General features: G+C 42.9%; 3 protein-coding genes and 1 long non-coding RNA gene across 4 annotated transcripts in view; all 4 read left to right on the top strand.

The window, feature by feature from the left end:
- The window catches only part of LOC308315175 (NACHT, LRR and PYD domains-containing protein 12-like), a 42961-nt gene extending 33245 nt beyond the window's left edge, over positions 1 to 9716 (top strand). The window contains exons 9-16 of the mRNA XM_080763015.1: positions 184 to 341; positions 1411 to 1575; positions 2336 to 2500; positions 3293 to 3469; positions 5083 to 5259; positions 6619 to 6739; positions 7472 to 7521; positions 7962 to 9716. Of these exons, the coding sequence (XP_080619141.1) occupies positions 184 to 341; positions 1411 to 1575; positions 2336 to 2500; positions 3293 to 3469; positions 5083 to 5259; positions 6619 to 6739; positions 7472 to 7501 (993 nt within the window). The 3' untranslated portion in view covers positions 7502 to 7521; positions 7962 to 9716. The remainder of the gene's footprint in view (positions 1 to 183; positions 342 to 1410; positions 1576 to 2335; positions 2501 to 3292; positions 3470 to 5082; positions 5260 to 6618; positions 6740 to 7471; positions 7522 to 7961) is intronic.
- Positions 9717 to 52758: 43042 nt separating this feature from the next.
- Positions 52759 to 75008, top strand: LOC308315174 (uncharacterized protein; the record flags this gene model as incomplete). Its single annotated transcript, XM_080763014.1, has 5 exons — positions 52759 to 52817; positions 56743 to 56894; positions 57668 to 57772; positions 60249 to 60362; positions 74978 to 75008. Exons 2-5 carry the CDS (start codon positions 56761 to 56763, stop codon positions 75006 to 75008), a joined length of 384 nt encoding a protein of 127 aa, XP_080619140.1. The 5' UTR covers positions 52759 to 52817; positions 56743 to 56760.
- Positions 75009 to 81325: 6317 nt separating this feature from the next.
- LOC308315173 (protein NLRC3-like) lies at positions 81326 to 92469 on the top strand (the record flags this gene model as incomplete). The annotated part of the gene is made up of 6 exons (XM_080763013.1): positions 81326 to 81388; positions 81676 to 83512; positions 84916 to 85049; positions 85420 to 85441; positions 89855 to 89983; positions 92286 to 92469. Exons 2-6 carry the CDS (start codon positions 81738 to 81740, stop codon positions 92467 to 92469), a joined length of 2244 nt encoding a protein of 747 aa, XP_080619139.1. The 5' UTR covers positions 81326 to 81388; positions 81676 to 81737.
- Positions 92470 to 141852: 49383 nt separating this feature from the next.
- The window catches only part of LOC308316267, a 13845-nt gene continuing 11518 nt past the window's right edge, over positions 141853 to 144179 (top strand). Inside the window, exons 1-2 of the long non-coding RNA XR_013964142.1 lie at positions 141853 to 141986; positions 142744 to 142857. This is a non-coding gene — a long non-coding RNA (uncharacterized lncRNA). The remainder of the gene's footprint in view (positions 141987 to 142743; positions 142858 to 144179) is intronic.

Raw genomic sequence — 144179 nt, 5'->3', positions numbered from 1 at the left:
GACTTTTAAAACATTTTTAAAACCAATTCGGTAAATTGGTGAATATTACGGTAGACTCAAACACAACATGTATCTGTGCAGCCGAGTCAAACTAAATGAAATACCTACAATTCTTGCTTGTCAGGGTATTCGGTATAATTTGTTTTGATAATCTCTTATTTAATCTTCATTCACAGACTTGCTGGTTGTAAACTCAGAAAGACAGACGTTGAAGTTGTGTCTTCAGCTCTCAGCTCTAATCCTTCCCATTTGAGAGAATTGGACCTCAGTGAAAACGACCTGCAGGACTCAGGACTCAGTGCTTCACTGAAGAGCCCACACTGTAGACTGGAAGTTCTAAAGTAAGATACATTTACCACATTAATTTTAATCACTTCTGTTTATCATGCACTGTATTATGGGAATATAATATGAATGCTGTGGTGAGAATGTATTAATAATAAGCTTGATATTGAACGTGTAATATCCCTTTAAGGCAAATGTATAGGCTACTTCGACATACAACGTGGTTGCGCACCGAAAATAGCTGATCTACAAGCTCACTGTCTCCAAATGTCTTAATGCTCAGGGTGGGATCTATGTTGGTTCTCTGCTCTACATGTAAAGTGTCTTGAGACAACTTATTGTGAGTCGACACTTTAATAAAATTGAACTGAATTGAATCACAGCGCGTCGAGGACACAACACTTGTGAGCTTGCAGATCGGCTATTTCCGACGTTCAACCCCTTGTAGCTACGCCACAGTTATCGAGCTTTACCGTGGTACGCATTAATACATAATCAATAGTCTGCATTTACCTACTGTACTAATCAATTATCATTCTATTAGTCTAGGTCTGTGGTTCCCAAACGGAGGGTCTGGACCCCCAAGGGGGTCCCCAGAGGATTAGCTTAATGTGCAGCATTGTTTTCTCACTGAAAAGTAGACAAACCAACAGTATAAGTGTACAGTATACAGAGTATCTGTACATTTCTAAAGCCCAAACCACACCAAAGGGTTGGGTCGGGACAAAGTGGTTTTTTTAAGATAAACCACACCAATGAAACTCATTGAGTTGCATTGGTGTGGTTGATGTAAAAACAAAAAGAAAGAAAAGGTTTTGTCCAGACCCGACCCTTTGGTGTGGTTTAGGCTTTAATGTACAATTAAATTACTTTTAAAACATTTTTAAAACCAAATTGTCAAATATTATGCAAGAAAGTCGCAAACATTATGAAAATAGCTGATCTACAAGCTCACTGTGAGGCATTGTGAGCTTGTAGTTTGGCTATTTTCATAATATGTATCAGTGAAACTGAAAGTAATGCCTATAATTCCAAGTACTTGTCAGGTAGGGGTCTCCCAAATTCAGATATGATTATTTAGGTGTAATTTATTTTGATAATCTCTTATTTAATCTGCATTCACAGACTTGCTGGCTGTGAACTCAGAAAGACAGACGTTGAAGTTGTGTCTTCAGCTCTCAGCTCTAATCCTTCCCATTTGAGAGAATTGGACCTCAGTGAAAACGACCTGCAGGACTCAGGACTCTGTGCTTCACTGAAGAGCCCACACTGTAGACTGGAAGTTCTAAAGTAAGATACATTTACCACATTTATTTTGATTACTTCTATTTTATTATGTACTCTATAATATGATTGCTGTGGTGAGGATATTAATAATCTTGATATCATGCAGGTAACCCAAGCTTATGGGCCTGAGTAGATGTTAAAATTACCCAAATATGTTTGAAAGTGTATTAATCCTTTAAGGCAAATGTATAAGCTTCTGAGCTACTTCGTCATACAACTGGATTACACACCATAAACAGCTGATGTACAAACTCACAACGCGTCGAGGACGCAATGCTTGTGAGCTTGTATGATTGTCTATTTTATACGTGCGACCCGTTGTAGCTACGCCACAGTTATCAAGCTTTACCGAAGTACGCAACAGATCAACACATAATCAATATCCTGCATCTACCTACTGTACCAATCAAATATCATTATATTAGTCTAGGCCTGTGGTTCCCAAACTGAGGGTCTGGACCCCCAAGGGGGTCCCCAGATGATTAGCTTAACTAGTGTGGTTTCTCACTCAACAGTAAACACACCAACAGTTTAAGTGTATACAGAATAGTATCTGCACATTTCTAAAGGTACAATTTAATGACTTTTAAAACATTTTTAAAACCAATTTGGTAAATTGGCGAATATTACGGTATCTGTGCAGCCGAGTCAAACTAAATGAAATGCCTACAATTCTTGCTTGTCAGGGTATTGGGTCCTCAGTTCAAATATTTTTTTAGGTATAATTTGTTTTGATAATCTCTTATTTAATCTGCATTCACAGACTTGCTGGCTGTAAACTCAGAAAGACAGACGTTGAAGATGTGTCTTCAGCTCTCAGCTCTAATCCTTCCCATTTGAGAGAATTGGACCTCAGTGAAAACGACCTGCAGGACTCAGGACTCTGTGCTTCACTGAAGAGCCCACACTGTAGACTGGAAGTTCTAAAGTAAGATACATTTACCACATGTATCACTTCTGTTTATTATGCACTGTATTATGTGAATATAATGATTGCTTTGGTGAGAATATTAATAATCTTGATATCATGCAGGTAACCCAATCTTATGGGCCTGAGTAGATGTTAAAATTACCCAAATATGTTTGAAAGTGTATTAATCCTTTAAGGCAAATGTATAAGCTTCTGAGCTACTTCGTCATACAACTGGATTACACACCATAAAGAGTAGATGTACAAACTCACAACGCGTCGAGGACGCAACGCTTGTGAGCTCGTATGATTGTTTATTTTATACGTGCGACCCGTTGTAGCTACGCTACAGTTATCAAGCTTTACCGAGGTACGCAACAGATCAACACATAATCAATATCCTGCATCTACCTACTGTACCAATCAAATATCATTATATTAGTCTAGGCCTGTGGTTCCCAAACTGAGGGTCTGGACCCCCAAGGGGGTCCCCAGATGATTATCGTAATGTGCAACTAGTGTGGTTTCTCACTCAACAGTGAACACACCAACATACAGTTAAAGTGTATACAGACTAGTATCTGCATATTTCTAAAGGTACAATGTAATGACTTTTAAAACATTTTTAAAACCAATTTGGTAAATTGGCGAATATTACGGAAGACGCAAACACAACATGTATCTGTGCAGCCGAGTCAAACTAAATGAAATGCCTTCAATTCTTGCTTGTCAGGTTATTGGGTCCTCAGTTCAAATAATTGTTTAGGTATCATCTGTTTTTATATTATCTTATTTAATCTGCATTTACAGACTTGCTGGCTGTAAACTCAGAAAGACAGACGTTGAAGATGTGTCTTCAGCTCTCAGCTCTAATCCTTCCCATTTGAGAGAATTGGACCTCAGTGAAAACGACCTGCAGGACTCAGGACTAGTGGAGCTGCTCTGTGCTTCACTGAAGAGCCCACACTGTAGACTGGAAGTTCTAAAGTAAGATACATTTACCACATTAATTTTAATCACTTCTGTTTATTATGCACTGTATTATGTGAATATAATATGCATGCTGTGGTGAGAATGTATTAATAAGCTTGATATTGAACGTGTAATATCCCTTTAAGGCAAATGTATAGGCTACTTCGACATACAGTAGCCTACAACGTGGTTGCGCACCGAAAATAGCTGATCTACAAGCTCACTGTCTCCAAATGTCTTAATGCTCAGGGTGGGATCTATGTTGGTTCTCTGCTCTACATGTAAAGTGTCTTGAGACAACTTGTTGTGAGTCGACACTTTAATAAAATTGAACTGAATTGAATCACAGCGCGTCGAGGACACAACACTTGTGAGCTTGCAGATCGGCTATTTTCGACGTTCAACCCCTTGTAGCTACACCACAGTTATCGAGCTTTACCGTGGTACGCATTAATACATAATCAATAGTCTGCATCTACCTACTGTACTAATCAATTATCATTCTATTAGTCTAGGTCTGTGGTTCCCAAACTGAGGGTCTGGACCCCCAAGGGGGTCCCCAGAGGATTAGCTTAATGTGCAGCATTGTTTTCTCACTGAACAGTAGACAAACCACAGTATAAGTGTACAGTATACAGAGTATCTGTACATTTTTAAAGCCCAAACCACACCAAAGGGTTGGGTCGGGACCATAGACTGTAAAAATATGGACAAGCGTTCTCCGGGTCTAACATGAACGTAAAATGAAGCCTGTCAGTCCTTGTATTGTAAGTCGCCATCTTTCTAGATCTGTTTTGGCCCAGCTGGCCATTGGCTGGCCCAGACAACGAGGCGGGACTTCCCCCCTTCTTCTTCGTTGGTTTTTATTTTGACTCGAGTGGGTGGGGAATCCCGATCATAGACTGTAACGGTAGCCACGCCCCTCAGAACATACGCGACTTTATGGTAATTTTTTTTATAAATGGGACCATCATTTTCCAAAAAGAATATTATGACATTAGAAATGAGACTTTAAACTAGTGACTGGAAGCAGAAAGTATTCATGGCCATGTTTATTAAGGTAATACAGTCTAGGTGAAGTTGGGCCCAAATACATGGACTTCATTTGGGGTATGGGTTTTTCTGGGTCCAATGACAGCGCCACAACAGGCCAATTATATGAACTTTCAGGAAATCCCGATTTCCTCAGTGGCTTCACAAAATATCTGTCTGACTGCCCCCCTGGTCGGGACAAAGTGTTTTTTAAGATAAAACACACCAATGAAACTCATTGAGTTGCATTGGTGTGGTTGATGTAAAAACCAAAAGAAAGAAAAGGTTTTGTCCCGACCCTTTGGTGTGGTTTAGGATTTAAGGTACAATTAAATTACCTTTAAAACATTTATAAACCAAATTGTCAAATATTACAGAAGAAAGTCACAAACATTGTGAAAATAAAATAGCTGATCTACAAGCTCACTGTGAGGCATTGTGAGCTTGTAGTTTGGCTATTTTCATAATATGTATCGGTGAAACTGAAAGGAATGCCTATAATTCCAAGTACTTGTCAGGTAGGGGTCTCCCAAGTTCAGATATGATTATTTAGGTTTCATTTGTTTTGATTTCTCTTATTTAATCTGCATTCACAGACTTGCTGGCTGTAAACTCAGTAAGACAGACGTTGAAGTTGTGTCTTCAGCTCTCAGCTCTAATCCTTCCCATTTGAGAGAATTGGACCTCAGTGAAAACGACCTGCAGGACTCAGGACTAGTGGAGCTGCTCTGTGCTTCACTGAAGAGCCCACACTGTAGACTGGAAGTTCTAAAGTAAGATATATTTACCATATTTTGATCACCTCTGTTTTATTATGTACTGTATAACTGTATTATGTGAATATAATATGAATGCTGTGGTGAGAATGTATTAATAAGCTTGATATCATGTTAACCCAAGCCTATGTCCCTGAGTAGATGTTAAAGTAGGCTACCCAAAACATGTTTAACCCGTTTTAGGCGGGAACCCATTTTGGTGTTGGCATTACGTTATGCTATCGGCTACTTCATCATATAACAGAGTTTCTCACAACGCGTAGAGGAGTTGTAGATCGGCTATTTTTGACTTGCGACCCGTTGTAGCTACGCCACAGTTATCGACCTTCTAAATTATATTATAATAATACTAATATTACGGAGGAAAGAGCCAAACATCGTGAAAATAGTCGACCTGCAAGCTCACTGTGAGGTGTTGTGAGCTTGTAGTTTGGTAATATTTTCACATTAAAGGTGTAGTGAAACACTTTTAGAGCATATCCGTGGTCATCATATTGGCATACCTAACAATGGATGCATGCCGAAAGTCTCATTTGTGTGTGTTTTTATATCAAAAGTCCATAAAAAATAAAAATGTAATTACTTCCTTAAAACTAAAACGTGCTGCGTGATGACTGATGACGTGTAGAGATACACATCAATGAAAGCCAATTAAAATGAAGCTCACCCGTTTGAGTCCCATTCCTGCGCGTCCGTCCAAACACAGCTGCTACTGATTACAGAAATCCTCAGTTTTTAATCTCATTCAAGATGACATCCAGACTCGTTTTAAACTTAATCATCACGCTAACATAATGTATATGGTCATGTGTACAGGTTAGAGATAACCCCCTAGCTTTGCTGCAGGTCTCTCTGTCACTTGTAAACAAACCACTGTGCATGTGCGTGCACGTGGTCGTGCATGAGACGGACCTACGTCCCCATAGCCTGGAGGGATGCAACGCTCTGATTGGTTCAGAAACTAAGATCCTGCCATCTGAGGCTGAAACTTCAAAATAAAATGCACAAAAGGCTATTTCACTACACCTTTAATTTAATGCCTACAAGGATGGGGGGTCCCAGTTCAATATATAAGTCTTTGGGGGGTCCCAGTTCAATATATAAGTCTTTTGGGGGTCCCAGTTTCAATATTATATAAGTCTTTTGGGGCGTCCCAGTTCAAATATGATTATGTTGGGGGTTCAGGGTTTGTTTTAATGGAACTAAAACCTCCAGGTGTGAAGGCACCCCAAGTGGGACAAGAGTCCTTTAAGCAGGTTTTAAATCCAGGAATAATGCATATTATAAATGTGTCATTCATTCATTCATTCATTCATTCATTCATTCATTCATGTATGTTTCCATCTGGTGTTTCAGACTGGCTCACTGCTTCTTGTCAGAGAGATGCTGTGAAGCTCTGGCCTCAGCTGTAAACTCTAATCCCTCCCTAAGAGAGTTGGACCTGAGCCTCAACGTGGTGAATCCTGGAGAACTGCAAGTGAGTAGACTTGGGCTGTGTCCATGTTGGACAGTGCAGTGTTTCCCTTTACAGTGTATTCACTCTGACACAACGTCATGCATGCAGAGAGAACAATGCAGTGCCTCAAAGAAACTCTAAAAATGTGTACTCTAAACAACAAAAATAATCTAAATTAAGAACAAGACATATCCAAGATATGTGCATAGTAAAGTTGCATCAAGAAGGTATAAAAGGAGAATGGAGTGCTATAGGGGTTAATGTGGAGTCTGAGGAGGTGATGAGATCCAAACTGGGCAGCAGTGAGTATGTCTGGATGAGCTTCAGGGCCAAGATAATGATAGGAGAAACACTGTAGTGTCAGCTAGTGGAGACGTTGTGTTAGACAGTCAGACATTGATGCATTGTTGTTCTACTTCCTACAGAGTGAAACACTGTAGTGTCAACTAGTGGAGACGTTGTGTTAGACAGTCAGACATTGATGCACTGTTGTTCTACTTCCTACAGATTGAAACACTGTAGTGTCAGCTAGTGGAGACGTTGTGTTAGACAGTCAGACATTGATGCATTGTTGTTCTACTTCCTACAGAGTGAAACACTGTAGTGTCAGCTAGTGGAGACGTTGTGTTAGACAGTTAGACATTGATGCATTGTTGTTCTACTTCTTACAGAGTGAAACACTGTAGTGTCAACTAGTGGAGACGTTGTGTTAGACAGTCAGACATTGATGCATTGTTGTTCTACTTCCTACAGAGTGAAACATGGAGGACAAGATGGGTTTAATTCTACACTCATTTCAAAACGTGAGTATCTGTATGTCTGTGTCAACATCACACGTTAACTTTTTATACACTGTTGTATACTTGGTTGATGTTGTCCTGAAAACTCTTGTGCTCTCTACTCTGTGCTCTTGGCCTGGTCCTTAACACCATCAAGATGAGGTCATGTGGTTTGACAGAAACAATGGGCCTCATTCACTAACCTGGTCGTAAATAACATGTATTTCGTCTATATTTGGCATGAGTTCAATTCTGACGTGCGATGCATGAATGGTGATGCAGAGCCGTGATGTGTGCGGATCACAGGTGTGTCTCGTTTTTGTTTGTGTGCGACCATACATGTGTGTGTGTGTGTGTGTGTGTGTGTGCGCAAGGGCCCGACCGTGCATGTGCATTTGTGTGTGTGTGTGTGTGTCAGTCAGTGAATGATGTATTTAATGTCTCCTTTGTTGTTTTCTCATCAGATTTCCAGCGTCTCACACTGGACACAAACACAGCACACAGAAACCTCTCTCTGTCTGAGGGCAACAGGAAGGTCACATGGAGGTCAGGGGGTCAGGGTCCTCCTGATCACCCCGACAGGTTTGATTACTGGAAGCAGGTCCTGAGTACACAGAGTGTGACTGGACGCTGTTCCTGGGAGGTAGAGTGCAGTGGAAAGGTTGATATAGGAGTCGCTGACGGAACAATCAGCAGGAAAGGACTTGGTGGTGACTGTAGGCTTGGATGGAATGACAAGTCCTGGAGTCTGTCCTGTGATGGTGTTAATGGTTACAGGTACTCTGTCAGCCTGGGGGTCACATGGGGGTCTGTGGTCAGATCCATATTAATGTCAAACTCTATGGTATAAATGAGTCATCACCACAGAGCTTTAGATCTTAGATTAGACTAGATGTCTGCATGTGTTGGTAGACGGGAGAGTCTTTGACCTTTGACCTGGTAGATGGGGAGAGTCTTTGACCTTTGACCTGGTAGATGAGGATAGTCTTTGACCTTTGACCTGGTAGATGGGGATAGTCTTTGACCTGGTAGACAGGGAGAGTTTTTGACCTTTTGAAGCATCCTTTGAGTAACTGCAGCAGAGCTCAGTGTGGAGGCTGCAGCAGAGCTCAATGTGGAGGCTGCAGCAGAGCTCAGTGTGGAGGCTGCAGCAGAGCTCAGTGTGGAGGCTGCAGCAGAGCTCAGTGTGGAAGCTGCAGCAGAGCTCAGTGTGGAGGCTGCAGCAGAGCAGGTTGTTTCTGGACTTCATCTTCGCTGCCGTTCCCTTTTAGGTGGTCCTTAAAGGACAGGATTCTGTTGAGGGTCACACCGAGGTGGGTTGGATTAGAGGCAGCTTTATCTTGAGTCCACTCAGATGGATGTTCAGTTCTCTGGCAGCTTTAGCATTGTGGAGATGGAATACACTGGAAGCTGGGCTTTTTGCAGAACTGGTCCAGGTTGTAAAGGTCTTCAGTGAGCACCTGTTCCAGTGGGTCAAGTTCTGGTGGTTTGGAATGCCAAACAGATGTCGTCTGCACAGATGAATAGGTCATTTTGCGTAGAGGTTGAATAGGGTTGTACCCTGCAGGACTCCATTTTTCTGTGTTCTCTGTGTGCCTGTGTTCTGTCCGAGGTGAACTCTGAACCTCCGGTTGGTCAGCAGATTTGTGAGTTTCACTGTGAGGTGTTTGTGCCAGACGGTATCAAAGGCAGCTGTGAGGTGGAGGAACACAGTCCCTGTCTTCAGTCATCTACCATGCAGACATCTACACCCCCCACTGCTCCACTTCCATCTAGACCAACCCTCCACCAGCTGACTTCACCGTCCAATCAGCTTGGACAAAGGAATGGGAGTCCAAGGAGGTCCCAAACAAACACTGGAAGCTGGGCTTCTTGCTCGTTTTCCTCTAACTGATTTATGAACGGCAGTAATGCCCGATGTCCTCAGCCACTTTCATTAGTGTTCAATCTTTGTATAATATTTGTATATTTGTATATTTGATATTTCTATATTTTGGGCAAATGTATTGACATTGTTAATAGATACTGATATCTTGTATCTATCCAGTCTGTAATCACACCTTGGGTGTGACTGTGAGGTGATGATTAGTGATGGTGTGCACCTGCACAACGTCACCACTCCTTCAAAAGAGACTTGACTCCCACAACTCCTCACACTGAAGAAAGGCTGTTAGCCCAAACGTTTGAATGAAATAGAGAAATAAACCAGCTTGAATTTGTTTCTTGGTGTGTGCGTCCTCTCTACTTTTTATGATGTCGATTTAAGCCGGTAACGCACCATAAGTCAAAGTGCGGTGTTCACAAGAAAAACAAATGCTTGCAATGATTTCAATGTGTTTGTAAATGTGTCTAGTAACAAACTAACGTGTAAAACAAATTCTTGCAATGATTTCAGAATCATGAGAAATGGTTGACTAGACTTAACGTCTGCTCTCCTACTGCTGTGAACATGTTGTTGACTAGACTTCAAGTCAATCACTCTGGATTCACACATCTACTAAATGTGTTGTTAATTAACTCAAATCAATCCGTGTATTCATTGAATCATTATTAGATCATAATTTCCTCACTCGTTCCATTATTGTGTTTCATTGAATATTCATTTGATATCATTCTCATTCTTCACATGTTATTGTATTATCATGTGTAGAAGTAAATAATTGTTTAATAAATTGATTGTTGATAGGGATGCACGATTAATCGGTAGCATAAATCGGAATCGGCCACATCGGCCATGAAAATGCCATATTGGTATCGGAACAGTCTCAAAATAATACAGATTATTTAATGGGTTTTAAATGAAAAATGTAAAAAACCATCAATGAGTTCAATATAAATCTAAAGTGTCTAGTACCAATAGTCTAGAACAAAAGCCACATCAAATATGATGTAAAATCTTAAGTAAAAATAAACTTTACATCGGAACACACGTTATTATTTCAATGTATAAACAAACAATGTCATTTACAGCTAAACATTTCTCTCAAGAATGTTTCTGAATACATTTGAAGCGAGAAACAGACACTGAACGCACTGACCGGATATTGATTATATTTCTCCAACACTTCCCGTTGATTTCTGAGGCGCGTTGCACTGGACTCACCTGGCATGAACTAATAGTCGGGGATCCAGTCACCGAAAATTTGAGAGGACCTGTGATGTCATGCTATACTTTTTTTTGGTGTTTTTTCTATTAATTTGGTCATTAAGGTCCATAGAATAAGAGGGCTGCTCTGCCGGAAACATCGCGAAAAAAAGTTATGGCCATTTTAGTATAATGAAGCCTTTATTTTTTTGCCCATTTTCGCCTATTGTAAAAAACTAGGTTTCTTTTCTTAAAGTGCTCAGTAGGTTGTGTAGGCTGTCAATAAATGATTCCCAGATACACAGAACACATATGTGAACAACACCAAGTCCAGAAATACACTCACAAAGCCTTTCCAAATGATTTATAGCCATTTTTGGTACCAAAAATTCATCCGTTTTTTGCATTTTTCAATAGTAATCAACTTTGCCATGGGTTATGACATCAGCCAATGTGTCATTCTTTTCATCAATTTTTATAGTCATTCCACAATTCTTTTAATTAAAATCAACCCTAAATTAAAGGAACTGTGGTGACTTTATTACCCTTATGCTCAAAATTCCCAGAGCCTTTTTTTTTCTTGAAAACACCTGTACCCCCACAAAATAAAAGTGTAACAACAAATTCAAAACAACACAAGTATTTTTTTTATTATAAAATAAACAGATGTGCACAGCTGATTCTTTGTTAGTTGAAATATCACACCTAGTGTGAAGTGAGCTGTGCTATTTATGATAGCAGGAGCACAGCTCAAAAAAGGAAATTAAACATTGTCTGAATAAAATAAAGATTATGTCTAATATCACGAAAATGAAAATGATTAGGAAAATGAAAACAACTAACTAATCAACTCACTCACTGTCACTGTCTTCGAGTGTGAGTTCAACTCGTGAACATCTTTTGGGGTCCCCAGTGCAGAGACAGGCAATGACATACTTGACACCGGCTCTTGCACAGGAGCATCCTCTGGCACACTTGCTTTTCTTGCAGTGGCAATATTTGGTGCGCTTGTATTGTGCAGGTTTTGCATCCTTCAGCATCATTGTTGCCACCAGTTTACCATTGACAAGCTCTCTGCCAAAGTTGATTGCCACAGGGTAGGTTGGCTGAGACATGTGTGCCCTCTTACATACAACCAACTGATGCAGGGCTCTGAGAAGGTGTAATTTGAAGGCATCTTCAGTAGGTGGAAGGCAACGCAGGTCTCCTTTGATGTTGCCAAAAAGATGGGCTCGCAGTGCATCCAAGTTACCACTGAAGTCACTCCTCTCATACAGTGAAGCCATGTATCGTCTAGCCGCTGTCACGACATCTTGTGTAACATCCAGACTTTCCCCAGAGTCACCGTATTGGCACAGAGGCAGAAGGTCTTTCAGGTGATCAACGGCAGCTTTGTAGGCACGTCTTTTTCCTCTTCTGTAAAGATAGCCCACTGTGTCACATCCAGTCAGTATGTAGGTGCTGAGGAGTATGGATGAAAGATCGGAAGCTTCAACATCATACTTCACTGCCAGGGCATCCACAATTGCATGAGCAGGTAGGTAGATATCCATCTTCTTTACCCATAGCTCTTGTAGGCCATCCATGTGTGTGATGTAATATATGCACATCATGATCACATCTCTGTCAGTAGCCACAACTACAGCCCGTTCGTGGTGCAGATGTTCTACTGAGTATGCAATGTGGGCAAACATCCTGGTATCTGCCTCCTCATGCTTCTCACAGGACAGTTCTCGAAGCTCAACCTGACAATCTGCTGATAACAGAACAGTGCGACTAGGATCACGGAAAAGTCCACCCAGAATAAGTGTGCATCCAGCAGGAAGTGATTTGTGCTGAGCAGCCCATGCTTCTCCCATATAGTTCAACAGGTTTGCTTTATTCAGTGGATTTTGAACAAAGCCTTTCCATTCAGTTAAGGCAAGACTATCATGTGGCTTGTACTCCTTCATCTTGCTGGAGACATCATATCGATCACCAACAAAGTGGATGCAGTCACAGTTGTCTGGGATACCACTAAGGAGCTGCTTCAGGTATTTTTCTTGCAGTTCATGGAAGGTGCTGCAACCAAGATGTTGTTGACGCTGGATGAATGCCATGGCATCAACCACCATTACAACAGGCTTGTCGAATGGTGGCAATCTGTCCACTTCACACCATGAACTGCCAAGGGATGTCTTGATTGCAGCCAAGTAGTCAGCCTTATTCCCTTTTCGCATGGCATAACCTTGGTCAAGGGATGGATCTGGCTCCGTGATCCTAGTCGCACTGTTCTGTTATCAGCAGATTGCCAGGTTGAGCTTCCAGAACTTCCAGAACTGTGAGAAGCATGAGGAGGCAGATACTAGGATGTTTGCCCACATTGCATATGTGATACTCTCACAAAGTGTGAAATAGCTTTTATTTTCTTTGGTTCTTTGGTCTTTCTTTATTTTCATTTTGGTTAAAAGTATTGTCTAGTACGTTTATTATTTTTATTTATTCAAATGGTCACAAGCCAAAAGATATCAGTGCTACTGATACAGGGCCGGCTGCAGGATGAAATGACTAAGGGTGCAGATGAAAATTCTTAGGGTGCACAGGAAATAGTGTTATTTTATTTCAACATACAACTATAGCGTTGTTAAATCAAACGGGGTGATAACTGTACAAGTGCCTCCAGAAGGCGCTGTGGACTGTAGGGGTTTGGAGAAGTGTAGGACGGTTGTTACAGAATAAGAATGGCTTGTCTGTGACCGCAGCCCTGCACTGCACATTTAGTAAAACTTGTATCAGCCTGTTGCCATGAAAAATGATTTAACAATGCATAGCTGAATGCTGAAATATTTACTGCTGTTAAATAGGCAGCATTTATTTAATTTAAGTGTGGTATAGCTACAATCTGCAAACTCTTTATACAGTATTCAATCAATCAATCAAAAACCTGAGTTTCCGTCTGTTTCTACTGCAGCCGCAGCAGCATTTATTGAATTAAGTGTAGCCTACATGCATGCTACTGCATGCAATCTGTTATAAAGTATTCAATCAATCAATAAAAATAAATTGTCTGAACTGCAGCCACAGCCAGGTCGGACACATTTTCTAAAGCATAAAGCACTGTGCAAGAATAGGCAGAACAGGCAGTTGCCTAGGTGCCATGACCAACCATGCATTCTTTTTTTAACTCATATATACATATTTTTATATCATTAATTGAAAAAGCTCCTTCAAAATTTTAAGTTTTGACAAATCTAAGTTTGGGGCATCACAACACACCCTCTGACTGAACTGACATCCCCCATGTCAGTTCATGTGTTCGGTGCCCCCCACCCCGGGGGACACCAAAAATCCTGCCTAGGGCACCAAATTGGCCCCCCACCCCGGGGGACACCAAAAATCCTGCCTAGGGCACCAAATTGTTAGGGCCGGCACTGTAATAAACAGATCGCCTGAACTGCAGCCCAGCCAGTGAGCCAGGACCCAGGACAACATTTTCTAAACCAACATAAGTTCAAGATTATACATCTGTCGGGGGGGGGGGGGGGGGGGGGGGGGGGAGAGAGAGAGAGAGAGAGAGACAGAGAGAGAGAGATCGAGGCGCAAACATCTCGCTCGTTCAAAAAGACAGCCATTCCTTCACCAAGTTCACCATTCTGTTGCTACTGCTACAATGATACAAAAAATAGAATAGTGAAAAAGAATTAAGCCTATAGCATAGCCTAAAATAGCCTGTTTCAGACAGACATGACAAATAAAACCAGCAGAACAAAATATGCCAGCTAAATTCCAACTGAACCAGTCGTAGATTGCAGCCTACCAATAATTAGGAAATGTCCGACATGGAAAGCAAAAGGCAGCACCAGCCTCCCAAACCAGCTAATGCTAAATTAGCTGTTTTATTGAAAAATATTCGAGTTGGGTAGGATTGTAGCTCCTGGCTTCTCTGTCCCCAAATCAACCGGCGGTGGGTGTGTGGTGTGATGGCAAGCTTAGTTTAGGCTTACCGAGGTGGAGTTCTTCCACAGCCAGGAGAGGGCAGATCTTCGGTCTTTGAATCACTTTGTTTTAATTTGTTTCGCACGCTTTTACTTTCCACAACAAAACACAACAGGAGTCAGGACGAGGTGAAAGGGTGAAAATTAAAATCACTAAACTGTCCATGGTCACGGTGCCACTGCTGAATAACAGGCTAGGCTACTGCCTGCGCAGGCAGGTAATTGTAAATTGGGGAATTAGACTGGAGCTGCGCTGCAACGACAACGAGCAATTGATAGGCTGGATGTGGCTATATAATATTACTGGGTAAAACGGAGTGTTTTGATACTGTTATTGTTATCTCTATGACAATTATAATATTCTGAATATAATTTTGTTATTTTTGATATTGTCATAACTTTACATAGAACATAAACTGAGGGTGCACATTTTGCAACTGAGGGTGCTTTGCACCCCCAGGCACCCCCGTGACGCCGGCCGTGTACTGATATATCACTATATCACTAGTTCACTAGAATGAGGAACGCGGAACCTTTCTGTCATGGTAGATGTTTCCTGACGCTTCTTCTTAAAGGGGGAGTGTCAAAGCCCGAGATTAACATTGCTGATAAGGTACATCACGTGGTCTGAATGAAAACAGTTTCAAACGACACGTGACTATATCTCAGGCTCTGACGTGACCTAGCATCTAGCCGAGCTGAGTGGCTAGCGCAGTAAAGGCTAGTGGTTTTGAGGTAACCTTTTGCGTCATACTAGATGAAAATATCATTAAAAAATTATTTTATTGCTTTTATTTATTCCTTACAATGACATTGAGTTGACGTTTACGTTTTAGGGTAAACTGTTACATAATCGCAATTTCGCGTGACTAGTCCGTCTGAGCCCCCTCTCAGGCTCTCACCGCCGGGGCAGTGGGGGCACACGGCACAGCGCCTCGACTTCTGTTCGTGCAGGCTGCACAAGCACACACGGGGGACGCCTCTCTCTCTCTCTCTCTCTCTCTCTCTCTCACACACACACACACACACACACGCAGACACACACACACAACATTGTTTGAACATGTGAAATGTTTGTTTATGCATAATGAATTCATGAGAATCGCGGGCCGCGGTAAGCCTTGAACTCTGGCCGTACACAAGGCACTTCAGAACGGGGAGATTGCGAGAGGAGGTGGGGGTGTTTTTTTTTTTTTTTTTTCTCTCCCTCCGTATCTCTCTCTCTCTCTCTCTCTCTCTCTTTAGGGTCTCAGAGGGAGACAACTCACCGAGTCCGAAAACTGTATTAAATTAATAGTTTGTACTTTGTAGAACTGTAACAAGCACAAAAACTATTCAATACAGTATTAAAATGTCTGCTTTGTTCTGCAGCAAGGGGCGATATAATGCTGTGATTCATTCCACTTTACTGACCGTTTCATTGCCTATATTATGTCAGATTGTCCGTCATGAGTTACTACTCGTCGCCATAATATAAATATGAAATGGGAATATTTAGGTCAAATTGCTGATTGATTTTGAACATGCATTAACAATAGCCCCGAGAAGATAAGAACACAAGACAACATGCATTTATTTATTCCAATTACTGCTGCTCTGTCCAATTTATTCATTATAGTCGAGCCGATCGCTCTCTGCCCTGTCCTTGGAATTGACGTAGGCAAGACTGTCTACAGAATTCACGAGTGAAAAACATTGTATGGGTAATCCGTAATTGGGTATTATGAGTCACTGTAAGTAACCGTGTCGGCCCCAATTCATGATGATTACGGATCCCCATGTCCCATTCATGCAGGTATATGTCCCATATGTGCCCTCTCCCTCCGCTCATTCTGAGCAGAGGGAGAGGGCGCATTATGGGGCTAGCAGGCTAGTCTGCCCTACCAGAACAGCGGTTGTTTTTTAATGGTATAGTCACCCGCGGTCACAGTCTTAAAAATAAAAATATTTTCTCTAAAACTGCTTGGTAGGGCTATAGCTGGGAAAGCCTCCACTTCATTCAGTAGAGCATTAGACGTAACGAGCTGTCACTCATTCATTCATGCAGCCCCAACACAAGGAAGGAAGGAACCTTCACTGCCTGCCCTGCAGCAGGCCAGCTATAGTCTCTCTCTCTCTCTCTCTCTCTCTCTCTCTCTCTCTCTCTCTCTCTCTCTCTCTCTCTCACACACACACACCGCGTCTCGCCGTCTTGCAGTTGCAATGGATGACGGATAGAGCCGATGCTCTTCTTGGTAAATAATAAACACAACTCTTCGCGTTCACAACAGCTATACACACAGGCTAAAACATACCGATAGAATCAACTTGGTGTGTGTGTGTGTGTGTGTGAGAGAGAGAGAGAGAGAGAGAGAGAGAGAGAGAGAGAGAGAGACCGCCCCTATATCGGTGTGTGTGTGTGTGTGTGTGTGAGAGAGAGAGAGAGAGAGAGAGAGAGAGAGAGAGAGAGAGAAAGAGAGTGTGTGTGTGTGTGTGTGTGTGTGTGTGTGTGTGTGTGTGAGAGAGAGAGAGAGAGAGAGAGGTGGAGAGGCCGGCGCAGTTTTGCTAGAGTAGTCACAGCCTGGCAGTGGTAACGTTACGTGAAGCTCCAGGGCTCCGTGAGCCCTGTTCAGCACTTAGCCGGCTGAGGGCGTGTCAGCGGGGGGAGACAGATAGACAAGATAGGTACGATGGAGCCCGTCGCGCGGAATTGCGATTATGCAACAGTTTTCCCTAAAACTTGGACGTCAACTCGGTGTCATTCTGGCGAGTTTTTTGTAGCAAAAAAGTAATTTTTCCACCAAACTTTTACCCAGCTATGAGGCTGAAGGTGGCCTCAAAACCACTAGCATGAGTTGATAGCCACCAGGAACGCTAACTCGCAGAGCCCAGAGCCGCTCTGACATTTAGACCAGATACAAGATCAATTTTATTGGTCAAATTGAGCTGGCCCGTAAGTACGTCACAATCTAGATGCTAGCGTTAATAGCCTTAATAGCTTCCCGAGGGGCGTGTCATCCCCGCTTTAAGGAGAAGGTACGCCCCCTTTCCCCTCAGAGGAAAACTAGGAACGAAAGAGAAAAGTTCTGTGTCTTCATTTCGGTGACCATTTGTTCTGTTTTTCAGGTTAGTACAACGTGAAAACAATATTAACTTATCCCTTGAGGATCGAGTGCTTATGTGGAGATACTGTGAGACGTTTGAGGAAAAATGAGTGCTTTAGAGTGTGTTTAAATACGGTGAAAATGCCGCGGTTTTTCAGAGTTGTTGTAGCATGCTGTTGCGTAATGGCGTCGCCCGGTTACATAACCACTGTTGCATAATGGCGTCCGCCTCACGTACTGAACATGGAACGAAGTTTGATATTTACCCCCGACATTATTAATGCTCATTGCTGGTTACCTGATTACTTGACAGATATATTATTGTGTGAAAGGATTTATGAACAGCTACATTTCGGTTTTACATTAAAGTGCAGAGAAGCTATTTACATTTATACTACTTTTATATTTCTACTTTATCTACATTTTCGGAGTATTTGGATGCTAAGAGGGTTTATTATTGATTACTGGTTTATTGCAAAAGTGCATTTATAGAGGTGTTTTGAGTGTATTTAATATGCTCATCTTTCTTATTCATTCCCCTATGTGATGATGTCGGTATGTCTTGAAGAGACAACAGTTTATTACTAAGAGTATAGCTGAAAGCTAAAGTAACTGAATGTATGTGTATAGTCATACTGCACTATGGTTGTGTTTTGTAGCAGTATTATGGCACAACTATGGAACTATTTGCACTGTAATTGACAGTATTATTGCACTAAAGAATGGTAGCTAAATCGAACCAGTATCAGTACTGAAGGAATGCACTTGGATGTATTTATGTGACAATTTTGAGGTTCATTGAGAATGATGAAGCCAAAGAATTATTTTGAATGTGAAGAGTTTTATTGTAAATGCTGAAATGGAAATATACTATGTACTTTTATGGGACAACACAAATACATTACATACTCACCTGTTTAACACATTTAATGGACATTATGCATTCATTCACCTACACATAGACATACCATACCTACCTCTCTCTCACACACACCCACACACACACACACGCACTGTTGCCTGGAACACACGCACACAACCTGAAAAGAACATATTTCTATACTCACCTTGGACCTGACAGAGGACTTTGACAAACAGACATTATTGCAGTATTGGGAAATGATTGATTTATTGTTTTGTATTGTGAATTATATTTGATTCATTGATTAGTGAATAAATGTGAGAGGAAAACTAGGAACGAAAGAGAAAAGTTCTGTGTCTTCATTTCGGTGACCATTTGTTCTGTTTTTCAGACTCATTCCAATTTCCACTCAACCAATATTGTAGAATGTGGTACCCAACCAGCTTGGGACCCGTTACAAATTGTGGGGGCTCGTCCGGGATCAGCGCCACCTACTGGTTGGAATGCTGATTCAGTGATACCAGAACCAAGAGACCAAGGTGACCAGACGTGACTGCAGGCCAGGAGTCAGCCAGTGGGTGTCCATAGGCGGAGATAAGAGAAGAGATCTCGCCAGGGAGCCGCACTACTGAAGTGGAAAGGCAACGCACGTCAGGCACCAAGGAGCAACGCTGTTGGTCTACCATACCAGCATTCACCCCAACGAGACATCACCTGACCATCGGAACCACACACCATGTCCCAGTCACGGAGAGAGGTGGTGTGGGGCATCAAAAGGGAGTTGTTTAAGCTCTCGAGTGCCAACATCTATGAGATTGCAAAAGACATTGCATCTGACAGCAAGACCGGCGACAAGCTGAGCCCAGTCGATGAGGAAGGATGCATGGACTACATCATCGCCTACATGCAGTCTGATCACCTCCTAGGACTTGAGGATGAAGGTTTGAGTTCACTGATGATGCTGAATGACGTGATATGCCATATGCTTGAAGCAGAGTCACCAGTTGACGTCACGCTACACGTGGTACCCAGTACCCCTTCCCTTTCAGACCACACATCACTGCCACCCAACCCCCAGACCAACATGGCTATGCCATCCAACCCCCCTGACAATACAGCCCCACCAGACCACACATCACCGCCACCTAACCCCCAGATCAACAGCACCATAATGCAACCCCATTCCCATTCCAACCCCCCCGACAATGCAACGATCCAGCCAGCAGATGAACTGAGAAGAATCTATGAAGAATTGGGTAAGAAACTGAAACAATTTGAAGCTGCCTCCCCCGCCTCGACACACAACCACCAAGATGGAACAGTGTCATTCCCCCCTCCACAGAGCACACCGCAGAGAATGGTTCCCCTAAAAGACCTCCCCTACCTCCAGCGAAGAGAGTTCAAGGTACATGGAGGCCAAGTTGGAGACTCAGTAAACAAATGGATGAAGGAGTCAAAGATGGCTTTGCAGATGCCGAAGAGTCAAAGATGGCTTTGCAGATGCCGAAGTGGTCCGGGGAGTGCTGAGAATCATAAAACCAGGTACGTTCAAGGACATGCTGTCGAACAAGGATGAGTTGGCTGTCCCTGAACTCAAGATCTTCCTCAGATCTCATCTTGGGGAAAAGGCAACTACAGAGATGTTTCAGGAGTTGATGTGTGCCCGGCAAGCAGACCAAGAGTCACCGCAGCAGTTCCTGTATCGCATGATTGGACTGAAACAGAAACTCCTTTTCCAGTCAAAACAGGCTAACACGGACATCTCTTATGATCCAAGAACCATTCAAGAGGTATTTCTCAACACAATCTATCAGGGCCTGGGAGTAAAACATGCCGACCTTCGACAGAGATTGAGACCGCTCGTCTCAAACAACCAAGTCACTGATGAGGAAATCCTCGGCCAAATGACTAAAATGATCAGCGACGAGAATGAACATCAGCGCAGACTCGGCCAGCTTCCCCGCCAGAAGAACACACAGGCTCACAGTGCCAAGGTTGAGACAGGAGGTGGACAGACCGATGACAAGCCAAGACACACCACTGCAGACGACAAGAACCTCCAGACCATCCAACAGCTCAGTGCGCAAGTGGAGACCCTGACGCAAATGGTGGCCTCTCTAATGGATGCTCAGGTAAACAACACCCAGATGGCTCACCCACTACCCCAAACCCAGACACACCACCCCTTCCAGTCATCCCCCAATCACAACCCACAATCCTCCTTCCAGGCGAGGGGAAGAACGGCTTGTTGTCAAAAATGTACAGAACAGAACCGGCAGGACTGCAACCACTGCTTCAAGTGTGGAGAGTCAGGACACCGGGCAGTGGGATGCTTGAAGCGAACCAGGTTCCAGGGAAACGAGACCCGGTCTCTGCCGAGGGACGGTCAGAGGCCGGCGCACAGCTCCAGTCCCAATCAGTAAACCCCATCTCCAACAAGTCATCAAAGCGACCCAAGGGCCCCAGACCCCAGCCACACACCCTTACCTGCCAGAGTACCACTGAATGCCAAGCACCCCTGATTGGAAAGAAGAGCCAGCTGAAATGCTCGATCAATGGGAACCCAGCAACAGTCCTCTTTGACACTGGCTCGCAGGTGAGTATCATTGACAGGACGTGGGCTGGCGCTCATATCCCCAATTACCCAGTGAGATCTCTGCAGGAGCTACTAGAAACGGACCTGAAAGTCTACGCAGCAAACGGCCAAGCCATCCCCTATGATGGGTGGGTGGAACTCACTGTCAACCTCGCAGGAAACGACGACCCAAATCTCATTGTCCAAGCCCCCTTTCTAGTCAGCAAGTGTCCCCTACCCCAGCCTTTGTTAGGAGCCAATGTACTTGAACATGTCATCAAGAGACAAGAGTCATCTGGTGCTGCTCTCATCGCACTAGTCAGCCTCCTACGCAGAGCATTCGGGATGGAGGAAGAGGAAGTGATGGCCATGGTCAATTTCATCCACGCTCCCCAGAAGACATTCTGTGACCCAGCCACAGTAAGAGTGGGCAGAGACAATGTTGTTATTCCAGCAGGAAGTGCAGTACATGTGTGGTGCCGGATCCCCCCTAACTTCGACACCTCTGATCCCTGTGTCCTGTATGAGCCTGCAGAAGAGAACCCTGTTTTAGGACAGCTGAGTGTGGGAGAAGGCCTCCTGGAAATCAACCACACACGACGGCCTTATGTTAGAGTGCCTATCTCTAACCACTCAAAACATGATGTCACCCTGCCAAAGAGAACCCCCCTAGGTGTCATCCAACATGTGACCAAAGTCATTGAGACCGATGCAGCAGAGTCACAGATGGAAGTGACAGCAGAGGTCAACGTCGCCTCCCCCAGTGTAACCCCCATCGAACCCTGGCTGCCACCTGTCGACGTTAGTCACCTGAGCCCTGAACAACAACTGGCAGTGGAGAGAGTGCTGCGTGAGGAGTCTGGAGCCTTTGCACGGGACAGCGGTGACATTGGTTGCATTCCCTCCCTACAGATGGAGATCAGACTCAAGGATGACATTCCAGTGCAGAAGGCCTACGCATCGATCCCAAAACCACTCTACAAAGAAGTGAAGGAATATGTTCAGGACCTGATAGTGAGAGGATGGATCGTGAAGTCTCAGTCCCCCTATGCAGCCCCTGTCATATGTGTGAGAAAGAAGGATGGTTCACTGCGCCTGTGTATCGACTACCGGCTTCTAAACAACAAGACAGTGCCAGACCGTCACCCCCTCCCCCGGATCCAGGATCTCACTGACTCACTGGGAGGCTATGGCTGGTTTTCGATACTCGATCAGGGCAAGGCCTATCACCAAGGCTTTATGGCCGAAGGATCAAGGTACATGACGGCATTCACGACCCCCTGGGGACTCTACGAGTGGGTCAGAATACCGTTTGGCTTATCCAACGCCCCAGCAGCATTTCAGAGGAGCATGGAGGAGATGCTCGACACACTACGGGATGAATGCTGCATTCCCTACCTAGATGACGTCTTGTGTTTTAGTAAATCCTTTGAGGAACATGTGCAAGTACTACGGAAAGTCCTCCAAGCCCTCCAGCGCCACGGCGTGAAGCTGAAGCCAGAGAAGTGCGAGCTGTTTCGCAAAGAAGTCCGCTATGTTGGCCGGTTGGTGTCTGCAGAAGGGGTTAGAGTGGATCCCAAGGACCTGGAGGCAGTGAGAGTACTGAAACACAGAGCGCCAAAGACAGTCGGAGATGTAAGACAAGTACTCGGCTTCCTGAGCTACTACAGAAGCTACGTGCAAAACTTCTCACGGATAGCCCAGCCCCTGTATGACCTGCTCAAGCTACAGCCTGACACCCCCAGACACCCCCAGTTTAAACCCTCACGAGCCAAGACTAAATCCCCCCAACAGTCCTCTCGCACCCCAATCGAGTGGAATGAGAAACACCAGCAGATTCTAGAACGCTTGATCGACATGCTGATGGAACCCCCAGTGCTGGAGTACCCTGACTTCAATCAACCATTCACACTCCACACAGATGCGTCTCAAAAAGGTCTGGGAGCAGTCCTTTACCAGCACCAGGATGGAAAACTGAGGGTGATTGCCTACGGGTCACGCACATTGACACCAGCAGAACAGAACTACCACCTGCACAGCGGCAAGCTTGAGTTCCTGGCGTTAAAGTGGGCGGTATGTGACAAATTCAGAGACTATTTATTCTATGCCCCTCACTTCACCATCTTCACGGACAATAACCCGCTCACATATGTTCTGAGTACTGCCAAGCTCAACGCAGTAGGCCATCGGTGGGTGGGACAGCTCGCCGATTTCAGTTTCGACATCAGATACCGGCCAGGCAAAAGTAACATCGACGCAGACACCCTTTCTCGTTGTCCCCTGGACATCGGCACCCTCATGACAGAGTGCTCTGAAGAACTAACAGACGAGGCTGTGTGTACTGTATGGGAAGGAACCAGAAGAGCCCAAGAAGGAGACATTGCCTGGGTCGCAGCTCTCAACATCGCATCCCAAACCCCACCCCACAAGGAGCCACTGCAGGCGATTAGCCATGATGAACTGGTAAGAGAACAGAGAGCAGACCCAGCCATTGGAAAAGTGATGGAATTAAAGGAGAACAACACACCACCTGCAGAGTGCAACAAAGGGAACTGTGACACTGACACCATGAGGCTCTTGAGAGAATGGAGCAAGCTGCAAATAGAGGATGGATTGCTGTACAGGAAAACCATAGGCCGGAGACAACTGGTTTTGCCTACCACCTACAGGCCACTAGCTCTCACCTACCTGCATAACAACATGGGCCATGTCGGTGTGGAGAAAGTCCTGACTCTAGCAAGAGAGCGCTTCTACTGGCCTTTCATGAAGAGAGAGATTGAGGAATACATCACCAGAAAGTGCCCTTGTCTGAAACAGAAGAAGCCAGCTGTACATGAAAGAGCGCCGATGGGCAGTATTACATCAAATTCTCCCCTCGAACTAGTGTGTATCGACTTCCTTCACCTGGAACCCTCCCGTGGTGGCTGTGAGTACATTCTTGTAGTAATCGATCACTTTACCAGGTTTGCACAAGCCTACCCCACCCGTAACAAAGCTGGCAAGACTGCGGCCGACAAGCTGTTCAATGACTTCATCCCCAGATTCGGATATCCGTCTCGGCTCCACCATGACCAGGGCCGTGAGTTCGAGAACGAATTGTTCAAGTCACTGAGACAGTTAGCCGGCGTTGGCCACTCAAGAACCTCCCCCTATCACCCCCAAGGTAACCCTGTTGAGAGACTAAACCGCACTCTGTTACAGATGCTCAGGACCCTGGGAGAGAAAGAGAAACAGAACTGGAAGGATCACCTACCCCAAGTAGTCCACGCATATAATTGCACAAAGCACGAATCCACAGGCTTCTCACCTTACTACTTGCTATATGGTCATCATCCACGTCTCCCTGTCGACCTTCTCTTTGGTCTCCTAACAGATGAAGAAGATGGAACCCACAGAGGATACGCTGAAAAGTGGGCAGGAAAAATGACTGAGGCCTATCGCATCGCCAATGCAAACAGCCAACAGGCCAGCTCTAAAGGAAAGAAGTACTATGACAAGAGGAGCAGAGGTGTGACTCTTCAGCCTGGAGACAGAGTCCTCGTGCGTAACCTCAGTGAGAGAGGTGGTCCTGGTAAGCTAAGACCCTACTGGGAGCATACCATCTACATCGTGAAAGAGCAGGTTGGAGATAATCCTGTCTACAAAGTAACCCCTGAGACAGGAAGCCGCCCCGCTCGCACTCTGCATAGGAACCTGCTGTTACAAGTGAATGACCTGCCGATAGAGCCACCAGTCGCCAGTCCAGTCACTAAAGCACGTGAGTCAACAAAGAGAACTAAGAGACATTCAGATGCCCCAGAACAAGCACAGCAGAGTCCAGACACAAGTGACTCTGAGGAAGAGGATGGAGTTTATCGTTACTGGCTGCGGGTACCTGTGGAGAATCCCAGAACCGACCGTAACGTACCAGAGCAACATGTACTCCAGGAGCCACAGAGAAACCAGGAACAGAATGGAATCCACCGGGAGGAGAGAGTTCTCGCTGAACCTGAACAGGAGAGAGAAAGTGTCACAGAAGAGGAACAGGAAGTACACAGTGACACTGAACAGGACATGGATCAGCCTCAGCTCGACGACCGAGAGATAGCTGAAGTAGTCAACATGGAGGAAGACATTCCAGAGCCTCGGCCTGAACATCAACCCCCTCCAAGACACTCCACCAGGGTGAGACGGCCCGGCTACATGTTCACATACCCCTCCCTTGGCCAACCAGCCTACCAGCCCCGTCCCACCGTGAATGCAGTTGAAATCCAGCCGATGCAGTGGCCCCAGCTGTGTTATCCCTATCCCCTTCCCTTTCAGCCCCAAATGGCCCCGTCTTTCACTCACTACCCATTCCCACCCACTACATATCCAATTCATTGTTTCTGAACTGAACTGATACACACCACAGACTGTACGCATACTTTGCACGCACGCAAGCATACTCATACACAGCCCGAAAGTGCCATGGACTACATACAGTAGAGACATTCGGTACCTGCCTTGGGAATACTTTTCTTATTTTTCTTATGCACTGTTCGGAGTGAAGTTGTTTACATGAAGTTCGTATTTTGAGGTTTTCTATTATCAAGGTCAAGTGTCAGGAGCCACTTCTGTTTGTCGGGGAGTGTGTGATACTCTCACAAAGTGTGAAATAGCTTTTATTTTCTTTGGTTCTTTGGTCTTTCTTTATTTTCATTTTGGTTAAAAGTATTGTCTAGTACGTTTATTATTTTTATTTATTCAAATGGTCACAAGCCAAAAGATATCAGTGCTACTGATATATCACTATATCACTAGTTCACTAGAATGAGGAACGTGGAACCTTTCTGTCATGGTAGATGTTTCCTGACGCTTCTTCTTAAGGAGAAGGTACGCCCCCTTTCCCCTCAGAGGAAAACTAGGAACGAAAGAGAAAAGTTCTGTGTCTTCATTTCGGTGACCATTTGTTCTGTTTTTCAGGTTAGTACAACGTGAAAACAATATTAACTTATCCCTTGAGGATCGAGTGCTTATGTGGAGATACTGTGAGACGTTTGAGGAAAAATGAGTGCTTTAGAGTGTGTTTAAATACGGTGAAAATGCCGCGGTTTTTCAGAGTTGTTGTAGCATGCTGTTGCGTAATGGCGTCGCCCGGTTACATAACCACTGTTGCATAATGGCGTCCGCCTCACGTACTGAACATGGAACGAAGTTTGATATTTACCCCCGACATTATTAATGCTCATTGCTGGTTACCTGATTACTTGACAGATATATTATTGTGTGAAAGGATTTATGAACAGCTACATTTCGGTTTTACATTAAAGTGCAGAGAAGCTATTTACATTTATACTACTTTTATATTTCTACTTTATCTACATTTTCGGAGTATTTGGATGCTAAGAGGGTTTATTATTGATTACTGGTTTATTGCAAAAGTGCATTTATAGAGGTGTTTTGAGTGTATTTAATATGCTCATCTTTCTTATTCATTCCCCTATGTGATGATGTCGGTATGTCTTGAAGAGACAACAGTTTATTACTAAGAGTATAGCTGAAAGCTAAAGTAACTGAATGTATGTGTATAGTCATACTGCACTATGGTTGTGTTTTGTAGCAGCATTATGGCACAACTATGGAACTATTTGCACTGTAATTGACAGTATTATTGCACTAAAGAATGGTAGCTAAATCGAACCAGTATCAGTACTGAAGGAATGCACTTGGATGTATTTATGTGACAATTTTGAGGTTCATTGAGAATGATGAAGCCAAAGAATTATTTTGAATGTGAAGAGTTTTATTGTAAATGCTGAAATGGAAATATACTATGTACTTTTATGGGACAACACAAATACATTACATACTCACCTGTTTAACACATTTAATGGACATTATGCATTCATTCACCTACACATAGACATACCATACCTACCTCTCTCTCACACACACCCACACACACACACACGCACTGTTGCCTGGAACACACGCACACAACCTGAAAAGAACATATTTCTATACTCACCTTGGACCTGACAGAGGACTTTGACAAACAGACATTATTGCAGTATTGGGAAATGATTGATTTATTGTTTTGTATTGTGAATTATATTTGATTCATTGATTAGTGAATAAATGTGAGAGGAAAACTAGGAACGAAAGAGAAAAGTTCTGTGTCTTCATTTCGGTGACCATTTGTTCTGTTTTTCAGACTCATTCCAATTTCCACTCAACCAATATTGTAGAATGTGGTACCCAACCAGCTTGGGACCCGTTACACATACTCAGTAGAACATCTGCACCACGAACGGGCTGTAGTTGTGGCTACTGACACAGATGTGATCATGATGTGCATATTACATCACACACATGGATGGCCTACAGGAGCTATGGGTAAAGAAGATGGATATCTACCTACCTGCTCATGCAATTGTGGATGCCCTGGCAGTGAAGTATGATGTTGAAGCTTCCGATCTTTCATCCATACTCCTCAGCACCTACATACTGACTGGATGTGACACAGTGAGCTATCTTTACAGAAGAGGAAAAAGACGTGCCTACAAAGCTGCCGTAGATCACCTGAAAGACCTTCTGCCTCTGTGCCAAAATGGTGACTCTGGGGAAAGTCTGGATGTTACACAAGATGTCGGGACAGCGGCTAGATGATACATGGCTTCACTGTATGAGAGGAGTGACTTCAGTGGTAACTTGGATACACTGCGAGCCCATCTTTTTGGCAACATCAAAGGAGACATGCGTTGCCTTCCACCTACTGAAGATGCCTTCAAATTACACCTTCTCAGAGCCCTGCATCAGTTGGTTGTATGTAAGAGGGCACACATGTCTCAGCCAACCTACCCTGTGGCAACCAACTTTGGCAGAGAGCTTGTCAATGGTAAGCTGGTGGCAACAATGATGCTGAAGGATGCAAAACCTGCACAATACAAGCGAACCAAATATTGCCACTGCAAGAAAAGCAAGTGTGCCAGAGGATGCTCCTGTGCAAGAGCCGGTGTCAAGTATGTCATTGCCTGTCTCTGCACTGGGGACCCCAAAAGATGTTCACGAGTTGAACTCACACTCGAAGACAGTGACAGTGAGTGAGTTGATTAGTTAGTCGTTTTCATTTTCGTGATAATTTTCATTTTCGTGATATTAGACATTATTTTATTCAGACAATGTTTAATTTCCTTTTTTGAGCTGTGCTTCTGGAAGGAGTATAGCTCCAAGCGTCATGGGACGTTTAGCATGTATGTACGGATTGTACGCCAATCAAGATCAAGGATAGCAATTTCATCACTATGATCACAACAGAGACAATATATATTAGTATTCATAAATAGCACAGCTCACTTCACACTATGTGTGATATTTCAACTAACATAAAGAATCAGCTGTGCACATCTGTTTATTTTATAATAAAAAAATACTTGTGTTGTTTTGAATTTGTTGTGTTACACTTTTATTTTGTGGGGGTACAGGTGTTTTCAAGAAAAAAAAAGGCTCTGGGAATTTTGAGCATAAGGGTAATAAAGTCACCACAGTTCCTTTAATTTAGGGTTGATTTTAATTAAAAAAATTGTGGAATGACTATAAAAATTGATGAAAAGAATGACACATTGGCTGATGTCATAACCCATGGCAAAGTTGATTACTATTGAAGTAAAGATGAAAGTATTGGGAAAAATGCAAAAAACGGATGAATTTTTGGTACCAAAAATGGCTATAAATCATTTGGAAAGGCTTTGTGAGTGTATTTCTGGACTTGGTGTTGTTCACATATGTGTTCTGTGTATCTGGGAATCATTTATTGACAGCCTACACAACCTACTGAGCACTTTAAGAAAAGAAACCTAGTTTTTTACAATAGGCGAAAATGGGCAAAAAAATAAAGGCTTCATTATACTAAAATGGCCATAACTTTTTTTCGCGATGTTTCCGGCAGAGCAGCCCTCTTATTCTATGGACCTTAATGACCAAATTAATAGAAAAAACACCAAAAAAAAGTATAGCATGACATCACAGGTTCAACCCATTTTCAAGAGCTTTTGGGCCTGTGGATCCCCGACTATAATGGAATTATTTAATTCCTGTAAGCAATGAAATCCACCTTTGTTTTGTTTTTACTCATGGGTCAGTTCCCATTAATTGTCCCAACATCTAACATCAGTTATTATGGTGGAGGCCTAATGGACTACTTTCAATACCGTAAGCAATGAAATCCACCTTTGTTTCATTTGTACTTTTGGGTCAATTTGGTAATTTATTGTATACGTAAATAGCCATATATTGGGTCGCCAACTGAATAAGGAATAAGGAACCGTCCCTTGTTTGGAAACAACAATGTTTGTTATTTGTAAACTAAAGACATGTCCGTTATTGAACTGATATAGGAGACACACTTTGTTCCTTATTCGTAAACTAAAAGACATGTCCAGTATTGAACTGATAGGAGACACACTTTGTTCCTTATTCGTAAACTAAAAGACATGTCCATTATTGAACTGATAGGAGACACACTTTGTTCCTTATTCGTAAACTAAAAGACATGTCCATTATTGAACCAATTGATGGAATCAATCAATGACACATCCTTCAAAATCAGTTCAAACAGCTCATATATAAACATAGAATACAGGTTGTTAAAATACATTCATGTACAATAAACATATAGTAGAATACAGGTTGTTAAAATACATTCATATACATACTATATTACAGCTTGTTATTTAAACTCTTAAACCCTCTAGACTTACTAAACTGGACCTGAGTTGTCTCTGTACTAGTTGTCTGAACTTGGACCGTTTATTTTCTGTCTACACCAAATGTAGCCAAACATAGTCATCCTACAGCTTGTAGATCTGCTATTTTTGGCTGAAGGTTCCCCACAGAATAGAGGGTATGCGTATGACATCATCATCATACCCAGAAGTTATGCGGGAACGCCAACTGAGTGGCTTGTAGATCTGCTATTTCCATCTCCTTCTTTCTTATCAAACGTTCACTTGTGTTCATTTTAGCCTAAGCTTCTTAAACTTCTTACATTTATGTATTGTAATGCATGAAATTATGTTTTTGGAATGTGGAACTTGGAATACATGTAGGCTAATTATTTTCTTGTCTTAAAAAAAATAAAAAAAACCTTAATATAATATAATATATATAATATAACTGTAACTCTGATACACAATACACATGGGACCAAATGGACCCTTACACAAAACTGTAACTGAACTATGACCTTCAGGAATTAAACCATTACAAATAATCGATAGAATTCTATTGGTCCTTAAAGTCCTCAAAGTTATTTCAACAGCTTCACTGAGCTTCATCTGAATCCATGTGGAACTGTTTGAAGAGCGGATGACATTTTTAACTCTATGTTTAGAACATTTAAATACACACAATTCATTAATTGCCAATCACACCGATAACAGTAATCACTGCCTTAAATAAAATAAAAGCCATCTAATTAATCACCAGCAAAACACAGACTGTGCACACAGAATACAAGCAGAGGTGTAAAAAAATATTTGGCATGAGGTCAGAGGTAAAAAAAAAAGAACTTCACATGTCCAGACTAAAGTGGACGCTGGACAAAAGTCCCTGCTATATGTATCGACTAGTACTGTGTGACATATGCACATGTCCGGGGAGACCTCGTCTACAACACCACACCCTCCGCTACCCAGCGACGGCTCCAGAACATTGTGACTGGGGGTGCTATGGAGGGGCTGGCTATTTAGAGGTGGGGGCTAATGAATCTTGGTTTACATAGAAGTCAGTCAATTTGGCTTGTTTAGAGGGGCTAAGCCTCCATCAGAGGGGCTCTCTACTAAAAAAAATGCCCACTGTTTTCCGTCCATCAATACGAAGTAACTACGGTAGGCCTAGATAAGAAAGTGTATAAATGGAACCAAATGGGTCCTTTTCTAGCATGCGCATATACCCTCTAATGGAAGGACATTCTAAATTGCTAATCCAATGTGTGTTTTGGTTACTTATTTCATTTAGTTTTTACTTTTTTAATGTTTATTTGAAAGTGAAATATCCCTTTTTTCCCTTTGTGACTCATGGTTTCGTTTCACACAGCAGCTCTCACCCGCTGTGTGATAGCTGTGACCTGGCTGTGATAATACATGCAGAGACATCTATACATCCTTTTGACAGCTAATAGACCTGTACCTGTACTGCAGATGGTGTGGTTGAAGCAGAGCCATCTAATAGAAGAGTTACGGTATTGTCTAAGGCTACACACACACACACACACACACACACACACACACACACACACACACACACACACACACACACACACACACACACACACACACACACACAGTCATCTATCTGTTGTACATGTATTACACCACTAGATGGTGCAAGTATACTTCTGTATGATTAGATTTTGACCCACTCAGGCATCCAGTAAAACAACACATGAAACTCATTCATTGTTTTATATTACTATACCTTACGGTTTTTAACCTAATTGTTTTCACAAGAAGCCCCTCTAGGGAATTATTATTATTATTATTATTTTTATTATGTATCAAATAAAACATTAAAGGTAGGGTAAGTGCTATTTCTTTTTTGTGCAAGTTTAGGCTTCACTTACACCTTTCGATCTAGCATACAACATTGATGCATGCTAGATGTATGAAAGGGTTTGTTTACATCTTGCCCCACTGCCCCAGTGCATTTCCAATGGAAGTCACATGGTTTGACACAACATATATGTTGTACGGCTTTCGACCGTGTGAGCCAGGCCTCACACCTTCACAACAGATTGATGTATAGCTGATGCATGAGACTTATTGACTGATGCAAGCTCCCAATGCATTTCCAATGGAAGTCACATGGTTTGACACAACATTTTTGTTGTATAAATGGTAAATGGTGCATTTATATAGCACTTTACATAGATTGTGCATTACATTCACCCATTCACACACGCATTCATACACCGATTGCGGCGGAAGCCATGCAAGGTACCAACCAGCACATCGGGAGCAATTTGGGGTTCAGTGTCTTGCCCAAGGACACTTCGACATGTAGACAGGAGGAGCTGGGATTCGAACCGCCGACCCATGGATCATTGGACGACCTGCTCTATACCTCCTGAGCCACAGTCGCCCTGTGTATGAGGGGGAGGTGGGCAGTCGAAACACAGCCGAAAGCCGTACAACAGGAATGTGTCAAACCATGTGACTTCCATTGGAAATGCATTGGGAAGCTTGTGTCAGGCCTTAGAGTGTTCAGTAACAGCTAGTCTCCATGTCTCTTCAGTCTCTTTAACATGACAGTCTGTCTCTTCTTCTCCAGGACCGTTCAGAAATGGCTCCAACAATCTGGAGGGATAAAAAATAATAACAAAATAAGTTGTTTACTTAAAAGAACCCCCCCACCACCACCCCTACCTTGGGGCCCTAATTGTTCGACCTCCCGTTAGTTCGACCGGATTAAGGTTGGTGAGGGATGCGTTGCTCCCGTGCTTGCGGTTATGTTTAGGTTAGAGTTAGAGATAGGGTTGGTAATGGTCGATCTAACGGGAGGTCGAACCAATGACATGTACCGGGGCAGTAGGCTACTTGGAGGAAATTACACTTCAAAACATGACACACACGCACGCACACATGCCCACACACACACCAGAGGTAGTCGGCTAGTGTTTATAGGTTTCAGTTTTCAGGTATATATAGGATATAAATAGCCTAGCTTTTGTTTTAACTTTAGGAGCTGACTAGTTTTAGTTACCATTGAGCTAATAGAGCCTGTTCGCTCATTTTCACGATATTTATCTGTGAAAATGAGTCACTATAAATGCAATCTCTCAAGGACAGATTCCCAGCTGCGCAACTGAATCTGTCATTCAGACCATGTGTACATTGGGGATTAGTGGAATGAAAACAAACTGTAAGCGCCCCACCGGAAGAGGAAGGCTGAGGGCGGACCAAGTGGGTCAACGTCCTGTTATCCACGTTCTATTGGGCGGCTCCACCAGAGGCAACAAACAGCAGAGGGCGCTGTTTTCTTCCTTTGAGCTATAGGGGTCCTTGGCCTGAAAAGGCTGAAGACACCTGATGCAAACAGATGAAACTAGAAAAAGTGCCCCTCGGGGCACAGTTCTGGTTGTGGCCTCCTGGTGGCGCTATAATAGGCCAATGTGAAAATTGCCTGGCAATTGGATGATTTGAGGCATTTGGTTCCAAAAAAGTATTTTGCAAATCCACCTGTTGGTGGCGCTATAACAGGCCAATGTGGAAAGGGTGGGATATATTCCTCAGCCTAGTAGAAACGTTTGTGAAAGATTTCACGTAAATTGCACACTGTGTTCATGATTTGAGGCTTTTTGTTCAAAACGGGCAAATCCTGCAAACTTTGAAAGCCAATGTTAGCCAATTAGGATGGAATATACAATATCGGACGGATCAGTCTGGTACACATGACCAATAGAGATAGTGTGTAACGATTCGCGGGATTTTTGGACAGAATCCCGGAGGAGTAATATAAAACATTTTCTTTCTCCAAAAGTCGGCCTCCTGGTGGCGCTATAACAGGCCGTTCTGGAAAATGTGGGGCAGAGGTTCATCGTTGGCATCCGCAGAGTGTGTGCGCAAAATTTGGCATCGACCGGGTTAACGGTGCCGGGGATTAGCTGTATACAGACGGACACAGTGACACACACACACACACACACACACGGAACGGAGTGCAAAACATACTTTCTCCCCAGGCCTTCGGCCTGGTGGAGACAAAGATAAATGTGTTACCGCCAGGGCGGCGACGGATGAGATGGCCTTGGTGAGCGGTAGAGCTACGCAACCCACGACCCACCACATGACAGGAACCCCCTCGTCTTCATCGCCCTTCATCAGTGGCTCGTCTTGTCTGGAGGCTGCGGGGTGCACTGTGGTGACGTTGGCCATGACGCCTGTCACCTCCGTGACCACTGTTGTCACGGGGGCCGGGGTCACACACACTGCAACGCATTCACAAGGCAGAAAAAACTACTAAGTGCACATTTGAAGGAATTTCCAAATTAAATGGTGTAAAGTAACTGAGTGTATTTCCTTAAGTACTTGGAGGTATTTGTACTTGAGTATTTCCAATATCAAATACTTTTACTAGTACTTCACTACATCTCAGAGGCAAATATTGTAGGCCTACTTTTACTCAACTACATTTATTTGAAAATGTTACTATTTTGTATAGATTTTGGATTCACACATTAACCCTTCAGCTATATACTGTAGGCTATTTAGACCATTTGAAAATAGCCAATCTACAAGCTCACAATGCGTCACGATGTGGCGCATTGTGAGCTTGTAGATTGGCTATCAGATGATCAGCTGAGCCGAGTTCCAAGAAACATTGTTTTTTGTTGCTGTTCTTTTGATAGATCTTTTGTCAGCATATGTTTGTTCACTGACCTGCAGGGACAAGATTGTTGACTAGCTGGAAGATAGAGTTGGGTTAGAATGAAAGTCAACCACATTAGCATTACTACCAGTAAGACGCGCAAACGCGGGAAGCGAACGCAGCTCGTACATATTTAAGTTAAGTTATTTTTAAGTTAAGTTTTTAACTCAGCCATAACCATATAAGGAGTCCCCAAAGCAGCTCCATATATGGGTACAAGTTGGACCACGCCATCACACTCATGTCACCATGACTCAGCCATAACCATATAAGGAGTCCCCAAAGCAGCTCCATATATGGGCACAAAAGCGTGACACACGGACACACAGACAGACAGACATGATCTGCTAGGTCTCATAGTAAGTGCTCACTGCGTTCGCAATCACTGCGTTCGCAATTAGGTGAACATTCTGCAGACATAGCAGAAGGGCGGCTGTGGCTCAGGAGGTAGAGCAGGTCGGAGGTTCGAATCCCGCCTCCTCCTGTCCACATGTAGTGTCCTTGTCAAGACAGTAAGACACTGAACCCTACATTACCTCCAATGAGTTGGTCGGTGTGAGCTTGCCACCATTGGTGTGTGAATGTGCGAAGTGAGGACGCTTCGCCTCCCAATGGATGAACCATTGTAAAGCCCTTTGAGCACTTGGAAAAGTGCTATGAAAATGCAATTAAATATTATTATTATGATTTTTTTTCCCTCACTTTTTCTTTCAAAGTGGTTTGGGGTCAATTTAATGTATTTATGGAAATGATTTGATTATATTTTGTATTTGTGAAATACTTTTGAGAAATGCTGTAATTGTTTTTAATTCGTGAAAAGTTGGGATTTATTTTCATGTTTTTAAATAGTAGGCTATAGGCCTAGAGTGAACGGGGGAAAAAAAGGGACCCATAAAAATGGGTCCACGACCCAAACATGGGGCGTCCCGAGTCTCCCTGTTTGGGAAACGCTGCCACCCCCGCAGTGGGACCTTTTGGGCTATATCCTTTTTATTAGACCCAGTGTATTTTTGTCTTATAAAGTATTCAATCAATCAATCAATCAATCAAAAATGGTAGTAAAATGCCATACTGTGTCTAGGTATTACCTAGAACAGTCAGGTTGGTGTAGCTCTCGTGGTTCTGTCGTCCTATCTGTACAACTTTGCACTTATAGAAGCCCGAGTCCTCCCGGGTCGCAGCAGGCAGGACCAGTACACCGTCGTCTCTGATGTCCATCACCCGCGAAGAGTTCGGAAACGTCTGGAGGTCATCGCCCGCTTTCTTTATTCCACTGGGACATTTTGACAAGTCCTCCTTATCGCACTGCCGTGGAGAATAAGAACAGAACAAAGGCATTCATATAGCCTTGGTCGGGGTCACGGGGGCAACCCGTGCCCTATATACAAATTACAAACACACATCAAACTGCTTTCTGTATTTTATTCAGTGAAACTACTGACCAGAAAGACTTGTAACCAACGCCTCCACCTACTATACGCAAGCTCAACTCCTTTAGAGTGAGCAAGCATAATAGGGAAATGTGACAGGTGTCAGGAGGATGTCTTTTTTTTCCTTTCCTTTTGTTTCTTGTATATAATTGTCCTTATTTACCTTTGACAAATGTATTACATTTTTCACGACTGTCGGATGATGGAAATATGTTGTGTGTGCTAATTTAGTTCTTTATCTCCAAAAGAAAATAAACTTGGCTTAGTCTTTATAAGCAGATCGAGAACAACTTTCTGTGGGTTCACAATAATTATTGCAAAACAACATACCGTATATGGCTTTTGTGTTGCTCATGGAGTAGTAATGCATAAATGGTGTAAAAGTTTAATGCAACTCTTTTGGCCACCGGTCACAGAAACAGCTAACCTTAACATCATTAAAGAATCCTTCATTCCTGATGCCATTAGGCACTAAATGATACCATATGTGGGCATAGAGAGGGTGCAGCTACCACGGAGAGGTGGAGATATCCACAACCTCCTCCTAAGAAGGGAGGCATATTGGACCTACACCCTCCGCACACTACAACCCCATGGACTAAATGAGGACTATGAGTTATCTGCCTTCCTGTAAATAGTGAGCAAGGACTTAACAATCAGATTCCCCTGTGTGAACTGAACTGCATGTTGACTCTTTATTCTATTCCATTCTTTTTGATATTTATACTTATGATGGTCTTGTGAAGTATACTTCTCGGCATTTGTCTTTTATCTGGGTTCGTCCACTTTAAAGGCGCAGTGAAATGAAAAATAAGTTTTTCACACTTTTAGACCATATCCGTGGTCATCATATGGGCATACCTAACAATGGATGCCAAAACAATGGGAAAATTCTCATTTCTGTGTGCTTTTATATCAAAGGTCCATAAAAACGATTGTATTATTTATTTATTAAAACGAAAACGTGCTGCGTGATGACGTGTAGAGATACACATCGATAAAAGCCAATAAAAATGAAGCTCACATGTTTAATTCCCCATGTCTGCGCATCCATGCAACACAGCTGCTTCTGATTACAGATTACTCCGTTTTTATTTCCATTCAAGATAACATTCAGACAGTGTATTACTCGGTTTCAACTTAATCATCACGCTAAAATATGTTTCTGAAAACATTATAGGGTAGAAATAAGCCACATAACAGTAAACTGGTTGTGCTGGGCGACCGTCTGATTTATAAACAAACAACACCACGCTGTTGCGCATAGCATTAGCCACCGTCCCTAGCTACCGTCCCATCGCCTGAAGGGATGCGACACTCTGATTGGTTCAGAAACTTCAGACCGGTGTTTCATGTGGAAACACCATGTTCATGTTGTTCACCATTTCCGTTTCACTGCGCCTTTAAATTCAATTAATCTTGATGGCTTTACTGGCCAATGTCCAGAGAACCATTGATTGATCTTGAATGTTAGCCTTCATGTGTCTCTTACCTGTTCCCTTTGATATTGTTCTGACTGATTAACACTATTTTGGAGCAGATTGCCCAAACTGTAAAATACTTTTGGTACCAAAAGCTTTTTAAATCTTAAATCTTAAAAACAAACAAAAAAATGCTAAATCTAATATATAAAAAATATTTAATACTAAAACAGTCTGTAACAAGCAAAAAAAACAGCAACTTTTATTGAAACTGTTCTTTTGAAACTGTGTTGCCTTATTGTAAACTTGCTTGCTGTGGTGTATATGTTCATATATATTGTTATATTTATTGTCATGTCACTTATTGGCGTTAGTGAATCACCTGCCCATGCAGTCGTCATCAGTCACGTGATGTGACGACTGGGTTTAAAAGGGAGTTGTCACATACGTAATACGTATACTGCCGATTATCACCTGATGAAGGCCGTTCACGGCCGAAACGTTGTGTCTTATGTACTGTAGGTGTATTGAATAAAAAGCAAACACCTTGGAGCTAGGCTTGGGCGATATTGATTTTTTGATATCGGTATTGATAACGTGAATAATATCGCGATTATCGGTATTATCGATTATCAGCCTTTTTAATTTGTCTGGAACCCGAAATTCTGCCAAACAGCAGTATTTCCAGATGTTTTTTACGAACCAACTTGCTAGGACTAGGACCGGCGCCATGTTTTGTTTGCTTTCCTGTGCCGAGGCGGTCCGACAATGCTGCTGTCGCCTCGTTGCCGTAATTCAGCGTCAGTGCCAGTCAATGCATGGACACCAAGTTATTAGGCAAATTATAGTTGTTTAAAATTAAATACTTGTAAATTCATCACAGACACACACATACAGTAATGTAGATGTTTATTTAAAAGAAAATCCATATTTATACGACGGTAAAATTACGATATTTATACGATATACGGTATTATCGGTATTCGATATTATTTATATACTCCACGATATTACCGATATTGATTTCAAATATCGCGATAAACGGTAATATCGATATATTGCCCAAGCCTACTTGGAGCAAACCTGTGTGCGGACTCTCCTCTCTTCACTAAATGATACCATGTCTCGTTAGATTTGTTTTTAATGTACTTGTCACTGTTGTCCTGCATTACATTTGCCATGAAGATAATTGTGTGTAACTAAGTGTTGTTGACATATTTCCACATTGTGGACAATAAATTAAACTTATTATCTATCTAACTAACATGCAATGACTAATGTTTTAAACGTTGATATTGAAATTCCCTTGATTAGGAAGGGGCCAAGTGCTGTGCATGAGAGGGGTCTTTCCTACACGTGTCAGAGTATCGTGTTGATTTAAATTGTCATTGAGTTTGCACCCAAAGCTATTGTTTAATTGTAACGCATCGTTGAAGAATGTTTAGGCTTTTATGCAAGGGCTTATTTATGAAAGTATTTATAAGGAAGAATGGTTGCTAATTGATTCTGTGGTTGGCATTTGGTAACATCAGCGAGGGAGAGCTACAGGGCCTCGTGGTCCAGAGGTCAAATTTTCTACTCAAATATCTGCTTCTGCATGGGGGTCCCTGGCACCAAATACCTTTGAGATGGGGTCCACAGCCAAATAAATATCATTTTGAGGGTGGCCCAGGGCAACACAGCTCTATGCCCAGTGGGGGGGGGGGGGGGATTCTGAGTCACCACAGAGTCACAACAAGCTGTGCAACATTTACAATATGATGAAAACTATGGTTCATGATTTGGGGGTTTTCCAGGATATGTGTCACTTCGTGAATGCTAAAATAATGGCGATTATCTCAAACAATGGTGAATGTGATTAGACAATATGTGACAGGTCTATATGTAGCCTATACTATATGTTGGCTGGGTGGTTCATTTAGGGAACAAACTTAATTGGCTTCTTATCTATATATGAAACATTGTATTGTCAATGTGCTGAACATGCATAAAGCACGGATATACAGTATATGGTCCTTTAATGAAAAAGATAATAAAACAGTGGGAGAATACCGTATTTATTTTCTAAACGAACACATTTCTAACCTTATACCAGGTGACAGAGCGATAGCTGGTGTATGGGTTTCCTTCACACTGCAGAGCGACATCCTGTTTGCACTCCGCTTGGATCGGTGAAACACTTGCTGTGACTGAACACACCAGCAACTGAAAACAAACACATCAAAAGGACTTGAGCTTTAATCAGATTTTACGGGGGCCAGTTACATTGTTGCTGTCTGGCAAAAACCTCATAAGGCTTGTTTGCTATTTTTGAATTTGAGTCCTGAAGCGTAACAGTTTTGGACATTTGAGGTTTCCACCCGACAGACGATCATAAGAAAAAAAATACGATAAATACGATTATATTATGATTACTTCATCCACTTGCTTCATGTTCCGGGTCAAAATGAACAAATACAACGTTATTTAAATGCTTTCCAGTCAGTGCCTATCTATGAAGTCTATAGTTCTATACTCACCTCAAGGAGCATTAAGAGCAGAAACATCTTCTTCACAATCTCTGTTGCTTTTACTGCTTTCCCTTTCACTGTTTCACTGTTCACATAACCAGAGCACATACTTCCTGTCAAAACCGTCTATAGAGGTTAGTATTCCAGGCCACAACGCCTACTTCCGCTCTGAGGTCTTTTCTCAGCGTGTCGCAGTGATTCTCATTGTACTTTAAAGGAGCATTCAGTGATTCTCGTTGTACTTTAAAGGAGCATTCAGTGATTCTCATTGTACTTTAAAGGAGCATTCAGTGATTCTCATTGTACTTTAAAGGAGCATTCAGTGATTCTCATTGTACTTTAAAGGAGCATTCAGTGATTCTCATTGTACTTTAAAGGAGCATTCAGTGATTCTCATTGTACTTTAAAGGAGCATTCAGTGATTCTCATTGTACTTTAAAGGAGCATTCAGTGATTCTCATTGTACTTTAAAGGAGCATTCAGTGATTCTCATTGTACTTTAAAGGAGCATTCAGTGATTTGGGTGATTTGGAAAACCCCCCCGGTCCGCCCCGGTAACAAGATGTGCACATGCACACACTACAGTGGGAGGGGACACGCGACAGGCCAACAGCACACACATTAGTCTTCAGGAACCCTGCATTTTGTCTCCCTGTTCTTCTATAGTGTCGCAGTCCCGCCCCCTTTCATGATAACGTTGAGACCCAGAAGTGAATTCCCCGTTCATTTTCCCCATAGGCTTTTCAAAAGGTATTTATTTAAAGACGTTTACGCCGCGGCTAATAAGACTTGTGTGCCTATCTATCAGTCATAGTTTTAGTCGACAAAATCAACACTGAGTTCGTCAGCATGGCTGACATCAAAAAGGTTCAACTGTTTTGTCTCATCCTGTTATTTTCTTGTGAGGGAACCAGGTCTCTTTGTTGACAGGAGGTCCAGACATACTGTAGGTCATTGTAGGTTATTCATAGCGGATCCTACTGTAGATTATTAATAGGTGTTTGGCTTTCCAGCCAGCTAATTATTATGAAGTAATCTATATATATATATATATATATATATATATATATATATATAGATCATGAAATGTAGAAATTATAAAAAGTACAGCTTCGTCACTTCAACACTGAGGGAGCCCAGGATCGAACCCAGGATCGATTAGACCAATGCTTCATAGAGATCTTCTCCTATAGAACAAAATAGATATGTATTTTATGCCGAGTCCTCCAATTCTCCACCAGACATAGCTGATAGTTCCCACCTGATGTTGTGTGCTATAGTTCAGACATGTCTACACTGTACTGAATAACCGCTAGCTTCCATAGTGTCTTGAGACTAGGGGCTGTATTTTGCGTGTCTTAAGTACCAGGTCTTATTACCTAACTTGAGTAAACTAAAGACCTGGAGGCGTGATCAATGCTCTTTGGCCACTCAGAATAGCCACTTTGTGGTACTTGTTTCATACCATATGTTGGAATAATTCTGACCATATAATTTTAATTTAAGGGGCGTGGTAAAGTTTAGATAGATTTTCAGCCATTTTGGGCCACGGTGCGCTGCATTTCTTTATACCTTTTATTAGGTTGTGACATTTCTTTATGTAAGCTTTTGGATAAACTTACTATGTGTAGGCTATACTGTATGTTTCATTGTGCTGGGTGCCAATCATTTAAGTTGAAACATTTTCTTTAACAAATTCTCTACAAATTTGCTACAATACATGCATCTAAATTCACATTATGAATACTCACTCATTACTCACGGCAACCCATCTTTTACATTTCGGCCAATAACTCTTGAACCTGGGTATAGGCTCTGTTTGCGTTCAATTGGGTTTGAATCGTGCTCTGTTAGAACACTGCGTTCAATTGGATTTGAACCGTGCTCTGTTTGCGTTCAATTGGGTTTGAATCGTGCTCTGTTAGAACACTGCGTTCAATTGGATTTGAACCGTGCTCTGTTATAACACTGCGTTCAATTGGATTTGAATCGTGCTCTGTTTGCGTTCAATTGGATTTGAACCGTGCTCTGTTATAACACTGCGTTCAATTGGATTTGAACCGTGCTCTGTTATAACACTGCGTTCAATTGGATTTGAACCGTGCTCTGTTAGAACACTGCGTTCAATTGGATTTGAACCGTGCTCTGTTATAACACTGCGTTCAATTGGATTTGAACCGTGCTCTGTTATAACACTGCGTTCAATTGGATTTGAACCGTGCTCTGTTAGAACACTGCGTTCAATTGGATTTGAACCGTGCTCTGTTATAACACTGCGTTCAATTGGATTTGAACCGTGCTCTGTTATAACACTGCGTTCAATTGGATTTGAACCGTGCTCTGTTAGAACACTGCGTTCAATTGGATTTGAACCGTGCTCTGTTATAACACTGCGTTCAATTGGATTTGAACCGTGCTCTGTTATAACACTGCGTTCATTTGGATTTTGCCATGGTGTCTTATCTACTCGAGTGACCGGTGGCATCTAAGCCCATGACCCACCTACTGCGGTTCCAACAAGAAGATGGGGTTAAGCAAAAGTCAATGGGATTGGTAATTTAACCCATTTTGGTGTTGTGCTTTAGCTATTGAAAAATAGCAGATCTACAAGCTCATCTTGTACAGTAGGTCTGCTATTTTTTTGAAAAACCCGAAGAACGACTGACATAGCTTTTTCAGAAAACTGTCAGGAGATGCAGAAGACATTTATAGAATCTGATCTCGGGTCAAAATGGGTTAAGATGCGAAGGCCCCTTTCCTCCCCGAAAATTGCACACACTTGTCTATGCCCCCTTCTGTGACACACGAGGGACTGCCTCTCACACGAGTGGACCGCATTAAATAACTCCCAAAGCCTCTGCTAAACCGATACCGCATTAGCTTTCCAATCCCAGTGCCTCGGGTTCGAATCCTTCTCATCGCAGTGTTTATTTAAAGGTTAGTTTTTAGGCATATGAGGCTTTTTTTGTTTATGCCACTCGGCCCACTTGGTGAGAAAAGACTATAGCAGTAGAAAAAAACCCACTTAAAATGGGGGAGGCACGCGTTGCGATGGCCGCTAGAGCCGACTCAGCGCGTCCGATGTATGTGCTTTATTGTACAGTCTAATGGCCCTTGGGATGAAGTCTATCTGTGCTACATGTCTGAGATAATGATAATAATGATAATAACTTATTTATTTATATAGCACATTTCAAGACATAGTCACAAAGTGCTTTACATAACAGGGTAAAAAAAACAGCACATGCTACAACAAGATATCATTGAATGACGGCAAGGAAAAGCATGAAAGCACACACACACACACACACACACACACACACACGCACACACACACACACACACACACACACACACACACAAAATAGAATGAGGTATGCAAAAGGTAATTAAGAAAAAGCCTTAACGTAAAGGTGGGGTTTTTTTTAGAAGGGATTTAAAACGTGACACAGTTAAATTAAATTAATAGGTAGGGGCGTTCCATATAGTTTGGGAGCCCGGATTGCAAATGCCCTGACACCCTTTTGTGATCAGATGTGGCTGTGGGGGTCTCAAGGAGGGCTCTGTCTGAGGACCTGAGTGAACGTGTGGGCTTATAGGGAGCCAGCATGTCGGACCATCCAGAGATAAAAACCTGTTACTGAATTTGCTCGTTCTGAGAGTAAAAGTGAGTGAGACCCACAGCCACAACAATAGACGGCGACCATGATCTGGTACCAACCAATTTTAGAACAAATCTATTTTAAACACCATCTATTAAGTTCCCAAACATTGGGTCGGGACACATGTGTGGGTCATCTTTATCGGTCTCTTATTTTTTGTTTCCTACTTTCTTTTGGGGGGGTTTAATTATTATTTCAACACATTTTCTAAAAACATTCCCAAAAATAGCTTGAAATAAAAATCAAATTCAATGGTTTGTTCAATAACTAATGTTCTCTATATCCCCGCCTGCATTTACCCTCGCTCAAACGCATGGAAGCCTTTTCAGCTAGAACGATAGATTACAAACATAACTCCGGTTCTTTTAATAGTATATACTGTATGAGGGAGGTGTCTCGCTAGAAGTGCTTTGCTATGTAGAATCGATTGCCTGCCTTAACTACTGTAGAACGGTCCGCCGATCTCCGACAGGGCGGGCTGTCTAACCCAGGGGAGCAGACTTTGGAAGTCAGTCACAGCCACTTGGAATGGGAAGAAAACTTAACTTTTCGAAAGAATATAAAATAATCTTCTTAACCCATTTAGACCTGCGTTTTACCTTTGCATGCTGGGAGCTACCTCCTCTGTGTCTCATGCGCCTCTCATATGCTGTAGTAACATTTTATTTATTTATTATTATTTATGAATTTGAACTTGGTTTTCAGAAAACATTAGGTTAGGTTTTAGATGCCGTTGTTAGAATTGGCCTCAGGTCTAAATGTGTTCTAGAAGAATCTGTGAATGTGAATGTGAATCTGATGCCAATGACGGTTGATGAAACCCAAAGTTTAGATTACTAATAACGTTAAAACATTTTATTATTGTTTAACATGTTAGTGTTTTTCTTCACGAATCAAGAGTCGATATCCCAATAATTAAAATGAAATAAAAATCTAATAATTACTCGAATCGTGAGTTTTAACCCATTTTGGGCGGGAACCCATTTTGGTGTTAGCATTACGTTATGCTTTAGCTATTTAAAAATAGCAGATCTACAAGCTCATAGCGTGCCACCGAGTGGCGCGCTAGGAGCTTGTAGGTCTGCTATTTTTGAAAAATCGAAGAGCGACTGACATAGAAGACATTTTTAGAATCTGATCTCAGGTCAGAATGGAAAACTGTCAGGACGTAGAAGACATTTTTAGAATCTGATCTCAGGTCAGAATTACTGGACTACAAACGGTATGGTACATCTTACAGATTTTCAGCTTTTAACCCATTTTGGTGTTCGCATCGTGTCGTGCTTTAGCTATTGAAAAATGTAGGTCTGCTATTTTTGAAAAATCTCAGGTCAGAATGGGTTAATAATGACACTGTCGGGATGTAATAAGACATTTTTAGAATCTGATCTCAGGTCAGAATGGGTTTAATAATGACACTGTCGGGACGTACAGTAATAAGACATTTTTAGAATCTGATCTCAGGTCAGAATGGGTTTAATAATGACACTGTCAGGACGTAATAAGACATTTTTAGAATCTGATCTCAGGTCAGAATGTGTTAACAATTCACACTGTCGGGACGTAATAAGACATTTTTAGAATCTGATCTCGGGTCAGAATGGGTTAAAATGTGTGTTCTCCTCCAGGTGGTTCCATCAGGGGATAAATCCGCACACAGGCGCTGAGGACTGGCTCTACACTGGAGGCTACTTTGAGAGAAACTACGGCCCGCAGACCCACAGTCCCGACATCTATTGATCTCCACCCGTCGCCTTAACCTGACTCTGCCAGATGGGGGCGGTATTGGGTAACCATGTTCCCAAGCTGTGAAACAAAATGTGTAGCAAGCTTATTTGGATCTGGCAGCGTCAGGTTACCCGTCGCCTATACCCCCAGCCCACATTTGTCACCTCATTTCTACACAGTCTGTGAAAAAAAAACAAAGTTTATGATATATATATATATATATAGTATATTAGAAATGGTTTGTTTGCAATTTTACGGTGCATCGATAGACTATAGTTTTTTACAGAGTTGAAACAATAATCTCTTTCGTTTTTAGAGTTGACTTTTTTTTAATTCAGACGCCACACATAAAGGGACTTATTCTTGGTCTCTCAAGTTAGATAACCGATTCCACGATATTCTAATGCTTTCGTGTAGACCAGGAGGGGTCCTTGGACATTTTTTCAGGAAAAGGACCCCTTAGCTGAGAGAGAGGGAGAGAGGGAGAGAGGGGGGGAGAGAGGGAGAGAGGGAGAGAGAGAGAGAGAGAGAGAGAGAGAGAGAGAGGGAGAGGGAGAGAGAGGGAGAGAGAGAGGGGGAGATGAAGCAGGGAACCCACACTATGTATTGGATTCATCTTAACCCATTTTGTGCGGGAACCCCTTTTGGTGTTAGCATTGTGTTGTGCTTTAGCTTTTGAAAAATAGCAGATCTACAAGCTCATAGCGCGCCACCGAGTGGCGCGTTACGAGCTTGTAGGTCTGCTATTTTTGAAAAATCGAAGGTCAGAATGGGTTAAAATCCTGAATTATTTGTGAACTTGACCTTTGGCTCTGTACTTGGTCCGCGTATTTTTCCCTGTACACCAAAATGGCCAATCCACAAGCTCCCAGCATGTCTGCGGTGCATTGTGAGCTTCATGTGGATTGGCTATGTTCGGCTAATGTCCCTCCCCAGAATACCAGGGATGCGAGGGTTCACATGAAGATTTGGCGATGAATAACTGGGAAAATCCACTTTAAAACGTGGTGTCATGATGGAAGCATTAGAAAAATGTGTGAGACAGCAGTCTATCTGGAGAGACTGTGGTTTCCATGCACCATTTGAGCCACATTAGAAACATCTGGGTTCGAGAGTACCGGTTAGCACATTAGGGCTGGGGCGATATGACTTTCATATTATGATTATTTCAAACCTTTGCCTCAATTAGTGAATAATGAACAATTGTGGTCCTCCACCAGGCGGAAAGCGTGGCCGAGACTAAGTCTTTTGCCGGTCCGCTCACCCGTCTGTGTACAGCTAATTTCCCGGCAGCGTTGGCCTGACCGGCGTGGAAATGTGAAAAACACACTCCCTGCGTGCCAGAGCAGAGCCTCTTTCTCACATGTTTGACCTCCGCCTGTTAATTCACCACCAGGGCAGGAGGCCCATTTTTTGCATTTATTTATTTATTTTTATATTACTCCTAGAGATTTTGTCCAAACTGTATCTCTATAGTCATGACTCATGTGTTCAAGATGATCACGTCCGATTTTTCATATTCTATCCTGATTGGCTTGTGGATTGGAGCGCTCCGTTTGGAACAGAATTGCCTCAAATCATGAACGCAGTGTGAGAATGCGGTGAAACTGCACGCACATTGCCACTATAGGCCCAGGAAGAAATGCTATCCTTTTGACATTGTCCTTTAAAGCGCCACCTGAGAGGGCCTTTTTTTTTCGGTTTATCGCCCAGCCCCTGTGCACATGACTGTATATCAAGCTATACAGGGTTATCTGTTACTTTTCTATAATCTTTTTTTTTTTTAATACTAGATATTTATTTTATTCAGTACTAAACCATCCCTCAAAGTGGGATGAGAGGGGTTTATTTTTCTGTGACTAGATAACTAGGTATCAAAAGCTGCTCTTATGACATTGTTTACTCACTTAGTAAACAGAGGAATACTGTCTAAATTATTGTGATTATTAACTGTAATATACTACCACCCACCATGGAAAGCTCTTGGAATGTACAGTAGAAGTTGAGGCATTACATTTAGTTTGACTTGGTTCCACAGATGCATATTGTGAAAATAGCCGATCTGCGAGGCGTTGTGAGCTTGTCAATTGGCTATTTTCACAATTGTTGCTGCTTTATATATAAAAGGGTCATCACCCCCCCAAAACAAAAAGAAACTTGGCCGAGAAACACTGCGATATATACAACCAAATGCCATGGAACATTTAAGGTTTTTCTGCACAAACACATTACTGTAACTATCCATTTGAAATGAACATAAGTTACTGTAACTATCCATTTAAAATGAACATACGTTACTGTAACTATCCATTTGAAATGAACACGTTACTGTAACTATCCATTTAAAATGGACATAAGTTACTGTAACTATCCATTTAAAATGAACATAAGTTACTGTAACTATCCATTTAAAATGAACATAAGTTAATGTAACTATCTATTTAAAATGAACACGTTACTGAAGCTATCCATTTAAAATGAACATAAGTTACTGTAACTATCCATATGAAATGAACATAAGTTACTAACTATCCATTTGGAATGAACTAACTATCCATTTGAAATGAACTAACTATCCATTTGAAATGAACACATGTATTACTGTAACTATCCATGAACATAATTACTGTCCAACAAGGTGACAGCGACGTTATTTGTTTGATCTACATTTGTTTTACGTTTGATCTACATTAAATATATTCACTGATAATTGCAGACCTACAAGCTCGCAAAACACGCTGTGAGCTTGTAGATCTGCTGTTTCTGGTTTAAGTGATACAACTATTGTAGTGGATTAAAAAGTACAATGTTTGCCTCTGAGATCTAGTGGAGTAAAAAGGGAAATAATCAAGTAAAGTACTTAAAACGGAACCATGTTTTTTTGGATGAATAAAATGTATTTTTGTCCAACTGTATAGTGGAGTATTTTAATACAATATAATAACATACAATTGGGTCGCATTTTGTCTACCTGCTCTTCTATTGAGACATTTAGATTGCGTCGAAGGTCATGTCTCACCTATAGACACAGGATCTGACACTATTCAAGATGTATCCCCTGAGCAAGCAGGCAGGCTCTGTTAGCTCAACCAACACTTGTGCAGTAGAAAAGGAAGTCTCGTAGTGCAGCTTTAGGACGCGTTCGGAAATACCGCACCGGAGCACGCTGGCCTATTAGTTTGCATTGCACAGTGCGCTATTTCCGAACGTGCCTTTAGATATAGCTGCGGCTTTAAGTACAGTACTTGAGTGAAATGTAGGCTTACTAATGTTACAGGACACTTCAACCCATGCAAACAACCATGCCTTCCCTCTTGAAATGTGAAAATATGTATATATATATTTTTTTGCCAGTATCAGAGATGGATTTAAATTGAAATGGGTTTTTAACCGGAATCACATCGTTCCGTTTCGAGGATTTGGAATTGTGACATAATATACGTGTTGTCATTTTAAAAATGTCAGCAAGGGCTTGACAATATTTAATTTCAGCCGATTACGCTGTTGAAGAGCAGAACTCTCCTCACACAAAACACATTATGAAGTTATATAAGACATTGATTGTTACATTAAAAAGTGACGTCATGTTTATGTCGCATTCAAATTATTTAACCCCTTAATAGACAGGGCAACAGATCATTTTAAACTCTTGAGAAATCGCACCCATGTGATGATTTTGCATTTGCATAAAAGCCATAATAGGTTTGTGCATATTTTGGGAATCTGTTACAATTAAGTGCCTAAATCTGACCTGCCTTCAACATTCTGCCGCTGTTGATCAGGCTGTGGAAACGAATGTCTCTGTGAAATGAAGTCCTACATCTTTCCTCTGCATGGTGGCTTTCAAAGTGTATAGCTGCAGAACGTGGCTTCTTTGGGCCTGCAGGCCCGAAGGCTTCCACACAAACCATTGAATGTGTGCGTTTGGTCTAGAATAGATGTCGGCACAACGTCAAGAGTCCTGTTCAGTTAACTTCTAACCTGCCGCTGCCAGATCCAAGAAGCTTGCTACACACATTTGTTTCTGGGGAACATGGTTACTCAATACCGCCCCCATCTGGCAGAGTCAGGTTAGTTCAGTTCACTACCGCATGAAAACAAAGGCCCTCATTGTCCGCTTCTACAGAGAACAGACACTTCACATTCTAGTAACGTACATTTGCTCAACCAGTCGATGGTTCTCAAACTTTTTCAATTCAAGGACCCCCAAATTAATATGAATTTGGCCACGTATGTAAAAAAAAAAAAAAAGAAACCAAAAATAGCAGATGTAAAAGCTCACAGCACAATGTGAGCAGATCTGCCAGGATTTTTCAATAGCCAGTGCCACTATATAATCATAATAATAATGGATTAGTGAATGAGGGTTCCCCAATTAGCGGCCCGCGGGCGCCCCCTTGTGGCCCCTGGAAGAAGGGGGGGGGGGGGGGGGGGGGATTATATCCCAGATATAAATGGCATTAAATGAGGGTCAGTAGCCTCTGCATGTCGCGGGTGCCCCCAGCCTGGTACCCTAGTCAAAATATGGCCCTTGAGGAAAATTAATTGGGGAACCCTGAGATAGGTGAACACGGACATTGCTGTTCCTTGGAGTGGTTGCACCACTCAAAAAACAATACAGTGAGTGAACATATAAATATATGAGACGGGTAAAGTGCTAGGCTGAGGCAACAAAACAAATAACATGATTAGAATACTTGGTTATCTATTCTACAGTACATGATTAGAGAAAATAAGAGATATATATAAATATAGATAATATAATATGGTCATTATGTAATCTGGTCCCAGCAAACCAGGCACAAATTTGCTGTTTTATTTGCATACGCATCAAGTGGCGGGTTGGCTGGCACGGTGCACACAGACCGGGCGAAATTATTACTTGCACGCTCTGCTTGCGCGAGTAATAACCATAATATCCATAATAACAAATATTAATAATAAAAATGTTAGTTTTCAGGATTCCAATTCAAAAATAGCAGCAATATCCACAAGCTGAAAACGTGTTGCACTGTGCCGCATTTTCAGCTTGTCAGCCTAAATCCTCTCACCTGTGCAATTTCCAGCCTCTGCCTCAGCCAATTGATTGCCACATGGGAACCCCACACTTGCCAATTAATTTCCTCATATAAAGTATTTATTTAAAGACGTTTACGCTGCGGACAAAGCCAACTCGAGTCGTGACACATCATGACAATAAACACAATGTTTTGGGCCAAACAAAGAATTTGAAAAAAACAAAAAATAACGGCAGGTTACAACACTTTTTTTGTTGTTTATATTCTTTGTAATTATTTGTTTGGTCCAAAAGGGACAGGCAGATAGTTAAAACGGGTGCTATGACAACGGGTATTATTAGGTTCCCAAGTAGGCCGGTGGCCGACGGGCACCTACAGGTCTAGTCCATAGAGTATTAAAAGGATAGAGACTAAACTGGCGCGAAGCTCCGCCCCCTCCGCTATTCATGTCAGTGGAAGTTGCTCAGTGGCGTTTTGAAGCACCCGGAAGGCTGCCGGAAGTAGGCTACCGTCTATTTGCTGATTCAGCATTTGACTTCCGCATTTGGACACCAAATTTTGGTGTCCAAATGCGGAAGTGCACCCAGAGTGCACCTGGGCTTTAACATTGAGCGCTCGGTTGCACGGGGTTTCCTCGTCAAGACTCCACGGGTCCGCCTGCAGTCCTTCCTCTTACCACTAGGGACCAGCGCTTCAACATTGGAGTGCCTAGCTGGCCCCTTGGTCTAGTCCTGTCCTGTCCATCATCCATCTCCTACTTCCTGTCCTGTGCATCCATCTCCTACTTCCTGTCCTGTGCATCCATCTCCTACTTCCTGTCCTGTGCATCCATCTCCTACTTCCTGTCCTGTGCATCCATCTCCTACTTCCTGTCCATCATCCATCTTCTACTTCCTGTCCTGTCCATCCATCTTCTACTTCCTGTCCTGTGCATCCATCTCCTACTTCCTGTCCTGTGCATCCATCTCCTACTTCCTGTCCTGTGCATCCATCTTCTACTTCCTGTCCTGTCCATCCATCTCCTCCTTCCTGTCCTGTGCATCTGTGACGGGAGCCGGTTATATCAATAAGGTATTTAGAAACACAGTAGTATCATTTAAAGTGCACTAATTAAAAGTGCGTGTGCGCTGTACTGTGTGACTGTTAAAAGTGTAGCCGACCTACACCACCCTTGGTTTAAAACAGAGTAAAAGGGAACTCTTAAAAACAATAAAAAGGACACCCAGGTTCGATGTTAAAACCAGTTAAAAAGAGCATATAAGTTAAAAGAAAACTCTGGAAAGACCGACCAATATCAACTGAATGTTTATTTATCTAATACAAAAGGGCACTCTATATGGCCGACTAAAAGACAATATCAAAAGCTAAAACCGAAAATCCGAAAAATAACTATAACTGAACCCTAACCAAAATAATAACAAAAACACAAAACTCAATCACTTCTTTAAAACGGGATCAAACTGTGCAACAACGCATTCAACAGGGAGTCCGTAGCAGCAGTAGGGGTTTTCTTTCAATAAAGTGTTCTTTGTGCAGGAGAGTGGAGGATAGCCTGGTACTTGCTTCTTACGTCACGACAGTCAGTCACTGTGAACACACAAGTACATCTGGGCCAGTACTTCTATTCTGTCAATATGACTTCAAAAGTGGTATGATGAACTGGATAAACGTGGCAAGGTACTGCGTGGATAGGTAGCCTACTTACACACAACCCAGGGTATTAGCCTGGGTCCTGTTGTACGAGGCGTGCAGTACTCGCTCAAGCCAGCCCTCTCTGCGGCTGGTATGGTTCCGTCTCTCCCCCGATCTCTCTCCAAACGGCCACGGTCAAGTTCCCTCTCGACAATCAGCGTGTAACCGGTTTGTATCGTTCTCTGTAAGACTGTACTTCAGCTTGCCTCCGTTCCTCCTCTCGTTTCACTAAGTTCTGCTGCCACACGACCCTTTCTTCTCGCTCTGTGTCGTCTGGTTGCTTCTCTCCTCTCTCTCTCGACCGCCCCCACAAGCCGGGCCGGGCCGGGTACACAGCAGCCAGGGGTCGTGGTCGTGGCACTTACGGAGTCGGTTGAAGGCCTGGCTCTCTCGGCGGTTACAGCCCATCTCGAGTCAACCGCTCCTGGCTACCACTGGCCCCCAGCTGGAGTGTCCCGACCCTCCTTCTGGCCCCAGCCCATGGGAGCTCTATGGTCTGCTCCACTCCACACTACAACCTCTCTCTTTCACAAACACTCTTCTGTCTTATAGGGCTCCTGGTGGAACACACCCAACCCAGGTGTAAGTCCTTGATGCTGCAGGTCCTTGATTGGCATCAGCCAGAGTTCTATGTCAGTCAGTGGAAAAACACATATATAAATCATGCAACTCACACAAGAGAGAGGCTGACATTTGAGAGTTCGGTAGCTCCGCCCCTGCACACACACATGTGTTGTGAATACACTGGCAAAACCAGTTTGGTGAACTTTGGTGACACTCCCTACTTTGTGTGTTCATTTTAAAACAGTCGACCATTTTGACACAACAACACAGAACTGAACACCACGCACTCCCTTTTGCCACATTGGATTCAAGCCTAAAGATTAATATCGGGTAGGTGTTTTTAATCACTTTACTGGAACTAATGTCTCTAATCTGCTGTAGGGGGCATTCCAACAGGTAGCTAAATATGTATTTTTTCCACAAACCCCACGATCTACATCTACTGAATGTGAAGAGGGGATATAGTCCAGTAATAATGTCACTTGACCTCTAACTAATTGCAAAAAAAACAAACTCAACTGATATTTGTATTTGTATAAATGTGTCCTGAATGAGAGGAAAAAAGTTGCCTGTAATTGCATGGGGGGAAATTATAGTTTTAATTCAAAATGGCTGCCAACTACACTATTATTACATAATGCTATTACATATCTTGAAAGCCGAACACTGTATGAAGTCGACATTTGACAGGTGTGTTGCTGAGGACCCATGGAAATGCAGTATCAAATTTGAACTTGTTTGGATGAGCGGTTCTTAACTGCAATTACAGTAAGTGGCCCATTCAAAACAAGCATATGTCCAACGGACACCAGTTTTCAGATTGAATGTAACAACAAAGGTTTACTGTCTGAGGCAAAGATCAGGTATGTGACAAAGGTATAAATATACTACTGTTAATTTTTGTCATGATATTGATCCACTTTAGGATTGGTTAAATTATGCCCACACACACACACATTATGACACTACAAAATGTAATTTTCATCCTCGTCATCATTGTGCATCTGAATTGAGTTAGTGCAGCTGGACCCTCTGCACTGTCTGCAGTGTCCACATGCCGGAGTGCACTCGATATTGTTCTTTTTGCATGTGCATCTCAGGGTGCTGCAGTCAGACTGGCAGTTGCACTTGATGACCCGCAGAAGCTTTTCTGGAGCAGGTGGTAGGGTTGTCTGAATTGGCACAAACCCTTCATCACATTTCTGCCATCCCCACTCTGTAGGATTTGGTCCTTCTGTAGATCCCTGTGCATGTTCACTGTGTGCAAGCTTATGCTGCATGAGGTCAATTAGATCATTTATGGTGATCTGCTCATCATCATTTTCTTCAATATACTTAACAACCTCATAGAATGCTGCTATCCTCTCATCAACTTGAGGCCGGCCAGCCTTCACCCTCTTGGACTCTTGTGTGTTTATGTCATGCGCTAATGCGGTATCTGTTTATTAGTGCGAACATTCACATTGCAAGTCTGGTGGTAGACTGCATCTGCTGCGTGTAGGTCATGCACATGCAGAATCCGTGCCTTCACAGTCTCTGACCAATCATCACCTCGTTCGTGACAGATTTTCAAAAGTGTATCCTTGGTTTCAATTGTCTTGACTTCGAGAACACCATATTTCTTTTTCTTGTTTACAAGCTGAACTGGTGTACCACAAAAGAGACAATGAGTTTTGTAAGAGAACCCTGTTGAACTCGATCTTAGTGTATGACTTTCACTGCTTGTACTTGATTCTGACTCTTGTTGCCTCCTTAGGGTTAGGCAACCCTGCAGCAACAGAACACATTACAGATACCAAGTTACAGCAATGACACTACTGCATGGGGTCTAGTCTACTTTGTTATAGCAAATGCTCCACAACAACACAGTGAAACAGTGAACAGTGAAACATTCCTTTAAATCTCATCATGTACTTAATTATCTGTTTTGAATCTCAGGTATGTTTCCATTGCAATTGTCTCATCAACCTAGAGTACACACCTTAATGAACTGACACCAACTATTTAAGCTACGTTGACAAACAAAACTAGTTTAGCCTGTAGAACTTCCTGTCTCCTCATGTCCCCAAGTAACACTGTCCTCTGAAAGGCCATCTGCAATAACCTAATATGAAGTATAATGCACACCCATTCACCTTTGCAGCTAAGGGTCCCTTTCTCGGACTGCAACTGTACTTACTGTATAAGACCCATTTATTGAAATCCCAAACATGGAATATACTTGGACCATGCATTATGCCACATATAATGCCTGTCTCAGGACGGCCACCTGCCAGTATACAGTCATTACAGTGGATAACTTCCCAGTCTTGCTGGGTAAGTTAGTTGGGTAACTATATATCTAACTACTTTAACCCTGACATCCTTGATTTTGGGCATGTCATTATAGGCTAAGAAGAAAGGACAATTGCTGATCTACAAGGTCACAACATGACGTAATGTGTTGTAGCTTTTCCCCAAAAATAAGTTTTGATAAGTGACTTATTTTAAAATGTGTAGCGCAGTGGAATAGAGTAGACAATATATGACACGTCAAGAGTCTATTAGTAGGCTACTGTAGGCTATACATTTGTGTTCTGGTAATATCATTGATCACTTGTTTTGCATGTCCGTGGCAAAAATAAAACATTAATGCAAATGTCGATCACATGCACAAGCTGGCATAGTAATGCCCCCGGGTGCATGCAGATAGCTGCTGTACTATCATGGTTATTGGTGATGAAGGCAATACTAATAATGTTACTCTGGATATATCAAATCCTGTGTTGAGGATCACACAAGAATAGCATGCACTTTATGAACAAAATAACACCCAAACCAGACAATTAATTAAAAGGTTTCATAATTACAGTCTGCTTGAGGTGTAATGCAGCTTTAAACAAAATGGCAGACAGTGGCACTGGTACATATCTGAACTCATCTTCTCCTCCTACAGTGCGTGTCAACCACATTAATCCCCATAGCCGACACTGGCATGGCCCTTCTCAGCTTCAACAATGTTTTTCATACATTGTGTGTGTGTGTGTCTGTGTGTGTGTGTGTGTGTGTGTGTGTGTGTGTGTGTGTGTGTGTGTGTGTGTGTGTGCACTCTATAGTAGGGAGGATTATATACAAAGTGATATCACCTTTATGACCATATTGTTTTTACATTTTTTTTAAGTTTTTGGACAAAGGTCAAAGCACATCAAGGTGCTTTGCTGTCCTAGTGCCCTGTATCTGTGTACACACACACACACACACACACACACACACACACACACACACACACACACACACACACACACACACACACACACACACACACACACACACACACACACACACACACACACACACACACACACACAGCCACACACAGCGGTGGTGTTATGTTACAACCGGTTTCCATGTGAAATGTTGTCACATGACAGCTTTTGTGCATCACCTCACAACTATGGTGATGCATGCCTCAGTGACAGACAGCGCCTGCGTGTGCGTGCGTGCGTGAGTGAGTGAGTACTTTCCCCAGAAGGCAAGACTCAACTCATGTCAAATCAATTCAAATGAGATTTACTGGCATGAGAAAACATACGTTTGTGTCTGTCTCTGATTGGCTTACGCTGAAATCTAGAACCAAATTCCAATACCCTAAATCTCAGCCACTCCATCACTCCAGCGTGGCATTATGGTGTTATGGTGAAATATGTGACCTGCTGAAATATGTGACCATCTTGTGGACTTCACATAATGGAAGTCTTTAAATACGTTGCCAGAATACCGCTAGATTGAACTCTGCTAATAAACAAACCGCAACGATTTACATTCAGACACTGACATTATGTGATTGTCTACACTCTACAGTGTATTTCCTGTGGAAATATGTGACAATCGTGTAGACTCTACACGATTGTCACATATTTCCACAGGAAATACACTGTAGACAACCAATTCCACCGTAACACCACCATGCTGGCTTGAGCCAGTGTGAGTCAGGGAGTGGCCGAGATTTTGCAAACAGCAAACATTTCCTCTCTTTTTTTTTAAGATTATTTTTTGGCTTTTGTGCCTTTGCTGATAGTTACAGTGAAGACAGACAGGAAAGAGGGAGAGAGAGAAGGGGAGAGACATGCAGCAAAGGTCGTCATGAACGGGACTCGAACAAGCGACGAGCTGACGTGACAATAAGAGCCTATTATGTGGCATTATGTGGCATGCGCCTGGACTAGGCCAGCATTGACTGTTTCCTCATGGTGTATTGTGACTGTAATCTTGACAGGTTTCCTGAAGACCAAAGATGAGTCGGTGTGAGGAGAGAGAGGAGGAAGGAGCTGACAAACATCACATCCACAGAGCAGGGCCTCCATCTGTGTCTATGAAGAGTCATGAACCTCCTGACTTCAGTAATGAACCTGGACCTCCAGATACAACGTATGTGAATCCTCCTATACAATTCAAGGTTCAATGCTGTACTTTATTCTTCCATCTTGTGTACACTACAGGTATATAAGAGTAAAACTTGGCTTCCTTCAGACAATGCAGCAGCATTATATACACAACACTATAATACAACTATGTGATCTCATGCTAATAAGTTACATGAATGACAAAAACAAGACGTAACATCTAATAATGTTGTATCAATCCTGTTCAAAGTTAATCTACAGATTGTAAGTTACTGTGTGTGCAGTTTGTGAATGAAGTGGTACAAATCAGTGTGGCGTTCAGTAGACAGGCTGGCTGCTTGTGTGCATGTATAGTATGTGAACAGTAATATGTACAGTATGCAAAAAGCCATGTTTAAACTATCACCCGTTATTGTATTGTATATTTAGTAAGTATTGTACAGTGACAACTAAAGTCTCTGTAATGTTTATGTTGTACTATTAGTATAAAACTAAAATAAAGGGATTTAAGATTAATCTATATGGCTCTGCCTCCTACTGACTGCCTAGTCCTAATCTGGTGTACTTGTGCCCCCTCTTGGCCAGGCCCTGTAACTACAGTATTTTACATGCCTAGTAAAACCACAACATAACAATTTATATAATGTTTTTTGCAATTTTAGTTTTCTTTTCGCTGCAATGTTGTGAGAGGAAACTAAAAGATGTTACCCTTGTATAAATAAAATGAAATGTAACAATAACACAAATTAAAAAAAAGAATTGACAATGTCATTCACACAAACAATGTTATGATTCCAGAAGTCTGTACCGCAGAGCAGAGTCTCCAACACCCAGCTACAAGAGTGACATGTCTACAGGACTTCCTCATGACTTCAGTAATGAACCTGGACCTCCACACACACAGTATGTGAATCCTCCTGTACAATATACACACTATGGTCCTCTCCTCATTCACAAAGGAGAAATACGCCACAGCGTAACTGATGCGTAAACAGATGCGTAATGATATCGTATTTATCCGTCCGATCAAGCTGCGATTTGCTCCCGTGATATTCAGGGAACCTGCGTGGTTTAATCACTTCATTTGTGCGGATCGCTGAGTGTATCCTTTCGGCATTTTTCCCAAGCGATTCGCCTGGTGTCGCTTGGTTAGTTGCAACATCCACGCCCATTCTACACCATATAAGGCAACAGGAAATCTAGAAATACGTCATCATAGCCTGCACAGAGGATTCCCAAACTTTAAATTATATACAACAGCCGCGATGAGCTTGTAGAGCAGTTAATTTTGACAGGAGGGTCTCTGCACGGACAGATCTTCAAGCAAACAGCGTGAGTTGTATATAATTATAAACGAAACTTGCCAACTTGGCACGCATTGCTTCACCCCTTGTTAAATGTCAGAACGTTAATAGTTAACTGATACTTTCACATAATGAGAAAGAAGTTAATTTGTACTGTTCAGCACACAACCAAATGCTATATTACAACTCGGCAATGATAAAAGCCCTTACTGATGAATGCACTGCAGGGTTATAAAAAAAAGAACAATTGCACACTCGCCTGCAGAAGTAAAATAGATATCCGATTTTTATCAGACTACTAGCCGATAGCGCCCTGCTCCTTCAGTTTTCGTTGTTCGTTGTTATAATATTTTTTATTATTGGGATTTGATCATTGATGCAAATTCTAAACATATGGATGCAGCTGCAGAAGTTGTGTTGCTTAAAGGAATGCATAGTTGCGTTCTCCTCAACTGCTGCGCAGCAACAACAAAAATATAAAAATGAGAAAAATATACTGAATATACCAGTCTGCAATTTAAACTAATAGGCGAGTGCACTCCAGGGCATATGCAAAGGGAAAGAATGACTTCTGTCGGTGACAATAATCAATGCTACAGTTTGAATTCTGTACACATGCACACATAGAGCAAAAAATATGATAAATATGAAATATGAAAACTTGTTGAAGTACAACACATGAGTCAAGTAGCTGCTTTTGTATCAAACCCTTTCCTCTTTACTGAGCCTACTGTCATTGAACTGCTGTCCGATAAAATGCAGGATGTGTTTGCATTAACTTCAGATATTTAAATGGAGATTATTGGATTAGTAAGTGACTGTCACCTGCAGGTCAGAGCTAAAGAGAAGGAATTTTGGTCTCTTGTGAGCAGAGAAGTATCCCCTGATTGTGTCGTGTGCACTGAAGCTGCATGCCTATACTTTGGTTCCACGTACTTACGTGAAATGGCCTTTTCACAAATGAAAATAATAAAATCCAAGTTTAGAACTCGTATGACTGACTCACATCTTAATGACACCCTCAGACTGGCAATCACTAAATATGAACCAGATTTCAAAACGCTTGCAGATTAAGTGCAGTCACAGCAGTCACATTAAAGGTGGGCTGACCCTGAGAGTATGTCACCATATCTGTGCAAATATATATGGTCATGTTATGCCTATGTCATTTGAACATCTGCCAATGTGAATATTCATTGAAATGAGAAACAAAATATTTCTAATACTAATTATTTCTAATTTGTCTTAATATTATTTGACATTGATAATATAACTTACTATAAGTATTTATTCTAATTTAAGCTTTAGTCTTTGTGTGGATGTGTGCACATGCATTGAGCCTGTCAGAAATAGCAAAAAAACAAGTGTTTTTTCTAACACGTTTTAGTGGTAGATCTTGGCTTACAATTGGGAATAAAATGGGCTCTTGGGCTTGAAAAGGTTGGTTACCACTGCACTAGAGTGACGTCTAGAGGAAATCCTCCTGACTTCAGTAACGAACCTGGACCTCCTGATTTACAGTATGTCAACCCTCCTATAAATATATACAACACTATAACACTGTAACACTATACAATATACACTATAACACTATACAATATACACTAACATATTTTATAGTGCCGGTGAGAAGGCGGGCAGCTGTGTTCTGCACTAGCTGTAAACGCCTGAGTGATGCCTGGTCGATGCCAATATACAAAGAGTTGCAATAATTAGGCTTGGGCAATATATCGATATTACCGTTTATCGCGATATTTGAAATCAATATCGGTAATATCGTGGAGTATATAAATAATATTGAATACCGATAATACCCAATATCGTAATTTTACCGTCATGTAAATATGTATTTTCTTTTAAATAAACATCTACATTACTGTATGTGTGTGTGTGTTTAGAGAGGCACTTGTCTTTATCTCCTTGGGCAAATAATTCCATTGCACCGTTTGTACTACATGGAATACAAGCTACTGTTATGCTAATTACTGTCTGTTATTTACATAGTATTATTTCTAGTAGTAATATTCACTGTCTCTGTTGTTTATGTATTGTTATATCTCTTTGTATGATTCCAGAAGTGTCTACCACAGAGCAGAGTCTCCAACTCCCAGCCTTCTGTCTGTGAAGAGTGACATGTCTAAAGGAAATCCTCCTTTCTTCAGTAACGAACCTGGACCTCCTGATTCACAGTATGTCAACCCTCCTATAAATATATACAACACTATAACACTGTAACACTATACAATATACACTACAACATATTTTATACTGACGGTGAGATGGCGGGCAGCTGTGTTCTGCCCATACCCGATATTGCCCATACCCGAGGCGGGGTTGGCAAAAGGGCCTTTCTGTGTGGAGTTTTTATGTTCTCCCCGTGTCCCCTAGGGTATAGTACCCTCACATGTTCTCCCCGTGTACCCTAGGGTTGGTACCCTCACATGTTCACCCCGTGTCCCCTAGGGTATAGTACCCTCACATGTTCTCCCCGTTTCCCCTATAGTACCCTCACATGTTCTCCCGGTGTCCCCTAGGGTATGTACCCTCACATGTTCTCCCCGTGTCCCTAGGGTAGGTAACCTCACGTGTTTTCCCTGTGTCCCCTAGGGTATAGTACCCTCACATGTTCTCCCAGTGTCCCCTAGGGTATAGTACCCTCACATGTTCTCCCGGTGTCCCCTAGGGTATGTACCCTTACATGTTCTCCCCGTGTCCCCTAGGGTTAGTACCCTCACATGTTCTCCCAGTGTCCCCTAGGGTATAGTACCCTCACATGTTCTCCCGGTGTTCCCTAGCGTAGGTACCCTCACATGTTCTCCCCGTGTCCCTAGGGTAGGTACCCTCACGTGTTCTCCCTGTGTCCCCTAGGGTAGGTACCCTCACATGTTCTCCCCTTGTCCCTTAGGGTAGGTACCCTCACATGTTCTCCCCGTGTCCCCTAGGGTAGGTAACCTTACATGTTCTCCCCGTGTCCCCTAGGGTGGTTACCCTCACATGTTCTCCCCGTGTCCCCTAGGGTAGGTACCCTCACAAAAACATGCAGTAATCCTGGTCGGAATGTGTTAAGGAGATAACTGTTACAATTGCTCAATTCAACAGACCCATTCAGGATTCTAAAAACGTCTTCTCAATCCTGACCTAAGTTTTAAGTGTTTAGCGAGGCACTTGTCTTTATCTCCTTGGGAAAATCATTCCATTGCACCGTTTGTACTACATGGAATACAAGCTACTGTTATGCTAATTACTGTCTGTTATTTACATAGTATTATTTCTAGTAGTAATATTCACTGTCTCTGTTGTTTATGTATTGTTATATCTCTTTGTATGATTCCAGAAGTGTCTACCACAGAGCAGAGTCTCCAACTCCCAGCCTTCTGTCTGTGAAGAGTGACATGTCTAAAGGAAATCCTCCTTTCTTCAGTAACGAACCTGGACCTCCTGATTCACAGTATGTCAACCCTCCTATAAATATATACAACACTATAACACTGTAACACTATACAATATACACTACAACATATTTTATACTGACGGTGAGATGGCGGGCAGCTGTGTTCTGCCCATACCCGATATTGCCCATACCCGAGGCGGGGTTGGCAAAAGGGCCTTTCTGTGTGGAGTTTTTATGTTCTCCCCGTGTCCCCTAGGGTATAGTACCCTCACATGTTCTCCCCGTGTACCCTAGGGTTGGTACCCTCACATGTTCACCCCGTGTCCCCTAGGGTATAGTACCCTCACATGTTCTCCCCGTTTCCCCTATAGTACCCTCACATGTTCTCCCGGTGTCCCCTAGGGTATGTACCCTCACATGTTCTCCCCGTGTCCCTAGGGTAGGTAACCTCACGTGTTTTCCCTGTGTCCCCTAGGGTATAGTACCCTCACATGTTCTCCCAGTGTCCCCTAGGGTATAGTACCCTCACATGTTCTCCCGGTGTCCCCTAGGGTATGTACCCTTACATGTTCTCCCCGTGTCCCCTAGGGTTAGTACCCTCACATGTTCTCCCAGTGTCCCCTAGGGTATAGTACCCTCACATGTTCTCCCGGTGTTCCCTAGCGTAGGTACCCTCACATGTTCTCCCCGTGTCCCTAGGGTAGGTACCCTCACGTGTTCTCCCTGTGTCCCCTAGGGTAGGTACCCTCACATGTTCTCCCCTTGTCCCTTAGGGTAGGTACCCTCACATGTTCTCCCCGTGTCCCCTAGGGTAGGTAACCTTACATGTTCTCCCCGTGTCCCCTAGGGTGGTTACCCTCACATGTTCTCCCCGTGTCCCCTAGGGTAGGTACCCTCACAAAAACATGCAGTAATCCTGGTCGGAATGTGTTAAGGAGATAACTGTTACAATTGCTCAATTCAACAGACCCATTCAGGATTCTAAAAACGTCTTCTCAATCCTGACCTAAGTTTTAAGTGTTTAGCGAGGCACTTGTCTTTATCTCCTTGGGAAAATCATTCCATTGCACCGTTTGTACTACATGGAATACAAGCTACTGTTATGCTAATTACTGTCTGTTATTTACTTAGTATTATTTCTAGTAGTAATATTCACTGTCTCTGTTGTTTATGTATTGTTATTTCTGTTTGTATGATTCCAGAAGTGTCCACCACAGAGCAGAGTCTCCAACTCCCAGCCTTCTGTCTGTGAAGAGTGACATGTCTAAAGGAAATCCTCCTTTCTTCAGTAACGAACCTGGACCTCCTGATTCACAGTATGTCAACCCTCCTATAAATATATATAACACTGTAACACTATACAATATACACTACAACATATTTTATACTGACGGTGAGAAGGCGGGCAGCTGTGTTCTGCACTAGCTGTAAACGCCTGAGTGATGCCTGGTCGATGAGAAAATACAAAGAGTTGCAATAATCTATTCTTGATGAAATCAAAGCATGGATAACCATCTCCAGCTGTTTTTAGGAGGAGGTTTTAACGACGGAGCTGATTTGTTTATTAAGTTTAAAATCTTTATCAAAAATAAAACCAAGAGAGGGGACAGTGGCACAGTCGGTAGTGTTGTCGCCTCACAGCTAGAAGATCCTGGGTTCGATTCCCGCTGTGAGCGCTGGGGGTGTGTTCTCTCCTCTGCGTCATCAGTGCCCATACCCGAGGCGGGGTTGGCGAAAGGGCCTTTCTGTGTGGAGTTTGTATGTTCTCCCCGTGTCCCCTAGGGTATAGTACCCTCACATGTTCTCCCCGTGTACCCTAGGGTTGGTACCCTCACATGTTCACCCCGTGTCCCCTAGGGTATAGTACCCTCACATGTTCTCCCCGTTTCCCCTATAGTACCCTCACATGTTCTCCCCGTGTCCCCTAGGGTTGGTACCCTCACATGTTCTCCCAGTGTCCCCTAGGGTATAGTACCCTCACATGTTCTCCCGGTGTCCCCTAGGGTATGTACCCTCACATGTTCTCCCCGTGTCCCTAGGGTAGGTAACCTCGCGTGTTCTCCCTGTGTCCCCTAGGGTATAGTACCCTCACATGTTCTCCCAGTGTCCCCTAGGGTAGGTACCCTCACATGTTCTCCCCGTGTCCCTAGGGTAGGTAACCTCACGTGTTCTCCCTGTGTCCCCTAGGGTAGGTACCCTTACATGTTCTCCCAGTGTCCCCTAGGGTATAGTACCCTCACATGTTCTCCCGGTGTCCCCTAGGGTAGATACCCTCACATGTTCTCCCCGTGTCCCTAGGGTAGGTACCCTCACGTGTTCTCCCTGTGTCCCCTAGGGTAGGTACCCTCACATGTTCTCCCCTTGTCCCTTAGGGTAGGTACCCTCACATGTTCTCCCCGTGTCCCCTAGGGTAGGTAACCTTACATGTTCTCCCCGTGTCCCCTAGGGTGGGTACCCTCACATGTTCTCCCCGTGTCCCCTAGGGTAGGTACCCTCACAAAAACATGCAGTAATCCTGGTCGGAATGTGTTAAGGAGATAACTGTTACAATTGCTCAATTCAACAGACCCATTCAGGATTCTAAAAACGTCTTCTCAATCCTGACCTAAGTTTTAATTGTTTAGAGAGGCACTTGTCTTTATCTCCTTGGGAAAATCATTCCATTGCACCGTTTGTACTACATGGAATACAAGCTACTGTTATGCTAATTACTGTCTGTTATTTACTTAGTATTATTTCTAGTAGTAATATTCACTGTCTCTGTTGTTTATGTATTGTTATTTCTGTTTGTATGATTCCAGAAGTGTCCACCACAGAGCAGAGTCTCCAACTCCCAGCCTTCTGTCTGTGAAGAGTGACATGTCTAAAGGAAATCCTCCTTTCTTCAGTAACGAACCTGGACCTCCTGATTCACAGTATGTCAACCCTCCTATAAATATATACAACACTATAACACTGTAACACTATACAATATACACTACAACATATTTTATACTGACGGTGAGATGGCGGGCAGCTGTGTTCTGCACTAGCTGTAAACGCCTGAGTGATGCCTGGTCGATGAGAAAATACAAAGAGTTGCAATAATCTATTCTTGATGAAATCAAAGCATGGATAACCATCTCCAGCTGTTTTTAGGAGGAGGTAGGATTTGACCGTGGCGATGATTGGAAGAAGAGAGTTTTAACGATGGAGCTGATTTGTTTATTACGTTTAAAATCTTTATCAAAAATAAAACCAAGAGGGGGGACAGTGGCACAGTCGGTAGTGTTGTCGCCTCACAGCTAGAAGATCCTGGGTTCGATTCCCGCTGTGAGCGCTGGGGGTGTGTTCTCTCCTCTGCGTCATCAGTGCCCATACCCGAGGCGGGGTTGGCGAAAGGGCCTTTCTGTGTGGAGTTTGTATGTTCTCCCCTTTTCCCCTAGGGTATAGTACCCTCACATGTTCTCCCCGTTTCCCCTATAGTACCCTCACATGTTCTCCCCGTGTCCCCTAGGGTTGGTACCCTCACATGTTCTCCCAGTGTCCCCTAGGGTATAGTACCCTTACATGTTCTCCCGGTGTCCCCTAGGGTAGGTACCCTCACATGTTCTCCCCGTGTCCCTAGGGTAGGTACCCTCACGTGTTCTCCCTGTGTCCCCTAGGGTAGGTACCCTTACATGTTCTCCCCGTGTCCCCTAGGGTTGGTACCCTCACATGTTCTCCCAGTGTCCCCTAGGGTAGGTACCCTCACATGTTCTCCCCGTGTCCCTAGGGTAGGTACCCTCACGTGTTCTCCCTGTGTCCCCTAGGGTAGGTACCCTCACATGTTCTCCCCTTGTCCGTTCGGGTAGGTACCCTCACATGTTCTCCCCGTGTCCCCTAGGGTAGGTACCCTCACATGTTCTCCCCGTGTCCCCCAGGGTAGGTACCCTCACAAAAACATGCAGTAATCCTGGTCGGAATGTGTTAAGGAGATAACTGTTACAATTGCTCAATTCAACAGACCCATTCAGGATTCTAAAAACGCCTTCTCAACCCTGACCTAAGTTTTAATTGTTTAGAGAGGCACTTGTCTTTATCTCCTTGGGCAAATCATTCCATTGCACCGTTTGTACTACATGGAATACAAGCTACTGTTATGCTAATTACTGTCTGTTATTTACTTAGTATTATTTCTAGTAGTAATATTCACTGTCTCTGTTGTTTATGTATTGTTATTTCTGTTTGTATGATTCCAGAAGTGTCCACCACAGAGCAGAGTCTCCAACTCCCAGCCTTCTGTCTTTGAAGAGTGACATGTCTAAAGGAAATCCTCCTTTCTTCAGTAACGAACCTGGACCTCCTGATTCACAGTATGTCAACCCTCCTATAAATATATACAACACTATAACACTGTAACACTATACAATATACACTATAACACTATACAATATACACTACAACATATTTTATACTGACGGTGAGATGGCGGGCAGCTGTGTTCTGCACTAGCTGTAAACGCCTGAGTGATGCCTGGTCGATGAGAAAATACAAAGTGTTGCAATAATCTATTCTTTATTAAATCAAAGCATGGATAACCATCTCCAGCTGTTTTTAGGGGGAGGTAGGATTTGACCGTGGCGATGATTGGAAGAAGAGAGTTTTAACGACGGAGCTGATTTGTTTATTAAGTTTAAAATCTTTATAAAAAATAAAAGGCACAGTCGGTAGTGTTGTCACCTCACAGCTAGAAGATCCTGGGTTCGATTCCCGCTGTGGGCGCTGGGGGTGTGTTCTCTCCTCTGCGTCATCAATGCCCATACCCGAGGCGGGGTTGGCGAAAGGGCCTTTCTGTGTGAAGTTTGTATGTTCTCCCCGTGTCCCCTGGGGTATAGTACCCTCAAATGTTCTCCCCGTGTACCCTAGGGTTGGTACCCTCACATGTTCACCCCGTGTCCCCTAGGGTATAGTACCCTCACATGTTCTCCCCGTTTCCCCTATAGTAACCTCACATGTTCTCCCAGTGTCCCCTAGGGTATAGTACCCCCACATGTTCTCCCGGTGTCCCCTAGGGTAGGTACCCTCACATGTTCTCCCCGTGTCCCTAGGGTAGGTACCCTCACGTGTTCTCCCTGTGTCCCCTAGGGTAGGTACCCTTACATGTTCTCCCCGTGTCCCCTAGGGTTGGTACCCTCACATGTTCTCCCAGTGTCCCCTAGGGTATAGTACCCTCAAATGTTCTCCCGGTGTCCCCTAGGGTAGGTACCCTCACATGTTCTCCCCGTGTCCCTAGGGTAGGTACCCTCACGTGTTCTCCCTGTGTCCCCTAGGGTAGGTACCCTCACAAAAACATGCAGTAATCCTGGTCGGAATGTGTTAAGGAGATAACTGTTACAATTGCTCAATTCAACAGACCCATTCAGGATTCTAAAAACGTCTTCTCAATCCTGACCTAAGTTTTAATTGTTTAGAGAGGCACTTGTCTTTATCTCCTTGGGAAAATCATTCCATTGCACCGTTTGTACTACATTGTGCTCGCTTTGCCAAAAAAAATGGCAACTAAAAAACACGGGGAAGCAGCTTTTTGCTTCTACGGGCCGTCGGCATGGAACCATCTCCCACTGTACCTTCGTCAGGCAGCCTCTGTAGACATTTTTAAAGCTCAGCTCAAGACCCACTTCTACAACATTGCTTTTAATTGATCTTTTATTCTTTTTATTATTATTATTATTATTATTATTATTATTAATTTTTTTTTATTCATGTCCTCACTGCATTACTGCTTGTTTTTAATGTTGTTGCCATGCTTTTCTTTTATCCTCCATTTCTCTGTAAAGCACTTTGAGCTGCATTTCATGTCATGAAAGGTGCTATACAAATAAAGTTTTATTATTATTATTATTATTACATGGAATACAAGCTACTGTTATGCTAATTACTGTCTGTTATTTACTTAGTATTATTTCTAGTAGTAATATTCACTGTCTCTGTTGTTTATGTATTGTTATTTCTGTTTGTATGATTCCAGAAGTGTCCACCACAGAGCAGAGTCTCCAACTCCCAGCCTTCTGTCTGTGAAGAGTGACATGTCTAAAGGAAATCCTCCTTTCTTCAGTAACGAACCTGGACCTCCTGATTCACAGTATGTCAACCCTCCTATAAATATATACAACACTATAACACTGTAACACTATACAATATACACTACAACATATTTTATACTGACGGTGAGATGGCGGGCAGCTGTGTTCTGCACTAGCTGTAAACGCCTGAGTGATGCCTTGTCGATGAGAAAATACAAAGAGTTGCAATAATCTATTCTTGATGAAATCAAAGCATGGATAACCATCTCCAGCTGTTTTTAGGAGGAGGTAGGATTTGACCGTGGCGATGATTGGAAGAAGAGAGTTTTAACGATGGAGCTGATTTGTTTATTACGTTTAAAATCTTTATCAAAAATAAAACCAAGAGGGGGGACAGTGGCACAGTCGGTAGTGTTGTCGCCTCACAGCTAGAAGATCCTGGGTTCGATTCCCGCTGTGAGCGCTGGGGGTGTGTTCTCTCCTCTGCGTCATCAGTGCCCATACCCGAGGCGGGGTTGGCGAAAGGGCCTTTCTGTGTGGAGTTTGTATGTTCTCCCCTTTTCCCCTAGGGTATAGTACCCTCACATGTTCTCCCCGTTTCCCCTATAGTACCCTCACATGTTCTCCCCGTGTCCCCTAGGGTTGGTACCCTCACATGTTCTCCCAGTGTCCCCTAGGGTATAGTACCCTTACATGTTCTCCCGGTGTCCCCTAGGGTAGGTACCCTCACATGTTCTCCCCGTGTCCCTAGGGTAGGTACCCTCACGTGTTCTCCCTGTGTCCCCTAGGGTAGGTACCCTTACATGTTCTCCCCGTGTCCCCTAGGGTTGGTACCCTCACATGTTCTCCCAGTGTCCCCTAGGGTAGGTACCCTCACATGTTCTCCCCGTGTCCCTAGGGTAGGTACCCTCACGTGTTCTCCCTGTGTCCCCTAGGGTAGGTACCCTCACATGTTCTCCCCTTGTCCGTTAGGGTAGGTACCCTCACATGTTCTCCCCGTGTCCCCTAGGGTAGGTACCCTCACATGTTCTCCCCGTGTCCCCCAGGGTAGGTACCCTCACAAAAACATGCAGTAATCCTGGTCGGAATGTGTTAAGGAGATAACTGTTACAATTGCTCAATTCAACAGACCCATTCAGGATTCTAAAAACGCCTTCTCAACCCTGACCTAAGTTTTAATTGTTTAGAGAGGCACTTGTCTTTATCTCCTTGGGCAAATCATTCCATTGCACCGTTTGTACTACATGGAATACAAGCTACTGTTATGCTAATTACTGTCTGTTATTTACTTAGTATTATTTCTAGTAGTAATATTCACTGTCTCTGTTGTTTATGTATTGTTATTTCTGTTTGTATGATTCCAGAAGTGTCCACCACAGAGCAGAGTCTCCAACTCCCAGCCTTCTGTCTTTGAAGAGTGACATGTCTAAAGGAAATCCTCCTTTCTTCAGTAACGAACCTGGACCTCCTGATTCACAGTATGTCAACCCTCCTATAAATATATACAACACTATAACACTGTAACACTATACAATATATACAGAAAGGGCCTTTCTGTGTGGAGTTTGTATGTTCTCCCATTTTCCCCTAGGGTATAGTACCCTCACATGTTCTCCCCGTTTCCCCTATAGTACCCTCACATGTTCTCCCCGTGTCCCCTAGGGTTGGTACCCTCACATGTTCTCCCAGTGTCCCCTAGGGTTGGTACCCTCACATGTTCTCCCAGTGTCCCCTAGGCCGGGTATAGTACCCTTACATGTTCTCCCAGTGTCCCCTAGGGTAGGTACCCTCACATGTTCTCCCCGTGTCCCTAGGGTAGGTACCCTCACGTGTTCTCCCTGTGTCCCCTAGGGTAGGTACCCTTACATGTTCTCCCCGTGTCCCCTAGGGTTGGTACCCTCGCATGTTCTCCCAGTGTCCCCTAGGGTATAGTACCCTCACATGTTCTCCCGGTGTCCCCTAGGGTAGGTACCCTCACATGTTCTCCCCGTGTCCCTTGGGTAGGTACCCTCACGTGTTCTCCCTGTGTCCCCTAGGGTAGGTACCCTCACATGTTCTCCCCTTGTCCTTTAGGGTAGGTAGTGGTACCCTCACATGTTCTCCCCTTGTCCCTTAGGGTAGGTACCCTCACATGTTCTCCCCGTGTCCCCTAGGGTAGGTAACCTTACATGTTCTCCCCGTGTCCCCTAGGGTAGGTACCCTTACATGTTCTCCCCGTGTCCCCCAGGGTAGGTACCCTCACAAAAACATGCAGTAATCCTGGTCGGAATGTGTTAAGGAGATAACTGTTACAATTGCTCAATTCAACAGACCCATTCAGGATTCTAAAAATGCCTTCTCAACCCTGACCTAAGTTTTAATTGTTTAGAGAGGCACTTGTCTTTATCTCCTTGGGCAAATCATTCCATTGCACCGTTTGTACTACATGGAATACAAGCTACTGTTATGCTAATTACTGTCTGTTATTTACTTAGTATTATTTCTAGTAGTAATATTCACTGTCTCTGTTGTTTATGTATTGTTATTTCTGTTTGTATGATTCCAGAAGTGTCCACCACAGAGCAGAGTCTCCAACTCCCAGCCTTCTGTCTGTGAAGAGTGACATGTCTAAAGGAAATCCTCCTTTCTTCAGTAACGAACCTGGACCTCCTGATTCACAGTATGTCAACCCTCCTATAAATATATACAACACTATAACACTGTAACACTATACAATATACACTACAACATATTTTATACTGATGGTGAGATGGCGAGCAGCTGTGTTCTGCACTAGCTGTAAACGCCTGAGTGATGCCTGGTCGATGAGAAAATACAAAGAGTTGCAATAATCTATTCTTGATGAAATCAAAGCATGGATAATAGGCATGTGGAAAATAATCGATACGTATCGATACATCGATTGTGACGTGCGCGATGCGAGTGAATCGGTTCATTCACTGTGTATCGGTAAAATTGACGGAAATCTCGATGCATCGTTCGCGGAGGTTGCACCGGTTGCACCGTTTTTTCATGGTAAAATTCACCCTATCCTGTGTTTCCGAGGCGCATTCAACGTACCATCAGAAAAGGAAGGGAGAAAAAAAAGGTCTCTCGCAGCTAGGGTTGGGATTCGTTAGGATTTTAACGGTTCCGAATCCTTCCCGGATCCCTCTTAACGGTTCCGGTTCCTAACGGTTCCCTTAACGGATCCCAATATAATTTTTTCCCCTTTTTTTCTGACATAGATTATGCTTATATTATAACTAACCTAACCAAGTACATAATAAACACAAATTCATTAATTCAATTATTGAAAATGCTCTTTACAATTATGAGGTGGCACTATTATTTAAATTTCACCACCACCAGCTATAGCCACCACAACAATATCATTGTTGCAATTTGTACTGTATATTGCAATTTGTACTGTATAGTAAATATACAGTACATACACATTGCAATAATGATATTGTTGTGGTGACAAATGTTGTCTTTAATGTTCAGATTAATTTAATATGAAGGACCCCTGGGCCCTTACCCTAATGGAAACAAATAGTGCTTTCTTGGATTATAAAAATTGAACTGTAGGCTACGTTCCTGTGCTTTTTTCTGCAAACTCTTTATAAAGTAATCACTCTATGGAGGTATATGCACCTAAACGCTGGGCTCAACAGTCACGCGATTAATTTAGAGACAAATCAAAAGCATTCATAGTGATATTTAACGTGATTCATATAATATCAGACAGAAGGACGTCGAGTCATTGGCGGTCTAAATTAACACCATTAACAACAGTTGTAGGCTACAACACGCCTAATGAAAAGCTCTGTAGAAGTTTAGTAGTTTTTATTTTCTATTACGTTACTAGCCTGGGGAAAGTGAACGAGCCTTGCATCATCCTCGTCCCCCGCCGGCTGTGGTGGAGCTGCGGGGAGTGCAGGCACGGCTTTCCGCATGGCTCTCAAACGCGATGTGCCTACTGTAGATTATTCTCGTGAGTTGTGGACTCGTGTAGACATATTGATTTTGAGAACTCGTGGACGTGGTGCAACTGGTAGCCTACAAGTTGCAACAACCTTTGCAGCGAACTATAGCATATAGCATTTATTGCACGTTGCGTGCTCAGCCTCAGTCATTTCCCTCTCTGTTAACCACACTATGGAGATCTCTTCGACATAGGGCCGATTCATACTCCTGTTTCGGCGCTGTAGTGCCGAAATGATTTCGGCTCGTCAGAAATTTTCAGTAGCACCGAAGAGCCGACTTTAGGACGGTACCCGCCCCCCCGAACCTCAAATGACGTCAAATTGTAGGCTCTACAGAGCCGAACCGACTTTTATTCGGCTCTAAAATAGGAGTATGAATCGGCCCATACTGTCCCACTCGCTCCGCGGTGGTCGCTGAATGCACAGAACAGTGGGCGTATCCTCCCCGACCCCACTCTCTCATGTAGGTGGGGTGACGTCACCACAGGCTCTGCTTGCATGCGTGCACAGACACAGCGGAGCTAAATGACGACTGATGAGAACCGTTTGGGGAACCGTTAATACGAAAACGATGGAACCGGCTCCGGATCCGCAATGTCGGAACCGGGTCTGAAATGGACCCGGTTCCGAATCCCAACCCTACTCGCAGCGCACACACAGGGCGCGTTCGGAAATAGCGCATTGAGCCCACTGTGCAGTGCAAACTAATAGGAGAGTGTGCTCCGGTGTGGTATTTCCGAACGCGCTACCGTACGACGGTGCAGTCAGAGTAGACACGTTGAGACAACAAACAGACAGACTATAAAGAGCACCCGCGACTAACAGAAGTGAGCCCCACGCATTAAACAAGAAGCACCGCCTTTACTCTTTAGCTTTATAAAATAGCTGTCCGAGTAGCTTTGTCCGTCGATCAGTTGACATTTCACTGTAGCGCTGCGTGCTGGACTGCTGGTAATGATCCACACTCCACAGCTGTGCTTGCTGATTATCCGACGCAAATCTGCGTCGCGATCATTATCAATTTGTAATTAAAGAAAGCTTCTGCAGTCTGCACACACATGTACAACACAACAACGCCACAGCAGGGTGTACTGCTTGCGTTTAAAGTCGTTTACAACCGTTTCACAACTTTCCACTGTCCAGCTTTCCCCTGCTGTTCTCTGGGATAGAAGCCTTATTTATATTCTGCAGCAAGACGGTGTCGCACGCCTAAAATTGCAGATCCACAAGCTCACAGCGGGGCGTGGATGAGACGCGTTGTGAGCTTGTACATCTGCTATGTATTTATAACGTTAATAATACATGCAGGCCAGGGTCTTCAATATTTTTCAGGTCATGCCAAGGACCACTTAGCTGAGAGTGAGAGATCAAGTAGGGACCCCCACTATACATAGGCAACAATTATATTATAAAACTGTGTTGCAGATTAAACTACTTGTTTGACAGCACTACAAGTGTGACCTGTAATTTGTTTTGTTTGTTTCTTTTCTATTTATATGTTGGTAACATTAATTGATGAACGATAGGCTATTACATTTTAATCTCTTGAACCCTCTATACTCAAAACCTCAAATTGACCTTTGAGATATAATAATTATACTATAGAGCGCCGCAGTCCCTCCCCCTTTCAGAAAAACGAGTGGCCCAGGAAATGAAACACCATGCATTCTCCCATCGGCACTTCTTATTTAATTTATTTAAAGACGGTTACACCGCGGACAAAGCCAACTCGGATCGTGACAAATCATGACAATGAACACAATGTTTTGGGCCGATTAAATCATTTATAAGACGAAAAACAAAACAAACAGTGTTGTCTCCTGACTTTCTTTTCTTCTTTCTAATGATTTTGATCGGCCCAAAACATTGTGTTCATTGTCATGATTCGTCACGATCCGAGTTGGCTTTGTCCGCGGCGTAACCGTCTTTAAATAAATTATATTAGAAGCACTTCTAATATAATTTATTTAAAGACGGTTATGCCGATGGGAGAATGCATAGGGTTTTCATTTCCTGGGCCACTCGTTTTTCTGAAAGGGGGAGGGACTGTGGCGCTCTATAGCCTATGATTATTAGTAATCTAACAATTCCACAATAACCAGCAGAGAGCAGACCCTTTGTTTACTTACAGAATTCTATAAGTTGGGTTGTTTGAGATGCAGAGCTATAATACTAACCTACAGTAAAACAATAAATTGCTTTGAATTTAAATGTATTGCATTTTTACATGTTTTGGGAAATTAATAGAGCTTTAATATAAATCCGAATTGAATCGCCATCAAATCGCATCGTATCGGTAGAGGGGTGAATCGTATCGTATCGCAATGTCCAGAATTGAATCGCCATCAAATCGCATCATATCGGCAGAGGGGTGAATCGTATCGCATCGTATCGCCAGGAGATTCCATGTATCGCTAAAGTATCGTATCGCTGGCAGTGCATCGAGATGCATATCGAATCGTGAGATGAGACGAGATTCACATGCCTAATGGATAACCATCTCCAGCTGTTTTTAGGGGGAGGTAGGATTTGACCGTGGCGATGATTGGAAGAAGAGTTTTAACGACGGAGCTGATTTGTTTGTTAAGTTTAAAATCTTTATCTAAAATAAAACCAAGAGGGGGGACAGTGGCACAGTCGGTAGTGTTGTCGCCTCACAGCTAGAAGATCCTGGGTTCGATTCCCGCTGTGGGCGCTGGGGGGCGTGTTCTCTCCTCTGCGTCATCAATGCCCATACCCGAGTCGGGGTTGGCGAAAGGGCCTTTCTGTGTGGAGTTTGTATGTTCTCCCCGTGTCCCCTAGGGTTGGTACTCTCACATGTTCTCCCCGTGTCCCCTAAGGTATAGTACCCTCACATGTTCTCCCCGTTTCCCCTATAGTACCCTCACATGTTCTCCCCGTGTCCCCTAGGGTTGGTACCCTCACATGTTCTCCCAGTGTCCCCTAAGGTATAGTACCCTTACATGTTCTCCCGGTGTCCCCTAGGGTAGGTACCCTCACAGGTTCTCCCAGTGTCCCTAGGGTAGGTACCCTCACATATTCTCCCTGTGTCCCCTAGGGTAGGTACCCTCACAGGTTCTCCCAGTGTCCCTAGGGTAGGTACCCTCACATGTTCTCCCCGTGTCCCCTAGGGTTGGTACCCTCACATGTTCTCCCCGTGTCCCCTAGGGTTGGTACCCTCACATGTTCTCCCTGTGTCCCCTAGGGTAGGTACCCTCACATATTCTCCCAGTGAACCCTAGGGTATGTACCCTCACATGTTCTCCCCGTGTCCCTAGGGTAGGTACCCTCACAAGGACCAGGCGGGACAGGGAATTGCAGCAATTATATTACAGGCAGGAGGAGAAACCCCCTGTAGGTTTCTGGGCAAATTATATTCCACACAAATGTCTGTTCCACAGGCGTTTTCCTCAGCCTGGAGGAGGAGGATGAGAACAGAGCATTAGATTTCAATTCAGTATATACGGTCTCTGATAGCACGCTCCTCACTGGAGGGCTCTGTTTAACACGATAAGACGGGGCGGGGTTCCCTTGCTTCGGGTGACGTCATCAGTCTTTATCTTTAACTGTGGCGGGTCTTCTCTCCCGATAGCGGGGGTTCAGCTCCGATAGAGCATAAATCTTCAGGCCGTTCTCGGCAAATCAAATGAGCGACTGTATGCCAGACAGTGCTCAATATAATATTAATAATAACAGTTTTCTTTACGACCTTTATTATAGAGGTTTCAGCGTCACCGTCACTGTGGCGGGGCTGCCATCCTCCCGTAGCGAGATGTGTGGAAATGGAACTCCTGTTCCTTTATTGTTTTAATCGTACAGTCCGATACTCTCCGTCGCTCTGACGTTTCCTGGACCGTTCCTAAGAGCCTGTGGTGAGAGGAGAGTGACAGTCAACACATGCAGGAATATACACATACATGAATGGGTGGTGGTGGAAGTGTGTGTGTGTCTTCTTACCCCCCGACGGTATTTGCTGTGCGTGCCTCCGTGAGCGTGTGTGTGAACCAGCCGCTGTCAGACTCAGAACTGAATCTTCCTTTTATACTGCGGGTGTGGCCGATGGCTGATTTGGGTGTGGTCGTTCCATCGTCTCAATCTGGCGGAGGGGAAGGTTTGGCACGTATACATTCCCTACTACGAGGCCGAGGGCGGGCCTAGCTGCCCGAGGCGTCTTCTGTCTGACAGCGTGTCTGGTTGCCCTGGCAACGCACTTACCATCGCGGGGTGTCGCTAGCGAGACCCCACAGTACCCTCGCATGTTCTCCCCGTGTCCCCTAGGGTAGGTACCCTCACATGTTCTCCCCGTGTCCCCTAGGGTAGGTACCCTCACATGTTCTCCCCGTGTCCCCTAGGGTAGGTACCCTCACATGTTCTCCCCGTGTCCCCTAGGGTAGGTACCCTCACATGTTCTCCCCGTGTCCTAGGGTAGGTAAAACATGCAGTAATCCTGGACGGAATGTGTTAAAGGTCCAATGACATGCCCCAAAATGAATATGGGTGGTACAGTACATCACGTGGTCTGACTGAAAACAGTTTGAAAGCGTTCGCGATGGGCTACGGCGCTAGCAACAAATGGCTACTAGGTCAGGTATTTTTGACGGTACATTTAGCGTCATATTGGTTATAAATGTAATTGAAAAAATATTTTTTTTCGCCCGAAACTCCCGCCCGAAAGAATGCAATTGAGGTTGGCGTGGGGTTTTTTAGGGGAACTGCAGCACAAGTGCAAATTTCGGACTCGAGTCCCACGTTCCCCCGGCCACCAACAACCCTGTCTGCCCGCTCTGAGTAGAGCCCTGAGCCCCGCAGCGCGACTACTGTTCTCTTCCCTTTCTTTCTTCCCCTCTCAGCCGCAGGCTGACTGTACACCCACTGTAATACCGTAGTCAGTTACCACAACATTGTTCAAGTGAACTATAGTGTGTTTGTTTGTATTCATTGTAATAATCAATATCGCTATGATGAATTATCGGCCTGGTTGTCCGAGCCGAGTGGGGAGGGGGGCTCTCTTTCTCTCTCTCTCTCTCTCTCTCTCTCTCTCTCTCTCACACACAATTTACAATTTAGGCATTTAGCAGACGCTCTTAATCCAGAGCAATTTACATTAAGCAAGAACAAAAGCATGGGAATACATCACATAAAAGCATTTATCATGAAACATGCGTAAGCTAAGAAAGTAACAGTGGAATATCTATAATGAAACTATACATATAAACTATACATATACTACTATGCTATACATATGTACTAGGCATGTGGAAAATAATCGATACGTATCGATACATCGATTATGACGTGCGCGATGCGAGTGAATCGGTTCATTCACTGTGTATCGGTAAAATTGACCGGTGAAATCTCGATGGATCGTTCGCGGAGTGCTTTCATCGGTAAAATCCGTGGTTGCACTGTTTTTTCATGGTAAATTTCACCCTATCCTGTGTTTCCGAGGCGCATTGAACGTACCATCAGAAAAGGAAGGAAAAAAAAGGTCTCTCGCAGCCAGCTCCGCACAGTGTGCGGCTGTGCGCTGCGAGCACGCAGTCAATGAACAGAGTTACAGAAGCTACCGTACGACGGTGCAGAGTAGAGCACCCGCGACGAACAGAAGTAAGCCCCACGCACAAAGGAAGCACAACCTTTAGCTTTATAAAATAGCTGTCCGTCGATCAGTTGACTTTTCACTGTAGCGCTGCGTGCTGCTAATGATCCACACTCCACAGCTGTTCTAGCTGATTCTCCGACGCGAATCTGCGTCGCGACTCGCGATCATCAATTTGTAATTAAAGAAAGCTTCTGCAGTCTGCACACACGTGTACAACAACAACAACGCCACAGCTGGGTGTACTGCAGTGCTTGCGTTTAAAGTCGTTTACAACCGTTCCACAACTTTCCACTGTCCAGCTTTCCCCTGCTATTCTCTGAGATAGAAGCCTTATTTATATTCTGCAGCAAGACGGTGTCGCACGCCTAAAATTGCAGATCCACAAGCTCACAGCGGGGCGTGGATGAGACGCGTTGTGAGCTTGTACATCTGCTATGTATTTATAACGTTAATAATACATGCAGGCCAGGGTCTTCAATGTTTTTTAGGTCAAGCCAAGGACCACTTAGCTGAGAGTGAGAGATCAAGCAGGGACCCCCACTATACATAGGCAATTATATTATAAAACTGTGTTGCAGATTAAACTACTTGTTTGACAGCACTACGAGTGTGACCTGTCATTTTTGTTTTGTTTATTTGTTTCTTTTCTATTTATATGTTGGTAACATTAATTGAGCTATTACATAGGCTATTACATTTTAATCTCTTGAACCCTCTATACTCAACCTCAAATTGACCTTTGAGATATAATTATTATACTATAGCCTATGATTATTAGTAATCTAACAATTCCACAATAACCAGCAGAGAGCAGACCCTTTGTTTACTTACATAATTCTATAAGTTGGGTTGTTTGAGATGCAGAGCTATAATACTAACCTACAGTAAAACAATAAATTGCTTTGAATTTAAATGTAATGCATTTTTACATGTTTTGGGAAATTAATAGAGCTTTAATATAAATCCTTTCTATTGTGATGAATCGCCATCAAATCGTATCGGTAGAGCGGTGAATCGCATCGTATCGCATTGATTTGAACTAAATGGTTATCGCATCGCATCGGGAAGAGGGAGAATCGTATCGCATCGTATCGCCAGGGGATTCCATGTATCTCTAATGTATCGTATCGCTGGCAGTGCATCGAGATGCGTATCGAATCGTGAGATGAGACGAGATTCACATGCCTAATATGTACTATGGCGTGCTATGACTATATACAATGCAATTCTACATAACATGCTATAAGTCTGTATCAAATGCTATCTAAGTCTACATAAATGCTATCTAAGGGGGTAGGGTAAGTGCTATGGGCCATGATGGAGTCTGAAAAGGTGGGTTTTCAGACTACGGCGGAAGATTGGGAGTGATGCTGCAGTTCTGACTGCAATGGGAAGTGCATTCCACAGTTTTGAAGCCAGAAGGGAGAAGAGTTTGGGACGTGTGGAGCGTTGTCCCGGCGTTTTTAGTGAGGGTACTTCCAGCTTCCCTGCGTTGGCTGATCTGAGTGCGCGGGAGGGTTTGTAGGGTTCGATCATACTTGCAAGATATGGGGGAGCCATATTTTTGGTTGCTTTGAATGCCAGCATCAGAGTTTTGTATTCTGTGCGGGCAGCGACCGGGAGCCAGTGGAGGGAGCGGAGCAGGGGGGAGACATGTGAGAATTTTGGCTGGTTGAAGACCAAGCGAGCTGCGGCAACAGCCCAGTTCACTGCGTGCTGTGTGTGTGCTATGAACAGCCTGCACTGCAGCCTGCATGACCAGAAGACTAGGCTCAGTGCCCCGGCGGTGAGAGGGGGCATCTGAGACGGGCTAGACTACATGCGCGGCGATAAATCATCATAGCGATATTGATTATTACAATGAATAAGCATAAACACACGTACTTGAACAATGTTGTGGTACATAGGATATTTGAAGACTGATATGCATTTTAGCCCGGTGCAGTGCCGCTACTCAACCTGTGAGCAGGGCTCCGCAGCAGGCTGAGCCGTGTTTGAGGGCATGTCAGCGGGGGAGACGGAGAGCTAGATGGCCGGGGCATGGCTCGAGTGCGAAATTGCGATTATGCAACAGTTACCCTAAAACAAAAAACATGTCAACTCAATGTCATTGTAACTAAGATTTCCGAGCGAATTTTTTTGAATGAGACTTTCACCCAGTATGAAGCTAAATGTGACACCAAAATAGTAGCATAAGTTGCTATGCTATTACTGCCACCAAGCCCGGCGAGCCCGCATAGAAGTCGATGGGGAAAGTTAATCGGCACTATGACGTCGTCATCATGATAGCATTGTTGGATAGCCGTTCTTATCCCCCGAGGGGCGTGACATTGGGCCTTTAAGGAGATAACTGTTACAATCAGGGCTCCAGACTAACCTTTTCACAGGTAGCACTGGTGCCACCTACCTCTTCAGTTGGTAGCGCCACCACAAATTAGGTAGCACCAACTTTTTCTTTGTATGACCTTATCACCAAGGCTAGCAAAGGTTTTCTTGGCTGAAGACATAAATGCCTTAAATTAATCACATAACATGGAATATTTCTCACTCACACACATTCTATAGGAAATTAGTATAATGAATTAACCTATAGTGCATTTTCGTTATTATCATTTGGCTATATGAAACAGAAATGGGCATGTTCAACCTAATGGCCAATTTTTCCATTTTCCATTTTTCCAAGTAGCACGTGTGCGCCTAAGTTGAAAAATCTAGTAGCACACAAATTATTTTAGGAGCACGATGAAAAGTTATCAAATAATGTGTTTTTGAGGGGCGCTAGCCCCTCCTATATACAGCTTTAGACCCCACACGTCTCAATATTTGCCATTGACAATGAACGGAGAAATTAGGTCAAAATTCTGCTAAATATGACGTAAATTAAAACATGATGTATGATGATAAGAGTGCCCCTCACTTCACACAGGTGTGATTTTTCTTTAATAAAGTGATATGAGGTAGGGGCAGGCAATATGACAAAATATTATATCACAATATCTTTTCAGAAATTATCACAATATTGATATTCATCTGGATATCATATTTTGTTATATAATCTATATAATCAATTTGTTTTTATACTGATAGACTATTAGTTTGGTATGCAGATAGATAGATAGATAGTCAATTCATTTTATGAATGGATGGACAGACTATCCGTTTTTATCTTGCTGTTCTATCATGTGAGTGTGACATTTAGTGCAGAGGCTACTCGATGGTGAATTAGTAATGTAACTTTCTCCTTGGCTTTGACTGCTTCAGTTCAGACAGAAAATCCGACATAATTATAGGCTTTTTACGTTGCTCGTTATGCAGGCCAGTGAGGCCACTGTCTAGCTCTGGTCCATAGCTAGTCTAATGCGTTGCATTTAGAGTTATGGAGAGGGGGACCTGGTCCTGAGCAAGCCACTGACTAATATATCCAGCCAGGTCGGTCATTCGTATTGCGCTGCTGCCCACACGCTTTTAGAGAGGTGCTTAGCAAGGGTTGTTTTGGTATACCGTCCACTCCATGTGCGTGCGCACATGCACTCTTTACGTGCGTGGCTGCACGCTGTTTCACCCACGTTTGGTTAAAAGTTATATCAAGTGATGTTTTAACATTACAAACTTTCTAAATAACTTTAGTATTCAACGTGTCGGGGTCCTAGCAACTCCTTCTGTCTTCTGTGCTACCAATACATGCTATCCTGTTGCGTTCGCTCCGCTGCTGACAGGGAAGAGAAGAGAACTGATCAGCAACACAGGGAGGGGCGGGCGGTGGGAGCAAAGGGACAGATCTTCAAATGAAAACCGCATTGAGCCGCGACACGTTGTTAGCTTGTAGCTCTGCTCTTTTTGGCGAACGACACCGCCGTTCAGAAATATAAATGTAGGTATAGAACCGCGACTATAGAATGTGCACTTGCTGTAGACAGAGACTTGTCTTTATCACGATTGAATGGTCAAATCCTGTCGCACTGTCGAGCCCTGCTCACAACGTGTGGTGGACGTGACACGTTGTGAGCTTGTAAATCTGCTATTTTCAGCATTCAACACCATGTCGTACGACGAAGAATATACCAGGTTTCACGTGCATATGTTGACACGTGTGTGTGTGTGTGTGTGTGTGTGTGTCTCTGGCACTGCAGTCAAACAACACCTGGACTGAAGACACCCAGTCAAACCACAACTGGACTGAAGACACCCAGTCAAAACACAGGTGGACAAAGTAAGAATGTGCACTCATTGAAAATGCATGCTGATAAATTGAAATCATAGACTAAATGTTCAAATAATTATTGTCTGTATCAATTATATCCAAGTGCATATAATGAAGCTGAACAACTATCAACTCAACAGCTGGACAAAAACAACTGATCTTGTGTTGTTACTTTTGCCTGTTTTCTGAACAAATTGCATAGTTTCTGGAGGTATTTAATATTAATGTGTGCTGTATACATGTAAAGTTATAAATTAACCTCAATGTTTAAAACATAAATGTTCTTCTCATTTCAGATGTCAGTATTTTGAACGATTATAAGGACACTGTGAACAGTCTTGATGAAGTGAAAGACGACATGACGGAAGAGTCTGGAACCTCCGTCACCGGCACCTACACAGAGCTCTACATCTCAGTGGGAGAGAGTGAAGGGGTTAATCGCCAACATGAGGTGATACAGCTTGAAACAGCTTCCAACATGAAGACCTTCCATGACGATGCAATCAACTGCTGTAAAATCTTTAAGATCCTCCTCCCTGGCAAAAAGACACCCAGCACAAGCGTTCTGACCGAAGGCATCGCTGGCATTGGAAAAACATTCTCTGTGCGCAAGTTTCTTCTGGACTGGGCAAGAGGTTTGGAGAATCAAGATATAGATCTCGTGGTTCCCTTTTCATTCCGGGAGCTGAACTTGGTCAGAGATAAGCAGTACAGCCTTCTCAACCTGATCCATGATTTCCACCCAACATTAAAGAAGGTCACAGCAGAGCAGCTCGCTGCCTGGAAAGTTTGCTTCATCTTCGATGGCCTCGATGAAAGCAGGTCTCCGTTGCACTTCGACACAAATGAAATCATCTCTGATGTCACAGTGACATCATCGGTGGATGCTCTGTTGACAAACCTCATCATGAGGAATCTTCTCCCCTCGTCCCTCCTCTGGATAACCACCAGACCCGCAGCAGCCAATCGGATCCCTCCTGCATGTGTTGACATGGTGACAGAATTGCGAGGGTTCACAGACCCCCAGAAGGAGAAGTACTTCAGGAAGAGATTCAGTGAAGAGAAGCTGGCCGACAGAGTTCTCTCACACTTGAAGACATCGAGGAGCCTCCACATCATGTGTTACATCCCACTCTTCTGTTGGATCATTGCTACCGTTCTGCTGGACATGTTGAGGACACACACCACCATTGGACAGCTGCCCAAGACCCTGACTGAGATGTGCTGCCACTTCCTGTTGGCTCTGACAAACAGGAAGAAGCAGAAGTATGATGAGACTCATAATGTGAAAAAAAAAAAAAAGAAAAAAAGGACTCAACAGCAGCTCACTAAGACTGACAGGAAAGTTCTTCTGAACCTGGGCATGCTGGCATTTCGACATCTGAAGAAAAGTAGCATCATGTTCTACCAAGAAGACCTGGAAGAGTGTGGTCTTGATGTGAAAGACGCCTCGCTGTACTCAGGAGTGTGCACGCAGATCTTCAAGAGAGAGAGTGTGCTGTTTCAGAAAAAGGTCTACAGCTTTGTTCATCTGATCATCCAGGAGTTTATGGCTGCAGTCTACCTGTACCACTGTTTCACACAGAAGAACATGAAGGTACTGAAGACATTCCTGGAAGATGAAAAATACAGCTGTGAGAGCTCCCTCTCCGACTTCCTGAAAGCTGCTATGGAAAAATCCCTGAAGAGTAAAAATGGCCACCTGGACCTACTTGTTCGGTTCCTTCATGGCCTCTCACTGGAGTCCAACCAAAGTCTGTTAGGAGGCCTGCTGGGTCAGACAAAGAAAAGTCTGTTAGGAGGTCTGCTGGGTCAGAAAAAGAAGGAGATCCAGAAAGCCATCCAGAACCTGAAGGAGATGTTAACTCGTGATGATGCCTCTCCTGACAGATGTATCAACATCTTCCACTGTCTGATGGAGATGAACGACCAATCATTACATCAGGAGATTCAACAGTTCCTGAAGTCAGAGAACAGAACAGAGAAACTGTCTGAGACCCAGTGTTCAGCTCTGGCCGTCATGCTGCAGATGTCAGAGGAGGTTCTGGAAGAGTTGGACCTGGACAAATACAACACATCAGAGGAGGGGCGAAGGAGACTGATCCCAGCTGTGAGGAACTGCAGAAAGGCTCGGTTAGTAGTCAAGTGAATAGAAACATGCCATAAATGCTAAATGAAGGTTGGCATAAAAGGTGTCTGCATTTCAAATAGTGATTAGTGGTATTGTGTGGTATTATGGGTATTGTGTGTATTGTCTGCATTGTTCCACGCCCCTTTTAACACCATAAAAGACAGCCAAAATACCCAACGTTAAATCCGCTTCACTGTGGTGAAAGCACTCAGTAGAACAAGTTGAAAGGTGTCACTCACAGATCTATAAGCATACAATGCTTTGCATCGTCAAAAAAATTGACAGCTTGTAGGTCTGGTTAATTATCAAAGGTAGTCCCTCGATGCGATGTAATATAAAAAGCAGCCAAAGCTTTTGAAAGTGGTACAAAGTTGACCTAGAGGGAAAGGCCATGGAGTCACTTAATCCTCCATCCTCCAGGGACCATGTGTGTGATATGATCTGTAGGGTCCATCCTCCAGGGACCATGTGTGTGATATGATCTGTAGGGTCCATCCTCCAGGGACCATGTGTGTGATATGATCTGTAGGGTCCATCCTCCAGGGACCATGTGTGTGTCATCATCTGTCTAGCATGAAGGTGCACAACACACATCCTGGCAATAATTTAAAGATAATGTTGTCCTAAGTGTAGTAGCTGGCGAATGAAATTTTTGGGTTGATTTCTTGGGTTAACAAAAAAGAAAAGAAAAAAGTACCAGATTGGATAATTCTTTCCTAATTCTTATACAAGCACACAATGCTGCGACCTGTTGTGAGCTTGTAGAGCGACTATTTTCAGCAAAAATCAGTCATTATGACGGCATCAAGGCCCGCCACAATACATTTTAAACGACTAAATCAACTGTAGAATTAGTCGACTAAAATCTTATGACATTTAGTCGGCTAAAACTAGACTAAAAACGAAAACATTCCAGGTGACTAAAACTAAATGAAAGCTATTCAAGAGACTATGACTAAAACTAAAATCAATGCTGCCAAAACAACACTGGACTTATAACATTGTGTAGGTTATGAAATGTTATAATATTGTAGGTTATGCAATAATATAATATTGGGGTAAATTCAAACTAACAGTAAAGCCTCATCTGTGGCCCAGCTTGAGGAGACAGGGAATAGAAATAGAGACTGAATGCTGGTCTCCAGCAGCTTGTTTGTAAAGCTTTTACAACGTTTAGGCAGTAAATATGCAATGTTGTTGTTCAGTCTTCATTTCACTCCTTCAACTGCTGGTTGAAGTCTTTGATATCAAAATCTTCCTCTGTACAGACCGTACAGTCATTCTGTGTTGTCAAGTGGTGTCTATATCTCTGGATAACTAGATAGGAGATGTTTTAGTTAATTTCAATGACAGTGAACTAGGTATCATTTATTTTTATAATCTCTTATTTAATCTGCATTCACAGACTTGCTGGCTGTAAACTCAGAAAGACAGACGTTGAAGTTGTGGCTTCAGCTCTCAGCTCTAATCCTTCCCATTTGAGAGAATTGGACCTCAGTGAAAACGACCTGCAGGACTCAGGACTAGTGGAGCTGCTCTGTGCTTCACTGAAGAGCCCACACTGTAGACTGGAAGTTCTAAAGTAAGATACATTTACCACATTTTGATCACCTCTGTTTTATTATGTACTGTATTTCAATTCAATTCAAACTTTATTCAAGACACTCACAGGGGGGTCCATAGGGCAGAACACATAAAACATAAAAACACAAAAGTAAACAAACTATAAATAAAATAAACAAAGCATAAACAAACAAACAGGGGGGACTTATCTCTGTACATACAGGCTAGAACGCCAGTGGCTCCACAGCTTAGATGATAGTCTGACAGAGCTCTTAGCAGGGTTAGAAAGTGATGCAATGATGCTGTTCTCAGAGTCTGTTAACCTGCACATAAATCTATACATCAGGTTTCGTAGCACAGCAGGGCAAGTGGGTACATTTATTTCTACAAACATTTGACTACAGCATCTTGGGGCTTTGAGCAGCAGTCTCATGCAGTCATTATAGGCCACTGTCATTTTTTGCAGGCTGCCCTTTTTGTAGTGTCGCCACAAGTGGGCAGTATACAGCGGAGTACAATAAGCTTTAAAAAGTGAGATTTTCACAGGAACAGAGCAGAAATTAAACTTGCGTATGAGTGTGTTGGCTTGAGCATACAGTTTACGCAGCTGTCTAAAGATATCTAAAATGACCCAGATATTTGGTCTCTTTGCATTCTTTTAATGCCATTCCAGACAGGTAGAAATCAGGAAATACCAGCTTACTGTCTTCCTTACTTCTCACAATCAGAGTTATGCTCTTTTTAGCGTTGTACTTCACATCAAAAACGAGGCCGTACTGTGAGCACACTTTTAGTAACTGCTGGAGACCAGCACTGTATGGGCATAGAACCACCAAGTCATCTGCAAACATGAGGTGGTTGATGAAACAGTCACCAATGATACACCCTGTTCACTGTCTCCAAATGTCTTAATGCTCAGGGTGGGATCTATGTTGGTTCTCTGCTCTACATGTAAAATGTCTTGAGACAACTTGTTGTGAGTCGACACTTTAATAAAATTGAACTGAATTGAATCACAGCGCGTCGAGGACACAACACTTGTGAGCTTGCAGATCGGCTATTTTCGACGTTCAACCCCTTGTAGCTACACCACAGTTATCGAGCTTTACCGTGGTACGCATTAATACATAATCAATAGTCTGCATCTACCTACTGTACTAATCTATTATCACTCTATTAGTCTAGGTCTGTGGTTCCCAAACTGTCTGATGGAGATGAACGACCACTCACTACATCAGAAGATCCAACAGTTCCTGAAGTCAGAGAACAGAACAGAGAAACTGTCTGAGACCCAGTGTTCAGCTCTGGCCGTCATGCTGCAGATGTCAGAGGAGGTTCTGGAAGAGTTGGACCTGGACAAATACAACACATCAGAGGAGGGGCGAAGGAGACTGATCCCAGCTGTGAGGAACTGCAGAAAGGCTCGGTTAGTAGTCAAGTGAATAGAAACATGCCATAAATGCCATTACAGTTAACACTATAATTATAAATGAAGGTTGGCATAAAAGGTGTCTGCATTTCAAATAGTGATTAGTGGTATTGTGTGGTATTATGGGTATTGTCTGTATTGTCTGCATTGTTCTGCATTGTTCCACGCCCCTTTTAACACCATAAAAGACAGCCAAAATACCCAACATTAAATCCGCTTCACTGTGGTGAAGGCACTCAGTAGAACAAGTTGAAAGGTGTCACTCACAGATCTATAAGCATACAATGCTTTGCATCGCAACACATTGACAGCTTGTAGGTCTGGTTAATTATCAAAGGGAGTCCTTCGATGCGATGTAATATAAAAAGCAGCCAAAGCTTTTGAAAGTGGTACAAAGTTGACCTAGAGGGAAAGGCCATGGAGTCACTTAATCCTCCATCCTCCAGGGACCATGTGTGTGATATGATCTGTAGGGTCCATCCTCCAGGGACCATGCTGTGTGATATGATCTGTAGGGTCCATCCTCCAGGGACCATGTGTGTGATATGATCTGTAGGGTCCATCCTCCATGGGACCATGTGTGTGATATGATCTGTAGGGTCCATCCTCCATGGGACCATGTGTGTGATATGATCTGTAGGGTCCATCCTCCATGGGACCATGTGTGTGATATGATCTGTAGGGTCCATCCTCCAGGGACCATGTGTGTGATATGATCTGTAGGGTCCATCCTCCAGGGACCATGTGTGTGTCATCATCTGTCTAGCATGAAGGTGCACAACACACATCCTGGCAATAATTTAAAGATAATGTTGTCCTAAGTGTAGTAGCTGGCGAATGAAATTATCAATGCTGTATAATGGCTGAATATCCATGGACAACTTAAGTTATAAGCAACATAGTTTGTCTAAGCTCCAGATTCAATAATGATATTTTAACTGCCATGGTTATTTTAATTACTCCGTTAAAGGAGCATAAGTTAACAGTTGTTGCTTGTGAAAAGGATCGATATTAATAATATAAGACACTTCTTATATCTGTGCATATGTTTGATGCAACGTTTGGAGCTGCTCATTTCCTTTTCTTGGGTTAACAAAAAAGAAAAGAAAAAAGTACCACATTGGATAATTCTTTCCTAATTCTTATACAAGCTCACAATGCTGCGACCTGTTGTGAGCTTGTAGAGCGACTATTTTCAGCAAAAATCAGTCATTATGACGGCATCAAGGCCCGCCACAATACATTTTAGTCGACTAAATCAACTGTAGAATTAGTCGACTAAAATCTTATGACATTTAGTCGACTAAAACTAGACTAAAAACTAAAACATTCCAGGTGACTAATATGTCACTAAAACTAAATGAAAGCTATTCAAGAGACTATGACTAAAACTAAAATCAATGCTGCCAAAACAACACTGGACTTATAACATTGTGTAGGTTATGAAATGTTATAATATTGTAGGTTATGCAATATTATAATATTGGGGTAAATTCAAACTAACAGTAAAGCCTCATCTGTGGCCCAGCTTGAGGAGACAGGGAATAGAAATAGAGACTGAATGCTGGTCTCCAGCAGCTTGTTTGTAAAGCTTTTACAACGTTTAGTCAGTAAATATCCAATGTTGTTGTTCAGTCTTCATTTCACTCCTTCAACTGCTGGTTGAAGTCTTTGATATAAAAATTTCTATCTTCCTCTGTACAGACCGTACAGACATTCTGTGTTGTCAAGTGGTGTCTATATCTCTGGATAACTAGATAGGAGATGTTTTAGTTAACTTCAATGACAGTGAACTAGGTATCATTTATTTTTATAATCTCTTATTTAATCTGCATTCACAGACTTGCTGGCTGTAAACTCAGAAAGACAGACGTTGAAGTTGTGGCTTCAGCTCTCAGCTCTAATCCTTCCCATTTGAGAGAATTGGACCTCAGTGAAAACGACCTGCAGGACTCAGGACTAGTGGAGCTGCTCTGTGCTTCACTGAAGAGCCCACACTGTAGACTGGAAGTTCTAAAGTAAGATACATTTACCACATCTAATTTGATAATTTCTGTTTTATTATGTACTGTATTATGTGAATATAATATGAATGCTGTGGTGAGAATGAATTAATAAGCTTGATATCATGTTAACCCAAGCCTATGTCCCTGAGTAGATGTTAAAGTACCCCAAACATGTTTAACCCATTTTAGGCGGGAACCCATTTTGGTGTTAGCATTACGTTATGCTTTAGCTATTTTTGAAAAATCGAAGAGCGACTGACATAGAAGACATTTTTAGAATCTGATCTCAGGTCAGAATGAAAACTGTCAGGATGTAGAAGACATTTTTAGAATCTGATCTCAGGTCAGAATGGGTTAAAAGTGTAATATCCCTTTAAGGCGAATATCGGCTACTTCATCATATAACAGAGTTTCTCACAACGCGTAGAGGAGTTGTAGATCGGCTATTTTTGACTTGCGACCCGTTGTAGCTACGCCACAGTTATCGACCTTCTAAATTATATTATAATAATACTATTATTACGGAAGAAAGAGCCAAACATCGTGAAAATAGCCGACCTGCAAGCTCACTGTGAGGTGTTGTGAGCTTGTAGTTTGGTAATATTTTCACATTAAAGGTGTAGTGAAACACTTTTAGAGCATATCCGTGGTCATCATATTGGCATACCTAACAATGGTTGCATGCCGAAATTCTCATTTGTGTGTGTTTATATAAAAAGTCCATAAAAATAAAAATGTAATTACTTCCTGAAAACTAAAACGTGCTGCGTGATGACTGATGACGTGTAGAGATACACGTCAATGAAAGCCAATTAAAATGAAGCTCACCCGTTTGAGTCCCATTCCTGCGCGTCCGTCCAAACACAGCTGCTACTGATTACAGAAATCATCCGTTTTTAATCTCATTCAAGATGACATCCAGACTTGTTTTAAACCTAATCATCACGCTAACATAATGTATATGGTCATGTGTACAGGTTAGAGATAAACCCCTAGATTTGCTGCAGGTTTAATGTAATGGTTAATGTAATGTAAGTGCTTCTAAGGGTGGGGGGGGGGGTCCCAGTTCAATATATAAGTCTTTTGGGGGTCCCAGTTCAATATATAAGTCTTTTGGGGGGTCCCAGTTAAAATATGATTATGTTGGGGGTTCAGGGTTTGTTTTAATGGAACTAAAACCTCCAGGTGTGAAGGCACCCCAAGTGGGACAAGAGTCCTTTAAGCAGGTTTTAAATCCAGGAATAATGCATATTGTAAATGTGTCATTCATTCATTCATTCATTCATTCATTCATTCATTCATTCATTCATTCATTCATTCATTCATGTTTCCATCTGGTGTTTCAGACTGGCTCACTGCTTCTTGTCAGAGAGATGCTGTGAAGCTCTGGCCTCAGCTGTAAGCTCTAATCCCTCCCTAAGAGAGTTGGACCTGAGCCTCAACGTGGTGAATGATTCAGTCCTGGAGAACTGCAAGTGAGTAGACTTGGGCTGTGTCCATGTTGGACAGTGCAGTGTTTCCCTTTACAGTGTATTCACTCTGACACAACGTCATGCATGCAGAGAGAACAATGCAGTGCCTCAAAGAAACTCTAAAAATGTAAATGCAAATTCTTGTTGCATCAAGAAGGTATAAAAGGAGAATGGAGTGCTATAGGGGATAAGGTGGAGTCTGAAGAGGTGATGAGATCCAAACTGGGCAGCAGTGAGTATGTCTGGATGAGCTTCAGGGCCAAGATAATGATAGGAGAAACACTGTAGTGTCAGCTAGTGGAGACGTTGTGTTAGACAGTTAGACATTGATGCATTGTTGTTCTACTTCCTACAGAGTGAAACACTGTAGTGTCAGCTAGCGGAGACGTTGTGTTAAACAGTTAGACATTGATGCATTGTTGTTCTACTTCCTACAGAGTGAAACACTGTAGTGTCAGCTAGTGGAGACGTTGTGTTAAACAGTTAGACATTGATGCATTGTTGTTCTACTTCCTACAGAGTGAAACACTGTAGTGTCAACTAGTGGAGACGTTGTGTTAGACAGTCATACATTGATGCATTGTTGTTCTACTTCCTACAGAGTGAAACACTGTAGTGTCAGCTAGTAGAGACGTTGTGTTAGACAGTCAGACATTGATGCATTGTTGTTCTACTTCCTACAGAGTGAAACACTGTAGTGTCAGCTAGTGGAGACGTTGTGTTAGACAGTCATACATTGATATTTGATGCATTGTTGTTCTACTTCCTACAGAGTGAAACACTGTAGTGTCAGCTAGTGGAGACGTTGTGTTAGACAGTCAGACATTGATGCATTGTTGTTCTACTTCCTACAGAGTGAAACATGGAGGAGAAGATGGGTTTAATTCTACACTCATTTCAAAACGTGAGTATCTGTCTGTCTGTGTCAACATCACACGTTAACATTTTATACACTGTTGATGTTGTCCTGAAAACTCTTGTGCTCTCTACTCTGTGCTCTTGGCCTGGTCCTTAACACCATCAAGATGAGGTCATGTGGTTTGACAGAAACAATGGGCCTCATTCACTAACCTGGTCGTAAATAACATGTATTTCGTCTATATTTGGCATGAGTTCAATTCTGACGTGCGATGCATGAAAGGTGGTGCAGAGCCGTGATGTGTGCGGATCACAGGTGTGTCTCGTTTTTGTTAGAAAGTCACAAGTGATCTCCGTGTTGATCAATTGCATTGTTCCACGCTCCATTTGACACCATACGAGACAACTGGAAATAAAAATCACACTTGTGTGAACTGAGCGGTGCAACTATACATTTATTGGTATAGTTACTGCTCTGTACTGTATTGTAGTGGGCTGTGCTCTATGCTGTACTTTGATTATTTTTGGAAAATGACAGAGTTACCGTGTGGGGTTCCCCGGAACATCCAGACCCCCAGGAACGTACCCAGGGGGCCGCGCCGATAGAACACAGTTCTATTTTACAGGCGGCGCCGCGCGGCAACACGTCGCGCCGCAGACGGTCGCAGACTGTGTGTGATGGGCTTTAGACTGCGACTGAGTGTGTGTGTGTGTGACTGTGACTGTGTGTGTGTGACTGTGAGTGTGTGTGACCACGCATGTGTGTGTGTGACCGCGCATGTGTGTGACTGCGCATGTGTGTGTGTGTGTGTGTGACTGCGCGCATGTGTGTGTGTGTGTGAGACTGTGCGTGTGTGTGACCGCACATGTGTGTGTGTGTGACTGCGTGCATGTGTGTGTGTGTGACCGTGCATGTGTGTGTGTGTGCGACCATGCATGTGTGTGTGTGTGTGTGTGTGTGTGTGTGTGTGTGTGTGTGTGTGTGCGCAAGGGTCTGACCGTGCATGTGCATTTGTGCGTGTGTGTCAGTCAGTGAATGATGTATTTAATGTCTCCTGTGTTGTTGTTTCTCATCAGATTTCCAGCGTCTCACACTGGACACAAACACAGCACACAGAAACCTCTCTCTGTCTGAGGACAACAGGAAGGTCACATGGAGGTCACCTGGGGGTCAGGGTCCTCCTGATCACCCCGACAGGTTTGATTCCTGGTCTCAGGTCCTGAGTACACAGAGTGTGACTGGACGCTGTTCCTGGGAGGTAGAGTGCAGTGGAGGGGTTGGTATAGGAGTCGCTGACGGAACAATCAGCAGGAAAGGAAGTGGTGATGACTGTCTGATTGGAGGGAATGACAAGTCCTGGAGACTGTACTGTGGTGGTGATGATGGTTCCAGGTACTCTGTCAGACACAACGATCAGCAGACTGTCCTCCCTGTCTCTGCCTCTAGAGGCTCCAACAGAGTATCAGTGTATGTGGACCGTCCCGCTGGGACTCTGTCCTTCTACACAGTGTGCTCTGACTCACTGAGGCACCTGTACACCTTCCAGACCACGCCCACTCAACGTCTCTATGCTGGGTTCAGGTTAGGGTACTCCTCCTCCTCCTCAGTGCGTCTGTGTGAGCAGAGATAGAGGCTCTATGTGAGGGTGACATCATCAGGTCGCCATGGTTACTCAACATGTTTGAGTGAGTGCAGGTTGCCATGGTTACCGCCGTCACCACGGGGTACTTTGACACTATAGCCGAGTCTGACATCATGGACTCCATATTTGGGCATGAGTAACTCATGACATCACGGTGACATCACCGTGGTGATGTATATAAGCATCACAGTGACATCACACATTACAGCTCCTGGACGTTGTCATGTCAACACCCCCCCCCCCCCCCATGTATTTGACCTTTGACCCAATGCACTGTGAGCTTGTAGATCTGATATTTTCAAATACTGTAGTAAAGTAAGATATGGCTAATATTTGATCATTTAGCTTCTAGGACCCCCTGGAACCCCCTCAAGGACCCCCGGGGGACCCTGGACCACACTTTGAGAACCAGTTAGTGTTGATTTTGTCGACTAAAACTATGACGGAAAATGTTCGCCGACCAACTTTTTTCACTAAGGAAGACTAACATGATGACTAAAACTATAAGACAATACATCAAATGATAACTAGAGTAAAATCTTAGGGTGGAGAAGAGATCCAGTAGAACTAAAAGACAAGGCATTTTATGCTTGGTTACATGCTGAAAATAGCAGATCTACAAGCTCACAACGCGTTGCACTGCAAGCTTGTAGATCGGCTATTTTCAGCATGCACCGAGTGTAAAATCACCCATTACGACGCCACCAAGGCCCACCGAAATACATTTTAGTCGACTAAATTACCTGTATAGATTTAGTCGACTAACATCTTATATTTAGTCGACTATAACTAGACTAACACTAAAACACTATTTCAGATGATTAAAATATGACTAAAACTAAATGAAGCTTCATTCAAAAGACTGACTATAAAATCTAAATTTGATGTCAAAATAAAACAAAATAAACAGTGGTCTCAAAATCGGTTAAAAAATGTTAACCCTATATGTACACACTGGCTATTTGAAAACAGCAGATCTCACAATGTTTTGCGATGCATATTTAAAATAAGAAAGTATTTTTGTAAATATACATAGGCTATTTGAAAATTGTAACACAAATCTTGTGTTGGGGTCCCTGGTACAAATATGTTCAAATGGGGGTCCCTGGTACAAATATGTTCACATGGGGGTCCCTGGTACAAATATGTTCACATGGGGGTCTGTGGTCAGATCCATATTAATGTCAAACTCTATGGTATAAATGAGTCATCACCACAGGGAGCTTTAGATCTTACATTAGACTAGATGTCTGCATGTGTTGGTAGACGGGAGAGTCTTTGACCTTTGACCTGGTAGATGGGGAGAGTCTTTGACCTTTGACCTGGTAGATGAGGATAGTCTTTGACCTTTGACCTGGTAGATGGGGAGAGTCTTTGACCTGTTAGACAGGGAGAGTTTTTGACCTTTTGAAGCATCCTTTGAGTAACTGCTGGTGCTCAGTGTGGAGGCTGCAGCAGAGCTCAGTGTGGAGCCTGCAGCAGAGCTCAGTGTGGAGCCTGCAGCAGAGCTCAGTGTGGAGCCTGCAGCAGAGCTCCGTGTGGAGGCTGCAGCAGAGCTCAGTGTGGAGGCTGCAGCAGAGCTCAGTGTGGAGGCTGCAGCAGAGGAGGTTGTTTCTGGACTTCACCTTCACTGCCGTTCCCTTTTAGGTGTTCCTTGAAGGGCAGGATTCTGTCGAGGGTCACACCGAGGTGGGTTGGATTAGAGGCAGCTTTATCTTGAGTCCACTCAGATGGATGTTCAGTTCTCTGACAGCTTTATCTTGAGTCCACTCAGATGGATGTTCAGTTCTCTGACAGCTTTATCTTGAGTCCACTCAGATGGATGCTTAGTTCTCTGATAGCTTTATCTTGAGTCCACTCACATGGATGTTCAGTTCTATGGCAGCTTTAGCATTGTGGAGATGGAATACACTGGAATCTGGGTTTTTTGCAGAACTGGTCCAGTTTGTAAAGGTCTTCAGTGAGCACCTGTTCCAGTGGGTCAAGTTCTGGTGGTTAGGAATGCCAAACAGATGTCGTCTGCACAGATTAATTTGCAGGATTTGGTGGACGGTAGGTCGTTTTGGTTGAATAGGGTTGGACCCAGCAGGACTCCATTTGTCTGTGTTCTCTGTGTGCCTGTGTTCTGTCCGAGGTGAACTCTGAACCTCCGGTTGGTCAGCAGATTTGTGAGTTTCACTGTGAGGTGTTTGTGCCAGACGGTATCAAAGGCAGCTGTGAGGTGGAGGAACACAGTCCCTGTCTTCAGTCATCTACCATGCAGACATCTACACCCCCCACTGCTCCACTTCCATCTAGACCAACCTTCCACCAGCTGACTTCACCGTCCAATCAGCTTGGACAAAGGCATGGGAGTCCAAGGAGGTCCCAAACAAACTGATTTATGAACGGCAGTAATGCCCAATGTCCTCAGCCACTTTTTGTTCAATCTTTGTATAATATTTGTATATTTGATATTTCTATATTTTGGGCAAATGTATTGACATTGTTAATAGATACTGATATCTTGTATCTATCCCGTCTGTAATCACACCTTGGGTGTGACTGTGAGGTGATGATTAGTGATAGTGTGCACCTGCACAACGTCACCACTCCTTCAAAAGAGACTTGACTCCCACAACTCCTCACACTGAAGAAAAGCTGTTAGCCCAAACGTTTGTCCCGATGAAATAGAGAAATAAACCAGCTTGAATTTTGTTTCTTCTTTGTTTCTTGACCTCTACTTTTTATGATGTCGATTTAAGCCGGTAACGCACCATAAGTCCAAGTGCGGCGTTCACAAGAAAGTTTTCTAAAACAAATGCTTGCAATGATTTCAATGTGTTTGTAAATGTGTCTAGTAACAAACTAACGTGTAAAACAAATTCTTGCAATGATTTCAGAATCATGAGAAATGGTTGACTAGACTTCTGCAGACGTCTGCTCTCCTACTGCTGTGAACATGTTGACTAGACTTCATGTCAATCACTCTGGATTCACACATCTACTAAATGTGTTGTTAATTAACTAAAATCAATCAGTGTATTCATTGATTCATTATTAGATCATCATTTCCTCACTCGTTCCATTATTGTGTTTCATTGAATATTCATTTGATATCATTCTCATTCTTCACATGTTATTGTATGATCATGTGTAGAAGTCATAATTGTTTAATAAATTGATTGTTGATAGGGATGCACGATTAATCGGTAGCATAAATCGGAATCGGCCACATCGGCCATAAAAATGCGATATTGGTATCGGAACAGTCTCAAAATAATACAGATTATTGAATCTGTTTTAAATGAAAAATGTAAAAAACCATCAATGAGTTCAATATAAATCTAAAGTGTCTAGTACCACTAGTCTAGAACAAAAGCCACATCAAATATGATGTAAAATCTTAAGTGAAAATAAACTTTAAATTTTTCTACATTTAATTTGTGTACTCATTCAGTCTCATTCAGTCATTCAGTTGTGAAAACAGACACTTGGAAAAGAGTACAGGCTATTTATTGATTGCTTTGATACTTTATTAACAGGCTTTGGGCCAAGCACCTATAGGGCCTAGGCTTGTTTCCATTGTGGTCCTCTGTATGATATCGGAATCGGTCACATTCGGTATCGGCAGATATGACCCTGCAAATAATCGGATATCGGGCATGATTTCATAATCGTGCACCGCTATTTGTTGACAGACTGTCGTTGTTCCTGTGTATTAATATTCATAGTGTGAAAACATGTCCACAATATAAGAACTACGTTGGATCCAATCGGAACACACATTATTATTTCAATGTATAAACAAACAATGTCATTTACAGCTAAACATTTCTCTCAAGAATGTTTCTGAATACATTTGAAGCGAGAAACAAATAATCAATAGAATTCTATTGGTCCTTAAAGTCCTCAAAGTTATTTCAACAGCTTCACTGAGCTTCGTCTGAATCCATGTGGAACTGTTTGAAGAGCGGATGTGTTTAGAACATTTAAATACACACAATTCATTAATTGCCAATCACACCGATAACAGTAATCACTGCCTTAAATAAAATAAAAGCCATCTAATTATTCACCAGCAAAACACAGACTGTGCACACAGAATACAAGCAGAGGTGTAAAAAAATATTTGGCATGAGGTCAGAGGTAAAAAATAACCTAACATTTCCAGACTAAATTGGACGCTGGACAAAAGTCCCTGCTATGTATCGACTAGTACTGTGTGACATATGCACATGTCCGGGGAGACCTCCTCTACAACACCACACCCTCCGCTACCCAGTGACGGCTCCAGAACATTGTGACTGGGGGTGCTATGGAGGGGCTGGCTATTTAGAGGTGGGGGCTAATGAATCTTGGTTTACATAATAGAAGTCAGCCAATTTGGCTTGTTTAGAGGGGGGGGCGCAGGGGGGGGCTAAGCCTCCACCAGAGGGGCTCTCTACTAAAAAAAATGCCCACGCTGTTTCCGTCCATCAAGACGAAGTAACTACAGTAGGCCTAGATAAGAAAGTGTATAAATGGAACCAAATGGGTCCATTTCTAGCATGCGCATACACCCTCTAATGGAAGGACATTCTAAATTGCTAATCCAATGTGTGTTTTGGTTACTTATTTCATTTAGTTTTTACTTGTTTAATGTTTGTTTGAAAGTGAAATATCTCTTATTCCCTTTGTGACACATGGTTTCGTTTCACACAGCAGCCCTCACCCGCTGTGTGACAGCTGTGACCTGGCTGTGATAATACATGCAGAGACATCTATACATCCTTTTGACAGCTAATAGACCTGTACCTGTACTGCAGATGGTGTGGTTGAAGCAGAGCCCGGTATTGTCTAAGGCTACACACACACACACACACACACACACACACACACACACACACACACAGTGTCATCTGTCTGTTGTACATGTATTACACCACTAGATGGTGCAAGTATACTTCTGTATGATTAGATTTTGACCCACTCAGGCATCCAGTAAAACAACACATGAAACTCATTCATTGTTTTATATCACTATACCTTACGGTTTTTAACCTAATTGTTTTCACAAGAAGCCCCTCTAGGGAATTATTATTATTATTATTATTTTTATTATGTATCAAATAAAACATTAAAGGTAGGGTAAGTGCTATTTCTTTTTTGTGCAAGTTTAGGCTTCACTCACACCTTTCGATCTAGCATACAACATTGATGCATGCTAGATGTATGAAAGGGTTTGTTACTTTGTTTACATCTTGCCCCAGTGCATTTCCAATGGAAGTCACATGGTTTGACACAACATTTTTGTTGTACGGCTTTCGACCGTTAGAGCCAGGCCTCACACCTTCACAACATATTGATGTATAGCTGATGCATGAGACTTATTGACTGATGCAAGCTCCCAATGCATTTCCAATGGAAGTCACATGGTTTGACACAACATTTTTGTTGTATAAATGGTAAATGGTGCATTTATATAGCGCCTTTATCCAAGGCGCTTTACATAGATTGTGCATTACATTCACCCATTCACACACACATTCATACACTGATTGCGGCGGAAGCCATGCAAGGTACCAACCAGCACATCGGGAGCAATTTGGGGTTCAGTGTCTTGCCCAAGGACACTTCGACATGTAGACAGGAGGAGCCGGGATTCAAACCGCCGACCCATGGATCATTGGACGACCTGCTCTATACCTCCTGAGCCACAGTCGCCCTGTGTATGAGGGGGAGGTGGGCAGTCGAAACACAGCCGAAAGCCGTACAACAGGAATGTTGTGTCAAACCATGTGACTTCCATTGGAAATGCATTTGGAAGCTTGCGTCAGGCCTTAGAGTGTTCAGTAACAGCTAGTCTCCATGTCTCTTCAGCTCTTTAACATGACAGTCTGTCTCTTCTTCTCCAGGACCGTTCAGAAATGGCTCCAACAATCTGGAGGGATGAAAAATAATAACAAAATAAGTTGTTTACTTGGGAAAAAGAACCCCCCCCCACCACCACCCCTACCTTGGGGCCCTAATTGTTCGACCTCCCGTTAGTTCGACCGGATTAAGGTTGGTGAGGGATGCGTTGCTCCCGTGCTTACGGTTATGTTTAGGTTAGAGTTAGAGATAGGGTTAGTAATGGTCGATCTAACGGGAGGTCGAACCAATGACATGTACCGGGGCAGTAGGCTACTTGGAGGAAATTACACTTCAAAACATGACACACACACACACACATGCCCACACACACACCAGAGGTAGTCGGCTAGTGTTTATAGGTTTCAGTTTTCAGGTATATATAGCATATAAATAGCCTAGCTTTTGTTTTAACTTTAGGAGCTGACTAGTTTTAGTTACCATTGAGCTAATAGAGTCTGTTCGCTCATTTTCACGATATTTATCTGTGAAAATGAGTCACTATAAATGCAATCTCTCAAGGACAGATTCCCAGCTGCATGCGCAACTGAATCTGTCATTCAGACCATGTGTACATTGGGGATTAGTGGAATGAAAACAAACTGTAAGCGCCCCACCGGAAGAGGAAGGCTGAGGGCGGACCAAGTGGGTCAACATCCTGTTATCCACGTTCTATTGGGCGGACAGCAGAGGGCGCTGTTTTCTTCCTTTGAGCTATAGGGGTCCTTGGCCTGAAAAGGCTGAAGACACCTGATGCAAACAGATGAAACTAGAAAAAGTGCCCCTCGGGGCACAGTTCTGGTTGTGGCCTCCTGGTGGCGCTATAATAGGCCAATGTGAAAATTGCCTTGGATGGCAATTGGATGATTTGAGGCATTTGGTTCCAAAAAAGTGTTTTGCAAAACACTATAACAGGCCAATGTGGAAAGGGTGGGATATATTCCTCAGCCTAGTAGAAAAGTCTGTGAAAGATTTCACGTAAATTGCACACTGTGTTCATGATTTGAGGCTTTTTGTTCAAAACGGGCAAATCCTGCAAACTTTGAAAGCCAATGTTAGCCAATTAGGATGAATATAAAATATCGGACAGATCAGTCTTGAACACATGACCAATAGACGATGTAACGATTTGCAGGATTTTTGGACAGAATCCCGGAGGAGTAATATAAAACATTTTCTTTCTCCAAAAGTCGGCCTCCTGGTGGCGCTATAACAGGCCGTTCTGGAAAATGTGGGGCAGAGGTTCATCGTTGGCATCCGCGGAGTGTGTGCGCAAAATTTGGCATCGACCGGGTTAACGGTGCCGGGGATTAGCTGTACACAGACGGACACAGTGACACACACACACACACACACACACGCACACACACACACACACACACACACACACGGAACGGAGTGCAAAACATACTTTCTCCCCATGCCTTCGGCCTGGTGGAGACAAAGATAAATGTTTTACCGCCAGGGCGGCGACGGATGAGATGGCCTTGGTGAGCGGTAGAGCTACGCAACCCACGACCCACCACATGACAGGAACCCCCTCGTCTTCATCGCCCTTCATCAGTGGCTCGTCTTGTCTGGAGGCTGCGGGGTGCACTGTGGTGACGTTGGCCATGACGCCTGTCACCTCCGTGACCACTGTTGTCACGGGGGCCGGGGTCACAGACACTGCAACGCATTCACAAGGCAGAAAAAACTACTAAGTGCACATTTGAAGGAATTTCCAAATTAAATGGCCAGTGGTCTAAAGTAACTGAGTGCATTTCCTTAAGTACTTGGAGGTATTTGTACTTGAGTATTTCCAATATCAAATACTTTTACTAGTACTTCACTACATCTCAGAGGCAAATATTGTAGGCCTACTTTTACTCAACTACATTTATTTGAAAATGTTACTATTTTGTATAGATTTTGGATTCACACATTAACCCTTCAGCTATATAGGCTATTTAGACCATTTGAAAATAGCCGATCTACAAGCTCACAATGCGTCACGATGTGGCGCATTGTGAGATTGTAGATCTGATATCAGATGATCAGCTGATCAGCCGAGTTCCAAGAAACATTGTTTTTTGTTCTTTTGATAGATCTTTTGTCAGCATATGTTTGTTCACTGACCTGCAGGGACAAGATTGTTGACTAGCTGGAAGATAGAGTTGGGTTAGAATGAAAGTCAACCACATTAGCATTACTATTAGGTGAACATTCTGCAGACATAGCAGAAGGGCGGCTGTGGCTCAGGAGGTAGAGCAGGTCGGAGGTTCGAATCCCGCCTCCTCCTGTCCACATGTAGTGTCCTTGTCAAGACAGTAAGACACTGAACCCTACATTACCTCCAATGAGTTGGTCGGTGTGAGCTTGCCACCATTGGTGTGTGAATGTGCGAAGTGAGGACGCTTCGCCTCCCAATGAATGAACCATTGTAAAGCCCTTTGAGCACTTGGAAAAGTGCTATGAAAATGCAATTAAATATTATTATTATGATTTTTTTTCCCTCACTTTTTCTTTCAAAGTGGTATGGGGTCAATTTAATGTATTTATGGAAATGATTTGATTATATTTTGTATTTATGAAATACTTTTGAGAAATGCTGTAATTGTTTTTAATTCGTGAAAAGTTGGGATTTATTTTCATGTTTTTAAATAGTAGAGTGAACGGGGGAAAAAAAGGGACCCATAAAAATGGGTCCACGACCCAAACATGGGGCGTCCCGAGTCTCCCTGTTTGGGAAACGATGCCAGCCCCGCAGTGGGACCTTTTGGGCCATATCCTTTTTATTAGACCCAGTGTATTTTTGTCTTATAAAGTATTCAATCAATCAATCAATCAAAAATGGTAGTAAAATGCCATACTGTGTCTAGGTATTACCTAGAACAGTCAGGTTGGTGTAGCTCTCGTGGTTCTGTCGTCCTATCTGTACAACTTTGCACTTATAGAACCCCGAGTCCTCCCGGGTCACAGCAGGCAGGACCAGTACACCGTCGTCTCTGATGTCCATCACCCGCGAAGAGTTCGGAAACGTCTGGAGGTCATCGCCCGTTTTCTTTATTCCACTGGGACATTTTGACAAGTCCTCCTTATCGCACTGCCGTGGAGAATAAGAACAGAACAAATGCATTCATATAGCCTTGGTCGGGGTCACGGGGGCAACCCGTGCCCTATATACAAACACACATCAAACTGCTTTCTGTATTTTATTCAGTGAAACTACTGACCAGAAAGACTTGTAACCAACGCCTCCACCTACTATACGCAAGCTCAACTCCTTTAGAGTGAGCAAGCATAATAGGGAAATGTGACAGGTGTCAGGAGGATGTCTTTTTTTTCCCTTTCCTTTTGTTTCTTGTATATAATTGTCCTTATTTACCTTTGACAAAATAATGTATTACATCTTTCACGACTGTCGGATGATGGAAATATGTTGTGTGTGCTAATTTAGTTATTTATCTCCAAAATAAAATAAAATGGCTTAGTCTTTATAAGCAGAGAACAACTTTCTGTGGGTTCACAATCATTATTGCAAAACAACATACTGTATATGGCTTTTGTGTTGCTCATGGAGTAGTAATGCATAAATGGTGTAAAAGTTTAATGCAACTCTTTTGGCCACCGGTCACAGAAACAGCTAACCATAACATCATTAAAGAATCCTTCATTCCTGATGCCATTAGGCACTAAATGATACCATGTCTCGTTAGATTTGTTTTTAATGTACTTGTCACTGTTGTCCTGCATTACATTTGCCATGAAGATAATTGTGTGTAACTAAGTGTTGTTGCTGTTTTGTTGTTGACATATTTCCACATTGTGGACAATAAATTAAACTTATTATCTATCTAACTAACATGCAATGACTAATGTTTTAAACGTTTATATTGAAATTCCCTTGATTAGGAAGGGGCCAAGTGCTGTGCATGAGAGGGGTCTTTCCTATACACGTGTCAGAGTATTGTGTTTATTTAAATTGTCATTGAGTTTGCACCCAAAGCTATTGTTTAATTGTAACGCATCTTTGAAGAATGTTTAGGCTTTTATGCAAGGGCTTATTTATGAAAGTATTTATAAGGAAGAATGGTTGCTAATTGATTCTGTGGTTGGCATTTGGTAACATCAGCGAGGGAGAGCTACAGGGCCTCGTGGTCCAGAGGTCAAATATGATTACTTTTGTGCTGTGAACCCCCCAAAAAAGATGTTTTTATTAATGTCATTATTAATTAATTAATTTTTTACTCAAATATCTGCTTCTGCATGGGGGTCCCTGGCACCAAATACCTTTGAGATGGGGTCCACAGCCAAATAAATATCATTTTGAGGGTGGCCCAGGGCAACACAGCTCTATGCCCAGTGATTCTGAGTCACCACAGAGTCACAACAAGCTGTGCAACATTTACAATATGATGAAAACTATGGTTCATGATTTGGGGGTTTTCCAGGATATGTGTCACTTCGTGAATGCTAAAATAATGGCGATTATCTCAAACAATGGTGAATGTGATTAGACGATATGTGACAGGTCTATGTAGCCTATACTATATGTTGGCTGGTTCATTTAGGGAACAAACTTAATTGGCTTCTTATCTATATATCAAACATTGCATTGTCAATGTGCTGAACATGCATAAAGCACGGATATACAGTATATGGTCCTTTAATGAAAAAGATAATAAAACAGTGGGAGAATACCGTATGTTCTTTCTAAACGAACACATTTCTAACCTTATACCAGGTGACAGAGCGGTAGCTGGTGTATGGGTTTCCTTCACACTGCAGAGCGACATCCTGTTTGCACTCCGCTTGGATCGGTGAAACACTTGCTGTGACTGAACACACCAGCAACTGAAAACAAACACATCAAAAGGACTTGAGCTTTAATCAGTACATTGATTGTTTGCTTGATTGATTGATTGATTGATTGAAATATTTATTAACAGTTAACAATTACGGTACATTCCAAGCACAACTCAATACAAAGACTGTTAACTGTGAGTGGACGACCCAATAAAGAAAGCATTACACTTGTTTACAAGAGGGTCCACCTTGTTCAAATCATCAAAACATTTAGAGACGTACAAATAGACACTTCTATATAGCCAACAACAAAAAGACGAAGGTAAAATGGAAAAGAAACATACAGTGAGGGGGAAAAAGGGGTGGGTGGTGGTGGTGGGGGGGGGGGGGTTCAGATTTTACGGGGGCCAGTTACATTGTTGCTGTCGGGCAAAAACCTCATAAGGCTTGTTTGCTATTTTTGAATTTGAGTCCTGAAGTGTAACAGTTTTGGACATATGAGGTTTCCACCCGACAGACGATCATAAGAAAAAGATACGATAAATACGATTATATTATGATTACTTCATCCACTTGCTTCATGTTCCGGGTCAAAATGAACAAATACAAAAATGCTTTCCAGCGCCTATCTATGAAGTCTATAGTTCTATACTCACCTCAAGGAGCATTAAGAGCAGAAACATCTTTTTCACAATCTCTGTTGCTTTTACTGCTTTCCCTTTCACTGTTTCACTGTTCACATAACCAGAGCACTTCCTGTCAAAACCGTCTATAGAGGTTTTTTCTCAGCGTGTCGCAGTGATTCTCATTGTACTTTAAAGGAGCATTCAGTGATTCTCATTGTACTTTAAAGGAGCATTCAGTGATTCTCATTGTACTTTAAAGGAGAATTCAGTGATTCTCATTGTACTTTAAAGGAGCATTCAGTGATTCTCATTGTACTTTAAAGGAGCATTCAGTGATTCTCATTGTACTTTAAAGGAGCATTCAGTGATTCTCATTGTACTTTAAAGGAGCATTCAGTGATTTGGTGATTTGGAAAACCCCCCGGTCCGCCCTGGTGTGCACATGATGTGCACATGCACGCACTACAGTGGGGGGACATGCGACAGGCCAACAGCAACAACAAAAAATGTCCTTTAAATAAATACTTTTTGAAATGTCTAGGAAAATGAACGGGGAATCATTTCCTGGGCCCTGGTAGGGGGCGGGACTGTGACGTCTATTGAGACATTTAGATGGTGTCAAAGGTCTCACCTATAGACAGGATCTGACATGGATTTGTAAAAATGTCAGCACTGCCACTTTAAAACACGACAAATACATATTAACCAAGGATCACAACAGGGTTGGCTAATAAGACTTGTGTGCCTATCTATCAGTCATAGTTTTAGTCGACAAAATCAACACTGAATTCGTCAGCATGGCTGACATCAAAAAGGTTCAACTGTTTTGTCTCATCCTGTTATTTTCTTGTGAGGGAACCAGGTCTCTTTGTTGACAGGAGGTCCAGACATACTGTAGGTTATTGTAGGTTATTCATAGCGGATCCTACTGTAGATTATTAATAGGTGTTTGGCTTTCCAGCCAGCTAATTATTATGAAGTAATCTATATATATATATATATATATATATATATATATATAGATCATGAAATGTAGAAATTATAAAAAGTACAGCTTCGTCACTGAGGGAGCCCAGGATCGAACCCAGGATCGATTAGACCAATGCTTCATAGAGATCTTCTCCTATAGAACAAAATAGATATGTATTTTATGCCGAGTCCTCCAATTCTCCACCAGACATAGCTGATAGTTCCCACCTGATGTTGTGTGCTATAGTTCAGACATGTCTACACTGTACTGAATAACCGCTAGCTTCCATAGTGTCTTGAGACTAGGGGCTGTATTTTGCGTGTCTTAAGTACCAGGTCTTATTACCTAACTTGAGTAAACTAAAGACCTGGAGGTCGTGATCAATGCTCTTTGGCCACTCAGAATAGCCACTTTGTGGTACTTGTTTCATACCATATGATTGGAATAATTCTGACCTTTAGTGCATATATTTTAATTTAAGGGGCGTGGTAACGTTTAGATAGATTTTCAGCCATTTTGGGCCACGGTGCGCTGCATTTCTTTATACCTTTTATTAGGTTGTGACATTTCTTTATGTAAGCTTTTGGATAAACTTACTATGTGTAGGCTATACTGTATGTTTCATTGTGCTGGGTGCCAATCATTTAAGTTGAAACGTTTTCTTTAACAAATTCTCTACAAATTTGCTACAATACATGCATCTAAATTCACATTATGAATACTCACTCATTACTCACGGCAACCCATCTTTTACATTTCGGCCAATAACTCTTGGGTATAGGCAACCAGGCCTGCAGGTGGAGACCCATGTGTGCCCCAGGGAGCACGCTTTTCTAGTTGTGTGTTTCATCCTTTTGACATATACGTATATATATAAGTACATATACATATAAGTATATACTGTGTGTTCATGTGCAGATATGCATTCATTGTCAATGGAAATGTCAACGTCAATCAAAACCCTCACACACCATGTGGAGACATTCAGAAAGCCTGCCTTGTGCCGCCGTGCGCGCTGTGTGATCCGCCAGGAGTGAATGAACGGTGCTGTTACCACAGCAGCAGCAGCCTGACAGCATCATCAACACATTCTACAGATGCTGCATGAGAAGCCGTGGGTGGATGGCTGGAGGAGGATGACGCTATAAGCCAAGGTGAGAACCAAAGCACCATGGCAGTGATATATGAGAGAGAGAGAGAGAGAGAGAGAGAGAGAGCAGAACACATATACCACCATGAGAACCATAACCGGGACTATTCGCTCCACACCACTCCCCTGGCTCCCAGTATTATCAAACATAGCACCCCCACGCATCCGGCGAGCAGCAGTCTCTCAAAGGATGCTTCAAAAGGTCAAAGACTCTCCCCATCTACCAATCCATGCAGACATTTTCAACCCACCCACTGCTCGACTCCCATCGAGACGACCAATTTGGAGGAACCCCCCCCCCATCAGCTGACTTCACCATCAAATCAGCTTGGAAAAGGGAATGGGAGTCCAATGAGGTCCCAAACAAACACCTGGTGTCAGACCCCAACCAACAGGTCCCTGGCACCACCCTCCCAAGGAGACAGTGGTCTACGCTCAATAGATTCAGGACTGGACATGGCCCCTGTTTGGCCAGCCTCCACGAATGGGGCAGTAGCCCAAGCCCACTGTGTGTGCGTGTGGTGAGGAGCAAACTATGGAGCACATCATAGAAGTTTGTCCTCTCCAAAGACTGGAAGGAGGATTAATCACTCTCCACACAGCAGACCAGGAGGCAACCGCTTGGCTTAAGGACTTTGCATTCGCTAAATAGATAGCAGAACACAGCCAGGCAGAGGACCTTGATCTGATGTAAAAAACAAAAATGTCATGGTATTTCTTTTGGAGTATTGTAGATTTCGCTGTAGCTTATTTTTCAAAACCTTTCAAAGTGGTTAAAATGTGGACACTTTGGCTGCAAAATTTCCGACACGTTATATTTATATTATTATTATTATATTTATATTATTATTATTATATTTATATTTTTTTACATTTGTGTATCTTGCGGGCGGAAGCGTGCAGCAGATATCGGGCAATTGGGAGGTTCCCGGAGCTATCCGCCACATTCCCACTTTTACTTTGAAATGTCCTCGAACAAGATGCTGAACCCCAACCTGCTCCCATGCAGGTTGATGCCTTGCATGGTCTCCGCCGCCGTCGGTGTGTTGACTGTGTGTGTGAATGTGTGTGTGACTGTGTGTGTGAATGTGTGTGTGACTGTGTGTGTGAATGGGTGTGTGACTGTGTGTGTGAATGGGTGTGTGACTGTGTGTGTGAATGGGTGTGTGACTGTGTGTGTGAATGGGTGTGTGACTGTGTGTGTGAATGTGTGTGTGACTGTGTGTGTGAATGGGTGTGTGACTGTGTGTGTGAATGGGTGTGTGACTGTGTGTGTGAATGGGTGTGTGACTGTGTGTGTGAATGGGTGTGTGACTGTGTGTGTGAATGGGTGTGTGACTGTGTGTGTGAATGGGTGTGTGACTGTGTGTGTGAATGGGTGTGTGACTGTGTGTGTGAATGGGTGTGTGACTGTGTGTGTGAATGGGTGTGTGACTGTGTGTGTGAATGTGTGTGTGACTGTGTGTGTGAATGGGTGTGTGACTGTGTGTGTGAATGGGTGTGTGACTGTGTGTGTGAATGGGTGTGTGACTGTGTGTGTGAATGTGTGTGTGACTGTGTGTGTGAATGGGTGTGTGACTGTGTGTGTGAATGTGTGTGTGACTGTGTGTGTGAATGGGTGTGTGACTGTGTGTGTGAATGGGTGTGTGACTGTGTGTGTGAATGGGTGTGTGACTGTGTGTGTGAATGGGTGTGGATAATAACATTATCTAGAGATACCAAACACCTCAAAAACACCTCAGTCCTCCTTCTCTCTCTATGGAGCAGAAACCTGGCCTCTCAATAATATGACCCTGGCTGCCAGAATTGATGGCTTTGACAGTATAGAGCTTTGCGAACAATAGAGGGGATAAAATGGCCAGACAGGGTCTCCAACAGCACGCCGCGAGAACGCACCCAAACAGCACCCCCCCCCCCCCCCCAACTGGCAGAACAGTGACGGATGCGCTGGTACGGCCATGCCAAAAGACTCCCCCTGAACACCCCACTCACGCTATATCCTCCACTTTGATCCACAATCTGCTGGCTGGAAAAACGCCCCCCCCCCCCCCGGTGGATTGATGACGTCACCACAGGCACTTACACCAACTGGGCTTGTCGCTGACTGAAGCCGAGCCCCGCCCCTATAGCACTGGACCGACCCCCAAAATGGAGAAGATTGGTGAAACCTGATTGGCTCTACGCATGGCGCCACCGAGCGAGAGACCTGATGACAGTGGCGTGCACAGATAGACACTAGGGGGTGCTAGAGAGCACCCCCCCTGCCCTTTTGGCAATGTGCTAAAAGTTTTCTTTTTTTTCTTAATTTGTATTGTGTGGACCATGGTGACATTGATCAGATCTTGATAAAAAAACGCTTCTACTATTATTATTTAGTTCCCCACGATCTAAAGCCATGTTTTATTATGTCAGTGGTTCTTCGATAAATAAATAAAAAAGCAGACCTATACAAGCTCGTAGCGCGCCACTCGGTGGCACGCTATTAGCTTGGATAGCTTAGATAGCTAAAGCACCAAAATGGGTTCCCGCCCCAAAATGCGCTGCACAAGGTGCCCTTTTTTTCTCTTGAGCACCTGCCCCTCTAAATGTCTGTGCACGCCACTGCCTGATGATGATGATGATAATAAGTATACTGTAGGTGTTTATTATCTTGACCTTTTGTTTCCGTTCTCTGGCAATATGGAAATATGATCCATATAAAGACCATTAGAGTGAAGACAGAGAAAGGGATTTAGAAAGAATCAGGGATAGAGAGAAAGAGAGACAACGAGAGAGAGAGAGAAGGAGCGACGCAGGGAGTCAGACAAGGGGAATAGAAGAGGTATTTAAAATATTAATCTCTAATCATTCTACTGCTATTTCTGGTATTGCAAGCTTGTGTGTGAGTGTGTGTGTGTGTGTGTGTGTGTGTGTGTGTGTGTGTGTGGACATGATGTGAGGAGACAGATTGGGGTTTCTGAAGAAGCTGTCATCAGCAGAAAGTTAAACGTTAAACCAACGACGGATGGATGGTGGATGGATGGATGGTGGATGGATGGATGGTGGATGGAGGGATGGATGGATGCATGGATGGATGGATGGATGGATGCATGGATGCATGGATGGATGGATGGATGCATGGATGAATGGATGGATGAATGAATGAATGAATGAATGAATGAATGAATGAATGAATGAATGAATGGATGGATGGATGGATGGTGGATGGATGCATGGATGAATGGATGGATGGTGGATGGATGGATGGATGGATGCATGGATGAATGGGTGGATGGATGGATGCATGGATGAATGGATGGATGGATGGATGGATGGATGAATGAATGAATGAATGGATGGATGGATGGTGGATGGATGCATGGATGAATGGATGGATGGATGGTGGATGGATGCATGAATGGATGGATGGATGGATGAATGGATGGATGGATGGATGCATGGATGGATGGATGGATGGTGGATGGATGGATGGATGCATGGATGGATGGATGGATGGAGGGATGGATGGTGGATGGATGGATGCATGGATGGATGGATGGATGGTGGATGGATGCATGGATGGATGGATGGATGGATGGATGGTGGATGGATGGATGGATGGTGGATGGATGGATGGTGGATGGATGGATGGTGGATGGATGGATGGATGGAGGGATGGATGGTGGATGGATGGATGCATGGATGCATGGATGGTGGATGGATGCATGGATGCTGGATGGATGGATGGAGGGATGGATGAGTGAGTGAGTGAGTGAGTGAGTGAGTGAGTGAGTGAGTGAGTGAGTGAAGGAAGGAAGGAAGGAAGGAAGGATGGAAGGAAGGATGGATGGCACACACATAATGTCAGATCGCTCAATGAAGAAAGTTTTCTTGTACCTATATGGTGTGCGGGCTCCATACTAAAGACGCAGCACCCAGCCTATCGATGTGCGTATTCTATGTACACTCTGGATGGCACACACACACACACACACACACACACACACACACACACACACACACACACACACATTTGAATTATTTTATTTGGATCTGCACAAGTGGCGTATCCAGAATAGACCCAAACACTGGTCAGAATAAGGTTATACATTATATGGTCCAACCAAGCTGCTGCACATGCTTAACACACAGAGGGAAAAGAAGAGAAAAAAAAAAATATATATATATATATATATATATATATATAGCACATTGTTGACATACTATATACTTGATACTACTAGACAGGATGTTTGTTTTGGGTTTTTTAAGCCACCTAGGGATAAATTAAACAACGCCTTCTCCAGACAGACAGACTGCCCATAGTAGCTAAGACAGAACAGTATTTAGCCAGCTTTTTTGCATTTGTTTTTAGCAATCCACCCAATTGCAAACCCCTGAGCACAAGTTTATGGACATGGCCCAGACTTCCAAATACAAGGACAATAAGTTGACAGTTATATCCCAAGGCCATAATACGTTCCACCAGAAGCTGATATTTCATAAGTTTGGATGTAAAACAAGTGTCCATGTACAAATCAAATGGGCAGCCTATTTCAAATATAGTGACAGTTTTTCTAATTTCATTGATGAACACAATATCTGGGGTATTTGGAATATTTTGTAGTGAATTGACATGCGTGTCATTGTGATCAAACCAGTCTATTTTTACAGTGCTGTGTTTATAAATTCTTGTTGTCCTGCCCTGTACTCCTCTGATCTTGTCTGAGACCAGGTCCACCAGACGGTCATGTCTGGCAATGTGCAGTCCTTTATAGTGGCTGCAACACACACACACACACACACACACACACACACACACACACACACACACACACACACACACACACACACACACACACACACACACACACACACACACACACACACACACACACACACACACACATTTCCTGGGCCACTCGTTTTTCTGAAAGGGGGAGGGACTGCGGCGCTCTATACCTCCATCCTGACTAATTCAGGTGCGTGGAATTAGTTGCTGATGGTATTTTAACCGTTTTGGGTGTTATTGACCTTGAAAGGTCATGGTCAAGGTAATTTTGCCATTCCGAAGACCTTGGCCATAACCTGGCCATTGTTAGGAGTAAGAACAGGTGCAATACGTCTAATGCAACTAATTATGTCATTCTTTCACTACTATTTTGACCATTAAGAATCATCTTGTCATTGAGATATCAATATAAATGTTTTTATTCAATAATTCAATTCCGATTGTTTCCACAATTAGTTTTATTTATAACAAGACATGAACCTAAAAATATAACAAAGTGCACCATTGTGTGCATGCAAGTTAGTGTGACGTTTTTTTTTTTACTTTTTACACGAGCGGTTTTCCTGCCTGGAGAAGACTGCATGAGCAAGGTAAGGGACCAAACATGCAGCTATATGGCTTCTGAGTCCCAGTAAAATATTTAACTAACTTTGGAGAGTCAGACACCTTGACAGAACAAGATGCAGCGTTGGCAGAGAAGTACTTGGTGCGTGTCTTCTGCCCTCACCACACATTGTGTGGCTATGCAGCGAGCTAAACATATTTCCATAAAAGGTCAGCCAGAGAGGAGTGGATCTTGCTTGACCAATCTTTTATATAGAAGATCTTTTTGTAAAACTCTGACAAAAGACAGAAAAAAAGAGCATGTGTAAATGTCCCATAAAATTACACAATTCACATAATCACAGAAATGAATGTACATCAATAAAATAATATCTTTTACACTGTAACAAAATGTAACCAACAATAATACACCGGAAAGGATCACCAGCCGGTAAGTAAAACAGTCGAGTATAAAACAAACAAAAACACAGAACTCCAAATACACCGCTCTTTCAATGAAACTTAACATTTACAAATGTATTCGGTAAAGTATACTTACAACCTTTGGCTCTTTAAGCACAAACAAAAAGCCTGACTGTCAAATGAAGCTGGCTTCTCATGCTGAGCTGAATTCACACTGAGTGAGCCTAAACTCCCTGCACAGCAGCACTGCAGCAGATTATGCCTTGATTGCTAACACTCAATAGGCAGCACCTGGAGTAATTAACAGGGAGAACTCTGTGCAGAAAAGAAGAAACAAAATGCATTGGCCTGCCCATAGAGGGTGCTAAAACACTGAGGCCAAAGCACTGAGGCCAGAACAGCGTGTCTGGGCAGGGGGGACCAGGTCAAGTGTGTAACTGCTGAGACATTTGATGACCTCAGGGTGTAAAGCTATATACCAGTGTGCCAGTGCTGGAATTGATGCTCTCCCTCCCACAAGTAGTGTGATCAGTAGGTCACATCCAACGAGGTGCTTTCTGGTGCATAGGGCTTGCCACCTGCTTGAGACAGCAAAGGAACCCAAAGTCAAGACTAGAGCCAATGGAACATGGACGGGAGGAGCTCTTTGGTACACTCCTGCCATCCAAATGTCTGAAGAAGCCCTTATACCACCCAGTTTGCTCACAGTATGCAAGTGTGCAGGGAAGTGACACTCGACGATGTGGCTGCTGTGCTGAGTTCCATGCATAATTTTGCACACATTTCTACACTCTCAGAGTTAAAGTAACATTGATTTTACAATATATTAAATTGGTGCCTCAGAGATAGAAATGCCATGAAATGGGGGGGTCCTTGAAATTAAACGTGTTGAGAATCACTGCTATGAGAGCCGTTAAAAAATATTCTCTTAATGAGGGGGTCCCTGGCATGTCTTTTTCAAATGGGGGTCCGCGCCGCGGGGCTCATTAAAGTGTCAATTTGGGGGTCCTTGACCAAGAAAAAGTTTGGGAACCACTGGCGTATAGCCGACCCCAAATCTATACCCCCGTATTTCCGACAGCGGCAGGACATATCGCTATAGAAGGCCAGGTCTGACTCTGACGCCTCTCTTCCCGGTCCATAGCTGCTCATGGGAGGGCCTGCTTGTATGCCTGCTTGTATGCACGCTTGCGATCATTTTGTAGCACACAGTCCACAGACATACGCAACACATCGGACACGCACACGCACGCACTCACACACGCACGCACACACACATACATACACATAAACAGAGCCACAGACGAAAACAGAATCTCACCTGGCAATGATTTAAAAAAGAAAAAAAAACATTCGAACCCGAGCATTTTATAATAGAAGTGTATATTTAGTATGTCTCTAAATGTTATGATGAATTAAAAATGGTGCACCCTCTTGTAAACAAGTGTGATATACTTTATGGTGTCGTCCACTCTGCGCACATAGTTGACAGTTTTTGTATTGAGTTTACTTGAAATGTACCTACTGTAATTCTGTAAAACTGTTAATAAATACCATAATCATGGGACATAGACTTTACAGTAAGTGTAGTGTTGTAGATTCATATATATATATTGAAACACACCGGACACAGGGTTGCCTTGTAGTCTTTACTTGTTCCGTATACTCCATCAACTCACAGTCACACTGCATGTAATCACCACCACTTAATCACATATGACCCACCCGTGTATAACATCCTGGTACCCTATGCAATACAAGTGGCTGGACACTACATCCCTCCCCTTCTTGGATGATAACCATCACCATACAGAAATGTACAATATTCAAATATACTTGCACAATAATAACTCAAAATAACATATTTCTTTTTCTTAGAAATATAACTGTTCAGATTTTTCAAACATTTTCTTTTTTCTTCCACACACAAAATTATATAACTGTTCAAACATAACACAGTAGAATGGCTAGGGGTAGACTACCCTGCCATTCAGACAATAGACAATGCCTGGAGATTATTCTGCTCCCTAATGGCACTGCCTGACTAAGTCACATAGTCTTTCAGGTTAGCAGGCTGCTGTCTGTTTCTTTGTGGACGAAGAGCCCTGGTTGGAACTGCAACTGAAGTCGCTTGGATGTGTGACCCATTAGTCCCAAATCCAGACTGTGGCTGTATCCACAACTTGACAAACGACACATGTCGCATGATCTGCCTGCCATTTCTGTGTAGAAACACAGAATCTCCTTTCCTATCCACAACAGTGTAAGGATCGCCCTCATACGTCGTAGACAGTTTGTTCTGTTTTGATTGTCGCAGCAGGACCATGTCCCCCTGCTGGACTGTGCTCTCACGTGCCCTTCTGTGTCTGTTAGCGTCCACTCTACCTTTCTCCTTCCTTGCAGCATCAGTAGAGCGTATGTCAGAGTCATCCGCTCGCTGGTTAACAGAGAACTCAGGCAACTTGGTTCTGATCTGGCGTCCGAACAGCATCTCCGCTGGACTACGTCCTGTAGTACAATGAGGGGTACTCCTGTAGGCCATAAGAAATGTCTGCAGTTCAGTGCGCCAGTTCTTTCCTTCAGCATGAGCCGTGCGTATGGCCTTGCAGAGTGTTTTGTTCTGTCTTTCAACCTCTCCGTTTGCTTGAGGCCAATACGGAGTAATGCGTCGGTGTGCAATACCATGCTCTGCTAGGTATGCTTCAAACTCAGTCGCCACTAGAGGAGCGCCATTATCACTGACAATGGATTCTGGAAGGCCATGAACAGAAAATATGCATCTCAGCGCCTTGATTATATTTGCTGAGGTGATACTAGTGAGCAGATTCACTTCTACCCATCTAGAATAGTAATCAGTCGTCACCAGGAGGTGCTCTCCCGTTGGAAACGGTCCACATAAGTCAATGGCGAGTGTTTGCCATGGCTTTGCTGGCAGCTCCGTCCTAACTGTAGGTGTTTGAGGTGGTGGTGGACCGGTGAGCTGACATGCAGGACATGATTTCACCATCAATTCCACGTCTCGGTCCATTCCCGGCCACCATACTTTTGTTCTCAGTCTCTGTTTTGTTTTTACAATCCCTTGATGACCCTCGTGAGCCAACATCAGGGTGCGTTTCTGTGCTGCTTGTGGCATAACTATGCGAGTGCCTCGCAGTACCATCTGACCAACAGTCGACAGCTCCGTTTTGAACTGCTGGTATGCAGTTTCACATCGACTCCAGTTTCCGCTTTTTATACTCTCCCTCACGGTGGCTAGCACTGGGTCTTTGGCTGATATTTCTTCGAGCTCCTTTGGAGTGAATGCATTTGGCACAGCATGTGTAGCTACAAAGTAGACGTGATCATCTCCCAGACATAGAGGTGCAGGGGAGTTTACTGTCAGCCGTGACAATGAATCAGCCGCGTTCTGTGGTCCCGGTTTGTATACAACCTTGAATGTGTATGGCTGCAATCTCAACGCCCACCTTTCAATCCGTGCCGGTGGCTTTGACTTTGGGGAGTGGCTTGTGATCCGTGACCATCACAAAGTCCTTGCCATACAGAAACACATGGCAAGTGCTTCTTTCTCCGTTTGAGAATAACGTCGCTCTACATCAGTCAGAGCACGGCTGGCGTAGTATACTGGTTTGTGCGCACCATCCACTTGCTTCTGGCTCATGATGGCACCAAGCCCCACTGGACTAGCATCCACGATCACGTGTGTCTCTGCGTCTTGCTTGAAATAAGCCATAACATGTGAACTGGCTAACTGTCTCTTTAGCTCCACAAATGCTGTTTCTTGCTCTTTTCCCCATGTCCACTTGCATGACATTCTTGTGAGCCTTCTCAGAGGTTCAGCGGTGGTGGCCAGATCGGGGAGATATCTGCCACAGAAGTTAACTAGCCCCAGGAAACAGCGCATTTCAGTTGCATTTGTCGGTCGGCGTGTATTCTCCACTGCCTCCACTTTTGACTGCGCTGCACCGATTCCATTCTTGGAAAGAACGTGACCCATGAACTCCAGCTCCGTCATGCAGAATTCACACTTTTTGTCATTCAGAGTCAACCCTCTCTCTTGCAGTCTTTTCATGACCTGGTGCAGCCTCTTGTCATGTACCTGTCTGTTTTCCCCGGTCACAATTATATCATCTGAAATGTTGTGCACCCCTGGAACGCCTTGAAGGACCTGTCCAATTATGTGTTGGTATGTCTCAGGAGCAGATGAGACTCCAAACATCAACCGCTTGTAGCGCCATAGACCCGTGTGTGACACAAATGTCGTCAGAGAGCGAGACTCAGGTTTCAATTCGATTTGGTGATATCCCCACTTGAGATCTAATTTCGAGAAAACTGTAGCACCATTCATGTCTTCAAGTATCTCATCTATGGTGGGAATAGGGTGTCTCTCTCGCAGTATGGCTTCGTTTGCTCTGCGCATGTCCACACACAGCCTTATTTCCTTCATGCTCTTATGCACAACAACTAAGGGTGATACCCATGGGGTCGGTCCATCTACCCTCTCTATGACATCCATCTCTTCCAGCTGTTTCAGCTTTTCCTCAACTTGTTTTCTCACACTGAATGGTATCCTGCGTACTGACTGTGCTACAGGCTTGATGCTGGGATCTACATGGAGCCCTAACTCGAAGTCTTTGAGTTTTCCCAGACCATCAAAACATTCCTTGTATGTGTCTTTTAAAACAGATTTCAATGCACTTGTGTCTCCTGTCTGGATTGTGTTCACATGTGCTTTGGGTCCTATGTGGAGAAGCCCCAATGCTGTAGCTGTCTTCCTCCCAAGCACACATGTCTGTGCGTGTTTCACTACAAGCACATTAGCTACAACTGACTCAGAGCCATCTATTGCTTTGATATCGGCTGTAAACACACCTTCAACTGCTAGTGGTGTTGCAGAACCATATGGGTACACTTTCTTCACACATGGTTTCAGATCTATGTCTGAACGTGACTGTATGCCATTGTAAGTTTGCATGCTCACAACATTACATGAAGCCCCAGAGTCAATTAACATTCTAACAGCCTGGCCATTAATTAACATAGGCATTTCTCCATCATCAGAGTGGCTAGTGACTGTCATCACACGCTCCTGTCCATTACTGTCACCTGGCTCAGTCTTTATGGCAGTAATTGTGAAAACACGATCATCCTCCTCACTGTGATCATCTTGCCTGTCAGTCATTTCTGGGCGCTGTGTTGTGACTTGATTAACTTTCAACATTTTCGTTTTGCACACTTTAGAAAAATGTCCCACTTTTCCACACTTGTTGCATTGTTTACCTTGTGTGATGGTGCACTCACTGGCTGTGTGCCCCTCCCGTCCGCATCTGAAGCATGTCTGTGGGGGGCGGTCCCTGTTTCCAGACGTTCTGTCTTTGGTTGAAGAAAACGTTTTTCCTCCTTTATCCGTTCTGTTCCATGTGCTTTGCTTTGGCCTGCTATCCATTGTGTTCACAGACAACCTCTCCATCCTTGCTGCTTGATGATCCGCTGCTTCCGTTGCCCTTGCAAGTTCTTGTAGAGTAGCAAGAGTCAAATCCTTTTCACGCAACAGCCGCATCCGCAGCGCATTGGAGTTGCACTTGTCAATCACTTGATCCCGTACGAAATCGTCTCGGTTGTTACCGAATTCACACGTAGCGGCCAACTTCTTTAATCTGCACACGAAACTGTCCACCGATTCCCCTTGTGAGTGTTCTGCTTGCCTGAACATGTGTCTCTCGTAGGGAATATTCTTCTGCGGCGTGAAGTGTGCATCCAGCTTGTCCACGGCCAGATCATAATTACTGTCGTCTCCCGTACCATCCAACGTGAAGAAAATGTCCTGTACCTCCGAGCCAGCTAAATGCAACAGCAATGCTCTCTTTCTTGTCGCGGCAGTTATTCCCGCTGCCGTGACATAAAGCTTGAATCCTTTAATCCATTTCTCCCACCGAACTCCAACGTTGGCTGGGTCAGTGAGGACATCAAAGGGTGGAACCGCAAGCAAACTCAGAGACATTGCTCCTCTCGAGTTTTAACTTCCTTGCTTTTCGCAAAACTCTCGTAGACTACACTTTCTTGTTCAAAAGTCCACAACGAGCAGAATATTTTCCTCGTCGCCAAATGTAGTGTTGTAGATTCATATTGAAACACACCGGACACAGGGTTGCCTTGTAGTCTTTACTTGTTCCGTATACTCCATCAACTCACAGTCACACTGCATGTAATCACCACCACTTAATCACATATGACCCACCCGTGTATAACATCCTGGTACCCTATGCAATACAAGTGGCTGGACACTACAGTAAGCTTCTACCATCATGATGGGTCACTGTTCCCCCTCCAACTTACCCCATTGTCAACCGTATTTAGTTATATTTTCACACTTTCTTTGGCATTGCAAACATATGCTTTCTCATGCCAATGAATTTGAATTTAATTGGATAATAATACACTTTATGTGTATGCTATAGCATGTTTCATGACAGCAGCCCAGATTACTTAACATTAAAACAAAGTTGAACTGATTCTGCACGGCTTTCATGTTTGACATGTCTTTAGAGATCCACTCTGACAACATTCCCTTCCTCAAGGCTCCACTGGGAAGCTAAGAAACAGTCATCAATGGCAGCAAACATATGAAATAAATCATTTTTCACCGCCAGCTTCACGCTCAGAAGGGAATATCACAACTCTTCATCGTGGTTAGCGAGACCAAACACTTTAGAAACTCATCTCTCAAGTTGAAAACTATAGAAATGATCCCTGAAAGTATAGTCTAAACATGAAAGTGAGTGGAAACGACTAGTGATTCATGTGAAGGTCACTTAATGTAATGGTTGGTCACTATACTGTCAGTGAGAAATCCTGAAAAAGCATTTCAACGTGATTTGTCCACACAAGATGTGAACAAACAGGCCAAATCTCAGTTCTGTGCATAACATCAAGACTGTATCTCTGCAGCGTGCAGACAGACCTCTCGTCGGTGGGCGTACCTCTCAACCGGACCAGTTCCCCCAAGCCTCGAAATTTCACAATAAAAGCTCTCGGAAAATCTTGCCCGTGGGAGGTTAGGGTTAGGGTGAGGGTTTGAGATAGCTTGTATAATTGACAACTATACAAGCTATCTCAAACCCTCACCCTAACCCTAACCTCCCACGGGCAGCACACCTAAACCTAACCTTAACGCAGTTAGACCAGTCATTAGTCCTACTTGTAGGACTAATGAACATGGACATGGACAGCATGGACAGCATCAGACCATAGATTCTATGTCTCATATATTAAACGGCTGTAATATTTACAAAGGACTGTATATAGCCAGGCATGACAGAATTGTGAACATTATTGCCAAAGATGTGTCACCTATGTTTCATTCCTCCGTTGTGTTTCACAAAAAATCCTGTGTGAAACCAGAAATGTTTCAATGCAATGACCCAACCGTGTTTGCAAATAACTGCAAATACACCAGATGTCATTATAATTGACGAGAACAGTAGAGAGGTTTTTCTATTGGAAGTTGGCTGTGCTTTTGATTCAAGTTTAGAGGAAGCTTTCCTTACTAAACAAGTAAAATATCAACCATTATACAACTGGGCTATACGTGTCAGCTCATTGTTTTTATATTTGGCAGCCTGGGCCATGTCCACAGGCTCTAGTGGTCAGAGGCTTGAGGATTATAGGGTCGTCCAAGTGTAAGGCAAAGCAGCTTGCAACATACTGTTCAATCTCCTCCATTATAGGCAGTCGGTCTATTTGGAGGAGAATGTGCTTTTTGTACCCATGATTTACTTTCGGTGTTGGTAATATGACAGACTGAAGTGACCAATGTTTGCTGTGAATAAGTTCATGTGTTGCCTATATTCTGTACATTTAGGGCTTGTTTGGACTCAAGCACTGAGACATGATGTTTCGAGTGCGTAGTATATCAGAAGCAACTGAAAATATTTGTGCCCTTGATAATGTATTTTATAAATGTGGACTCAAATAAAGAAATCGAAATGTGTGTGTATGTGGGTGTGCATCCATGCATTTTGTTACAGCCTTGTTCAGGAACCAATAAATATATCATTTTGTTTTACAGTAGTGTGTAATAGACTAGACCATATTTAATCAATCCTTGAATCAAGCAGCTATTTCAGAACCTAATGATGTACAAACTGCACGGTTTTGGGACAAAATAAACACAAGTGTGTGTGTGTATGTGGGTGTACATCCATGCATTCTGTGTATTCTTTGTGCCTTTTTTTCTCCTTTTTTTTGAACCAGAGGTATTTTATTTAATTGTATTCCTTTCAATAATAATGTTTGTTACAAGCACTGAGTTGAAGAAACCTTTGGTCGGATATGTGTGTGTGTGTGTGTGTGTGTGTGTGTGTAACAGACCACATTGAGTCTTGTTACAGCCTTGTTCAGGAACAAAATAAATAATAGTTTTGTTTTACAGTAGTGGGTAATACTCCATATTGAATGAAGCAGCTATTTCTGAACTTATTTTTGTGTGTGTGTGTGTGTGTGTGTGTGTGTGTGTGTGTGTGTGTGTGTGTGTGTGTGTGTGCGTGTGTGCGTGTGTGTGTGTGTGAGTGAGAGTGTGTGTGGGGGGGTGTGGGTGTGCATCCATGCATTTTGTAAAATGTGGTGCCATTTTTTGTTTGAATGTCAGTTTGTTACAAGCACTGTAGTTGAAACATTTGGTCGGATATATGTGTGTGTAACAGACCTTGTTACAGCCTTGTTCAGTTACAAAATAATCAAGCAGCTATTTCAGAAGTTAATCCTGTATGCGACAAGAAAACTAAAGTGTGTGTGTGTGTGTGTGTGTGTGTGTGTGTGTGTGTGTGTGTGTGTGTGTGTGTGTGTGTGTGTGTGTGTGTGTGTGTGTGTGTGGGTGTGCATCTGTGATGATCGGGGGTCATTATGAGTGTATGGTTGTGAGAATATGAATATCTATAAGAGTTCTCACATTGTTCTCGACTACACAGTACCAGGGTGGGGGGAGTGGTTGCCTGTGTGTTTTCCCTAATCCTCCGCAGGTGGACTGATTGATGATTGACACCTAGAGAAGCTGGCCCGTCTGTCAGGGAGTGATCGGCCCTGACTGGCTGTCGGTCTAGAGTGGGAGTGCTCCTGATCATGGCTCTCCCTACTCACCTACTATATGAGTCAGTCTGTTCCTCGAAGGCGGTGGGGAGACAGGCCGGAATCCTCTCTCTCCCAGCCGCCACACTGACTGTGGACTTTTGCTTATAGTTATTCCTTAGTTTGTTCCCTTCGGAAAGGAATTCGTTTGTTTTCAGTTGTAGTGCTAAGTTAGGTATTTTCTTTTGAGTTTGATCTGTATTCTGTAACACATCCGTTCTTTCATTATTTAATTCATCTTTATATAAATAAATGTTTGCATTTTGAAGCTGGTGTCCTGTCGATCCATTCAATGTTACACTTAATTACCCCTAGACTAATTGTGTCGTAACAGCATCCATGCGTTTTGTGTTTTGTTGGTATGCATTTTGAGACAGTTTGGAATTAAAAAAGATATGCTTGATTTGTTGTGTTTTCAGTATTTACTAAACATCACTTAATTGTTGTGTTAGTTAATAGTTAATGCTGAAATGAATGTTACTTTAATTTGGAGGACAAGCATCTAGGCCCTCATTTATCAACCGTGCGACATTTACCATTTCCGGCAAAGCTTGAAATTGAACTTGACAAAGTTCAATTCTCACGTCTGGTCGGCAGCTGGCGTACGCTTGTTTTTCTGTCGTAGAACGGCGGAGCAGCATTGTTTGACCAGCTGAGAGGCTGCCAAAGGCATCGAAACATATGTATTCACTCCTAAAATGTTAATATAAAACTGTATGTATATGGGCTACATGTAAAAAAATAAAAATAAAAAAGGAATAGACCTATAAGATGTGTCTTTGTGTCATATTAAATTTATAGGAGCTTTCCAACTTTACAATTAAAATCGCACTTGATTTAAGCCATTTAAACAGTGTTTTGCATGAGCGCATACATGCGAGGATTTGGGCTGTCTGTGCTGGAATATTTCCATGACGTTGGAAAGTATAGCCTATAGTGCAGTGCTGCCTGCAGCTGCGGAGAGTCCCAACATGCATGGGTAGCCTATATACTGTAGCCTAATCTACAGCAGGCCAATGTCTTTCTGGAGTTACGGTATGTGCAATATCCTTCTTGTTTAATAAACCCGACGCGTCGCTCGAATGCCAAATGTACCGCCAGCGCAAGTGGGAACCGCATCGGAGATGTAGGCTACCCAGCCAGCCCACCACCACCACTCCACCAGTGCCAGCCACATGGGCTACGGTTTTAGCTGCACATTCATATATTGACAGTTGAGTTGAGTTGACAGCCTATCCACTGCAGCGACTAGCGACTGCGAGGCAATCTAAATAGACTGTCGAACGTGCATGGTCAGTTGATCACGGTGTCACGGACAGACAGACAGGACAGGATCAGGATCGAGGAGCAGCGCCTATGCAAAACAGCAGCATGTGTGTGGGTGTGTGTGTGCGCGCGCGCGCGCGTATTTGTTATTTAATTCATGGTTCAAACAGGTTCAGGTTTTCGTTCACTAATAGATCTTGTTGTATATTAAATTAAAAATACTTTAATAATTTAATATAACTGTACAACGAACAACACACAGTGACAGTTGCTTGCAAATTGCGATATGTGCGTGCGTGCGTGCGTGCGGGGGGGTGAGGCGGGCAGCAAGGGGGAAGCGAAGCGAGAGGAGAAACAGACCTACAGCTTTATTTAATTCATGCAGGTTTATTTATTTAAGATACAACAAGTTGCAAATTGCGTGTGCGTGCGTGCGTCTGTGTGTGTATGAGAGAGCTGGGGCAGCAAGTCATGTAACCATGGTTTCAGGACGTATTCCAGGACGTTCATGTCGCAAAAACGAGCACGTGCCCGATAGATTTCAGCCGTCACATTTATTAACGTCAGAACGAAATTAAGGAAGGATCAGCTGTTTGCGATCACTTTATAAATGCTGTGGCGACGTGGGTGTACTACGAAACCTGCACTCGAATCTGTGGCAGATTTTACACTCGATTGATAAATGAGGGCCTAGCATCTAGTAACTAAACCTTAACTAAACATTAATGAACTGGTAGTTAATGATGAAATGAAAGTGACTTTATTTGGAGGACAAGCATCTAGTAACTAAACCTTAACTACACGTTAATTACAGTAACTGGTAGTTAATTGATGAAAAATGACCCCTGGGGGTCCTCCTGCGACCCCCAGGTGAGCCAGTCCAACATGTGAAACCCCCGGGAGTTTTAGAACCAGTTTCGGGGACCGAGTCAACCCACTAATCCTATACCCGCATATGAGCACTCATCCTGGGCATAGAACTGACCGATAATAACAGATCTACAAATACACCACATTAAGTAACAGGCTTAACTACTGATAGATTAACGGAGGTTAAGTAATGGTTAAGTAATGGGTTACTTAAACATTAATTGATTGAAGAAGACAAGGGGTTAATGATGATTTAATTATAGTTCATGATAACTAATGAATCACCAAAGGATTAATTAAGCCTTAATTAAGCCTTAATTACGTGTATGAATTCGTCCCTAAAGTAAAGTGTTACCGGATTGTGTGTTCTCATGTATTGTATTGTATTGTATTGTATTGTATTGTATTGTATTGTATTGTATTGTATTGTATTGTATTGTATTGTATTGTATTGTATTGTATTGTATTGTATTGTATTGTACGGCCTATGGCCAATCCCTGTTGCTGCACTTGTATGTATTGTGGGTGTTAACGTCTAAATGACATACAGTATATTGTATTTTGCCCGGGCACTCAGATGAGCATCTGGAGAAACATCATCATGGCTGCACACAACAAGAACTAAAATAAAACTTCAAGTGAACACATGATTCTGTGAGATTGTTTCAGTATGGCTGACGGAAATATAGAAATCCAACAATACAGGATCTTTCTAAAATATTTCATGACAACAACAAAAAAAATCTGTCATTTGCTACTGAATTGAAAAGAGGAAAAGAAAATGAAAAGAGAAAGAAAATACTGGATTTGTGTAAGAGAAATAATAATTTGTCTGGAATATAATGTTTGAAAACTTGTTAAAAATGGTATGGTGAACCTAGAATGGTGATTGAATGGTATGGTGAACCTAGCATGGTTATTGAACAGTGTTGGGCAGTAACGAGTTACTAGTTACTGTAATATTATTACTTTTTCCAGTAACGAGTAGTATAACGAATTACTCTGCAGAAATAGTAATATAGTAACTATTTACTCCGCCAAAACATGCTTTGTTACTCCTTACTTTCACTTACAAATTAGCGTCATTTGTTTTGGTTCATTCGTTCGGTTATGCACTCATAGTAGATGGTTGTTGCATGGCATGCAAAAATAGAACAGATCTACAAGCTATAAACGGGTAAAAACAGGTGCGTTGTAGCTTGTAGATCTGTTTTTGTTGGCCTGCACAGCCTGCGAACAGTTATGACGTAGCGTATGCGTCTGGGGTCTCGTCTCAGACTCACTTCACTTCCAAAAAACAACAGAGACAGACAGAGACCATGACAGAGAAATGTATCGGTATTATTTTGCATTCTTGTCTGTCAAAGATGCCAAGTATATTAATGTCCGTTGTAAACTTTGCTTGTGCAAAAAAACACTTTATCTAAACGTGTTGAAGCATCTGTTCAAAGACGCACGAGAAACATGCATGAGATTCCTCGTTGACGTAAACTCAGCTGGTGGTGACTCGACTCGTACTAACCACGAAACATTAAATATCAATAAAATAAAAATAAAATAAACGTAATTAACATTCAGTTTCTGTTGTGCGACGGGCAAATGCAGCCACCCGCCTACCCGGAAATGTAGTCTCTGGGTTGTTTGACGCTTATTTTGTTACTCTTTGGGTATATTTGTACATTTCCACCTTCAGTCGATACTTCATATCCATATGAGTGAAAAGGCTGGGATGATCAGTTTATTTTTCATGTAATGATTCCAAGTAATATACATAATGTAATATTATTACTTTTTCTAAGGAGTAATAAGTAAAGTAAAGATATTACTCTCCTAAGTAATATTGCCCAACACTGTTATTGAATGGTATGGTGAATCTAGCATGGTGATTGAATGGTATGGTGAATCTATAGGTGATTGAATGGTATGGTGAGTTGAGTGAATGCTTCCATGTCTAGTTCCATGTCCATGTCTAGTTCCAACTCCAATAAATGTCCATTATTACAAAACCCTAAACCACATCACCATCACTCATGCTTATCGTTCTTTACTTCGTGCACACACCCACGTCTCACACACACACACACACACACACACACACACACACACACACACACACACACACACACACACACACACACACGTTGTGAATACACTGGCTAAACAGTTTGACCAGTTTGGTCTCTAGACACTCCCTACTTTGTGTGTTAAAACAGTCGACCATTTTGACACAACAACAACACAGAGAACTGAACACCTGCATGCACTCCATTTTGCCACATTGGATTCAAGCCTAAAGATTAATATCGGGTAAGTGTTTTTAATCACTTTACTGGAACTAATGTCTCTAGTCTGTTTTAGGGGGCATTCCAACAGGTAGCTAAATATGTATTTTTACCACAAACTCCACAAAGGATCTACTGAATGTGAAGAGGGGATACTAGGGGGATCAGTTTGTCACCAAACCTTGTCCTCTTCACATTCAGTAGATCCTGTGATCTTTTGTGGCCAGATGTCATTTCCTGGTCATTTCTAGTAGGACTAAATTAAATTAAATCGCAACTTGCATCGTGATGCAAACAGCACAGGGAGTGTAATAAATAATACAATACAGGATCTTTGTCAAATTGAAAAGAGCAAAAGAAAATGAAAAGAAAAAGAAAATACTGGATTTGTGTAAAATAAATAATTTGTCTAGAATATAATGTTTGAAAACGTGTTAAAAATGGTACGGTTCACCTGGCATGGTGATTGAATGGTATGGTGAATCTATAGGTGATTGAATGGTATGGTGAATCCATAGGTGATTGAATGGTATGGTGAATCTATAGGTGATTGAATGGTATGGTGAATCTATAGGTGATTGAATGGTATGGTGAGTTGAGTGAATGCTTCCATGTCTAGTTCCATGTCTATGTCTAGTTCCAACTCCAGTAAATGTCCATTATTACAAAACCCTAAACCACATCATCATCACTGATGCTTATCGTTCTTTACTTCGTGCACACACGTCACACACCAGGCGTGGCGATATAGGAGAGGCAGTAGAGGCATTACTGCCTCAGCCCTCAGGGCCCGCGGGGGGGGGGGGAGAGCCCCGCTGGCCGCCGCGCCGATGCGTGGTAGTAAACTGTATACTATCTCACTCTCTCTCTCTCTCTCTCTCTCTCTCTCCCACAAACACGCTGTTAAGTTACCGCAACTAAGACTACATTTCCTGTCAATAATAAGCAGTGTAAAATGTAGTTCATTGGGAGTTAAAGGGAGACGCTTTATTGTGAAGGGCCCTTCATATAGGCCATGTTGGGACCCCAGAAAAAGTGCCTAGAAAATGAATTTCGTTCCCGCGTCATGGGCACTACTCATTCAATGCATGTTTTCATAGATAATTACCCTTCTGAACTTTGGGTTAAAGGTTCTATACTCATAATATCCTGCAGTATTTTGTCACAGGCCAGAAATGTAAACGTATATAAAAAACGAAAATCTTGCGCTATTGTGTTATATTGATTTTGGCAACACACAATCTTTATATGTCATAAATACATATACCTAGCATCTGAAGTACTGGTGCCTTAGTTTACTCATAATATGAGTAAATTAAGCCACCAGTACTTGCTACATTTCATGATCTAGATTCACATTATGTTGCCACATAATAAAATGTTGCCACTACTGTTGGAGTAGCCATAAACTAAACAGGTTCATCTTGATATAAGCTGCGACCACGAGACCCGTTTCTGAATTCGTCTATAGGGTGAGCAGGAAAGGTGACAGCACTGAGCCCTGGGGAGCGCCCGTGATGTACACCAGCACCTCTGAACAGACAACCTTGCAGTCTCACATACTGCAGTCTGCCTGAGAGATTCTTAGATCTTAGATCCATACCACCAAACCATGACCCCCCCCCCCCCCCCCTCAACACAAGCTTCTGTGACATCTGGATAGTTTTGAAGACATTGGAGAAGTTTAGCCTTTAGTAAAAGTTTAGTAAAAGCCTGATTCTAACTGTATTGCCCAGGGTGTCAAGGTGTACGTGTGAATGCCTTGTTTAGCATGTAAAATAGATGACATCATCAAACATCAAACCCAATGTCCACCTGGTATGCAAACTGAAGGGGGCCAATGTAGTCACTCACCATCAGTGAGTGACGATTTTATACATGTGGTGGGAGCTCAGAGTGGAAAGTAGGCTTTCTAATAACACAAGCCACCTTTGTATTGGTGAGTATAGGTAAAACGTATTTATATTTCCGCAACAGAGGGGAGGCTGGTCTGCATTTCATGCGAGCGCAGGAAGACAACAGTCCCATAGCTCTAATGTGCTCTATATAGCTCTCTATACTATATACTATACTATACTATACTACACACTAAAAAATGGGTGGGTCAAAATAACCCATATTGGGTTATTTTTAACCCCCCTCCTGGGTTACAAAGGGTCCTATTCAACCCGTGGGTTATTTTGACGCAACAAAATGGGTTATTAATTTTGGCCCATAATTTGGGTTATAACTTGGGTTATAAAAATAACCCATTCAGAGGGTCAACATAACCCAACTTCCAAGTTATTTTGACCCATAATTTGTGTTATAAAAATAACCCATTTAGAGGGTCAACATAACCCAACTTCCAAGTTATTTTGAACCATAACTTGGGTTTTAAAAATAACCCATTTAGAGGGTCAACATAACCCAACTTCCACCCGAGTACGAAAATATCCGTTTTGTTAAAGATTGAGTATGTATAGCCTGGGCCTAAGGTTACTCTTACCCTATATGGATATGGCTGGGATGGGTTACATAAATAATCCAAGTGTTTTTACTGTGTATCGTTTACCTGCAAGAGGCATGAAAACTCTTTGTTGGAGCAACCATCAACAACAAACCCTTTCCAACAGATACTATCCTGCTACCCTAATAGACAGGGGTACATGAGCACCTGGCCGTTCATTCGTGCTCTATCTCCGACCAAGCCACACTTCCACCACACATCTCTCTATGCAAAATAAAACCTGCACACTCCCACAAAAGACATAGACTACATTGCATTCGCCAAAAATGTCTTCTTTACTGTTTAAATATTACTTTTCTGAAACACGCTATTCTTGCTCAACCTCAACAGCCTACGTCAGAATCGTCATGTTGGCGTCTACTACGCCAACTACGTTCACTTAATGGGGCCAGTCCTTCACAGTGACACACGCGTTAGATCAACCACGCGACCGGGATGGTTTCTACCCCTCAATGTCGTGCCTACTCTACACTGCCATCCGAAGGCCCCTCCCCCTTTCACTGCTCCTGTGTGTGACCTGTGAACTACTCTCTGACTGCACTGTGGCTTGATTTATATGTGCGAGGTTGAAATGTAATGCACATAAATTAATTATAGGTCCAGCAAGCAAATCATGATTGTCTGTTTGTGCTCAATAGGTCACCATCACATTCCGATTTTAGGTGTTGTGTTTTCTATGACATTTATTTGGGCCAGTAGTTTCATATCTATCCTTTTTCCGACCAACACAGAACATGCTAACGGTGTTAGCGCGTTAGCATCCATCTTGCTTTTCATTTATATGTGCGAGGTGGAAATGTAATGCACATAAATTAATTATAGGTCCAGCAAGCAAATCATGATTGTCTGTTTGTGCTCAATAGGTCACCATCACATTCCGATTTTAGGTGTTGTGTTTTGTATGACACTTTGGCCAGTAGTTTCATATCTATCCTTTTTCCTTTGACCAACACAGACCATGCTAACGGTGTTAGCGCGTTAGCATCACACAGCTTACAGCGTCAGTGTTGCATGAATACTTTCAACCATGACAATGCCGACTACTTTTGCTACACACACTTCCCAAGGATTATGGAGATGTCTTTATTTTTTTTTTAAGGTTGAGAAATGAAATAATTATGGTCGTTTCTAATCTCAGCATTTCACAAGAGAAAGACGTGGATGCCTTTCGCTGCGCTGTTGGCGTTGCCATGTCTCATAGAAACAAGTAAATAGGTCTTTAAAAAGAATCCCAAAACAAGCGCATATAACAGGGGTCTGTAACCTATTTTAAATGAAGTGCCATGTTTTTATTTTCTAGATAGTGAGTCAGCCACAAGCTCACATCACAACAATAATCCATGTAATAATCACAATAACAATACTAATAATAATAATCATAATAATCCTGCTACCCTAATAGACAGGGGTACATAAGCACATGGCCGTTTATCCAACAGCTTTCTCCGACCCAACCACACTTTCACCACACATCTCTATATGCAAAATAAATTCGGCACACTCCCAGAATACATATAGGCTACATTTCATTGAAAGAAATGTCTTAATTACTGAATAAATATTACTTTTGTCAACCACGCCATTGTTGCTCAACATCACCAGCCTACGTCAGAATCGTCATGTTGGCGTCTACTACGCCAACTACGTTCACTTATTGGGGCCAGTCCTTCACAGTGACACACGCGTTAGATGAACCACGCGACCGGGATGGTTTCTACCCCTCAATGTCGTGCATTTGCTGCGCCCTTCTAATGCTGCGCCACGCCTACTCTATACTGCTCCATGCGACTCGAACAGCGTCAGCAGCAGCAGCTCCGAGCCTCCGTCAGAAAGGCTGCCCACAGCACTGCACAGCCCCACACCCAAATGAATCGAATGAATGAATAAGGCGCTTATATCGCTATTGCTCAGTGGATGGGACATTTACATTAAAAGCAATCGGATGGACGCGTGGATAACGGCATGGTTGTGTGCAATCGGAGGGAAAGCTTCCATAATCCATATAGCTTCCATGCTAGCTGCTTCAGACACAGGGGAGGGGAGGGAGAAATAGTGCGAAATAGCGCTTATGCAACAATTACCCTAAAACACAAACACCTCAACTCGATGTCATTGTGAATAAGAATTTCGAGCTAAATAATAATTTTTGGAAGGACACTTTCACCCAGTATGAAGCTAAATGTGGAAGCCGTGTGTGTCACACCAAAACGGCTGACCTATAGAATCCTGTAACCAGCCTCTCGCACTGCCTGCGAGTTGGCTCCGTCTAAGGCTCCGTCTTATGAGCAAATTTAGAACTTCCGGTCTGACAGCTAGCAGATTTAAGACATCCGGTTGCTTTCAGAATAAAATAAGATTATTTAATTCGTTAATTAAATAATTTTTACATTACATTATTATTATTATTATTACATTACAGTTATTGTAAAGACACACATTATGTTTCTGTGTAAAAATAAGTAATTAAATAACATAAAAAAGTTATCTAAATGGATAAATGCTATTCACTGGAGTGCATGGACTTTATAAAGTGGACACTGGACAAAAGACGGCTCCGCCAGGCAACTATCTGGACATACCCACGCGTTTGGGAAGATGTCCTCTACCACCCCACAGTCTCCGCTAAGCGGGAGAGGTGTAAAATTCACAGCAGCAGAGCTTCTACTGGGGTCAATGCAAAAAAATGTACCGTTTCCGGACCCAGAATGGACACTGGACAAAGAGGCCTCCGCGAGGCAACTATCTGGACATACCCACGCGTCCGGGGAGATGTCCTCTACCACCCCACAGTCTCCGCTAAGCGGGAGAGGTGTAAAATTCAGAGCAGCAGACCTTCTATTGGGGTCAACACTCAAAAAAGTGCCGTTTCCAGACCCAGAATGGACACTGGACAAAGAGGCCTCCGCGAGGCAACTATCTGGACATACCCACGCGTCCGGGGAGATGTCCTCTACCACCCCACAGTCTCCGCTAAGCGAGAGAGGTGTAAAATTCAGAGCAGCAGAGCTTCTACTGGGGTCAATGCAAAATAAATTACCGTTTCCGGACCCAGACTGGACACTGGACAAAAGACGGCTCCGCGAGGCAACTATCTGGACATACCCACGCGTCCGGGGAGATGTCCTCTACCACCCCACAGTCTCCGCTAAGCGGGAGAGGTGTAAAATTCAGAGCAGCAGACCTTCTATTGGGGTCAACACTCAAAAAAGTGCCGTTTCCAGACCCAGAATGGACACTGGACAAAGAGGCCTCCGCGAGGCAACTATCTGGACATACCCACGCGTCCGGGGAGATGTCCTCTACCACCCCACAGTCTCCGCTAAGCGAGTAAATGGGTGCTTATATTTCTATGTGAAATGTGGTGATGCTGGCATCACAATAGATGCCAGCATCACGCTGCCTCCGTCTAATAAGCACATTTACAACTTCCTGTTTGGAAACCGAAACAGATGCTTCTGACATTTGCCTGTGCGTGCTTAATCGTTGTACTTCTGAACACATTTCCCAAATCTCAGTGATTTATCCACACATCGCTCTGTGTGTGTGTGTGTGTGTGTGTGTGTGTGTGTGTGTGTGTGTGTGTGTGTGTGTGTGTGTGTGTCGCGTCGCCCTCCAGCTGCAATTGCGAGTGTGCGCTGTGTGCAGGGCACACTACTGAGTTTAAAACCACAGCTGAAACATGAAGTGGAGTCTGTCAATTCCCGCAATTTCCTTCTTCCCATATTGCGCTGCAACGACACTAGGATTGAGCCCCCCGAAGGGGGGCGAAATTCTAGTACATATGAATGGGAAAAGGGGAGAGAGACTGACCAAACAAACAGACATTTAGATTCATGGTTTTGCTAACAAATCACATAAAACTACAAATTAAGCATTTAAATGATGCTATCAGACACACATTGTGTTTCTCTGTAAAAAATAAGTGGCGGCAGTGGGGCACGAACCAAGTCGGCATAGTAGTCCACTAGGCTGGCGAGGCAGCTGGCAGAATGGGGTTTGTGTTTATATTAGAATGTGAGTTCTAAATTTGCTCACTAGACAGAGCCCTATCTGCACGCCTTGTTTGTTTCGTTTTTAGTAGGCTACTACCGGGTTACGTGGGGGGATTTATTGGGAAACCAGCTCACCGAGCATGCTCAGAACATTTTTCTATTGCGTTACATATTTCTTATCGCCACCTACTGGCCTGGGATGCTTGTTGGAGTAAAAAATGATCGTTTTGGGTTGTATGTGTGGACACATATCTTTGTCGTATGGGCAGGGTTTTTTTCTACCCAAGTACAAAAATATCCGTTTTGTTAAAGATTGAGTATGTATAGCCTGGGCCTAAGGTTACTCTTACCCTATATGCCAGGAAATGGATATGGCTGGGATGGGTTACATAAATAATCCAAGTGTTTTTACTGTGTATCGTTGCCTGCAAGAGGCATGAAAACTCTTTGTTGGAGAAACCATCAACAACAAACCCTTTCCAACAGATACTATACATATGAATGGGAAAAGGGGAGAGAGACTGACCAAACAAACAGACATTTAGATTAATGGTTTTGCTAACAAATCACATAAAACAACATATCACCAAATAATACCATAACAAAACACTAAACACAACGACCCATAACATACACATTCTAATATTCAAATAATAACACATATAAGAACAATAACACACGGTCCTTGGCACCCCAGTGTATGCTGGGAAATGGACTTCCTCTAACCACTCCCATGGGGTGTGACCTATCCGACCCAACAATGGGGTTACCTTCAGAAAAATAACACAGAAATCTTAACCCACTTTAAAAACCCATGAATTGGGTCCCTATAACCCAGGAAATTGGTTATGGCTCTGGAAAATAACCCAGAAATATAACTCAACGCAAGTAACCCAGGAATTGAGTTACAGAAATAATCCACATGTTTTATAGGCTACTATACTATACTGTAACGCCAACACCTATGTATGGGCGATTGGGCATACATACTGTAGGTGGTTCTGGACAACTACCTATCCAATCAACTCGACATCGGACATAAAAATGTACCTGGAGTCAGCAGCAACGCACATGCATGCCAAGTTTAAAGTTGGTCGGTTGGACGATTTTCGAGATACGTCTATGCACGTACAGAGATTTTGTGCATTCATTATTTAATACTCCTATCTGTATCAATAGGAATGTGTATATTAGAGTGTTCTAGATAGATGTAATCATACATCAGAGCATTTTAATGTGTTTAAAATAGACATCACTTTTGTCAAAAAGTTCAAGTTCACTCGTTTTCACATCCATAGGGTTCCAGACACACCCAATCATAATGATAAACATTCCAACGCGTTTGTAATGGTCAAAAAACATGACATGACAAAGTTTGCATGTGTATAGCTCATCTGGTTTTACAGCCAAAACAGTTTTAGTCGTGATGGCGACCCCAAAGGTCGACAGCTGTACATTAATGTCAGATGCTTTGACACTTTGTGATACTTCTGACCTTTATTGCATTTGTCTTTAGTCATGTCCATTTTTGCATTATTCAATTTAGGGGGGGTGTGATAACAATTTGATAGATTTGTAGCCTTTGTGGGCCGAGGTGCACTGCTTTTATTTTCTACCTTTCATTACACAGTAGGTTGTGACAATTCTTATGTATTCAGCTTTTGGCTAAATTTACTATGTGTATGCTTCATGCGTGCTGTGTGCCAATCACTTAAGTTGAAGCATTTTCTTTAACAAATTTGCTACATTTCATGATCTAGATTCACATATGAGTAAACTAAGGCACCAGTACAAAAACAGCAGCACAAGATTTTGTTTTTTTGGTTATATACATTTCTGGCTTGTGACAAAATACTGCAGGATATTATGAGTAGAACTTTTAACCCAAAGTCCAGTTATCTATGAAAAAATGCATTGAATGTGTAGTGCCCATGACGCGGGAACGAAACTGAACGAAAAGGGACCTCACAATATAAGGGCTTGTGTGGGGGCCAATAAGGGCTTGTATGGGGGACCAATAAGGGCTTGTGTCATTGGCCCTTCAAGACGAACATTTGACAAGTAATGATGAATTCCACTATCATAATGAATTATCTTAGTCAGTTTTAGTTTCAGACTAATGAGAACATATTGCTTATTTTACTGTCCAATGACATGAAATGGCACAAGGGAAAGACTCCACAAAAAGACCACCCCCAAAAATCGGCGCGCTATGAGCGCCCACACATGTGCCCTTTTCTGGAGTTTGAGCCCCTGCCCCCCCAGTGCTCTCTGCACGGCCCTGCTGTGCTGTGAGCCTACATTATGTATATTCATTGCCTCAGGTATGTTGCAACTGAGACACGTTGAGGGTTCTGAAGTGGTATTTACGGTCCCGCTCGGCCTTTCCCTGCGGGTGGGGGTTGGTGGTGGGCTGTCAATCAATTGCCGTAGGGCCCGTGGCACATTCCAGCCGCCACTGACACACACACACATCACGCGTTGTGCGTACACTGGCAAAACCTGTTTTGTCTCTAGACACTCCCTAGCCTACTTTATGTGTGTTAAAACCATAGACTGTAAAAAAAAAATTGGACAAAGCGTTCTCCGGGTCTGATATGGACGTAAAATGAAGCCTGTCAGTCCTTGAATTGTAAGTCGCCATCTTTCTAGATCCGTTTGGGCCCAGCTGAGCCATTGGCTGGCCCAGACAACGAGGCGGGACTTCCCCCCTTCTTCTTCGTTTGTTTTTATTTTGACTCGAGTGGGTGGGGGATCCCGTTCATAGATTGTAACGGTAGCCACGCCCCTCAGAACATACGCGACTTTATGGTCATTTTTTTAAATAAATGGGACCATTTTCCCAAAAGAATATTATGACATTAGAAATGAGACTTTAAAGTAGTGACTGGAAGCAGAAAGTATTCATGACCATGTTTATTAACTGTCTGACTGCCCCCCTGGTTAAAACACAGTCGACCATTTGACACAACACCAACACAGAGAACTGAACACGCTTTCAGTTCACAACGAACACATTCAATTGTTTCAGCATCTTGTTCCAACATTTCAGCATGATCAACAGTAAAGAATTAGTGTTGCTGCTGGAGTGTGGATGTGTGCAAAATGACCAGGGGGAGGGGAGCTTCAGCCTTCAGTCAGTGTGTGCTATTTGGCTTACAATTGTGTCAGTGGGTGCTTAACTCTTTGCCAGATCCAAGGCATTTCAATGTAGTTGATATGATTCTCTATGGGATAATGCAGTTTTTGAATGATTTATTGAAAATTCTATTCTGAAAACTCTATTCTAAAGTATTATTTTCCAAATAACTTTTTTCTGCTGGGCGTACATACCCATGCCATATCTCATTTTAAATGGTGAGTTGTCTAGTTAAAAAAAAAAGAAGGTTTCTCACATGTACCACTGTAGATATTTTGCCATCTATAAATAGCATGGTCAATCATGAGCAATCTGACCAATCCATCCAAAACTGCCAATAGCTCTGAATTGGAACATGATAGAAACTTAACATTTTTTGGGGATAAAATTAGACATTCTAACGCACATGTTGATATGTTTACATAGTCTGGCCAGTACCTTGTCTATTCATGCATTTATCTCAAAAAACTGTTGTGAAGAAACACAGTTTTGATAAAAACACATCCAAGGACATTGTTTTGATATGACTTTGTGCCCATGATATGTATCAAAATATAGACTTGAATGTATACTGTATTATAAATTTGTTTTAGTTCTCTCTACCATTACAGAGTAAATCACAGTTGAAACTCGCTTAGTCATATACAATAAACCTCACAATAGTGAACAAATAGCCATGACATGTATAACTCTCATTGGAAAAGCGTCCATTTTATTTTGTATGACTACTGTCTAACATAATAGAATTATAATAAATATTACAGAAAATAAATAATAAATACAAAATAACAAAACAGTTAAGGTTCATACATAGTCTGGATTTACGGTGGTGGGGTGACCACCGAACTACAACATGACGTCACGAGCCGCGGTGAAGAGCAAACCACCGCCACCGCTCCAGCCCTTCTCTCTGTTTTTACTCACCGCCGCTCAATGTTATTTCAGCTCCAGTGGTCAGCTCACCACCGGAGCGGTGGTCACCTCATCACCGAAAATCCAGACTATATGAATAGGCCTTTACTCCTCCCCACCCACTGCAGTCCAGTTGTTCTTGACGTGTGTCAGTAAGTCTTCATCGCAGTCTTGACTCTTCATCCTCTTCTGATTCCAGTTCTAAATATATAAAAAATAAATAAACATACTAATTGTAGCCAACCGGCAATTCTTCATTGGTATTTTTTACCCTGCTGCTAGCGATCAAATTAATTTATTGTACCGTGGCTTATAGGCTAGTAACAAGAAAAACGGGGGGGAAAGGAACATAGGCTATCTGACATCATCATCATCATCATCATAAGTGTATGATGATGATATACACACCGTGACACGCTAAACAATGTACAATCATGATGTACATGAATGTGATTATCATGCAAGCTCATACGTCATACAGATAGTTATATAAATATGTTACTGTTAGCTTCACTCCCTGTCCCCCCTCCAATCGCTAGCAGGGTCATCATAACCATGCGTTGCTTCAGTAACCAATGCATGTTTGTTCTCCGTCTTTGTAGACAGTAAATAAAAGGAACAAACATTACTCTTCAGATCAGATCGCCTATAAGGCACGCTACAATGTAAAATAATTGTACTGCCATGAGTGCATGCCTGCTACGGTACAGACAGTAGCCTACATACTACACATTTATCGTGGCAGGAATTGGCTTTTCTTCTTAAATTTCTGTCCTCCACATCCGACCGACCGACACCAACCCCCCTCCAGCCATTAAAGGTGCTGGCTAATGGCTGGAGGCCATCGTGGTGAGTCATTCTCGCGTCATGATCTGACTAGTAATTATCCAAGCATTTATTACAATAAGATTACCTCAAAACATTCCGGGTTTGTTACAGTACATTCCCTTATATGTCTAGGGGTTATTAAAGGATGCAACACGGCTGGCAAGTGAACTGTTGTTTATTCACGGTATAATAATAAGGTTACATAGAAGAAATGCAATACAATAATTTACACAGGTATAACTATATAAATATGCAAGTATATACATATATTTATAGTCTTCTAGACAACAGGGCTGAGCACCCTGCTCGAGCCGAATGTTACAACTTAAAGATCATGTTATTCAAATTATACAAAGACCAAAAATGGCTTTATGGGGCAACCCAGAGAAACAAACAAAAGAGACTATATTCTAGAAACCAAATGAACCCTCTATCTAAACCTAACCAACAAAAGGAAAAGAAGGGTTACAAATGATAAGACTATATAAACTCTCTACTCTAACTTATGCCTAACCAAAGAATGACTGTTGCAAAAAGCAAGCTCCCATACTCCTTTAAATCATACCTTACAACTCAATCCATGACGTAAGTATAATTCACTGTAACATCAAAAGGCATACACTCAGGGTGCTCTAAACATAGAAGAGTCCCTAGTGTTGACTTGTTAGACCATGAATGACAGACGGAGACACAATGCCAACGAGCTCACATCACAGCTGCGCTTAATAGGCCGTGTTGGAACCCCAGAAAAAGTGCCTAGAAAATGAATTTCGTTCCCGCGTCATGGGCACTACTCATTCAATGCATTTTTTCATAGATAATACCCTTCTGAACTTTGGGTTAAAAGTTCTACTCATAATATCCTGCAGTATTTTGTCACAGGCCAGAAATGTATATAAAAGTATATAACCAAAAAACGAAAAGCTTGTGCTGCTGTTTTTGCTTGTAAAATGTGTTATATTGATTTTGGCAACACAAAATATTTTGTCATAAATACATACCTAACATCTGAAACAAGTACTGGTGCCTTAGTTTACTCATACGTTAATCTAGATCATGGAATGTAGCAAATTTGTTAAAATAAAACCGCTTCAACTAACGTTATTGGCACCCAGCACTGAAACATAGCCTACACATAGTACATTTAGTCAAAAGCTTATGTTTCATACATTCAAAATTTCACAACCTACTGTGTAATGATAGGTAGAAAAGAAAAGCAGCGCACCTTGGCCCAAAATGGCTGGTCTATCAAAATGTTACCACGCCCCCCTAATTTGGAATAATGCAAAAAAGACTAAAAATAAATGCAATAAAGGTCAGAATTATTTCAACATGCAACATTTATTAAAGTACCACAAACTGTCACAGCATCTGACATTTCAGCAATAGTCCCGGGCCTTACGGATATTTCCATGCCAATCAATATTAAAGGGACCAAATTTGGCCCGGATGTAGCCCAGGGCATGCTCTAATGATTAAGCTAGGGCGCCCGAGCCTGTGACCTTCGGGGTCGCCATGGCGGACAAATCCAATATGGCTGCCACCTAAAACAGTTTTGGCTGTAACATTTGAACCAAATGAGCTACAAATGCGGTGTCTATTTATTTAGTTATTTGACCGTTACAATCATGTTGGAATACTTATCATTACAATGGGGTGTGTCTGGTACCCTCATTTGCATTTCCAAGATGGTGGCTATGTTAAAACGAGTTATAACTTAACTTTTGACACTTTCAGTCAAGTCGATGCATGTATTTTAATCATTAGAAACACATTGGAATGTTCCAATTCATGATTAAATCTATCTAGAACACTCAGGTTTGCCATTATGGTGTACAGCTTCATCGCTGTATGCACCTAAACCATCCACTCCATGTGAGCTCCCCGCGACGGAGCCCGCGTCTTCCTCACCAGCCATTTGCAGCATCTTGTTGCATACGCTAAAAGATCTGAGCATTCGAGAAGAACACATCATCAGTGCATCAGAGTCTCATGGTCGCAGCTTACGTATTTCCTGTAGGCGGAATCGACATAGCTGCAGGGTTTAAACCCTCACCAGGCGCACCTCTTCTACTACAGTGAACGGTAGAGTGACTGATGACATTCTGCCTCAAGTCAAATGTTACTCTTTTACCTGCTTTTTACTAACACTAACATTACAAAGATGCCCAGAACATTGAGATGAACCTGTTTAGTTTATGGCTGCTCGAACAGCAATGGCAACATTCCACGAAAAAAAAAAAACGGAATGTCAAAATATCCACCGTGGGGTCTGAGACCAGAGCCATTGAGTAATGGTTGAGACGAAGCAGTTAAAGGTCATACTAAGCATTTAAAGTAGCATTTAAATGACTCAATGGCTCTGGTCTCAGACCCCGCGGTGGATATTTTGACATTCCGTTTGTTTGGGTTTTTTGGAATGTTGCCACTACTGCTGGAGAATAAACTAAACAGGTTAATCTCGATGTAAGCTGCGACCATGAGACCCGTTTCTGAATTCGCCCAGGGTGTCAAGGTGTATGAATGCCTTGTTTAGCATGTAGAATAGATGACATCATCAAACATCAAACCCAATGTCCACCTGGTATGCAAACTGAAGGGGGCCAATGTAGTCACTCACCATCAGTGAGTGACGATTTTATACATGTGGTGGGAGCTCAGAGTGGAAAGTAGGCTTTCTAATAACACAAGCCACCTTTGTATTGGTGAGTATAGGTAAATCGTATTTATATCGGTAATATGATGTGCACATTAGGGTTTAATGCCCGGAAGGAAGAGAGAGAGGGGGGGAGGAAGGGAGAGAGAGAGAGAGAGAGAGAGAGAGGGTTATAGGGCACGCAAATTCCCGACCGAAAATTTCTTCGGGACCCGTCATCCCGGAGGTGTTGTTTTTTCTTGTTAGAAATTAAACTAAGGAGTTTTCACACAGTGCACGTTCTTTCCCCAGCTGATCTATGAGTGCTCAAATGTCCAATCTGAACCCTCCCATCATTTTCAAACATGTTTGATATGGAATTATGGATCACACTGGGCTGTATAACGGGGAGTCAGCGGGACCCAACGTAAATGTTGTTGGCACGGGCGGTATTTAAATACCTGCGGGCGGACACGGGCGGTCAAGATAAAATCAGCGGGACTCCGCGAATCCTGCATCCTCCCGCAATTAACCAGATACAGAGCTTATTATACACTTTAGCAAAATAATGAATGTCTGAGGAGAACGTATAATTTCCTGTCTGCGCTGGACAGGCAAAGCACAGAGTCACTCTCTCCAGAATTGTGTTGGACATCTTCAGGCACGCTCCCAAAGCTGCTAGCCTGGCTAATAAGCCAGACCAATCAGCCGTTGGCAAAAACAAAAGATTGACAAAGCTGCTGCACTTGTCAATCATTTAGCCTAATCAGTCTCTGTGAGAACTGAGAAGTGTGTTTTACCCATTGAGTATTAAAAGGAGGGCAGACGGAGCGAGGAGTTTCCTTTCCCCGTGATGGACATTATCACTTCTAAACCCCTTTTGGCTTTTGCCTGCATGTGTGCGTCACTCAGCAGTCAGCAATAATGTGAAACGGAACACAAACAAAGATGAGTATAGGCTACAATTTGTTTTATATATAGTAACCACCAGCACGCAGCCCCCCCCCCCCCCCCCCCTCTCTCTCTCCCTCTCTCTCTCTCTCTCTCTCTCTAATAATCACTAATCATCAGTGTGCTGTGCTGCGCACTGGCCGTGCTGGATATTTTAACACCCAATCGGACTTTTCATAAAGTACAAAGCGCAATGATCAAATTATCTGCAGTGGAGAAGGGGACCCAGGCCCAGCACCACTGCTCAAAGGGTGAAAGACCTATACCTAAATGTGAAAGAAAGATGTGAGGTCGTTTATTCCCCCCCACCCCCCGTGCTTCGACAGTCACATTAGTGCAAACTCCTTAAGTGTCACGTTTTCTGAATAGCGTATAGGCCTATATCATTATTTTATTGCAGGCTATATGTTCATATTTCCTTCAAATAAAAAGTTTTCAACCAAGAAATATTATACTATTGAACATATGAAGTATCTATACATATAAATGCATTTTGGTGGGCACTTTTTTTCCTTCTCTTTTGTTATTTTTCTGACGGGAATTCCCGCGGGAGCCCGGGAAAAGGTCCGCAAATTCCCGGGAATTAAAATGAGCCAAATCCGGGAAAATATTAAACCCTAGTGCACATGCGCACGCTCTACAGTGGTGGGACGTGCAACAGGCCAACGGCACGTGCACCAAGGATTGGATGAAGGCTGGATCTAAAGTTTTTTTACCCCAGGGGTTAACTGGGGACATATAAGGAACACCTTATATGGTCAGTGCACTCTATAGTAGGGAGGATTATATACAAAGTGATATCACCTTTATGACCATAAGTTTTTGGACAAAGGTCAAAGCACATCAAGGTGCTTTGCTGTCCTAGTGCCCTGTATCTGTGTGTGTGTGTGTGTGTGTGCGCGCACACACACACACACACACACACACACACACACACACACACACACACACACACACACACACACACACACACACACACACACACACACACACACACACACACACACACACACACACACACACACACACACAGGTGGTGTTATGTTACAACCGGTTGCATGTGAAATGTTGTCACATGACATCTTTTGTGCATCACCTCACAACTATGGTGATGCATGCCTCAGTGACAGAAAGCGCCTGTGCGTGAGTGCGCGTGTGCGTGCGTGCATGCGTGGGTGAGTGAGTACTGTTCCTACACCACCATGCTTTACTCTCCTACTGTTCCACCACCATGCTTTACTCTCCTACTGTTCCTACACCACCATGCTTTACTCTCCTACTGTTCCTACACACCATGCTTTACTCTCCTACTGTTCCTACACCACGCCTACTGCTAATATACATGATGTGTGTGTGTGTGTGTGTGTGTGTGTGTGTGTGTGTGTGTGTGTGTGTGTGTGTGTGTGTGTGTGTGTGTGTGTGTGTGTGCGCACGCGCATTATGTATACAGCAAACATTTCCTCTCTTTTTTTTAAGATTAGTTTTTGGCTTTTGTGCCTTTGCTGATAGTTACAGTGAAGACAGACAGGAAAGAGGGAGAGAGAGAAGGGGAGAGACATGCAGCAAAGGTCGTCATGAACGGGACTCGAACAAGCGACGAGCTGACGTGACAATAAGAGCCTATTATGTGGCATTATGTGGCGTGCGCCTGGACTAGGCCAGCATTGACTGTTTCCTCATGGTGTATTGTGACTGTAATCTTGACAGGTTTCCTGAAGACCAAAGATGAGTCGGTGTGAGGAGAGAGAGGAGGAAGGAGCTGACAAACATCACATCCACAGAGCAGGGCCTCCATCTGTGTCTATGAAGAGTCATGAACCTCCTGACTTCAGTAATGAACCTGGACCTCCAGATACAACGTATGTGAATCCTCCTATACAATTCAAGGTTCAATGCTGTACTTTATTCTTCCATCTTGTGTACACTACAGGTACATAAGAGTAAAACTTGGCTTCCTTCAGACAATGCAGCAGCATTATATACACAACACTATAATACAACTATGTGATCTCATGCTAATAAGTTACATGAATGACAAAAACAAGACGTAACATCTAATAATGTTGTATCAATCCTGTTCAAAGTTAATCTACAGATTGTAAGTTACTGTGTGTGCAGTTTGTGAATGAAGTGGTACAAATCAGTGTGGTGTTCAGTAGACAGGCTGGCTGCTTGTGTGCATGTATAGTATGTGAACAGTAATATGTACAGTATGCAAAAAGCCATGTTTAAACTATCACCCGTTATTGTATTGTATATTTAGTAAGTATTGTACAGTGACAACTAAAGTCTCTGTAATGTTTATGTTGTACTAATAAAGGGATTTAAGATTAATCTATATGGCTCTGCCTCCTACTGACTGCCTAGTCCTAATCTGGTGTACTTGTGCCCCCTCTTGGCCAGGCCCTGTAACTACAGTATTTTACATGCCTAGTAAAACCACAACATAACAATTTATATAATGTTTTTTGCAATTTTAGTTTTCTTTTCGCTGCAATGTTGTGAGAGGAAACTAAAAGATGTTACCCTTGTATAAATAAAATGAAATGTAACAATAACACGAATAAAAAAAAAGAATTGACAATGTCATTCACACAAACAATGTTATGATTCCAGAAGTCTGTACCGCAGAGCAGAGTCTCCAACACCCAGCTACATGTCTATGAAGAGTGACATGTCTACAGGACTTCCTCATGACTTCAGTAATGAACCTGGACCTCCACACACACAGTATGTGAATCCTCCTGTACAACACACTATGGTCCTCTCCTCATTCACAAAGGAGAAATACGCCACAGCGTAACTGATGCGTAAACAGATGCGTAATGATATCGTATTTATCCGTCCGATCAAGCTGCGATTTGCTCCCGTGATATTCAGGGAACCTGCGTGGTTTAATCACTTCATTTGTGCGGATCGCTGAGTGTATCCTTTCGGCATTTTTCCCAAGCGATTCGCCTGGTGTCGCTTGGTTAGTTGGAACATCCACGCCCATTCTACACCATATAAGGCAACAGGAAATCTCGAAATACGTCATCATAGCCTGCACAGAGGATTCCCAAACTTTAAATTATATACAACAGACGCGATGAGCTTGTAGAGCAGTTAATTTTGACAGGAGGGTCTCTGCACGGACAGATCTTCAAGCAAACAGCGTGAGTTGTATATAATTATAAACGAAACTTGCCAACTTGGCACGCATTGCTTCACCCCTTGTTAAATGTCAGAACGTTAATAGTTAACTGATGTTAGTTACTTTCACATAATGAGAAAGAAGTTAATTTGTACTGTTCAGCACACGACCAAATGCTATATTACAACTCGGCAATGATAAAAGCCCTTACTGATGAATGCACTGCAGGGTTATATAAAAAAGAACAATTGCACACTCGCCTGCAGAAGTAAAATAGATATCTGATACTTTTTTTTATCAGAGCTGCATTGATTCATGCGGGGAATAGATTAATATCATCTCACTGTCATCTGTCTGAATGCCATGTGGAGAATGGATTTGTTCTGATCATGGACAGGTAGGCATATAGCTATTTAAATGTTCAACCATATACAGTACGGCGGGTAGCCTATATCCTCTTTGTCAGATCCTCTTCGTCAGTGCAGGTTCATTGCATGATGTCCCCCCCCACACACACACACACACACACACACACACACACACACAGTCAGACTGACTCAAAGGAGCTCCATAACAAAACAATTTAAATAGGCCTACTGCAGGCATTACTACACTAAACAACGTTGGATCCGTACAGTGCAGAATGCAGATAAGTGTATGTTCTTATTATAATTGTGAGTTTGTTTTTTAACATGCAGCGTGAGTCAGCGAGAGCCGATCTACAAGCTCACAACGCGTTGCACTGCGAGTAGAAAGCTGTCAAGTGAGCAGCACAATCGCGCATGCTAGAAATATCCTAATATATAAATAAAAAGGTGTCGGGCTTGCAGGGGCAGTTTCTGTATGGGACTTTAGGCTAACTTGCCTCTAGAATGCATGCATTTAGGCATACAAGTGCATACAAGTGCACTCGGCTTTT

Source organism: Protomyctophum bolini (genome assembly GCF_963924005.1).
Source record: "Protomyctophum bolini genome assembly, chromosome: 5".
NCBI classification, from domain to species: Eukaryota; Metazoa; Chordata; class Actinopteri; order Myctophiformes; family Myctophidae; genus Protomyctophum; species Protomyctophum bolini.
The sequence above is the reverse complement of the archived record's forward strand: the minus strand, read 5'-3'. Positions and strand labels throughout refer to the sequence as shown.